The sequence below is a fragment of the Abrus precatorius genome, unplaced genomic scaffold (genome assembly GCF_003935025.1).
Source record: "Abrus precatorius isolate BTA unplaced genomic scaffold, Abrus_2018 Scaffold4, whole genome shotgun sequence".
Classification (NCBI taxonomy): Eukaryota; Viridiplantae; Streptophyta; class Magnoliopsida; order Fabales; family Fabaceae; genus Abrus; species Abrus precatorius.
Genome location: NW_020874384.1, coordinates 4026224 through 4140999, shown reverse-complemented (window position 1 = coordinate 4140999; position 114776 = coordinate 4026224). Strand labels below are relative to the sequence as shown.

Here is a 114776-nt window from a genome sequence, read left to right as displayed (position 1 = left end):
GAAATAGTTCCTTAAATACAATGAATTTTTTTAAAATTCTCATTTCTTGAATATCATTCAAGAGAAGTTTATATTGCCTAATATTCTGTCAATTAATAAACCACGATTCTAAACTTTTCTTAAATGTAAACGAGATACGTCATGGATGAAAAGACTATAAATATAATATATAGAAGAGAAATGAATATTTTCTCTTTTTTTTAAACCCTAAAAAAATTGAACTTTTTTAACCTAAATTTTCTTTTAACCCTAAAAAACAAATCTTTTTTAATTTTAAAAAATCAAACTTTTTTTAAAACCCTAAAAATCTAATCTTTTTAACCTTAAAAAACCTTGAACCTTTTTTAAACTATAAATCTAACATTTTCAATCCTAAACACCAAACATTTTCTTAACCTAAAAATTAAACCTTTCTTAGACTTAAAAATCAAATTTGTTCCAATATTAACAAAAAATTATTTTTTTGGGTTCATTTTTTTACATCAAAATATATACATTTTTTGTTTTCTTTTTTCTTAAAAAAAATGTTTGATCCACACAACAACTAAAATATGCTGATAGAATAATAAATTCAACTTTAATAGCTTTTGGATCGTAAGGCTTTATTGAGTAATATGGGCTAACATGAATGTACGAGTGAATTTATTTCTAAAATAAAAAAATTTAATATTTTAAAAATAATTTTGGATCTACGCGACAGCCAAATGATGTTGATACAGTGGTAGATCCACTTTAAATATTTTTTTTATTGTAAGAGTTTATTGAGGAGTTGAGTGTTAACTTAAATTCTATGCAAGAGTGAGTTGATTTTAAAAACAAAGAATTAAAGATAATAATTTTTTTAAAAAAAATATTTGAAACCTATCCAAAAATTGAATTTTAAAAACATAAAAACTTGTGTAATTTTGATTTCTCCATTGCCTTCAGGAGATACATAAGAGCGAAAATTTAACTTTCAAGACATCATTTTTTAAAAAAAAATTCTCAAATTTTAAACTTTAAAATACATTTTTTATATACTTTTTCTATATAAAAAGACTAAAATAATTCCAGGATTTTCTTTTTTAAGAAAAATAAAAAAAAGGAAATTAAAATATAGTAATAAATTCAAAAATAGAAAAAAATAGAAATTATTTTCTTTTAGAGTAAAATAAATATTTCTAAAATTAAAATAATTTTGTCCAATTAATTAGAAGGTAATTGGTTTATTTAACAAATATGATAGGGTATTAATACCAACTTGTAGACGACTGTCAAATTCAAATTTAGTTTTAGAAATTTTTTTTTAATATAAATTTTTTTAATATTTTCTTTAATAAACTTTAGTAGGACTCTCTATCATTAGTATTTGTTTAAGTTGATGACAAACTTCTTTTATAACTTTTTTTTTATAAGCAGTCTTGTCCTATCGTAACTCCAATTGCAACATTCCAACTCTTCAATATATAGAGATCCTTCAATTTATCTTTTTCAATATTTAATTTTATATTTAACAATATACTAATTATGTCCTAAAGTAAAATTAAATATTTTGAATAATAATATTTAAATTAAAATATTGAATATATAGTGGACATACTAATAATTTTATTTGATCATATAATATTTTATCTAATTGATCAAACTTTTTTTTTTTGTCAAATATCTAAATGAATATGTAAAAGTTAAATTATAAATTTATAAAATGCATTGTTTCATTGAAAGAAAATAAAAAAGAAAGAAAAAGAGGTGAACAAAGTTTATAGAAATAGGGGTATGGCAATTAAACTTCCACGTAATTTCCTTGCACCCTTGCCATGTCCTTTCCTTTGCAAAGCTTCATCAATGGATGCCCTTCCCTCTCTCCACATGTTTTTTTCCTTTTCTTTCCTGTGGTACTTTCAGCACCTCCCTTCCTCTCCATGTAAGTATTTTTTTTTTTAGAGTTTTGAGTATAGACTTAAAGATTTTATTACTGAAGTTACAAATCTCTTTCATTAGTATTCAAATTTTGTAGACTTACATTTTTTTTACGGTTTTGAAATAGTCCTTTGAAGTGAATTAATTAGTTTTTATTGGTTATCAGTAGATAATGATCACATTGACTTATTTTAATTATTATTTTAATTATTTGTTATATTATTGTTGCTATAAAATTATATATTTGGGGGAAATAAGTTTAAAATTTACTTTTTATATATAAAAGTTTATTGTGATATAAATTTTGTTAAATTGTATGAGTTTAATTGTAAAGTATGAATTGAATAATTAATTTTATTTTATGGTATTTAATTATGAGATATATGCATTGAGGTTTTTATCATTGAAAAATAAATTTAATTTATACATGAGAATGACTTTCTGTGATATAAATATTCTTAGGAGAAGTTATGATAGAATGCAGAAATAACAACCTAGGTGCATCTAGTTATACTTTGAAAAGAGAAAATTACTTGTTAAATGGAATTATGAGTGCACATATGTACTAATGAGGTAGAGCTGCCCTCGTCAAGATGAACTATGACATGATATACGCCAAGAAAAATCTATCAATGAAGTAGAATCACCTTATATTGATGCCTACTTTGATAATGTTTTAAAAAATTAATATGATTTAATTATGGTATATGTGTATTTTATTATAATACTTACGATTGAAATGATATTTTTTAATAGTATAAATTTATAAAATTTTTAGCATAATCTTATTTATGATAAAGTGCTTAAAATAAATTTATTTTAAAATTGTATGTTTTAAGTAAGTTTTATAATTGTGAACTATTCTTTTGATATTTGTATTTTTTGTTCATTGTAGTTATTATGCCATTGTTGAGTTCGTGTGACTAATCTTTTATTTATTTAATGTTTATATAACATCAAATAGCAAAGTTGTAGGTTATTAAGGCATTAATATTTTTTTTTATTTTTGTTATGTTTTAAACATCTTATAACTGTTTAGAAGTTAACCTTTTTTTTCTTACAACTTTTTTATTTTTAATATATTTGATGTTCTAATTTTAATAATATAATATGTTAGAGTTTGATTAATTTTGATTGAGTTATAAATAAATCTTAATAAATTATCATATTTTGAAATAATAAAAATATAGAAGATACTTTGTCGAAGTTTTAACAAATTTGTTATATTAATTAAATTTTTTTTTTATCTCATGTATTAGTTTTTAAATATTTAAATAGTGTTTGCAGATAACTTAACTTTTGCGCCAGTGATCCATCTTCGGATCGTGGTAATTTAACTGACTAAATTGAAAAGAAAAGTCTATTATTTAATTACTAAATAATATTTGATTGTATATCTTTTATATAACAAACATTAACACCATACTCTTTTGTTCAACATTCATCACCGATAACACATTTAATAACAAAAAGATTGTAAAATTATTCAAGACAATATTTGATCGGATTAATTAATTAAAATGTTGAAATTAAGACTATTGAATAACTAATTAGGCAATAAATTAATTCCAGGAAGAAAATAAATTTGACGAAAAATAACAATATATATAATTAACTTTTTTTTATCTCATATTACTTTTGATGTTATTTTGATAGGTTAAGTTGGATTGGATTTGTTGAAAAAAATTTCTGAACCTGAATAAAATATAAGTTAGGTTCGTTCAATTTGTTTTTTCTTTCTAATTTTGGACATGTGATTGGAATAAACCTAACTTGATCATAAACAGGTTGATTCGGGATAGGTTATTATACTTATATTTAAAAATGAAAATGCAATCGATCAAATTAAATTAATTTTTTTTTATCAATACTTATATAAAAAATCTTAATTTAGATCAGTCAGATTCATAGATTCATCAGCTATACACAATCATCGCAACCAAAAAAACTATTACACTCGATGGGCATTATTACAGCCCTATCACTACATTTTATTGTTTCAAATATTTAAATATAAACTTTAATTTTAAAACAAAAAATTATATTCAAATTTAGTTGTTTATAGTTTCATATTCTTTGTCCCATCAAATTGGGCAATATCTCATTGCAAATTTGTCAATTATTAGGTCAGCCAATTAACTCAACTACATCTACCGGTAGCCATCATCAAATGTTAGTTTTTAAGGTATGCATTTATGCCATGCTTAATCCAATAAATATTAATTTTTTAGAGTGATTAAACTTATTTTTTTACAATAATTTAATTCCTTAAGAAATAAAATATGCTATTTTTTAAAACATTTAAAATAATTATACATATTTCAATTTATATTATTTAAATTCTTAGTTAATTATACATACATTGTTTATAGTTTTTAACATTTTTAAATTTGTGAATTTCATATTTATATCCAATTTTAAAAATATCAATGGAATACACGTGTAGTTACCACTTGTAACTTTTATGATAAATTTATATTTACAAACTTTCCAAGGGATTTTTAAATTTATACCAAGTCTACACCGAAATCACAGGTTGCATTGTGGCATTGGCCAATGACAGGGAGGAAAGAGAACGAAGGAAGTGAATATTTTGCAAGCTGAATCTTTGATGACTCTGTAAATGAATCCGTTAATTACCTTTGAAAAACATTTACTCACAACGCAAGAGATTAAGAATGAAGGTCTTTACTGCATGTTTGTATCAGCTAATTATGCATGGAATCAATAACCAATTCAGGAAAAATCAGAATGCATAGTTTGAACTAATGCGGAGTCAAAATATTACCAATCATATGCCCAGGTGTTCTTCCCTTGGTAAGCTTTGAACAGTATCTGACCATCTACCAGGAGAGTGATCACTACTGTTAGATGATACATGAGCTTCCCCTCTTGCATCTCTTATCATCTTTAAAACTTCTCTCATTGTAGGCCTATTCTCTGGCACTAGCGAAACACATGACATTGCAATGTTCAAAAGAGCCTGAAGCTTCTCTTCAGATGCTTCATTGCCTGAGGAAGGTTCATCCCCAGACTCGGTCTCTTCTTCGCGCACCGACCGAACCCACCTAGGAATATCTGAACCATATGTCTGAACAAGGTCTTGGAAGGGTGTTTTGCCAGTCAAAAGCTCAAGAAGAAGGACACCAAAGCTGTATACATCAGCTGGTTGGGTTTGTGACCTTTGAAAGCTGCGGCATTCGGGTGCTCTATAGAATAAAGAAGTGGCACTAGGCTCATCCATTGAGTCAGGATTAAGGAACACTGTGAGACCATAATCAGTAAGACAGGACTCAAAGTCAGAACCCAGCAACACATTGGAAGATTTAAGGTTTCCATGTGTCAAGCCAGAGGTCTGATGGATATAGAGAAGGCCAGTTGCTAGATCTTCTGCGATTTTAAGGCAGGATGTCCAGTGAAGAGGCTTTCCCCCGCCAGATGTTTTTGATCCTGTAGTACAGTCATCACAGCAGGTCTTCTGTCAATTATTAGTTTGAGAGCATTGTTATGATGCAGAAATTTTCAATTTTTTTCTTCTTATTAGCATGTAGAAATGATGCAAGTGTTGTTATTAGTTTCATCCATAGCCTATTAGCACATAGTGCTTTTTATAATGCTATATTGGTTTTAAAATCCTGATTCTTCCAAAAGGCTCAAGTAACAAATACTAAAAGTTTCAATCACATTAGGAAAATCAATTGCTAAAATAATAATAATAATAATGACTATGATGATGATGTAGAGCTAAATGCAACAGATATGTAAGTTTTACTTGCACAATTTAATCACCAGAGGCTAGCTCAAACATGGCATCTGTCTACCTTTTCTATATTCTGAGTTATCAACATACAACTTAGTACTTGCAAAAAGACTAGTTTACAAGGATTTTATATAGAAAATACAACAGCACAGTACGCGTGAAGAGAAAAAAACAATAGTTTCGAGCCAGCAGATACACACGTGAGGATTCTTGCAATTGGAATGATTGATTAGTTTTTTATTATTCCACCATTATTTCTAATAGAAAAAGAAAGCCCGACTTCTTGATATGGTAGCAAGAAAGCATATTATCTCATCCTTTACACAAATGAACAAGGGGCTGCTCCCTAGGAATAATGCTTATCCTTTTCTCACAAATACTAAACTTTTTGCATCATCGTGCGAATATAACACTTTTTCTCTTAAATATCTACAAATAATGTAACAGTTGTGGGAACACTGTTGTTTATCCAACATTTTTCCTTCATCTTTTACGTTGGAAAATAATTGCCATAAAGGACTAAGGATTCTGTAAGGTTGCTTATGGTTGGCTATTAAATTTTAGAAGGGGCAATTCCTAAAGTAAAATATTGAATTCAACATGCTCCCATGCTCAACACCAACGGGTAAACTAAATCTTTATTATTGAAATACAGATATCAGCTACCATATTGAAAATATTTCAACTGTGCCATCGTCTTTTAAAATAAAATAATTTTAAGTAAAAACAAGGAAACATTATAACCACAATGATCCTTATAATAGTGATGCAACTCTACCATTTATAAACTGTGATGGCCTTGATGGGCTATACGGAAGAAATGGTGAGAAAATTTCCAAGGGAATTATGAAATTTTGAACATGATAAGACTAAAACTGAATATATGGCCTAATTTGACGTCGATTAAAGTTCGGATTAAGTCACTGTACAAGTACATGGTAGTACACTAAAACTCAAATTCAACTCATTTTAATTTTTCAATAGTTGAGTGAGACAACACTAACATGGGGTCACGCTCATAAATGTGTTGTCAATTTAAGAGCACACATATTCATAAAGTCTGATATTACATTAAACAGTTAGACAGGGAAAGCAACACCTTTTGTCCTATTTTAACCAAATCCATGCGAGAGGAAAAGATTAGTGCATAGACATAAATGGAGGCCCCCCATTACCAAAAGATAATAATCTTTTAGGTCAATCTCAGCCTCCCTTTCTAGGACCAAACTACGTTCATATAATAATAGTTACATGATTTAAATGCCCTTCCACACGAAAAATCACTATCTAGACTTGCAATGTATGCTAAACTAACTATGCTGACATATTATTGTTTTCTATTTAATAATTATTTAGCACTAGAAACATTTTAACCCCGTGCCCCTTTTCACTTTATTTGGATTATTTATTTAATGGAAAAGAAGAAAGTAACTAGTGAAGAAACAGAGTCTCAAATTGCATACCTACTATCTATTACTAGTGCTTAAGGAATCAGACAGGGCAGTGGGATCCTATGATTTAGTTTGGATTAGAAAAAATCAGAATTAAAAGAAAATGAAAAGGTTGTAAAGAAAGAAAGAAACATACCGTGAATGAGGGAGAAGAGGCTGCCATTGGGGAAATAATCATAAACAAGAAGACGTTCCTCTTTGGCCTGAAAATAAGCTCTGAGTGGGACCAAGTTAGGGTGTCTGAGTCTCCCTAACACCTCAATGTGTGCCCTAAACTCCTCTAAAGCAGGGTACCTAGCATCTTTCAACCTCTTCACAGTAACTATGAACCCAGATTCCATCACTGCCTTATACGTACTTCCCATAATACCCCTACCCAATGTCTCCGCCGAAGCCTTCAGCAAATCCTCCAAACTGTAACTCATCTCCCGATCCCCTCCGCCGCAGAACACCAACTTCCCTACACCCTCACTCTCCCACGCGAAAACCCCATCTTTCCCCTCGTTGCTACCGCCACCTTCTTCTCTTCCAACCGCAACAACTTCACCTTCCGCCACGTCACCACCCTTGCTCCTCGTTCCAGAACCCACCCTCTTCCCCCGCTTCTTCCCAATCACCCACACCACACCTAAGCATAATATAAACAGCATAACAGCCCCTCCAACGCTCCCTCCGATTATCTTTATCAGTTTCGTGCGGTTCGATGACGTCGACGTTTTCGCTTTCCCCGGAATCAGAGGATAACTAGGGCTTACCGATGGTGGCAACGCAATGCTCGTGCTTCTGCATGGTTGCTCGATCTGCTCTCCGCACAGCCCTGGGTTTCCCTCAAACGACGACGCATTGAATCGGATCAATGCAGGGGTCACCGGAATCTCGCCGGAGAGTCGGTTGTTCGACACGTTCAGGTACCGGAGCCCGGTTTGGTTGAAACCCGGGATGTGTCCGGTGAACATGTTGTCCTGTAAGTAGAGGATGTAGAGGCGCCGGAGCTTGAGCAAGGACGCCGGGATGTCGCCGGAGATTTGGTTCCCGGATAAAACGACGACTTTGACTCGGTGGAGGAGGGAGACGGAGGGGGGGAACTCGCCGGAGAAGTTGTTCTCGTTGAGGAATATTGATTTGAGGTTGACTAAGGCGGAGAGGTCGGGGATTTGACCGGAGAGTGAGTTTCCTTTGAAGCTGAGGACTCGGAGTTGATCCAAACGGTTCAAGATCTTTGCCTCCAAAGTGCCGGTTAGGTTGGAGTGTTCCAGAACTAGCTTCCTCACTTTCCCGTTGAAGCAGTCTCTGACACCTACCCACGTGCACACGTCGCTTCCTGCACGCCATGGAAGCTTGTTGAGAACGTCTATGGAGGATTTGAGTGCCAGAAGCGCTTGGGAATCGTCGTCTTCTGATCCGGTAGGTTGGGACAGTAAGAGACAAAGCGCGGAGACAAGAACAAACACAGAGGATCTCTCCATGTTAGGAGGAGAATGAGAACGGGGACCAGCTTGTAATCACTGTTGCAATTGCAATTGCAATTTGCAATATGCAAGCAAGCTCTCTCACCTGTTTTGGTTCCCCATAATGAGAGACACTGTGTGGAGAAGATATGAGAACACTTTAATGCATGAGAGTGTTAACTGACCCACTTAAATTAGCTGAAAAACGGTTGGGACAGATCTTGGTTTCCTTAGCTGTTTGGTCTTCGAACTCACTTTAAAGCCTTCAGATCTACCATATGCATATGCATGCTTGCTCAAAGGGACCTACAAAACCCTCTCTTATGACTCATGAGACCTTGCTAGCTAGAATCTTGTGCTACTACTCTTTTTCTGACCCGAACTTGAAATGGGGTTGAACAAAATCATGGTAGTGTGTGCCATGGAGTGAAAGAGCTCTATTGGGGAGCTCTGGGGATCCATCAAATTGGAGACACTTACTGTGGTTAAAGTGGCTTGGCTTCGTTTCTCGAAACTCCTCAAGGCTTGCAACACTCACGGACACTGTGGCAGAACTCTCACGTGAAATCATCCCAGTACCCGCAGACCACAAATAACCATTCTTTTCGTCTCTCTATGATTTCTATATTGCTAAACTGCACCATTATTAAACAAAAGTAAACAACTTTGCAAGCAAACAAAAATAAGTACTGTTTTTCTTCTTTTTTTAACATATATTTTGATCCTCTTCGTTGTGGAATAAACAAAGCCATGCATATATACAATTTTATACTTACTTTCTTGGGTTGCTCGCAATCATAGATTTTAGCAGTTTTTAAACATGGCTGAAGTGGGATCCAATACTCTGCATTAGAATCATTGCAATTGCAATACCTACTGAATGGAATGATGAAGACTGAGACAGGCTCGAAAAGGTTTTAACATTTTCTCCAATTTATTCTTCGAAACTTGCTCGGTCAAATTGGATGTTATATATATAAAAGAAAACATTAACAAATAACAATAGTCGTGGCAGCAACACACATGGTGCAAGTGCAGATTCCAGCTGCTAAACCCCTATAATCGATGAACCATCTGTACTCTGAATGGATTTGAAGTAATAATTCGAGAGAGAGAAAGACTCTCTCTGCTGCATCTATGTGTGTATTATGCGAGTGTCTGACTGTCTGATGAGAGAGAGAGAAAGAGAGGACAGAAAAGAACATGCCTCTTTCTTCCTCTCGCGAAGAAAGGCCCCTCTCTTCTTTCTTCTCAGGAAATTGGTGAACGAATTGAAGGCTAAAGAGAAGGGCAATAAATGGGATTTCACAAAAAGTAGAGATGAAGAAAAACTAAATAAAAGAAACCCAACACCTGCCACGTGTTGCAATTAAATGGGCATTGGATGTGTCAAAACAAAAAAGTGGAGTGGTGTGTAGTTGAGCTCGTGTATCAGTAACTATGAATCTTGCCAGCTGTCATATTGGATTTTCTTATCCTGTGTTTTCCCTCGTCGCATAATATATGCACTATGAATGAATATGTTTGGTCAGAAAATTAGCGTGTTAGATTATAAAATTGAAAAAAGCAGGGGAAAAGAAGATGTGCATTGCGAAGGTAATGGACTCACGGTTTTGTGGCTGTGTTTGGTTGACCAGAGACCAAGCCGAAAATATAGGTCCTATTAGAGAGACCGTGCGCTCCTAGTTTGATTGTGTGTGGTCATCATAAACCATAATAATAGAATCCATGTGTCATAAGATTATGACAGCAAAAATTCCTATTATAATGCCGGGACCGGCCTGGCCCAGCCTTAGGCGTGGTGGTGGGTTTCAAACTTTTTAGATGTTTTGGACCAAAAATATGTTTTGACCCAAAAACAAAAAAGAAAACTTTTGAGATGTAATAGCCTTTTCAAAACATAGCCTAAACTCATTCCTAAGCATTTAGATCTAAAAAGACAGTAAAAAGTTTTCATTATTACGAGTAATTTATGCAGAGTTTAAAGATTTTAAAAGTGTTATAATTTTTTGTTATCAATTAAAATTTAATTGTTACCAGTACATGGTACTCTCGGAATCGATGCTATTTGCCTATGATTGTTAATTGTTAATAAGAATGTACAAACGTAGGGGGCAATAATTGAACCGGTTCCAGCAAGCGTGAAGCTAAAGGAAAGAGTAAGACAACAAACAAGCAACGATAGAAAGATCAACATTCTATGGCCCTTTTCAGTTTTCATTATGTGTGTATGTATATATTTTTTTAGTTTTCATTATAAACTGAAAAACTAATGTGCAGAGCAATTACTTCAGAGAAATATGTATCAATTGTCTTGATTCATTGGACTGATGTGTTGGAGTCACTTGTACATGATGAGTGAAAGTGTAGTTATTCTTGAGAGGGTGAGTGATTTGCACTTCATAGTGGCCATGAAAAAGGGGGACCTCAAGGAACCCATTTTGGTCTGTCGTCCCTGATAATTTTTTTCTTAGCCCCCACTCATGAAGTAGCTTGTCCACAACATTCCCCGCAGGCAAGTTCCTGAAATTGTTATCTACTAAGCAAATCTTATAGCAACCTTGTGGTGACCATGCTGTCCACATTACAATGCCCCTAACACTTGGGTGGGAGTGTGCTTCTCTAAGAACAAGCTCGAAGTTCTGTGTCTGCACAAATCATAAAATGGAAAACTTTAATGCATAAATAATTGGGTAAAACACAAATCACATTTTGATGCAGAGATCAGCACAACACAAGCAATGTGTCTGACATGTATTATCAACCAAGCTGCACATGTTATGATATTCTGCCAACAAAATCAAATTGTTGCATGACAAATAAGAGGAGGATAATAACTTGGTTTGGTGTTGTTGAACTTTACCTGCCTAGGTTGGTTTGCAACATCTATTTCTGTCATCCAAATTGGAAAACCAGTGGCAGCTAGGTAATCAATGGAAGATCTCATGTAGGGAAGGTTAACACTAAAACCAGGGAAGTGGGCCTCGAGGCCAATTCCAATCGGTAATCCCCTATTACCAGGATAGCTTTGGATCTGTCTGATCTTCTGGACATACCTTGCTGGGGTTGATGCACCATCTCTACTATCCTCAACGGTATTATATTCATTCAAGAATAAAGTGGCTTGTCCATCAATATAGTGAGCCTCATTGAACATCCTGGCTGAAAAATTTAGTCCAAGTTTACTTTCAAAGAATGAGAAGTGAAGGTTTTCATTAACAACATCCCAAGCAATAACTTGGCCCCTATATCTCGACACAACAGATCTCAACCTCCTTTCCACAGCTGAGTTAAGCTGGTAAGGTGAGAGTGAAGGAACCCAACTGGGTTGATAATGAGGATCATCCCAAAATATATTATGGCCGCGAACAGCAATATTGTGTTGCTTGGCAAACTGCAGCATGTTATCAGCAACCGCGTAGCTTTCCCTGCTTGGACTATATTCATTGCTGTACCACTTCATTTCATTTGCAAATGTGGTGACTGTGAATCTAGAGGTGAACCAGTTTTGGTATAACCTATTGTTCAGGATGTAATTATTCATGGCACTCCCAAATGGAAAGCCTGACCTCAGCTGTGTAAAAGCTATGCTTGCATTTGGTAAAGGTTTTCCTTGTTCATCTACTACTTGGACTAGAGCTTTCCTCTTACGAGCCTGCCAAAGGCAAATCAGAAAATATCACACAATACAAACATTAAAAAACAAATATCTTTGGGAACCATTCAATTTAGAGCTTTACTATAACCTCCTAATAATCTTCCTACTATGTTGGGAATTTCCTTAAGTTTCATCAAAATTCTCCTAGTTTTAACACAAACTCTATATCTTGATATGTTCATGAGGCCTTTGGCAAAGGTTATACATGTAGTGGAAACCTATAACAAATGTGTACCTTCTCAATGCTTTGATACTGATGAGACCTCCATTCCTCTTCGGTGAATGGTTGTAACGAAACGCTGTCTATCCAAATTTCGACAGAAGTACTGTTGCTCTACAAAATTCAGCATTTAGAAGAGTTAAGAAAATTTGGGAAATTAATATAACTTAGACAAAATAAATTGAAAAAAAAAAAAAACCTTGCTTCCCATTTCCTCATTAGTACAGAAATGAGAACAGGTTGTTAAAGTTTTTCATGAATAGTTCATGTGAAATTTTACAACTAAAGAACCCATCCTTGTACTTAAATACAATTATCAAGAACCCCAAAAAATACCTCAAAATAGAGTTCAGCTGCTCCTGATGTATCTGCTGTGAAACCACCCTTAAGCATAGACCAGCAATTTGACTCGGCCAAAATGATACCAGCAAATTTGTATCCATCATTTGTTTTTACAACTGCTGTTACGGGAACATTTCCCTCACTCACTTGTATCCAAGCTGCATGATTTCAACCCATAACCATTAGTGAAGAATAATTGCATATGGGTTATTGATCTAACACTTAAAAATAAATAATGGTCCTACAGATGGAGGAACTATGCATAATTAGCAATATTTGAGCACAAACTTTACCGGATAAAGTATAATGATTATCCTTCTTCAGGTTAATCTTCTGGGAGACACTATCATGCACTTTATTTCTGCCGTGGGCTACCACATATTTGTTACCTGATGTTTCTCTATGTTCTATTCTTGAGCCCCCATATGGAGTCCACCCTTGTAGTCCATCATTCAGTTCTGGGTTTTGGATGATTCCTCCATTATACTGAGGCTTATGTGGGTATGCCAAACACTGAATTGAAAACATGTAACAACCACGATTAGAATAAAAATTTCAGTTTTATATGCAACACCCTTGAAATAAATGCTGCTGAGAGTTAACTCACTTCGATGCTGGCAGTGTAATCATAGGATAACGCTTCAGCTTCAAAACCTGCTGTGGCAAATGAGATATATTAGTTCTGCATAATCTGACAAACTTTCATTCATCGATAACATAGTCAGCAACTGAATGAATAAAATCACGTGCAGGAACACGCTGCGAGGCTTTGGTAAAACCCGAGTGTGTCAATTGTTAATCACGATTACTCACTGTAACTTTCTCCAGCTAAAATTTATCTAAATAATGTTTTTATCATTTTATTTTTCTACTGGGTTAAGATTATGAGGTGTCTTAATTCTGAATAACTCAATTAATCTTTATTAGTAGTTCCAATTAAGAATTTTACACATACTACAATACTAATACAAAGTTCTTACTAAATAAATTGATCGTAAGTGTAAATCTAATATAATCTTTCACCATTGTATTAAGTATTTGAGTTAATTTTTAAAAAAAGAAATTAATGATACAAGTATTTTAAATAATTTTCTGTTAAATAAAAGCTTCAAAAGATACATAAAAATGACAGAAATTTCTCAAAATTGGAGTTTTTTTTTTCTTGTTATTCTTAAATATTTATTCTTAGTATTGTACCTAAAATAAATAAATAAATACACGTGCTTTTTTATGCCTCCACGTCCGCAATCACTTCCACCCCTCTATTGTGGCTTTTCCATTTAGGAAAAAGAACATACCTTTTAAGGTAATGCAAGTTGAATGACTTTTGCATTCTTGTTTCCATTAATAAATACTAATTAGTTTCCCAGCAAAAGTAAAAAAATAATAATTCAAAAGCATATTTACTATAATAAAATATAAAATCATTTAACATTAATTTTTAAATAATTAAAAATATTTAAAAGAATATATTAAAGTATTAAATATTTCTTATTCTTTCGTTGATAAGATCCTTTTCTTTTATATATAAACAAATTTGGTATATTTTTTGGGAGATTTTTTCCTTTTTTAGGGGACAAATATTTGTTATTAGTATACTTAGAAATTTTCATCTTAATCACTTATTGTCTCAAAAAATTACTTCCTTTTGTTTTTTTTATTATTTTATACGCTCACATGTAGCTAATAATTAAAATGGCTGGTTTTTTTTTTTTTTTGTATCATGAATATAAATTAATTTTTGTATGTTTACCAAAAAAACTTAAATTTTTTTTGCATCATGAATGCAAATAAATTTTTGCAACAACAATTTATTGCCATTAAGTGGGTCTGAATTGAAAAAATAAATAAAAATGTTAAGGATGACAATAAATGCTCTGCTAGTTGTATTAGATGTCCTCTAAAGCTTAGATTTGGAAAGAAAAAAAAATGGTATTTAAGTTTGCATGGCAAACTCATTTTGCTAGTGAAGCAAGTGGTATTGCTTTTATTAAGCTTAAATAGTTTTTTAATCTTGTGTAATATTATACAGATAAAAATATATATAATAAATAATTATTAAAAGTTGCAACATTTTATGTAATTCAATACATTAGAACTAATAAATATTTTAATTTTAATAAAAAATCACTATATATAATTTTTTTCTTGTATAATATTGTATAGATTAAAAAATGACTTTTTTATATGGAAAACAAATAAAAAAAAATACTAAAATAGGATGTTTTATAGAAAAATTTAAAAATATGAGAATTTTTTACACTAGCCATAACATTCACATCGGCATTTTTTTGGTGCTTAAAATTTTTATATTATTTTTTAAACAATTGTTATGCACAAGTTTTGACTTTTAACCATTTTTTAATATTTTTTTAAAAAAATTCTATTAAAAATTTTTAAGTTTCATATTTCTATATATATATATATATATATATATATATATATTAATTATTATATTTTGATATATATAGTTTTTTAATTCCATATATAAAAAAGACTAAAAAAATCATATTTTAAATATAAACAATGCAGATGCTGTGCTCATTAAAGGAAAAGTCTAAGAATGAATACATGCAAAATAATAAGAAAAAACATCAAAGTACACACACTTTGTTGGTGTGAATTGAGAAATTATAACTGGTTAGTGACTAAGTGATGCATGTTTGGTGGTATTGATATTGATGGGAAAACTTTGAATAGGAGAGATACGTGTACGTAGGAAAGAAAGCAAACCTGGGAAAAGGATGAAACAGAGCAGAATGGCGAGACTCATGTTTTTGTTTCCAACCTGCAAAGCTACCTCAGTTCAGTTAGTTTTCTTGATATGGGTTTCAGTGAATACATTCAAGAATTTATGAAAGGAGAGTTATGTGATGGAGACATTCAGATGTTACCAATGAAGAAGACGCTACAGAGGTGTGATCTCATAAGTAAAGCAACCTTCCGTTTTATATGCACAATTTCTGTGTAATATGGCATAAATGGTTTTTTTTTTATTTCACAACCTCTATTCAATGCATCTCATTTATTTCCATTCAAATGAAACGCATTGTAACTTTGCCATTCATTTCCATTGTTGTTTCTGTTTTATTAGCCCCACTCATTATAAACATGTAAAAGTATTTATTTTTTTAAATATTTATTATATTATAAATACAAAACTTTAATAAATACATTTTTTTAATGATTTTTTTCAAAATTTTCTTGTTTTCATTATTTAGTTTTTAAATACAATAAAAAATTAGTAACAAAGTTCATTGAAAATACAATATTTAATAATATCAATGCATTGAATGTTATTATTTTTAATTAAAATTTACTATGTATAAATTATGAGTTCTGTTAACTTTAAATATTAATATTGAGTTTGAGCTTTTTTTTTAAATGAATATATTTATTTTATTAAATTAATAAAAAATAATTATTATTTTTAATAGAATTTTATTATTAATGGATATTTAAACTCATCTCTAAAGACTAAAGTTAATATGTTATATATGTATGTTCTTAGGTACGAATTACAAAATTCTAATATTTTAAAATAAATAAATAAATGTGGCATTTTGAATTTATTACTAAAATTAAATTTTAAAATCATTATTTAATCAAACAAGCTCTCAATTTAATTCTATATTATAAAATTTAAGTTATTGTTCTTGAAAACAATATAAATTTTTGCACCTATTCTTTTTAGGTATATAGATATGTCTCTTTTTATTATTTAATTAAATTTGTTATTAGAGATGTATGAACTATAAAAGAATTTAACTCAAATATATTCATAGTGTTTTTTTTTCACTATTAGCTAATTATAAGTTGTCATATTAACAAAAATAATAATATTTGTAATAAATGTTTAAAATTTATATACACAATTACAATGTATCAAAATTTAACTTAATTATAAATCAAATTAAATACTATTTCTATGTTTCTTAAATATTTGATAAAATTAGTATCATAAATATTTTTAAAAAGCAAATTAAAGTTAAGTGAATCTTTAAAGGAAAACGAGTAATTGAAGTATTAAAACTATTTTATAAAACTTTTTTATACTTATTATAATTTTGTATGTTGTAGTAATCACCTAACATATTTAGAAAATTATTAAATAATAAAATAAGTTAGATTTACCAATTCTTATAAAAGTACTAGTTCGTAATATGTACTTTAAATTTATACTAGTATTCAGTTTTTGTTAAAAAAAAAAAAGGAACTATTAAAATCCAATACAATCAAAGTTTTTATTCATATCAATATAGAGACAAATATTATACACTCTTTTTTTTAATCAAATAAAATACTTGCTCTATTTGTACGATGCTATATTTGAACTCTACCTTTTTTTATCGACTTTTTTTTTTTTTTTGTAAACTTTTATCGACTTTTGAACTTTACCTTTTAGTATTTTGAAGATTTGTGGGCTGGAAATTTTTTACGGTCACGTTGAGGTGGGTTTATTTATAATCGAATTAAGATCGGATTGCATGTAAGTGGGCCAATCTTTTGGTTTTGGTTATGGGCCCATCTTAAATCTATTTGTGTTTGGTTGGGATGTGTGTGGGCTGGGCCTTAAATCGAATTTTTCTTGATTGGGATGTATCGAACTGCAAGGGGACTTGTTCAAGTTCTTGTTGACCACATGACATTGTGAAAAAAGAAAAGTCAACAAATTGTTGTTTAAGTTAGCACGAGTATGTACGTGACCACCATGCAGGTCCATGCTGCTGCGCATCTCATTCTCGCGAAATTACAGAGGAGACCACCGCGAAGCTTCCTCAAGTAATGGAGGCATTTTCTACGTTAAATTATTCGATAAGTTTAGATTGTTCCATTTTAATTTTTAATGGGTTCTCACGAACCAGTTTTGCGTGGACTATACGAGTATTTTTAAATTCTAAAATATAAATAATAATAAAAATTACAAAATAATGTTAAAGAAGTTATAAAATATTTGTTAGTAATAATAAAAAGGTTAAATTATAAATTTAATCTATATACTTATATGATTTTTCAATTTAGCTTGTATACTTAAAGAGTGTATAATTTGGTTCTTATATAAATAAATATTTTTAAATTAGTTTTTATCATTTTAAAATATGTTTTGAATGTTAAAATTTATAACCCATGATTTAACAAGAGTTTACATCGTATAGTTGGCTAATATAGTACTGCAACACAATGAGTCACACTAGAAGATATAATACTAAAATGAGTACTGAAATTAGTCATTTGAGCATGAATCATAAAATTAAAGTAATTATTTGTGAATTTGCAGTTAGCGTGAAAATAAATATTATAATTCTATTTTAGTGAAAAAAAAAATGACACAACTTTATTAGTTCATGCCTTTTTTTTCCTTAATTACGCATTTCATCTTTAAATTAACATATTTTAAAATAATATAAATTAATTTAAAAATATTTATTTATATAGAACTAAATTATAAACTTTCTAACTACAATGAACAAATTAAAAAATCATGTAAATATACAAACTAAATTTTGTAATTTTATTTTATTTTATTATTAAAAAATAATTTATTTAACTACACATACTCACTATGGTTGTCCTGACAAATATTATATATATATATATATATATATATATATATATATATATAATATTATTTGTTTGAAGTCAAATAGGTTTTTATTTATTATTATTATTATTGTTGTTGTTATTATTATTATTATTATTATTATTATTATTAAGATTTATTCTCCTTTTCAATAACTCATATTTTTTCTTGCATCAGCTATATTTAATTTCAAAGCATGCATACTTAAATTAGTCAATTGTCAAATTATATTTTATGTTTTAAAAATTGGCATAATATATTAAATTAATAGATCTTGAGATGATAAATCTTGAATTATTATTTGTTGTAATTTTAAATTTCAGCTGTGTTATTTGTTTATTTATTAAAATAAAATATTCAGTAACAAATATTAAAAATAATATTTGTATTATATCTTTTAAAATAGCTAATTTTATCATTATTGAATAATATATTTTATTTTTATTTAAATTTAATATATTCATACAATATACAAAATTTTGATCAAATTAATGAATTTAAAAATTTAAATGCAAGTTTTTTAGTATATAAATGTATGTTTGAAATTCAAATAATTTAAAACGACAACTATATAATAAAATTATAATTTAAATTTTCGAATGGGGTTTTATCATTCTTAAATTCATAAATAATTTAAAATGCTAGATTTATATTATGACTTTTCTTTTAATTTATCATTATATATATCTTTGTATATATAACGTGATTAAGCATTTATTAGATGTGCATTTAAATTATAACTTGTTTATTAAAATTATTGAAATTAATTTAAAAATTTATTTTAATAAACTTCATAAAAATATTAATTTTTTTAAAATACTTATAAAAACAATAAGTGATTTTATAAACTTAAATAAATTTCATATAAATGCATCGAAATAGCCTTTTAGTTGTATATATTATCAATGTATGGTTTGATTCTTTTTGTTCTCAAATGAAACAAACACAAATCAAAATATCAAGTATTTTTCCTTTGTAGTTTATACAAAGGTTTAGTAGGATTAGTTTTACATCAACTAAATTAATTAGATAATTATCCAAAATGATTAACTTAACAGGTAAGAGTTACGGTAATGCTCGCAAATTGCAGCGTTGACAGCTAATGAGAGAGAGAGAGAGAAAGCATGTGTAAATTTCCTATCCCTCCGTGTAACGTGTGAAAGGGATGTGCCACTCAGCAGCGAGTGATGTAAGCAAAGTATGAGCATAAGAACAAAACCAATACTTATCTGACACGTCAATATCGTGTCCCGCTGATCCACTGCAGGTGCATCTGGGGGCGGATTTGTCGCGAAGTACAGGATTATCCCCGCGGGTTAACGGCGGAAACTTCGATTAAGTGAAGGACCATTAACGTAACGATCAGAATTAAGGGGTTTTGTTTTGCATCTTTAATCTCTATCACTTGGCTCAGAGAAGAGAACCGAAAACACTTTCGCCATTCTGTGATTTTCTCAATTTCTTTGGCGGGAAAACGAAGAGGGATGAATATCGGAATGTTGCAAGAATTGGAGGGAGTTCCAAGAGTGACAGAGACAACAGAGATGGGGGTTTCGGATAATTGCAAGGGGTTGATACTTGCGGTGTGTTCTAGTGCATTCATTGGTTCAAGCTTCATCTTGAAGAAGAAGGGTCTTAAGCTTGCTGCTGCACGCGGCACTCGTGCAGGTCAGTTTTCGTTCTCCGCTTTTTGTTCCAAATGCATTTAACAATAACCGTTCAGTTTCAGATAGTTTCAGTGTTTTAGATCTGATCCATGATATACTTATGCTTCCTTGGCTTGTGATCCAGTTTTTTTATGAACGAATTTTGAATTTGCAGGAGTTGGTGGTTATACTTATCTGCTAGAGCCACTTTGGTGGGCTGGTATGGTAACAAGTAAGTTTCGCAACTTGATTTTTTAAAATTTTTTTTTTATCTGGTTGTTGGTTTAATGAGTCTTTTAGAAATGAAACTAATTTGGATCTTCAACTATTTGCTTGTAGTGATTATTGGGGAGGTTGCAAATTTTGTGGCTTATATATACGCTCCGGCTGTTTTGGTTACTCCCCTTGGTGCACTTAGTATTATTGTCAGGTACTCTGTGATTTAATAGAAATATTGTAAGGTCTGGTGAATATAGTGTTTTTTTTTTTTGGGTTGTTGTTGAACTAACATATCTAGTATATATTGCCAGTGCTGTTTTGTCTCACTTCTTGTTGAAGGAACGGCTTCCCAAGATGGGGGTGTTGGGATGTGTATCTTGCGTTGTGGGATCAATTATTATTGTTATCCATGCACCACAAGAGCATACTCCGGATTCTGTCCAAGAATTATGGGATCTGGCCACTCAACCAGGTTGGATTTTTATCGCATTTTCATTTTACCCTTAAAGTAGACTCCTATATTCTAGTCTTTAATTGATCTTTGATGTTCTCGATCCCCCCCCCCCTCCCCTTTTTGTACAACAGCATTTCTGATTTACGCGGTGGCAACAGTCTCAGTAGTTTTGGCCTTGATCATACACTTTGAACCTCTCTATGGACAGACTAACATGGTTGTCTATTTGGGAATTTGTTCATTAGTTGGCTCACTTACGGTAACTATGTTTGCACATTATCCAAATTTCATGCTGGCATTGTAAGACATGAACTAACTTTATGGTAATCTGTATTTTTTAAATTATTCAGGTTGTGAGCACAAAGGCTATTGGAATTGCTATAAAGCTTACCCTTGATGGAATAAGTCAAGTAGCCTATCCTCAAACTTGGTTTTTCCTTTCTGTGGCCACAATATGTGTCATTACACAGTTGAATTACCTAAACAAGGTGAGTGCAGTGCAGTGTTACAAATTTTGGATGGTGCACCTAATAACTGACCCATAAGCTATATTGTTTTATTAATATGTTATTGGGCAATTTTTCCAGTTTGGCCTGAATTGGATTCATGATTCATGGGACAAAGCCTCTTGGATTTTGTTACTATGATTGTTTTTTAAGATGAAAACTGATCAAAAGGCTGGTCTTCTAGTTTAGATAACTAGAGCAGAAGAACAGAGCTTTTTGAATTAGATTAGTTAAGATTCAAGATAAAAGTTAAACTGCCTATAAAGTGATATCTCTGAAAATTTGGTTTTCTACTGAGCCCAGTAGTGTATGATCCATGTAGGTTTAGGGTTTAGGGTTTAGGGTTAAGACTTTGTTGTTGTATTGAGGAACCCTTCCCCTCTAATCCTTTATGCATAGCTATAAAAATCTAGTCATAGTTTCCAGCTAGGAGCTGGTCATTGATGATAGATAACCGAAAAATGTCCTAATTGATTTGTTGACTACATTTCAGCTTGGTATGAAGTACTGTAGACTGCAAAATAATGCACTGCACTTGATAGGAATCTAGAGCAAGAATGTAGTTGACTCTGGATCAAGCATTCTGGATTCTCATGTTTGTGCTGGAAAATAAATTTAGGTTTAGAACTGAATACAAATCTTGAAAGCATTCCCCGATGAAATATATTCATAGAAGTATAAAACACAATCTTGTGAACAGCTCTGTTCTCTTTGTATGTAATTATACTTGGTATAAATAGTTTTTCCATCCATATACCTGATCCAAAGTCCAAAATCATTATTTTGATTCTGAGTTGCAAACGGATGAACAGAATTCCAGGAATGTTTCTTCAACCGATATACATCTTTGGGTTCCTACTGATATCAATATTACTTATCATCCATCTATCTTATAACTCATTCTTTTAGCAAACCTAAAGCTTATTTTACTATTCAACTATGTTTCAGGCTCTGGATACATTCAATACAGCAATTGTTTCTCCTGTATATTATGTTATGTTCACGACTCTTACTATCATTGCCAGTGCAATAATGTTTAAGGTATGATTACAAGTTTATGTTTCTTTGATTCCTTTGGTGATATCAAACATTTTCTTTTTGTTAAACAATAGGATGTGACAAACTTGAATATTACTTTCAGGATTGGTCAGGCCAGAATGTCAGCAGCATAGCATCTGAGATATGCGGATTCATCACTGTTGTTTCAGGAACAATTATATTGCATATGACTAGAGAACAGGAAGAACCTAATATGCAAGGTACAGAATAACATGTTACTTATAATCTAATGCATGCAAGTTTCCATTTGTTTGTTAATGCTTTATAGCCTGTCTTACAAGTTACAACTCAGACTGATTTCTCTATAGCAATTAAATCAAATGAAGTGATGGTGTCTTCTCTATTTGATGCAGGGACCTTGACATGGTTTATCGGGGAGGATATGGTGAAGGGTGTTGAAGATGAACGCCTGATCATAATACACGATTCGGATTATCTTGAACGTTGACTTTTCCTTCAAGGTTAGGTCCATGTGATATTACATTTTTTATCCGCAATGGTAAAATGATGTGAACCTGCCCTTGGTCGCATGATGTGGTGCTTTTGCAGTGTGGATTGCTTGTCCGGGAACTTAATAAATTCAAGCATCCACGGTGCTCTATAGTTTTCTGATCATTTTCGTGGAGGCTGTTTGCACACCGCTGTTGACTGGAGCCATCTCAGAACACTTGTTGTATGCTAATCGTGATTCAAGTGCTGCATCATTTTCCTGATAAAATGTGACTGCTGTCTCATTGCAGCAAGCGAGATTTTTGTAGCAATATCATGCCATGTTCTATTTCCAGGGCAGGCAGTGTAATTTTTTCTTTTATTATTTTTATAGGAAGTGAGCAATTGTTCATATCGATCCGTCAACACATTCTCATATATTTATTTATTTAATTACTAGATTTATTGTTTCTTTTCTTTGTTTGATAAATGATAGATCCGTTGGCTTCTGATAAAGCTGTTGAAGCCAAAGATATTTATTTGGTAGATTCCTCGCATTTGTTTTTATAAGTAAGAGTTTTAATAAAGTAATAATTTTTCAACAAGTAAATGTAGTTGATTGTCCTCTGTTTATCTAATTTTATATTAAATAAATGGTTAGGATATAACAATTTTTAGATAAATATTTTGGATAATAACAAATTAATAATGTTAATGTAAAAGAGAAATGAACTTGATAATGTAAAAGAGCAATGAACATTAGAATATGAGAAATATGTTTCTCAGTCTTATTGAAAGGAATAATCTAATGCTCACTAAATAAGCCGATACATAATTGATGCACCATAAAATTAGAGATATTTTGCATAATATGAAAGTTGAATTAAACTCCTAAAATAATTGAAATAGAAAATAACTAAACTCTATGGAGTAAAATTTTTCTTAATACTTAATCAATAAAAATAAAAATATTATTTTCTTTACAATCTTTCCCTTAAACTAAACATTGCACATAATTATATATAATACATATCATAACATTTCAATATAATTTCAATTATATGTAAATGAATAATTGCGTTAAACGTGTACTTAATGAGAATTTGCAAGTCATAAGCAATCCTAATGAGAACCAGAGAGTTATATTTATTTTCAATCAGAGAGTTATATTTATTTTCAAGTGAGCGTATACTACTCTCTTCTGGGATTACTATTATCCCACGCTGTACACTAGTAACTGTTTAATGGGGTAACAATTATATAAGTCTAATCAGATGAGGGTAGGAATCTCTCACTAGGAACATAGAATGGTTCAACCTATCACAGACTATTCACACTAAGAGTCCAATTACAAAATCTATATAATAATAATAATTACTATTATACACATTTATTTTACGTCATAATAAACAACAATATAACCATAATAATTTAATAATGTTAATCCACAAATTAATATAAATATTAATATTAATGTTAGAAAATCTAACATTCTTCCACTTGGATAACATCATTAAATTACTAAGTCCACAAACTATATCATTATAACAAGTTATTAATTATCATTAAATAAATAATAAGCTCTCGATAGTATACAATTATATCCGATAGGGATATACATCACATACTGCAAACAACTTATATTCCAATCACAATATAGATAAAAGAAACATAAGTATTATTTCCACAAAGGTCCAAGCATAAAAAAAGTCATAAAAGATATCTCAATAAAAGTGACGTCAACAAAATATATATCTCATAATGAAATAATGTCAATAAGCCAATACAAAATTAAACTCCCACTAATCCAAAATATCAAAAGACTTGACTAGGCCCATGTGAACTACATGATTCTAGAAAGCTCAAACAGTCAAACCTTTGATTAGTGAATATGCTAACATGCTCTTTGTAACAATGTACTCAATTCGAGTATAAAAATTAAGTACTTTCTCTCTAACAAACAAATACTTATATCAAAGTGTTTCAAATGAGTCGAACTCGTATTATTCTAAGAGAGAAGTACAACAGCAATATTGTCGCAATAAATCATAAGTGACCTAAATATCATCTCAATCATGCGGAAGTCAAAAATTAAATTCTTTAGCCACATAGCCTAGCGGGTAGCCTCATAACAAGCAACATACTTTGCCTTCATAGTAGAAGTAGCTATAACTGTCGGTTTGATACTCTTCCAAGATATAGCTCCTCCCTCCATCTTAAAATAAAGTATGAAATAGACTTATGGTCATCAGGGCAACCTACAAAATCAGAGTATCTAATGACCTGAAGTTGATCAGGCTTCACATAGGTCAACATATAATCTTTGGTTCCCTGCAAATATCTCAAGACCTTTTTCACGGCTTTCCAATTACCCAAACATTGGTTACTTAAGTATCTGCCCAAAGCATTAACATCATAAGTAATATCGGGACGAGTGCAGACTTAAGGATACATCAAACTCCCAACAGCGAAAACATATGAAACTTTTTCTATTTTAAACAACTCTCTATCATCATGAGGACACTGAGAATTAGAGAGTTTCTTACCCCTTTAAAGAGGAACGACACATGGGGAGTAAGAATACATATTGAACCTCTAGAGGATCCTATCAATGTATCCTTTCTGAGACAATTCAAGAGTAACACGAGATCTATCATGACATATTTGGATGCCTAGAACAACAAAAACATCACCAAGGTATTTCATATCAAAATGGCTACTCAACATATTTTTTTATCTCATTCCAAAATATCATCAACATATAAGACAAGGATGATAAAATTGCTCCCACTCATCTTCAAGTAAATGCACATATCTGAAGCATTTTCCTTGAAGGCAAAAGAAGTGACCACTTGGTCAAACTTCAAGTACCACTGTCTAGAAACTTACTTCAAATCATAAATAGATTTTATTATTCTAGAATTAAATTGAAGTTATAAAAAAAATTTATTTATGTTAGTACACACAAAATATTCAACAATTTATCTCCCACTTGGATAACATAAATCAAAACATCTAATTATTCTAGACAACATGATTAAACAATGTGGTTTAATATTTTGACATATAATTAATCTGGAATTAAATTTAAGTTATAACAAAATTGATTTATATTAGTCCACACATAAAATATTTAACACTTTATCTCTCACTTGGATAACATAAATCAAAACAACATATTATTCCAAATTAATCAACAATATGTGGCTATAACAAAATACCAAAATAAGATAACACGAACTATAAGCATTATAATAATGCAAAAAATTATTCGCGAAGGATTAGTAATATAATACATTATAAGATACCTGTATCATGTGACTCAACAACTCTAGTGATATAAGTAGGACAATAAAATTTAGAACCCCTAGAGCCTACACAATATCCTACAAAGAAACTGTTAATTATTTTTATGAACAATGAAAGATAGTAAACCTTTTTCTGTTTTATAAAATTTCAAAAGTTTCTTGTCTAAAGACATTATAAAATTTCACAAGTTTTGCGATGAATTTTTGTCAAAGAATTTGTCACTAATCTATCTGCGAAGGATTTTGTGACTAAACTTCTTAGTACTACTTATCTTAAGAACATTGTCTATAGTAGATTTCATAATTACTAGATATATTTTATTAGAATGAGCCCATTTATCATGTTTTACTATAACAACGGTAAAAAATTTAGGTGTGGAAACCTTAGACTCATTCTTACGAAGGGTAACATTAACACTAGAAAATGACAAGGAACAATTTAACAAAGTCTACTTAGTCCTCATAATTAGTCCTGTTCAAAATTTTCACCGAAATGAGCATAGACACTAATGTGGAAAACTATAAAATTTAATATGCGCAATTAATTCAAGTGCAACAATAATATGTCTATCACAAAGTTTTTTACTTTCCCACTAAGGGTCCCATATCACCAAAAATAAGAAAGACAAATACGATGCACAAAGCTTCATGTCACAGGAATCCTAACACTGATAGGGTATCAGTACAAAATTGACATAAGCAAAACACAACTGCATGGTATTTGCAAATCACATTAATAACAACACATCGATAAGATATAATTATTATTAATACAATATATAATTATTTAATTTACACAAGTCATGTATAAATGATTTCAAGATAGGTGAGATCACATTTATACAGAATAATCATGCATTCAAAATTAATTTAAATATGTATGTTATGCATGAAATCATAATTATACCACAATTAAACCAAAAAAAATAAAATATAACACATGTGACATTCAAAAGGAGAGTGAATAGTATAAAAATGTCATAAATATCAAATATTAGTATAATCATGTATATAAAAAAAAATTTGGATCATATTCCATTAATACAATTTTTATGTAATCAATTTAGGCACGAGTTAATTAATTAAAAAATATTTACAGTGCCTAATAAAATTATAAAAATTGTCCAAAATATCAACAATTTAATTTCAAAGGGATTAAAAAAAAATTGGGCCCAAATGGACCCCTAGAGCATCTTCCACCCGACACACTCTCTCAACCCCGCGAGTGGGCTTCATACACCTAAAACAAACCATCAGCTGCAAAATGGGTCCAACAAACTGGAGAAACCCGACACAGTTCAATCTTGCATTCTAGAGCACCAATTAATGTCATTCCAAAGCCATATAGGTGTATTTTGAACAAAAAAGAGAGTTTCAAAGGTTAAAACCCACGCAGCCATGGAGGATTCGAGGTGAGAATTTGAGCAACTCAGATAGTTTCTTTCAACTAGTAGGTTCCACTACGTTCTTTGTGATGTATACAACAAAAGCCTTATGACTACTTGTTGAAAAAGGTTTTTGTTTAAAGGAATTGAATCGAAACAAAAATAGGACAATGATGAATGCAAAAGGAAAGAAAGAACAAATTATCAATCTAAATTGAATGAAATAAAGAATTTAATTATTAGATTATATTTGTGTTCAATTTATTAACTAAAGCCCTTAATCAATTTCAAATAAACCTTTGCTCTTTTGAGAGAATTTGAAAGAAAATGATTTTAGAGTTCATAGTTTCAAAAATTAATAAACTGTGAAATTCTCTTAACATACCCAATAAAAATTAATAATATTTGGATATGATATTTATGAATATAAGAGGAACAGAGCCCTAAATTAGTTTTCAAATTCATACATAAAATTATAGCATTTTGATTGCTCAAAGTTGGATAATTATAATGTGTATTAAGTTGGCTCTGATACCAATTACAGAAACTTTAAATATAAAACTAAAGATACCATAATTATATATAATACACATTATAACATCTCAATATAATTTCAACTATATGTAATTAAATAATTGTGTTAAATGTGTACCTGATGAGAATCTGAGTCATAAGTAATTCTGATAAAAACCTTCCAAATTAATCTATGTTTAATTATTTTTATGAATAATGAAATAGTAGCTATTTGATCTTCATTTCTATAATATTGCAGATAAATGGTGCCATCATTGTTGCGTTCCCTTAAAAAATAGTATTTCACATCTATATGCTTGCTTTTCTTGGACAATTTAATAGTTGAATTATTGTCATAGAATATTATGGTTGCACCTTGCTATTTATAAAATGGCTTGACACAAGATGTAGCAGCAACAAATTCAGCTTCACCACTTGACAAAGTAACGATCAGTTGGTTCTTAGATGACCATGAAACAACATATGTTCTCAACATAAACACGTAATCATAAGTACTCTTTTTGTCATCTTAGTCACCTACATAGTCACTATCAATAAATCACAATAAATTAGAAATTTAATCCTTTTTATAAAAAAACCCAAATGCTCTAGTTCCTTGCAAGTAAGAAAGGATCTTTTTTGTAGCCAACAAATGCATTTCTATAGGATTCTTCACATATCTACTGATCATATTTATAGGGAACATTATATCTAGTTGCATTGCAGTTAAATATAGTAAATTGCCAACAATTTATTTATAAAGTGTGTTGTCAACCTTCTTTTTAGAATCCTTATGAAGTTTCAAACTAAACCTTCTTTTTAGAATCCTTATGAAGTTTCAAACTAGACTCTAATAGAGTGTTTATCAAATTGTGATCCTTCATTTGAAATTTGTCCAAAACATCTCCCATATATTTCTTTTGACAAATAAAGATTCCATTAACTGATTGAATCACTCTTATGCCTAAGAAGTAATGCATCAAACTAAGATCAATCATTTCAAATTCATCCATCATAGATTTCTTAAAGTCCTCAAATATGACATTGTAATTTCTAGAAAAAATAAGATTATCAAAGTAGAGAGAACGATTTATCCCATGCTAGTTGACTAGTCGAGACAAAACTGCTGCGTGTCGCTTTGCTGCTTTCGAAAGAGTGGTTTCAGCTAGTGCTCTCCCTTGCCTGAGTCAAAGAGGCCAGCCCTCAATTCCAATCAGAGAGGCGGTTAAAGGCCAGGTCTGGTGTTGTTCAAGAAATAGTGCCTAAACCGATCACCTAGACAACCATATTCTTCTTCATGTTGTGAAAAGAATTGGAGCACTTACTCTTTTATTCATTCTATGAAGAGAAACAAGATAACATCATATAGGGAAGAAGATCTAGTATTTGTTCATAGCAATCTCTGTCTTCTTTCAAGAAATTCTCTACAATATGACCAAGTAGACACAAAAATGTGGGATATAGCGAAAGATGTATTTGAATCACTAGATGAGAGTGGATTGCTTGAAATTACTAATTTGTCACTTGATGAATCGGAGCTAGAGGCTTTGTTTTTCAATGATGATAATCAAGGACGTTACAACCCATAAGAAATTTGATTCACCTTCTTATTTTGTGGCCTTTTTTTTTTTTTGTAAAGAGACAAAGTTTTTGCATCATGACATGATGCTACTTAGTATTTTTTTGTTAGGGTATCATATGAAAATTGTAAAGTCTAACAACTTTATCTTGAGAAGATGAATGAATAAATCTTAATTTTTAATTTAAATTTTTCATGTTAATTATATTTAATTTTTTATATATTTATATATAAGTAGTGTCCCAGTGTCTTATATTCTAGACATTAGCCATGTGCCAGTAGTCGTGTTGTGTCCAATGTCTATGTCGGAGTCGATACTTCATAGGTTCTAGCAGAGCCTTGATATTTTTTCTTCATCAATATCTTTAGAAGTTTCTTTGCAAAGAATTATTTCTGTGATAGAGATTGATGGCCTGGAATAGGTAATTTTTCTCTTTTAAATCTTTCAACTATAGCCCTTCTAACTCTTTTTGTTGTGCTTTTGTGAGTGCTACATTAGGCATTTTGACACCATTTTCAACATGTTAATACTCTTTGGATCTCAAGAAATTCTCCATTAGCATGCTCCGATGGTCATAGTGACCATTAAAATATGGAATAGCAGGCCGCACAAAGTATCCTTTAGATGACATCTCTTTTGCTTGTTCTTACGAAAAAAAGACTGCTGCTACTTTGTTTTTTTTTTTTTCTCTGGCTCCAGTTTGGCTCTTGATACTATAGTTTATGTAAAAGAGAAATGAAGTTGATAACGTAAAAAAGTAATGAAGATTAGAATATGAGAAATATGTTCTATATCTTGTTGACATGTAGCTCAGATCTAAGTTATATTTGGAAAAATATTATTTAGATCTAAATCTGGTTGAGATTATTTAATAATTGGTTATTCTAGGAATAGATTTTAAGATATTGATTGCTTTTAAATCCTGAGTTTAATGCTGGATAAATTGTTAACTGTTTGAGGAATCAACATTTAAGAAATTATCTTAGAAATATATTTTCAAGGAATTAAAATATATGAATTTTGTATTTTACATCAAATTCATTAGAAATGACTGCTATATTTATTGTTGAATTAATAGCATACGGAGAGGGAAATAGATGAAATTCAATCCCAATTTCTTTAATTTGAATTTTAATATATTTTACATTATAATTGTTATTTAAAATTTCATGAAAATCATCAATTAATTTTATTGTATATAAGATCAATTAATTTGATCTTAAAAATTAATACATTTTGAATTGCTCTCTGAGGACGATGTCTTGGTATTCTATCGGTTATTACTTGCAATAGACCCGACATACTTGCCGTGTTTGAAGGAAAAGTCTCAACAAGCATCTGGGTATCAGACATGGACCCAACACTGACACTGCTTGGACATGGCTTTGACACAGTTATGCAAGTGTTCAAAAACCTAAATCTATTTTTGCAACTGCGACACGACTTTGACACAACTATGATACGGCTCAACATGCAAGACATGGCTCCGAAACCAGAAAAAAAATGTAAAAGTAAAAAAAGAAGAAGTTAAAACTTAAAAAGTTAAAAAAAACCTTTCATCCACCTTCAAAAACTTCCTCCTTTCTTCCTTCTTACGCACATTTTATTTCTATTTTGCTTGGTTGGGTTTTCTGCATATTTCTCTACTTGTCGTTCACCTTTTTCCGATCATCATTCTTCAGCAATGTTCATCTCTGTCATTTTTACTGGTTTGCTTACTATCTCTATTTTGTTTTTTGTTTCTTTCTCTATTCTGGGATTTCTGTTTCTTTTTCTATTTCTGTTCTGGGTTTTGTTTCTATTTTTATTTTTTATTCATCTATGCACATGTACATTTCATTTTTTTCGTTGTTTGTTGAATGTTTGCTCTTGTTTTTGTTTATATTTCTATTTTTTGTTTACGTTAGTGTTTCTTTTTCTATTTCTATTTTGGTTTCTGTTTTTGTTTCTATTTCATCTTCACATGTATGTTTAGTTTGTTTTGTTGTTTGTTGAACGTCTGCTCTGTTCGTCTTTGCTCTGCACATATACATTTGCTTTGTTCATCTCTCTTTTTTATTTTTGTATTAATTTGCTTTGTTTCATTTGAAAATAAACAGGAACTAAATTAGTTGTCTCTAATTCATGTAGAAATGAGTACTTCTAGTCAAACCTTACAAGATGATGACACCAAACCCTATGGAATTATGTTGAAAAGATAAAAAAGTATAGGTAGAAGTGGTGGAAATTATGATGTTAAATGCAATTTTTATGACCTAATTTTTAATAAATCTTATACTATAGTGATGACACATTTGTTGAAGATTACAAGCAAAAGGAGTTAGAAGTCGTCAAAAAGCAACACCCTCAAAGCTTGTTGATTTAAAAAGGATAGACAACGAGGCTATATTGAGGATAAAAAAGTCAAAAGCAAAATTTGTCTCTTTGCCTTTGGTTTCTAATGAATCACCCATCAACACCAATGATGGTGTTTATCTCAGAAAGAGGAAAAATATATGAACCAATAGAAACATCTTTCAATATGCAAGTTAGAGAGGCATTAGATTTTGAAATTGTTAGGATGTTCTACTCATCAGGATTGCCTTTTTATTTATCAAGAAATCCTTATTATAGGAGAGCGTTTTCTTTTACTACCAACAATTATATAAGTAGATATCAACCTCTGAACCATAATAATTTAAGAACAAACTTGCTTCAAAATGAAAGAAGACACATAGAAAGGCTATTGAAGCTAATAAAAAATACACGGAGACAAAGAGGTATTAGCATTGTTAGTGATGGATGGAGTGATCCTCAAAGAAGGCCTCTCATTAATTTTATAGTTGTAACAAAGAGTGGACTCATGTTTTTTAAGCTATAGAATGCTCAGATGAGATTAAAGATAAAGATTTTATAGCCAAATAAATGAAAGATGTGATAATGTAGGTTAGACTATCAAATGTTGTGCAAATTGTGACTGATAATGCACCTGTATGTAAGGAAACAGGTTTAATGATTGAGGCTAATTTCCGTTCTATTTATCAGACAAAGTATATTGTACATACTCTAAACCTTGTTTTGAAAAATATATGTGCAGCTAAGAATACAAAAAATAAAAATGCTGCTTATCAAGAGTATTCTTAGATCACTACAATAGTGGAAGATATTGTGTTCATAAATTTTTTTATCATGGGTCACACTATGAGGTGGTCCATTTTCAACTCATTGAAATTGCTTTCCGTTGCTCTAACAATCCTCTACTATAGTAATGCTTAAGAGATTTAAGCAATTGAAGAAAGAACTCCAAGAGATAGTTATTAATGATGAATGGTCTTCTTACAAGGAAGATAATGTTGGAAAAATTAAATTTGTGAAAGATACATTAATGATGAATGGTCTTCTTACAAGGAAGATAATGTTGAAAAAACTAAATTTGTGAAAGATACATTATTGAATGATGTTTGGTGGGACAAGGATGATTATATACCATCTTTCACTAGTTGCATCTATAATATTCTTAGAAAAACGAATACGGAAGTTTCATCTCTCCATTTAGTATATGAAATGTGGGACTCAATGATTGAAAAGGTAAGAAAATCATATATCGATATGAAAGAAAGGGGAAGAATCAAGCATTTATAATGTGCACTCGATATTAATTGAACATTGGACAAAGAGTATAATACCTCTCCATTGTTTAGCTCATTCTTTAAACTTAACATAATAAATTATATTCCTAAATAATATTTTCAATGCTTAAAATTTTTAGTTATATTTTTATAGGTTATTATAACCATGAATGACTAAGTGCAGATTCTAATAGAGTTCCTTCACATCAAGATATAAAAATTACTCATGAAAGGATGAAATGTTTCAAAAGATACTTTGTTGATATGGATGTGAGGAGACAAGTGAATGTAGACTTTGTAAACTTTTCAAATGGAAGATAAAGTTTTGATGACATTGATTCTTTAAGTGATAAGGGTAAGATGAATGCAAAATCTTGATGGCTTGTTCATGGTGCTCATGCTCTAATACTGCAAAAGGTTGCCAATAAGCTACCCAGACAACCATGTTCTTTTTCATGTTGTGAAAGAAATTCGAGCACTTACTCTTTTATTTATTCTATGAAGAGAAACAAGATGACACCGTATAAGGTAGAAGATCTAGTATTTGTTCATAGCAACCTCTGTCTTCTTTCAAGAAATTCTCCACAATATGACCAAGAGGAAACAAAAATATAGGATATAGTAGAAGATGCATTTGAATCACTAGATGAGAATGGATTGCTTGAAGTTGCTAATTTGTCACTTGATGAGCCGGAGCTTAAGGCTTTATTTTTCAATGATGATAATTAAGGAAGTCACAACCCGTGAGAGATTTAATTCACCTTATTATTTTGGGACTTTTTTTTTTTTTTGTAAAGAGACAAAGTTTTTGCATAATGAGATAATGCTGCTTAGTATTTTTTTGTTAGGGTATCATATGAAAATTGTAAAGTCTAACAACTTTATCTTGAGAAGATGAATGAATAAATCTTAATTTTTAATTTAAATTTTTCATGTTAATTATATTTAATTTTTTATATATTTATATATAAGTGGTGTCCCAGTGTCTTATATTCTAGACATTAGCCATGTGTCGGTAGTCGTGTTGTATCTGGTGTCTATGTCGGAGTCGATACTTCATAGGTTCTAGCAGAGCCTTGATATTTTTCTTTATCAACATCTTTAGAAGTTTATTTGCAAAGAATTATTTCTAAGATAGAGATTGATGGCCTAAAATAAGTAATTTTTTGCCTTTAAATCTTTCAACTATAGCCCCTTCAACTATTTTTGTTGTGCTTTTATGAGTGTTGCATTAGGCATTTTGACACCATTTTCAACATGTCAATACTCTTTGGATCTCAAGAAATTCTCCATTAGATTACTTCAAAGGTCATAGTGACCATTAAAATGTGGAATAACAGGCCGCAGAAAGTATCCTTCAGATGACATCTCTTTTGCTTGTTATTATGTAAAAAAGACTGTTGCTACTTTATTTTTTTTTCTCTCTGGGCTCCAATTTGGCTCTTGATACTATAGTTAGCATAAAATAGAAATGAAGTTGATAACGTAAAAAAAGTAATGAAGATAAGAATATGAGAAATATATATCTATATCTTGTTGAAACAAATTTTGCATAATCTAAAAACTAAAATCAAGGATATTTTGGATAATCTTAAAACTGAAATTAAACTCCTAAAATAATTAAAACAAATAACAACTAAACAATGTGGAGTAAAATTCTTCCTAAGACCTAGTCAATGAAAAGATAAATATTATTTTCTTTACAGATAAATGACAAATCGGTAAATTATTGTTTCTTTTCCTTCATTTCTTTTCTCCTAACCTCTCTGTAACATTTTCTCTTTCATCTTTCTCCTCTCTTCCCAACCAATTTGTTGTCAAAACAAGCAAAGTTAAATAATTATTATTTGAATATCCGTAATTTGACTCACTCTAATCAAAACTCTATTTGGGTTGAGTAAAATTGAGATTTGCTAATGTTATCAAGGACAATTTGGAGTTTTGTAGTGAGTAATTGACTTATACTATATCATAGGTGAGTTAGGCATGACTAAAGACAGATGTAAAATACACTATTTTTTATATCTGTTTTTCTGATTACTATTTTCTACATTAGTTTTTTGGAGAATCGAAATAAAAAGTAATGAAAAAATTTGAATTTTATTGTCTTTAATGTCTAAACTTTGAATGAACATAATTTTTAGCATATAACTTTGAAGATGAGTTTTTCGGGATTTGGACAATTTTTCTTTCAAAATTTTAACATTGTTTAATTTTTTACTATTTTTTATATATTTTTTTAGAAATTTTTTTACTATTTATAAATACTCGATGATTTAAATTATAATTTATACCCAGAGAATAAAATAAAAATTAATGTTGCATAGTCACAAATAAAGAATAAAAGAGAAAAATAAAATAAAAAAATATATTAAATTACTAATATATCTTTTAATAAATTTAACTTGTATCGTAAATTTTATTTATTACATTTTTAATTTTCTTATGTTAATTAACGGTTTATCATGGTTGCAGACGACATAAGAATTCACCTATTTATTCTTCGTATCTTCTGCAGCAACTGGGCATTAAGTCGTTGGATATTGTTTTGCTATGGGTTCTTATCCTGATTTTCCTTCTTAAAGACTTGAAAGCACTGGGATTTAAAGATGACTCTAATGAAATGACGGTTGAGGAAGCGTGCACACTTGTGCACACCAAAGCACCTGCTAGCTAGTGGTGGCGAGTTTAGCTCACTTTTGCATGGCATCTATCTTTTGAAAACCTTGTGCTATCCTCCCTCATTCTTTGACACCTTATTCTTTAAATTGCTTGGATTCGAAGCCAACTTGGTGAATCAGTTGATCAGCTAATACCTTTTCTCCATTTTCTATACAAATATAATCAGAATTAGAATATCCGTTTGAAACACTGTATCACCGAAAGATACTAATCAATTTGACACCCCTTGGCATCGATAAATCACAAGTAGAAATTAAGAACAAAAAAAATAGTATAAAGTGAATATAACAATTTAAGTATAAAAATATTATGTTATTGAATATTGGCAAAGGATGGTTGGTGAGTTTTAACCTTTGGATAAGTAAATCCGACAATAAAAACGAGTATTAGTGAAAGAGCAAGTGAGTTGCAGTTTAAAAATAAATAGTAATATATAATCATGGAGACTAATAAAATAGAAAATGAAATTGTAATTTGAAATAAACAGTATTAAAATAAAAAATAATAAAAGTAAGACGATAGACGAATTTATATTATCTTGTATGAATAGGAAAAATATTCATATAAAAATATAAAATCAAATCAAATTACAAAAATGATTTATAATGCTATCTAAGTAAAAACTGTAAATCAAAACGAATATATTAGATACTGTTTATCTAAAATAATGATTTATTAGGAAGAGGGATTGATTAGTTTTTATTTCTTGTTATTAACAAAGAAGTATAGCTTTAAATGCTTTTATAGAAGAAAAAAAAACTGTCATCATAAAAAAGAAGATTTTTTTTTAATCTTTGTTTACTTATAAGCGAATAAAATTTTTATTAAAAGGTGAAATAAGTTGCATAAAGTAGGACGATAAAAGTAACAAATTTATAATATAATATTATATTCTGTTAGTTAATTTTTTAAAGATGTTTTATTATATCTCTTAAAAGTTAAATTATCATTTATATAATTTTATTTTAAATATAAAACAAGATTAATACTTGATAAATTAAGTTGTGTATATCATTGTGGTTGGTGGCGTAATATTTATCTCTTTAGAATTAGATAAGAATAAAAAAAAGATTTATGTTAATAAAAGAAGAAGCTAACATGCACCGTTTAATAACAGACATTATGGTCCGATGTGGTATATAAGTGTCCACCGCGCCTGATGCTGTGGTTTTGCTGAGAGAGAACGCAAAGCAAAACAAAGCTTTGGGTGAAAACAAAGGTTGCAAGCAAACTGCAACACACAATGGCGGCTACTGTATCTGCTTGGTCCAAGCCCGGCGCGTGGGCCCTAGACTCCGAAGAACATGAAGAAGAACTCCTTCAACAGAACCACAAAGACGACGAACCTAAACCACTCGTCGACTTCCCTTCCCTCGCCGTCGCCGCCGCCACCAAGCCCAAGAAGAAGAAGGCCCAAACCTACTCTCTCGCCGAGTTCACCGCCAAACCCGACCCAGCCTTCACCAACCAAGAAGATCTCTTGAATCTCCCCACCGGTCCCCGCCAGCGCTCCGCCGAGGAACTCGACCGCGACAGGAACCATCTCGGCGGAGGCTTCCGCTCCTACGGCGACCGCCCCCGCAGGAATTCTGGCGGCGATGAATCGTCCAATTCGAGGTGGGGTTCGTCTAGGGTTTCTGATGAGCCCCGCAGAAACGGCGCGTTTGGGGCTAGGGATTCGAATCGCGAGTTGCCGCCGTCGCGCGCTGATGAAATCGATAATTGGGCTGCTGCGAAGAAATCACCGAGCGGTGGGAACGGGTTCGAGAGGAAGGAGAGGGAAAGAGGGGGTTTCTTCGATTCACAGTCGCGTGCTGACGAATCTGAGAGTTGGGTTTCGAATAAGAGTTTTGTGCCGTCGGATGGACGAAGATTCGGTTCCAACGGTGGCGGTGGGTTTGAGAGAGAGAGAAAGGTTGGGTTTGGTTCCAGCGGTGGAGCAGATTCGGATAATTGGAACAAGAAGAAGGGTGAGTTCAGCGTTGGGAGTGAAAGAAGCGAGAGTGGTAGTGGGGGAAGGCCAAAGCTTGTTCTGCAACCTCGGAAAGTGTCGGCGAGTAATGAGAACCAGGAAGGTGGTTCTGGGAATGTGACAAAGCCTAAGGGTCTGAATCCGTTTGGTGAAGCAAGGCCAAGGGAACAGGTTTTGGCAGAGAAAGGGCAAGATTGGAAGAAGTTTGATGAGCAGCTTGAGAGCATGAAGATTAAGGAGACTAATGTGGATGGGTTTGGGAAGAGGGCTTTTGGTTCTGGCAATTCAAGCAATGCAGGACGTGGTGCTAGTTTTCCTGATGATCGCACTGAGAGGAGTTGGAGGAGGCCACAATCTGATGATGATCGTCCAAAAAGGTTTGTCAGCAATAAGAATACCAATCCAGATGGTAGTAGTTCCCTCTATTTTTCTCTCCTTGATTGGTTTTCTTAGTTGTGTTTTGGTGCTTCGTTTATGCTAGTATTGGTTGGTTCTTTCTTTAGGCTTCTACTTTCGATACTGATTGATTACGCTGTTCAATCTGCCCCTGGTTGATACCAGAGTGGGAAGTAAATGAAGTATACTCAGAACTGTTAATTCACCATGCTGTTTTGATGTTAATTTGCAGTTTCCTACCTGTTGGTTCAGTCTCAAAAATTATGTTTTCACAAGTTTGTGTATATGCTTACCTTATATAATACTAAATAAGATGCTTATTGTTATAACCTTCACGTATCTGATGTCATATACTTTTTGTCAGAGGTATCTTCAACTAATTTAGCTTACTGATTTTTGAGGTTATTTTTAACAGTTCTGACTCACTACTCCTGTGTGTGTTGTTGTAACACTAGCTTATTTTTGTGCTACATTTGATCTTGCATCCTGCCATGGTACCGCTAGGTTTTAACTTTGAACACTTTTTTGTTACTGATCTCTTTGTATTCGTCGATGTGATTTTTAAGCACGTAGTGTTACTGTCTTTCCTGGAGGACAAGAATGTTGCTAGGTTTTGAATCACTTTGCCAGCCTAATACTTGAATATCACATGCTCCCAACGCCCCACATACAAGATTGTTTTCACTCTCTCTATTTGTGTTCATTATTGATAGACTGACCACTCGTTTACCTTGTCATTTTAGCCTTTTTCTTATATATAAAAGAAAAGAACTGATAAATATGTGAGTGGTGGACCCTATCGGTTTAAGAGAGTTTGAAATGCCAAGATAAATCAATACTTAACGGTGGCGTTTGTGTTTGTGACTTGGATTACTCTGCTGCCTATTTAGGCCTATTTGTAACGCTGATGAGCTGTTTACTTTTTTAATGCAGTGCTGAGAAAGTGGAGGATGAACACGTTGAAGAAAACTGAAGAGCTATCAATTACTTTTGTCGCTGCAGATTGATTGATAAGAGACTTGGAAAGGAACATTGAATATCAAAAACTTAATTTTTGTTTCCCATTGAAGTTTTGTCTTTACTTATATTTTCCTATGTTTTTATTGTGAAAGACTACACTGAAACTGCTTAGAGGCATTTTTGTTAGGCATGCTAGTAGCTTAGGCAGTCTCTGTTTTTATGACAATGTTTGTTGCTAAATGTTACCGTAATTTTGGCCTTATTTTTACATCCCTTCATAATCTGTATAAGCTGGGTGATGAACTGCTGATTTTGGAATTCATATTTTTTTTGGGCCCCGCTTCATTTACAGAATGATATTCACGTCTAACTAGTGATATTTGTACGCAGATTAGATAGGTCAGATATTCAGATTCCCTCCCCATTGTTGAGAAATTAGAGAAAAACAAAGGATTTCACTGGCGCTATAGATATGACCTCTAAATAATATATGCTAAACAGGTTAATAAGCAGTCAGAAATGGTAACCAAGTCGAATTTGATGGCTCATATGCTGGAAAAAAATATAGTTTCCTCTCCAGTCAGAGACCAAAATGTACTTCTTCCACTGTCTTTTGTATTCTTCACTTCTATCTCCTCTCTTTCCATAGCTTTTCCAAACCAAACGAAGTTTCCTCCCCAGTCACAAATCAGAGGTGTAAATGTTCTCACGACTGGATTTTTATTCTTTCTCCTCCAAGTTTGATTTTCCAAATGTCTCGTGGCTAGAAGTTATTAATAAATGTCAATAGTTCAGCAGACAGTAATGAATAGCTAGAGCGCTATATTACCTTAAAATTCGTCATGTCAACTTTTGTGGATGGCACGATCTTCTGCCTACGTTGGAGGAATTTTATTTTATTTTATTCTGTGGATGCCACGATTTTTATCGAGCACTTTAGTTCTTAGAATTATGTAACATAATGTTTGATATGTTATAATATGTGATAGGTGTAGATATAGCTAAAAAAGTGCTTTACATGGGGATTAATTATTCGCTAATTATATATATTTCTTTTTCTTTGTTAGAAACTATCATTATTAAAAATTGCTAACAGTATTCATCATCTCAGTGTTAACTTTTTCTTCCTCAAGCCAACTCAATGCTAAAAAATTCTTTTGCAACTAAGGAAGACTTTATCTTTTATGTCTTCTTTTACCATTTCCATCTCTCTAACCTTAATTCCCTTGTCAACAAAACGCTCTCTTTTATCGTTTTTTGTTGTTGTCTTTGATCCCTACACTTACTGTCGTTGAAAGGTTTTAGTTTGTTGGCGCTGCTCGACTCGTTGCAAATCACCACAATAGTGTGAATTCTCAACCATAATTATGTGACTACTCAGAGTATAAATGTGAATTTGATGGTGAAGGTAGAGAAGCTTGAGAAGATTTAAGATAGAGAGAAAAATTTTACAAAAGGATAAAGGGGTTTTCGACAATGGTATAATGTTAAAAAATAATAAAGAAAAAGAATGTGTGGATGAAAAATTTTAATAATTTGGGAGATTAAAATAAAAAATATATAATACAATATATACAATATTATTTTTATCATATAATTAATTATATATGTCATTTAACGTAATATCTCGACATTTTATTATTATATCTTAATAATTTATGACTTTAAAAATTAAATTGATTGGTGAAAAAAAAGTATTAAAGACTATTAAATGCATTTTAAAATCTTAAAAATTAAAATGTCTCACATTTATTTGTTAAGTGCATTTGTGTCTTAATTTTTTAGCCTAGTAGCTTTTGACTTAACCATTTCATCCTTGAAGTTTGGTGGGTTTGTGCCTGTAGTTAAGCAATTGAAATCATAGCTAATAATAATGATAATCCCTTGTGCGTGTCCAAATTTGTTTCTAACAAGAATTTAACTTCTTTGTGGCTTAAAGTAGTGGACACAACAATTGTCAGCTAACTTTTCGAAGTTATGTTCCTTCTGTGTAAAAAATAATGGGGAGCAGCCTCTCACTATGGTTCATAAAGAAAATGATTCAATTAGACTCACCTCAGAGGGTGACCTTAAATTAATACACTAGCTTTAGTGGTCAATTTGGAAAACCAGAAAAAGAAAAAGAACTCTACAAAAGGCATTTCAAATGATATCAATGTGCATGCTTGACAAGAAGAGGGTCGAAGGGCTCTTTGAATCGCAGCTGATTGAGATTGTGTATGCCTTTGAGCAAGCGACTAGAATCAAGAAGCCCCTTTTCCAACCTTCGATCTTTTAAGAAAAGTCTCCTATTCAAATGTTATTATGGTTTTGTTTTGTTTATTTTATCAATTCTGAATGATTATATGTTGCAATTTATGTAAACTAACGTGCATCATGTTTCCCTTTTTAGTAACAAATGATACATTATGTTCTTCTAAACTTTAAAGTGAGGTGTTACAATTGTCGATGATAGAATCAAAGGATAGATTTTGCAATCCTTGTTACGTTTTTTTCTTTATCAGCCATATTATAAAAAACAAACGAGCACAATAATATCCTGGCACATATGCACAGTTCAGTTTGACATTGCAAAACTTTTACAATAAAGAGGTTCCTTTACCAACGCAAAGAAAGAAGAGAAAGTGCCCTTATTTTTATATTATTTATTTATTTTATTATAATTCTAATAATTGATTTTTTTTTTCATCAGTATTTATAATTCATTACACATTTTGTTTTCTTTAGTGTAAGAGAAATGAAATTCACCAATGGCAGTGCCAATTTTGAATATGCGGCGGGTATCAATAGATTTATCATACCAATTATTATATTTTTTATTCTCTTTCTTTTTTTTCCTACTATTTCTTTTAATCTATTTTCTTAATTTTATTTTGGGGAGGCGTGTTGTGACCCCACTTTTTTTCTTGTGACTAGACACTGCTGTGTCATAGATGAGACTAAAATATTATTTCATGTTATTGGATATATATATATATATATATATATATATATATATATATATATATATATATATATATGAAAAATATTTTAAAAAATTTACACTTAATATTAGCTTTTTATTTAACTTATATCTACTAATTAGTAAAGTAATAAATTATAACCATTTATATGTAAGTTAAATAAAAAGTTCAAATTAAATATAAAATTTTTTATATTTATATTAGTGTGAGAAAATCATGCCTCATATATATAATGTATAAAAAAAAGATGTTCAATTAAAAATTTAAAGTATATAAATAATGTAACATATATTTACATGATATTAAAATAAAATTGAGTAAAAATATATTTTTTGTATAAAAATATAATATAATTTAATATAAATTTATTTCAAATGTAGTTTGATTTAATTTTAATAATAAGAATTGAAAAACTAAACTAAATAGTAATATAAAATATAATTTTTAATTTTTTTATTTGATTAGTTTTCAGTTTAATTAATTTTTAATATTTTTTAAACTTATTTAAGGGTTTGGAAACATTTAGTTATGTTTTAAACACCCTAGATATGAGTTGCAAGAACTAAGAACGATAAAGGTGAAAATGAATTTGAGTTGGTTAATTGATGAAATATTGTTAATTTTATTTGTAATATTTGACAATAATATGAATTAAATTTTATTGATGGTTACTCATGTTTGGATGAAATAAAACATGAGTAGAAAAAAAATAAAATTTGTAATATTGTTCAAATCAGTTTTTTAAATTTAAAATTTTAAACATTATCTTTTGAGATTAAAAATTATGAATCAATTTGGTTCTTATCATAAAAGAATATTACACTCAAGTGACTGAATTATAATTTGTCACATTAAATAACACATTGATATTTATTTTAGATACAAAATGACGTCGTTTTATGACTCTAAAATATAGTTTATTTTCATCCTAAACTTTTAAGATTTAACATTTTTTTCTTTTTCTAATGATTATCCTTTCTTGTGTTTTACCTTTTTCATTGTCTTTCTCTTTTTAATGAAAATTAGATAGTTTTGTTTACAGGATTTAAAGAATTTAGCATTGAAGAATTTACAATTCAAATTTTTAGATGAGAATATTACTTCAATTTTGTAAACCTCATTTATGTAGTGAGAAACATGACCAAATCAAAAAAGTTTTGACGCTAAAGCCAAATGTTGGTGTTTGAAGAATTTAATGATGATGTTAGAGTTGCAGTTAAATTTAGATTAGAGGCCTTGCTAGTTATGGAGACCAAGGAACTAGGGGCACGAGTAGTGTGAAGATAATTGTGACAGTCCTTAAAGACAATGAGGATAAAAGAGGGCGTTGCTTAAAGACAATGAGAATAAAAGAGGGTGTTGACTTATAGATGCAACTTGTTGGTGTGTGACCATTGCGAAAAAGTCATGAAAACTATTGTTGTACACATGAATAATGTGGGTTTGCTTGTTGAACTTATAAGTATACTAGTCATAGTGAGTGGGAAAAGTGAAAGTATTATGAGAGTCCAATACACACATTTTTACAATGGAAAAACTATTTATATAACAATATTACAAACAAAAAAAGCTAATAACAGAATGACAAAATATAATAGAAAGGTAACATAAGAGCTCCCTTCAAGTTGGATTATGTATGTCTACAAGTCTCAACTTGGTTACAATCTTGTCAAAAGAAGTGGGTCTTAGTAAAGAAGTCAACCAATTGAGCAAAAGAAGGAATAGGCAGTAATCGAATGAGACAACATTGCAATTGTTCTTAAACTACATGGCAATCAATTTTGATATGCTTAGTTCTCTCATGAAAAGAGTGATTTTGTGCAATGTAAATAGACTCGTTATCATAGTAGACAAAATATGACAATTGCATTTTGATTTGGAGATCATTGAATAAGAAATGTAGTCACTGAATCTCACAATAGATAAATGCTAGTGTCTGATACTCTGATACTTTGCCTCACTCAAAGATCTCGAAATGGTAATTTATTTCTTTGACATCCAAGCAATAAGAGAGCTTGCTAGGAAAAGACAAATTACCAATGGTTGATTTTCTATAGTTTGGACAAGATGTCTAATTGGAATCAACAAATAATAATAATAATAATAAAAACCCTTGCCAAGGGACATCTTCAGATATTTTAGGATATGCACAACAGCACTGAATGAGATTCCATAGGCCTTGAAACATGTTGATTAAGCTGCTGAATAGCAAAACATATATCGAACCTTGTATTTGTCAAATATTACAGTCTCAATCAACTGGCAAAATAAAGACAGGTTATAATCATAGGAACCTTGATCATTATACAATTTGCAAGTAGAATCCATAGATGTGTAACACGACTTAGTAGCCAATAAGCCCATGTGAGTAAGTCTAAAGTATACTTCCTCTAATTGATATAAATCTTAGCCTTGCTTTAAGAGACTTCAATGCCAAGGAAAAATCTGAGAGGGCCTAGATCCTTGATCCTAAATTGCTCATCAAGGTATTGTTTAACATTGACTATTTCTTGTTGTGAATTACCAGTTAACAAGAAATCATCGACATATACCAAAATTGCAATAAAGCTTGAACTTGATTCTTCAATAAACAAGGAGTGGTCAGCATTGGATTAAACATATCCAAGAGAAAGAGGAGTAAATGACAACTTGAAATATCATTATTTCCTAGATTGTTTTAAACCATAAATTGTTTTGTGTAACTTGAAAACTTGGGCTTGGATTGGAGGTTTTAAACCCTGGTGGAATGATCATATAAACTTCCTCATGGAGATCTTTATGTAATAATCTGTTATTGACATCAAGTTGCTCCAAGAAATAGCCTTTGATAGCTACAATTGAAAGTAAAACTATAATTATGGTGAGTTTTGCCACTAGTGATAAGTACCAAAATAATCAACTCCCTCTAATATATTAAACTCCTTTATGACAAGTCTAGCCTTGTGTCTTTCCATAGTCCCATCAGCATAAAATTTGGTCTTATAGACCTATAGACCCATTTGCATCCTATGGCATTATTACTAGGAGAAAGATCTACCAAAGTCCAAGTTTACTTATCGTGCAAGGCTTTAAGTTTAGCAGCCATGGCCTTATTCCAACAAAGATGCTTTGAAGCTTTTGAATAGGTTGCAGGATTAGAATTAGAGGTGACCTTCAAGCAAAAATTTTATATACTGCAAAGCATCTATCATAAGAGAGAACATAAGAGAGAAGGTAAAGAGAAGTGTTTGAGGTACCTTGAGGAGAATCAATTTTATTAGTAGCAAGAAGAACACAATGATAGTCTTTAAGGTATCTTGATCTTTGTTTTTATCTGCTAGACTGTTTGATAGGCTATTGTGATTGAGGAATATTTTTGGTTGAAGGAGAAATGACTGCTTATGGCTTGAGTAAGGGCATGGGAAGATCTGTTGTTGTTAGTGATGGATCAAAGGTATTATTTGACTTAGAAATAGTAGACTGTATTGATGCTAAAGTATCATGTTGACTTATAGAAGACCACATTCCTTGAAGTAAAAAGGGAATGAGTTTGAGTATTCTATAGCAACTACCCTTTTGTTCTCTCCTTAAAACCTACAAAAATGCATTTACTAGCCTTGGAGGAGAATTTATCCTTGTTAGCAAAGATAGTGTTTGCATAAGCCAAGCAACCAAAAGAATTTTAAATGAATGTAGATGAAGTTGTAACACCCTCAATTTTGTTACCCTTGTATTAGAAAATAAGAATTCTTAGTGCAAGGTTTCTTTCTTGAGCGAGATATGTCTTGCTCAGGCGAGAATGAGTTTTCTAGGACAACAATTCTGGAGTATTCTCGCTCAAGCGAGATAGGATAAAGTTGTCCCAACTGTCCTCTTACCCAGGCGAAAAAAGGTCTAGCTTAAGAGAGCAATAACTTGCTTATGCAAAATAGAGCTTGCTCGGTTAAGAAGTCGCAGAAAAACATGGAGCTCTTTAGACCCATTCTCGCCTAGGCGAAAATGCTTCTTGCTCAAGTGAGATTGCCTCTCGCTCAGGTGAGATTATCAGAAAATTAGATAGAATCATTGTCAAATTTTTTTACCGTAGCGAAGAGGGTCTCACCTAGGCGAGAATCGTGTTCGCTCAAGTAAGAACGCGCGAGTTTAGAGGGATATTTAAGGGATTTCAGTTCAAGAATTTTCATTTTAGAACCAAACATCCTTCCCTCCTAGTTTCTCTTTGTTCTCTCACTTTCCTTTCCTGGAGAAAACTCTCTCAAACTTTAAACCTCTTCTAGATCTAAACTCGAATGTCTATTCCATTTGCATCCAAAGAGATTTTTATCTTTGAGACAAAACCTTCCATTGAAAGTGTTATACCTCTTTTGGATTTAAAAAAGAATTTGATCTTAGAGACTCGTTTCTAAGTAAGAGGAGTAAACTCCAAACCCTAACTCCTAGTTATGTATTTTGGGATTGAAAATACTAAGTTTTCTTATTAAAAGTATAAAATTCTGAGGTTTCTTAAAATCTCAGTGTTAAAAATGAAGATTTTAGATATGAAAAATTCATGATTATTTTTAGAACTATCTATATACAATTTTAAAGTAAAGGCTCGAAACAAAATCATTTTAAGAAGTATTATGATTCTATTATTGAAAATTATTCATGTATAGTTAAAAATTGTTATTTGATATTTTGGATAATGGACATGATGTGAATATTGAATGATGCCAAATTTTAGGATAGGTGATTTTATTAAGACTGAGAGAGTGTGATCTACGACAATATATTTCTGAATGGTACTATTAGTCTAAGTACAAAAGTGTTCGACTTTTAGCATATTGTATTGATTTGTATGATGAGGTGTTTTATTATTTCATCAATATGTGCTTGAATGAAATCTATGACTATTATGTAAAGTGGATTATGCTGATTGATTGATCTAGGATAATAAAATATTTTTCCTTCAGTATATGTGTGATGTGGACTGAATCCATGTGTGCTTTAATTTAAACATAATTCATTGAATTGAAAAAGGAGAAAGAGATGAAAAGAAAAATGTATTAATAGTAAAGAGTGATGGATGAAATTGATGAACATTTTGTGTGTGTTAGAATGACATATGACAATGACTACAAATTTTTGTTTGATAATTGATATATGGTCAAATACAATAAATATTTTATTAGTGAAAAATTTGATGAATATAAGGCAGATGTAAATGGTATGCATGAGAAATGTTGAGACACTGTATAAATAGTTACAGAGATACACTAGAGGTATAGAGTTCAGAGAAGATTTAGAAAATCTTAAAAAAATAGGATGGTGAATGCTATTTAAAAAGGAGTGCACAGTGATTTGTTGAAAGTAAAAACATTCACAGGTCACACTCTCATTTTTTGACGAGACTCCTGACTATACCTTTGATAAAAAGGGCCGGGTCGACACATGTTGTATCCATGTTGTTGCAGCTAACCAATAACTATTTATACTTATGGAAGACCTCAAATGATCCTAGGAGCAATGATTATAAATTTGTGAGATATGTGTTTGTCATAGGTGAATCATAATAGATTGATTAATGTAATTATAATACATGTATTATATAATACATCGACGGATATAATTATAATGCATGTATTATAATGCATTAATTAATATGGTTGTAATGCACTCATTATGACATATTGCTCAGTGTGAAATAAATGAAGTTATTTAAATCTAGTGTATGTTTGAAGGAATGATGATATGATGGATAATATGTTGATCTACTATAACATTTGTTAATATAATATATGATTTAATATTATTTCAATGCATATTGTATGATTTAAAGTATAAATAATATGATTGTTGCTACTGTGATTTTGTTAATTTAGTATTGAAACTAATACCATTTACTATATTTGACACAAATTTATGTTTCATGCGTTATTTAGATGATTCATAAATAAATAAAAGAATTAGTGGGGGTGAGAATACTCATCCTTACAAAATATGTTTCCAAGAAATGCTAATTGAAGGAATTAAAGAAAGACTGATCTGTTCTAGGATCATATTTTCAGCGAAGTGATTGAAGGACAACTCTATTAAGATTTAGAGGATTGTAATATTTTTATTTTATTTCTATTTTAAATTGATTAGGTTGTGTAATTATTTAAATATCAAATTCAAAAATTATGATATTCGATAAATCTTGTTATAGATATTATTTTAAAGTATTTGTAATATAGGTAATCAGCTATTTTAAGATAGTATCATTTATGTTTTAAACTTATAGGTATGTAACATGAATTAATAGAATAACCAGAAGAAATTTTTTTATTTCACTCCATTTATAAATTTAAAATTTTGAAACTATGTTTGTAAAAGATTCAAAAATGTAACTTTGATCTTTTCATTAATTCTTAAATCTATAATTTTTCAAGAGAAATGTTTCTTTTATTTTCCACTTCTCATTATAAATCACTCTACAATTTGGAATTTAAAATTAAGGATGTTAGGGTTCATTGAAAGGGATTTCATACGGTGTTTTATGGTTAATGACTTTACTAGGCAGCCTATTAAGGATGTGAACAAAATGTTTGACAGCAAGAGACCAAAATTGTTTGGGGAGATTTGTATGGAATAATAGTGCCCTTGCTATACTAAGGATGTGTTGATGTTTCCTCTCAATAACACCATTTTATTGAAGGGTTTCCACACAAGAGGCTTGGTGATGAATTCCTTTTTCATTAAAAAAGGTAGACATTAAGAACTCTTAAGCTATTGTCATTCCCCATTGTTTTGACATTTGATAAAATTAGTGTCTCAACAAGAGATATGAAGTTTTAAAGATGCTGCCTTATTTCTCCTTTTGAGTGTAAAAGAATAATTCATATGAATTGACTAAAGTCATTTACAATAGTTAAGAAATATTTATAATCTTGGAAAGAAAAGATTGAGAAAAATCTCCAAAAGTCCATGTGATTCAAATCAAAAGCTTTATTAGAAACAATATCACTACATTTGAATGGTAATTTTTGTCTTACAAAATAAAAAATATCATATGACTTTACATAATCATGTGGTATAAAAGGAACAGACAAAGAAACCAATTTAGAATAAGAAGTGTGACTAAGTTTTTTGTACCACAAAGTAGATAATTGGATAAAATATTATACCTTAGCATGACAGGCTGGATATCAACATTGTGATGAAACTAAAAGGTGATATAATCAATGGCCCTATATCAAGCAGCCACTGATGCTCAACCATACTTTAGTCCTTGGTGTTTGTGTTAGTTACAACAGTGTGTACCAAATGGAAGCATGATAGTTAGGAGCTATTTTGCTATGGAACTATTGTAAAAGAGCCAATAACTCTTTATACTTCGCTGGTGTGAAAGAGCTGTCATTATCTTTGTTAGTAATTTGAAGTGAAGAATCTTCCATGGCAATTGTTGAAGTGGAGGATAGAAGATTCGCAGTCTTGTCTTTGTTATTCTTATGCCTGGGTAGGAAACCATGTTTAAAGAAACATGTTTCAATGATGTGATTATTCTTGTCATAATGAGTGCACAGGCGATTGTTGGTTCCCTATCCTTTTCCTCCTTGATTTCTACCTTTTCCTCGATCAAAGGAACTCCACTTTGAATTCTATGAAATGTTGAAATTGCCTTGTTTATTAGTTGTAACATTTAAAGCCTGTGAATAAAAAAATTGGAGATAAAAGCATGACAACTTGTAGTTGTCATTCTTGTTGGATGACAAGAGAAAAAGGCTTTAGTAACTAAAGGTAATGGATCTAAGAGAATGATCTAAGAACAGATATGAGTATATTGCTTGTTGAATCCCTTTAAGAACCTTATCACATATACTTGATCATGATAAATCTTGATCTTGATAACAACACCAAAGGAACATGGAATTGAACATTGGGAAAAGGAATGTTTTAAAATTTTCTAATTCATCCCAAATACCTTTGAGATGCGTGTAATATTCACTAACAAAGGACTTACCACACTGAAAATGGTATATATCTTCTTGTAAATATGCGATTTTGAAGATGTCACTGTGCGAGAATCGATCCTATAAATTAGTCCAAACATCATAATGCAAGACTTGTCCAAAGAACAGATTGAAAAATGGATTCTAAGATAGAGCAGTGGATCCAAAAAAGGACCAATAGTATTTCAACGCTCCCATTTTGAAGAAACAAGATTAGTTTATAGCGATTGAAAAATGCTGTCATTTATGAACTTAATTTTGTTATTGGATTGAAGAGTTACTTGCATTTCCAGTGACCAAGCATGATAATTTTTGCTATCAAAGAGCGGTGAAACAAGAACCAATGTTGGGTTTTCATTGGAATGCAAAACCTATGGGTTTGCGGGATTTGGTCAGTAATATGTATGGAAAGTAGCCATCAAGAACAAGGAAAAATAAGAAGATGACTAAAAAATGCTTAATCTCCTAATACCATATTATGAGAAAAAAACCTTAAAAGAAATTCTCATTAATACTAAATTATAAAAGTCTAATACGCTCAATTTTACAATAGAAAAACTATTTATATAATAGCATAACAAACCAAACAAAAAAAAAAAAAAAAAACAAATACCATAACATAATAGAAAGGTAATACAAATAAAAGGAAGCCTTAGATGGAGAATCAATGCTGAGGATAAAGGTTTTGGAAGCTTCATTAACACAAAGAATTTAAAGAAATATAAAGAAGAAAGCAAGTTTGAAAAGAGTGAAATTGAATTTCAGTTTCACCATTTGAGACAAAGTGAAGAGTGAGTGAGTAAAAGATTTATGATAAAATAAAAAAGAAAACAGAACAATGAAAGAAATAACTATTTGAAAACTATTTAGTAGAAGAAAAAAATATTAAAGTTCAAAAATTTCAAAGGTCAATGACAAAAATAAACTTTTATTAAGAAACTATAAAAAAAATGACTATATTTCATTAATACAATAAAATACTCTAATGATCTAATAACATGTACACAACTAACTTTATTTTTTAATAAATAAAAAAATATTATAATTCATATTTTAAATTATAAAATTAATATTTCAAATTATGGTATATTCTAAGACTTTACACACATGAATCATCAAGCCTGACATGCTTAATTATTTCTATACAATTTTACATCCTAAATCATTTTAATCTTCAATCTATAATGGTCACCTTAAATCATTAGATTTACCTTAACTTTTCATTTTCATTGCAAAGTATCATGGACAACTGTATCAATATTTTTCTCTCAAGGACTCCACCTCGATTTTTATATACAAATAAAATAAAGTGCTTCAAGGGATGCTTTCTCAATATCGATAATTTATTTTAAAAAAGTTATTACACACAGGATCTATAACTATGGTCCAAAGATTCTAATCCTGCCATAAAAGCCACTAATAGATTTTATTTTTTTCTCTGTTAATATGGATCTGGATCCAGTCCAATTAATGAAACTAGACGAACAGTTTCATTTTTTTTAAGCAAAAATGGACTCATTCAAGTGAAGACTCACAAAATGACAAAAATTATTTTATATAAAATCACCTTAAGCGATTTTTGTATATTTGCTTAAGTGAATTATGTTTACTTCAGCAAATTTTGTGCATTTACGTATATGAAAGTTAAGTGTGTAAGGAAGAAAGAATTGATGATAGATGGAGATAAGGAAAGCTGTGGTATAAGGGTAGTGGTGGAGGGAGAGAATGGTCGAGAGTTGGGTATAAAGTAAAGAGGGAGATATAGGTATGAGTTGGGGTAAAAGTGAGAAGAAGAAGAGATGAGTTGGACAAGGAGTGGACGGAAGAGGGAGTTGGGAGATGAACAAAGGAGTTGGATATTGAGAAAATAAAGAAGGTTGAATATGGAGGTTAAAGAAAGTTGAATATGGAGGTTGAGAAGAAAGTATTAAGCACGAGGAGAAGTAGAAGAAAATATTGAAACAAAAGACTTAAAATTTGTTTGAGCCAACATAATTCGTCTAAACAAATATGCAAAATTTGTTTAAGTCAAAAAAATTCGCTTAAGTTAATTTTGTATAAGAAAAATTTCATCATCTTCTACATTTTCACTTAAGCGAGTCCATTTTCATTTATAAGAAAATAAAACTGGACGTCCAGTTCACATATTAATTGGACTGTATTCAGATCTCTGTTAATGTTAGAATAATTGGACAAATAACATCACTTGTTAATGTTAGAATAATTGGACAAATAACATCACTTAAGTCATCACATAGTCCATGCTAACTGTCACACATGCTTCCATTAAAAAGAATAAAAATGTGAATACTTAATTTTATCTAAATTTTTAAATTAAATAATAAAAATTTAAAAATTAAAACAAAGATAATGAATAGATCGGTTGTATTTGCTTTAAAGGAAAGATTTGATGAACAGATAGAATTGTCATAATACAAATCACTGTTAAGGGTTGTTTGGAAAAAGTGATTTTAGAGAAGAAAAAGGAGGAAAATTTTATATTTTAAATAAATATATTTAAAAATTCATATTTTTTAAATTAAAAGTATAAATTAATATATTAATATAAAATTAATATACTTTTTATTATACATAATATATAATTTTTTAATTTATAATTATTTTCTTCTCTTCTCCTCCAAAATCTCTTTTCAAATATATCCTAACTGATTAAGAAGTTATTAAAAAGGTTGAGATTTAGAAGACAAAATTAGTTCCATCCACGTTTGATATAAAAAAAATAAAAAAAGTCTTAAATAAAAATTGGCAAGACAAAAATCTCTGGAAAAGATATATGGAATATATAAATAAATAAAAAGTAGATATTGCAAATCGGATATATTTTCTGGTATGGATGTGCCGTTAATACAGTAAGATAAAAATTGAGATAGGTTAGCTATACTTAATGAGAATAATCACCGGTTCTTATAATTAGAACAGGGGATCAAAATTTCCTCTCTACACGTTTCTACGTTTTCTCAAAGAACGTAAAAGTAGCAAAACTAGAAAACGATAAACTTCCCAAGAAGAAAAGAGAGGAGACAACCAGTGAGTTTGCACAGCAACCAAGAGTATGACGCACCCTTTTTCAATCTATTTTACTCTTTTAATTGTATCAATGTTTAGGTAGATGAGAATCAAAGAACGCCACTAACAAAAAAGTTTGAAGATATTGAAAGAATTTCAAGAATCAATAATAAGAAAAAAGTAAAGAAGATAAAATAAAATTGTTATTATGCTATTTGACAAAATAGATCTAATTTGAAATTAGAAAAAACACAACATATCAATATGGTCAATTACACTTAAGACTCCATTAAATTCTATTGAAATTCAATTGACATCTTGAGTTTTCTAACTTTAAATTATATTTACTTTTTCAAATGGAACAACAACAATTTTATTTAAATTTTCTTTTATCTTCTTTCTTGTTGTCTTTGTTATTTGATCTTTAAAGTCTTTTCTATGCTTTCAGACCTCTTTTTTTATAGCCTTTAATTTCCATTAGTTATATCGTTTATACACATCTTTACATTATTCTTATTCGTAGTTCACTTCTTGTTTGAAGCATAACTATATGCAAAAAGAATTGTTTTAGATAATTTTTATAATACTCGTAGTTTGTTTGAAAAAAATATAAATAATTTTTTAGTTTTATGATATTAAAAAAATTACAACCCTTACTTGAAAGAAAGTATATATGATGTACTCTCAAATTTATGAGGTATATAAGTTTTCATACATAAATAGTTTTTCATGTAATTTGAAGTTAAACAAACATCAAAATGAGTTTTTAATTTCATTTTTATTCTAAAAACTAAAAAATAAATAGTTATTTCTTGTAAATAATCTTTTCTTTAATTTAAAAATAAGTAATAAAAGTTTTCCTTTTAAGATTTGTGTTCCTTTATTTTGAAGAATAAAAACAATTGTTTTATAAATAAATCTTCTTTCAAATGATAAAAAATAAAAATAATAAAATAGAAATTATTTTCTTTTAATAATGAGATATTTTTTAAAACTAAAATTATTTTATATAATTAATTGAAAATAATGTATTTTTTTAACCGAAGTCAAGTCAGTGAATGTAAAGCCTCTCTTTACACACTCTGTCCCGAGACGCCACGCATTGTTTGTTAAGTATGTATGATTGAATATACATCATCAAAATTATTATTCACTTGGATAACAGATTTCGACATTATTTTTGGTATGTAAGTAAAAATAAAAATATCTAAAATATTTTTCCTAGATTCTCACGACCATGGATGATTGGATGTGAATAAAAGTCAAACTGAAGCCGAGCGTTGCCTTTTTATTTGTTCACTGATAAGAAAAATGGGAAGAGTGAAGTTTTGTGTTGCTCTGATTTCATTTGCAGTGCTTTCGAGTGGTTTGGTTTCTCTCAACGAGTGTTGTGAGCTGAGGATCAATGAAGCGAGCATAGAGGACATCCATGAGGCCTTCAAACGGAAGGAGCTCACGTCCAGTCAACTCGTTGACTATTACTTGCACAGGATCGAGGCCTTCAATCCCATACTTCGCGCAGTGTTGGAAGTCAATCCGGACGTGCGAGATCAAGCAGAGCAGGCTGATCGGGAAAGGGAAGAAGATCAGGAGCGTCCATTGCTACATGGGATTCCTGTGCTACTCAAGGACAGCATCAATACCAAGGACAAGCTTAACACCACAGCTGGATCGTATGCCCTGTTGGGGGCAAAGGTTGCACGTGATGCGCACGTGGTGGCCAGGCTTAGAGACGCCGGTGCCATCATTCTGGGCAAAGCTACTCTCTCCGAGTGGTACGGAACTCGCTCCACCACCATGCCTCTGGGTTGGTGCGCTAGAGGTGGACTTGCCAAGGTTAGTAACTCACCATCGTTATTCACTTAATCACTTCTCCTCTTCTACTTTTGTTACAAATAGTTGTTGTGGTTGATTTCTGTCAAATATTTTTATATTTTTTGAATTGTTGTTTAACCAGTAATATCAATCCATGCTGAATCATATCAATTTCATACTAAAACCTTCTGTGACATATTACAGTTCTGTTTTAGATATATATAAAGTAGAAATGCGGAAATTGTGCAAAGCAGAATGTAAAACAGTTACTGTTCTCTTTCGTGTAATTGATTTAAATAATTTGTTGTTCACGTGCGTTAACAGAGGATAGCAATTTGATCAACTATTAAAGGCGATTTTCTGCTCAATTAGAAAATTTGATCAAGATAAGCGATTACGCCTGTAGATGCCATGATTCACGTATAGTATAGAAGGGGTAGAAGAGTTTCCAACATAACTGTGACGTGCTAACTTAGAATTAGGCATACACTAATGATAGATTATTTCATTTAAATAGTGTATAATTAGTTAATTAATTTATCTATTTTACAAGTAGAATCCTTACGTGGAGCTGGGAAGTCCATGTGGGTCTAGTTTTGGATCTGCAATTTCTGTAGCAACAAACATGGTTGCAGTTTCTTTGGGGACTGAAACCGATGGCTCCATTATCTGTCCAGCTGATCACAATTCGGTAGTGGGGCTCAAACCCACCGTTGGACTCACTAGTAGGGCCGGTGTCATACAAATTTCACCTCGTCAAGATTCAATCGGGTAAAAAATTGTTTCGTTTTGACAACATGCAATACCAATTAGTGTTCTTGAATCAGTTATATATATATATATATGTTCAACTTGAATGGTAAATCTTGATATATACTTTTGCACAGGCCAATATGTAGGACAGTTTCAGATGCAGTTCATGTGCTTGATGCAATTGTTGGGTTTGACCCAAGAGATTATGAGGCAACAAAGTCAGCAGCTAAGTTTATACCTTCAGGTGGTTATAAGCAATTCCTCAACAAAGAAGGGCTCAAAGGAAAGAAGTTAGGCGTTGTGAGGAATCCATTTTTTGATCCTTGTAAGGGATCCAATGTGATTTCCATCTTTGAGCATCATCTAAATGTGTTAAGGTAAAAATAAAATTCACATTAATGTTGATGCATGCTCATTGTTTGCTTTAAAATATCATGAACTCTTTTGTCTTTACTAAGGTTTATTGGCACATATTATTGAACCTTTCAAATTTCATATATTATAACATTGAGAATATGTTGATTTTTTGTTTTCAATTCAAGGCAAAGAGGCGCAACAGTGGTAGATAATTTGGAAATAGAAAATTTAAGCACCATTCTCGACCCTTTTCAAAGTGGTGAAACTACAGCTGTACTGGCAGAGTTCAAGTTGTCCATAAACAAATATTTGCAGGAGCTGATTCACTCTCCTGTGAGGTCATTAGCTGAGATTATCGAATTCAACATAAAAAATCCTTATTTGGTAAGTATATTATACTATCATTTTTAGATGGACAGTGAAAATGCCATTACTTATTTGATAGAATATCTCCTCACCCCACTTTTTAAACTCATATTGCTTCAAATTCACCCCCAACTTAATATTATAAATTAGAGAATTTATTTTTAACTTGAAAGTGAAATAACCGCTTAATTAGGGACAAGACAGGTTAGGCCATGCTTGATTTGTTTATTAAATATAAATCTTGACCATGACTTATTTACTTGATTAAGGTTATTTTTAATAGAAAATTATGTTCACAGTTTTTGAATTTCAACCAAATTTCGTTTGGTATTTACTTGCTTGCCAGTATCATTTGCAAAGCATTTGGTTATTAGAAGAAAATATTATGGTATAGTTTGATATTGCAACAATGATTTTTTTCACCTATTTTTGTAGGAAAGAACAAATGAGTACGGTCAGGATTTACTTCTTGCATCAGAAATGACCAACGGCATTGGAAAGGGTGAAATTGAGGCAATAAAGTTGATGGAGCAATTATCACAGAAAGGGTTTGAGAAGTTAATGAAGGAGAATGAATTGGATGCGCTAGTGACTTTAGGTGTCAACGCTTCAACGGTTCTAGCAATTGGAGGCTATCCTGCAATCACAGTCCCAGGTGGGTATGATAGAAATGGAATGCCATTCGGAATCCTTTTTGGGGGGTTAAAGGGAACGGAGCCTAAACTAATTGAGATTGCTTATGACTTTGAGCAAGCTACTTTGGCAAGGAAGCCTCCTAACCCCTACTTCTCATTTACTTGAACAATTCTGTGTATTTGGTAATGTTTCCTAATAAGGATTCCATTGTAATTAGAGTCAACTAAAGTTTGATGCATACTAAATACATTTGTGTATCAATGCTTCAGATTATTTTATAAATGATTAAAACTTAAATGTATTTTTAATGTTTAATCCTCACATTGTAATAAAAGTTTTATTTTAGTCTTTTTAGACGTTTTTTTTTTGCTTTTATCCTTTTTTTTATAAACTATTGTGTTTAGTTTTTTTAACTAATGTTTTTTAATAAAAAGTTGACACTTGACAAGATTTAAGTGAATCAAAACAGAATTAAAGATTAAAAATAAAAATTTATGAAAATTAAGAAAAAAAAATATTTGAAAGGACTAAAAAAATTATTAAAATATAAGAATAAAAATATACTTAAGTCATCATTAAAAATAATAAAATAATATAGGAAAGAATTTAAATAAAATAGTAGAAAAGATGTTATTCGAGTGAAAGTATAGCAAAAAGTAGCTAGAAAAATGGCAACGGTAATGGGAATAAACTAGTAACAAAATATGCAAAAGATAGAAAAGTTATTGTGAAGGACTGGTCAATTAACGGTAGACCACTTCAAAAATCAATCTAATGGTTAAAAAGCTATCTTGCAAGAGTACTATATGATATCCGTATCCAGTACAAATCTAAATATAAATATAATAAATTTTAATAATTAAAAGTAGAAATACGTTAGTAGATTATTGTAAAAATATTAATAATAAAAGAATTTAACAAACTTATAGTGCACGATTTATAAGTAAAAGTAACTTTTTTTTAAAGAAGAATAAAAAAAACTAAGAAATATGTAAATCATCTCAAATAAAAAATCTAAAAGTTACATTTTGAGATTATCTATGAAGTAAAAATATCTTTAGAAAAAGTGTTAAATGACTTAATTGTCTGAAGTTATTGAATATTTTGTATAATTAAATATACTTCATAAGAAATTAATTTTAATTTTTTTCTTAATAAGGTTCATTGTTTTTAAGTAATAAGATTTTAAAAATTATTTTATGATAACTTTTTAATATGATAAAATGAAAAAGATAAAAATTATTTTCAATTTAGCATAAAAAAGAGAGAAAAGCTACTAATGTAAAAGAAGTAAATTTCATTAGTAATTTATCATTACAGTTTTGTATAACACTTTACAATTACCGTTTAGGTTAAGTCTTGCTTTGTAAAAATACTATATTTAAGGGAAGAATAAAATTATATCGGTGTAAATTTTACTCACTTTTATATTATTTTTTAACAATTTTTTGTTAGATAATTTAATTCTAAAATCAACCATTAAATTAAAAGTTTCAATATATAAATTATATATACAAAATTTAAGATTTATTTAAAATTATTTGATATATTATTTGTAAATATCAAAATTAGTTTAATATATACTTTTAAAATTTATGAAATAAAAAATCATTTGATGATAATATTATACATATTTAATTTTAACAAAATTTAACACAAATAATTTAAGTAACATATAAATAAATTAAACTGTTAAATTGATCAAAATTATTATAAGTATAACTTCCACTAATGTAATTTTTTAACTCCTCGTGTATATATATTCTTTAGGAATCACAAATTGTTGAGTAGATGACTCTACAATCTGGATAGCATTCTAGGTAGATGACATAGCTGGAGTTGATGACCCGAAGAATTTGAACTAGAATCTGTAGAGACAAACTTTGATTTTTTGTTGAGAGTCAGAGCAAGTATGACTCTTCCTCTACGAGTAGTACCTCCCCTAGAAGGGGCTATTGCCTTTCTAGGCATATTATTTATCCTCATCAGAAGATTCAATAAGAAGATTATTAATCTGATCTTCAATTGAAGGATCAAGATTTAGATTGCTAATCATTTTCTTGAGCCTACAATATTTACCGATATGGCCAAGTTTTTCACAGTTGTAACATGTTACTCCTGTTCTGGGTTTCCTAGGGATATTGTTGGGGATAACATCTTCCCCATGCCTCCTAGGAGGTTTTCTATTGTATTTCCTTTTGTAAGGTTTTTTGTGGGTCTCAACTGTTTCTTTCTTATGATTCTGTTTTTCCTTCTTGATAGAGCAAGGAGGAAGACTAAATTGTTCACAAAAAAACCTAAATCTTTCTTGTTCAAAGCTCTCTCTTTGGCAAGTTGCTTATGTATTTTGTCTTCTTGACAAACTTTCAAAGCATTTTTTACTATAATGGCATTAAGCTGACCATAACTAAAACTATCATAGGGGATTTCACTATTGACAGAATGATTTCGGAGCTTACTCCTAATAAGATCTCCAAAGGATTTGGGTAAACCATCAAGGAATTTTTTTTTCCAAAAGAGTTGATTACAATCTTCTCTAGTGTAAATCCTAGACATGAAGGTATATTTATAAATTTTATAATCACTAAGTTTCCGCACTTGAGATTGGATAATAACTCACCAGATCTTTCTTTTCATAAAGAAGGATCTCCAAGGAAATTATGGGCAATACAGTATAATAAGGTATATACTGCATCAGGAAGTTGCTCATTATTGTTGATAATGGTTTTGCCTTTGTCATCAATTTTTACAGCAGAGAGGATATGTTCTCTATCAGTTTAAGTAAGACAATAATCCCACAAACCTTCATGTCTAGGATTCTTCATCATAATTATTATTGGTGAAGTAACCCATAGCAACAACAGACATGTGTTGGAGTTTAGAAATGATATTATATTCAGAAAGTCCATCAATATTCCAAATATAGATTTCATTTGCATTGAAACTTTGAATGGGATTTGTTGTTGGCAATCTAACATTAGCAAGTGCACTAGGATTGCAGCAAGTAATAAGTAAAATTAAGATCCAAATATCGTCTCCATAGGGAATTTAAATTTCAAGTACCACTTCATAGAATTATAGTCATTTGAGCTTTTCGAAATTGGAAGGAGAGTAGTAACATGTAATAACAGCAAACCAGAACAATTAGGAGTAAAAGAAACTTGCAGAAACAAAACAATGAACAAAAAATTATGTGATAACAGAGGGAGAGACCATAGCTAAGGAATTGCTTCACTAAAACTCCAATGTTTAATCAATAAAGTTTTGAATTAGCAAGCAATTGGAAAGAATGACAATTAGTTTCACGTTATATTGTTCAGAGGTTAATTCCTTAACTCAGTGAACCTAACATTCAATTAAACCATTCTAATTCCTTAGATATGATTCAATTCAATATTGCTTTAAGTGTAAGAAACCAGAAGATTGCAAGATCAAAGCCTCTTATCCCTAAGAAAACTATAATCTCGGTGATTGGTTCAGTTCTGAAGAACAAATTCAATTTCCATTGACAAGAGTTCCTCTGAAATTAGTTAACCAAATTTCCATTCAATTACTACATAAAGTGCAGAATCAATCACTCAATCTATTCCAAAGCTTGAAATCTATATCCAAATCAATTCAACATGATCATTTCAGATCTACAATCCCTAACTATGAAGAAATTACACAGCCATGACAACAGAGAAAGAAAAAGAAAGAGAAGAAGAGAAGAAGAAACTCAGAATCGCCATGGAAGCTGCTCCACTCCAATGCCTCTTCGTGAAGCTCCAAGATTCGAATCCCCACTCCTCTCTCTCACTTCCTCTTACGAGAATCTAACTAACAAACTGAAAATGAACAAAATCCCCCAATTCTGGAACGTTTCTGGTATTTATAAAATTTTCCAGATTTGCGCGTCATCACTTTTATGAAAAATAGTAGCTACGCAGAAGGTTTATTGTTGCGCGTTAACACTTTTATGAGAGAAAGTGGCCACGCGCAACTTTCTTGATATTGACCGCTCTCTGAAACTATCACTCTTACTGATAAAAGTGACAACGCAGAGCTCAAGTGGTTGTGCGTGATAATAGTGGTTATGAGAAAAAATGATTACGCGCAACTTGCCAAGTTGAAGGCTCTCTGGAAGGTTTACTTTCGATGATAATAGTGGTTATGCAGAGCTTTCCTGATATTTTGCCTCTCTGGAACGCTCACTTTTATTGATAAAAGTGGTAACGTCCAAGCTTCACTTCTTCTTTGAGCTCTGGAGTGATCACTTTCACTGACAATAGTTATCACACCCAGTCTGCACTTTCTTGTTCTTGTGTTTTTTGGAGTCCAGACTTGCTTCTTTCTTCTTCCTTGTCATCAAGCCTCCATTTTCATGATCTTTGCTCAAATTATTCTTTCAAAAACAAGATTAAAAACTTAATTCCTAAGCAAAATTTTCACAATTGCTAGGATAGCTACAAATTTAAACAAAACTTCAATTATTTCTCTTTTTCTAAGTTTTTCTTCTTTCTTCATATATTTTTCTTATCAAATGTGTTAGAATTATGTTAGAATATCAGCAAAAATATGGATTCATCACTACCCCAAACTTGAATTTTTGCTTGTCCTCAAGCAAATCAAACTAAACCAAGGGTAATTCCTCCATTCTTCAAGAATCATCTCACAAACTGTTTTTCTAAGATTTGCAATTTACAATTCTGTGTTTTCTGCATAATTTTTCAATTAAAATGTTCATCCAATTACTCATCGTTGCAATCACAATGCATTCATCAAATTTTAAGCAAGAATTGTTATCTAAGTTCATATATATCAGCCAAGTTCATGTGAGAAACATTAAAAAGTATGATCACTTCTCACTAGACAGTGTTTTTCTCATCACTCAACAGTGTTTAGTTGTTGTTTTCTCTCTGAATCGTCAATTCAACTACACTCTACCATATGTTTGCCCAATTTCTCCATCTCCTCTATTTAGTATAGTTAATCACACATCTAGAGAGTTTTTTGCAGGTTATAACAGGGCTTAGGTTAGGGTAGATACTGAACAAAATAGGAAGCAAATGCAATTTCAAAAAAATCAGAGGCATTTTGAGTGAATGACTTAAAAACTAATCTGGTTTTGCCTCATTTCTCCTTAACTTCCTCAATATCGCAGCAAATAATTTGTTTTTGTGCAGCAGAATTTTCATGTTGATTTTTCTTTCCTTGCTTTCATGAGTTCAAATTTTCTTTTTCTATAGCATTTTGCTATAATTCTTTTTCTCTTAAACTCATATTTTTCACTTTTCAGAATTTTCTGCAGCCAATTTTGCTGCATAATTTCTTTATTTTTCTGCAGCACTGTATTAGATAGCCTGCTATTTTTATTTTTTGACTTTAGATAGCCTGCTATTCCCCTACCCCCAAACTTATAAATTTGCTTGTCCTCAAGTAACACAAAATGAATGCTACCCCAAACTTAGTTTTAAAGCTCATTTTTTATTAAACTCACTATGCTTCTGATTAATTGAATGGTAAAATTAGTTTTTCAGCGGGGCTTGTAATGAAGTTAATTCAAGAAAAAGGAATATTAAGCTTAAAGGGGTAAACTAGGGCATATAAGCATAAGGGGAGGCATTTAGGCTAACTAAGTATATCAAACATGGCCTCCATCATGTGTGTGAAACTGTAAACATGCATATTCAATTAAGAACAAAGGCAAGTTCTAGAGAATGCAGCCAATTATGATTAATCACACAAGAAAAAGAAATAGGCAGCTCAAATCTCACTAGGCATTTATAAGTGATCATGTGGATTAATGAAAACACAATGCACTTTTCAGAAATAGATGCACCTAGTGGCAACTGTCTCATTTTTTAAAATACAAGTGTGATCTCATTTTGAGAATGGGAAAAACAACTAAAAAAAATTTAACAGAATTCATAAAATTTCAATCCTCTTGCATTTAATTCGCAGAAAATAGCTCATAATCTATATTATTATCAGGAATTGTCTAGTGTATTGTGTAGCTAACACATGAATTAAGAGGTAAGGAATAACCCCCCTTTCATGGCAGCTTGTGCAGGTGTCATCATCCAATGTGTGTGAGTGTTGTGTGTGTAACATTCTCTGCACAAAACACCAGAATTCCATCAATGGTCAGTAAGAGAAAGGCAATTAGTTAGAAAGCTAATATAAATGCAGAACAAGTATGTGAAAATTAAACCAAATTGTACCAAATTGTGATTACAACCCAAAAAGTTTGAAACTACTGAAATTTACAAAACTCCTAATAACAGAAAATAAATTCCTAAACTAGTCTTCTGCTGCATCTTCCTCCTCTGAGCTTTCTTCTTCAGAACCTTCTTCTTCTTCTTCTTCTTCTTCCACTACCTCTTCAAATGTTGGCTGAGGAAAGTGGGTTCTGTATATTGGCATATTCTTGAACACAAAAGAACGAAGGCACTGAGCATTCTCTGCCAAATCTGGAGTATGATACATTTCATCTTTGGTCATTCCCAATTTTTTACCAATATTTAGCATGATACATTCCATTAACATAACTCCAGCTTTTAGGCTATTGTGCAGCTCATTCTACCTTTCAGCCAATTGATTCTGCCCTTCAGCTAGTTGCTTCAGAGTGTCCTTCATCATCATAGGCTTCTCTTTCTTGTATTGTGAAGGAATTGGAGTTGCAGAAGTGCAGGAGACAGTAGCATAAATATCTTTTATCAGAGCTACAGAAATGGATGGTGCAGCTCTGATCTTTTCTTGGTAATCTCCAAATTCTACTCCTACGTCTTCACAAAGTAATGTGATTACTGAAGGAAAGGCCAATGAATCCCTTTTTGTCTTCAGGATTCCCAAAATGCAGTCACTTATGACTTCTCCCACATCTATGTAGATGTCGGAGACTATGGCAAACAGCAAAGCAGCCCTCTTGACAGCCAGTGTGGAGCTATGTTTAACAAGCATGAAGGAGTTCAAGATGAACATGCTTCACACTTTGGAAAAGGGCAGAAGATTCTTGGTGATGATGTGCTTTGGCTTCTTAGATTGGTTCAGCTCCCATGTGGTGCCTGGTTTACCAATCCTTTTCAGAATCTGCACAAAATCAATATCTGGACTTTCCTTAAATGATTTGAAGTCCAGTTGTGCAGCATGTTATGCAGAATTAATTTTCAGTACCCTGTTGATGTTTGCTGGTGAGAAGTCAATCCTCATGCCTTTGACCATGGAGCTGAATTTAGGGATTCGGTTTCCCTTAAACTTCATGGCATTGGCGTAAAATTCCTAAGTTATTTCCCTCCAACCCAGGCCAGCTATTGCACAAAAGAATTCCCAGCCTCTTCTTTGGATTTCCTCTTTGAATTCTGGATAATTATTCCCAGCTATTTGGAATGCTCTGTCGGGAATAATATTTCTTCTTAGAATGTTGGCTCTGAAAAAGTTTTCATGAGCCAAACTTCTGAATCTGGGATCATGTGTGGCAGGTGGTGAAGATCCTGAGGGTGCAGTTGTTCTTGGTGGAGGTGATGGTGAAGGTGAAGGTGCAGGGGATCTTGTCTGAGGTGGTGGAGAAGGTGAAGGTTCAGGTGATCTTGGTTGAGGTGGGTCAAAGATTTGAATAGGTGAAGAACTTGAGACACCATCAGTTCTGGCCCTCTTTGATGCTACAGCTTGATGATTTCTGCTAGATCTTCTTCTAGGAGTTGTGGAAGATGCAGCTTGCTTCTTCTTAGGAGTGGTAGAAGATGCAGCTTGCTTCTTCTTAGGAGGGCCCACTGGTGTATTGAATGAAGTTCTGACCATTTTTCAATTTCTGCAAAAGAAAATCTAAAATTTTAACACATATGATATTTCTATGCTTGCAGAAAATTCTAGCAAATAGTTTACAGACAATCATTGTTTAACACTATGCTCATTCAACTACCCACACCCAGCTGCACAAAGCATTCATAGGGAAAGCAAATAAAATCCTGCTGTAGGTGTTCAGAGTGCACATTCTTAGAAAATATCAGATTAATGTAGACAGATTCTTACAACTCTTGACCAATTTTCAAAACAATTTTGTACTGTCAGCAAAAGTTTATAGGTTTTTATTCATTTTTCAATCAAGTATGCACTTCAGTTAATCCCAGTTTAATGTCTAACTCAATTTCACCAAAGTCATGCTTTCTAATTTCCTATCCCATAGTTTCAGAAAATTCTGTTGCCATCAATTCAGACTTCTGCAGAGATTTGGTTCATATGATGCAATGTGATTTCAACTATCCCATCAAATTAGCATACATGACAGAGAACACCTATTTAGAGTATTATCCATTCTATTTTGAACCAAATAGTCTCAGAATGTGAATTCAAGTCTGCTATCAAAACATGTATTATATAGATGCAACAGTATAGATGCACAACATTAATCAATCAATTTCAGAGAAATTTTGATACTCCTAATTTGGAAGTTCAATGTGCGTTCATTATCACAAAGAATTAGGGTAGCGTAGAGCAATATGCAATATGTTCAGGTTTCAACCAATTTTCAAAAATATTGCTGCAACTCACTTATTGTAATTTTCAGACTAATGTAGAAGTGATTCCATCACAGCAGGGGATTTTAAATAGTTATATTCAGAGATTTCCCATCAACCAATTCACACACTTCAATTTAAGTCAACTAAAATGCTGCAGAATGTGATACATATAGCGTGCAATGCAATGTCAATTATCCAATAGAAATGTCATAGTTGATAGAGAAAGACCAATTCAGAGTATTGTCCATTCTATTCTTGAAGCAAATAATATCAGAATAGTTTCCCAACACTCATCTCAACATTTTCCAAAACACTACATGCAGAACACAGCTCAGTAGATAATTTCAGACTTCAAATTCAATATCTCTCAATCAAAACTCAATTTGAATCTGTTTAGGTCAAGGTAATTTTCTGCAGACTTTTGTTAATGTGAAAGATGCAATGCAGAAGTGAATCTTCTCAGAAAATCCAAATTACAGCAAAACCTAATCTCAGTATTTTTTTATTTCCCAAATTGATTTAAATGCCTCGAACATTCCTAGTTATCCTTTTTCAACAGCTTCCCAAAATATTTAAACACATAAAAAATTCCAATCACATATTTCAAAAATAAAGGAAATGTACCTTGGTTAGAGATGCAGAAATGATGTTCAAATATGGAACAGGGAAGAAGAATCTTCTGAGGCGCAATGTAGAGATTGATGGTTAGAGAGCTCGCAGAGAGGGAAGGGATTTTTGATTTAAAAGTGTATGTGCGTATTCACCCTTAGCAGTATTTATAGGCACGCCTAAGCACGTGACTACTTTTGAGAATAAAAGTGACCTTTATATTTTAAAAATCCTAGCATCATTACTATTATCCATAAGAGTGAATGTTCCAAAGAGTGTGTTTTTTCAGAGTAAGGAGCGCGTTGTCACTATTGCTAGGCAAAGTGAAAACGCGCAGCTACGTTGCAACTTTTGTTAATAAAAGTAATAACGCACAGAGGTCCAGGGTATACTTACCTGTGCGGCTACTTTTGTTAGAAAAAGAAAACGTTCCAGAGAACTTATTTTTTCATCTGTCTCTGCGTGATCACTTTTATCAATAAAAGTGATTGTTCCATCAAAAATCCTCAAAATGCATTCTCTGCGTAGCTTCTTTTCTGCAACAAAGTGACTCCTTTTATTAACCAATTGCTTTGAAATTCTCAATTAACTCACTCTCCACACTCTAATTCATCAAATTCACACTTTAACATTAAATCTCAATTCAAATATCCCAAATGTATCTCAGCAAATCAGATTTAGCAGACTATTCACATACATTATGCAAAATTTTCAAAAATTTGTTAAATCTAATTATGCAGAATTTTAAACCCTTAAATTCACATTCACCTCATCAATTCTCAATTTAAGCATCCATATGCACCTCAGAAAATCAGATGCAGCAGAACTTGCAGGAAATTATAAAAAAAATGAATATGCAGAATTACAAATTGCAGAAACTACAACATATGAATTGCAAACTCTTAAAACAATACAAAAAGCTTAAAATGAGTTAGAAATGTGAGTTGCCTCTCACAAAGCGCTTCTTTAATGTCACTAGCTTGACATTAGTTGTTCCTCACTCAAGAGGAACTAATTTCAAGCATGATATGTTCCTTGCAATCTCCTCTCCATGATAGATGTTCAATCTTTGGCCATTGACCTTGAATTCCCTCCCTGTTTTCTGATCTTTTATAAGAATTGCTCCAAAGGGAGAAGTCTCCTTAATTAAAAATGGTCCAGACCATCTAGATTTCAGTTTCCCTAGAAACAATTTTAATATTGAATTGAATAGCAGCACTTGCTGGCCAGGTCTGAAATCTTTTTACAGAATGAACTTGTCATGGATTCTCTTGGTTCTTTCTTTATACAACTTTGCATTCTCATAAGCTTGCTATCTAAATTTCTCCAATTCATGCAGTTGCAGAACTCTCTTCCTTCCAACACTGGACAGATCAAAATTAAGCCATTTGGTAGTCCAATATGCTCTATGTTCCAGCTCTAGGGGTAGGTGACAGGCCTCTCCAAATACTAACTGATATGGAGACATACCAATTGGAGTTTTAAAAGCAATCCTATATGCCCACAATGAATCATCCAGCCTCTTTGACCAATCCTTCCTTGAGTTGTTCACTACTTTTTCTAGAATTTGCTTGATTTCTCTATTTGAAACCTCCACTTGTCCACTTGTTTGTGGATAGTATGGAGTAGCAACCTTATGCTTCACACCATATTTTATTAATACAGCTTCAAGATACTTGTTGCAGAAATGGGTACCTCCATCACTTATCAGCACTCTAGGCACACCAAATCTTGAAAAAATATTCTTTCTTATAAAAGAAATCACTACCTTTGCATCATTTGATCTAGTAGGAATAGCTTCTACCCATTTAGAAACATAATCCACTGCAACTACAATGTATTCGTGTGAAAATGATGAGGGAAATGGTCCCATGAAATCAATCTCCCATACATCAAATAGCTCCACTTCTAGGATGTTGGTTAATGGCAGCTCATGTCTTCTTGAAATATTTTCAGTTCTTTGACATTTGTCACAGCTTTCCACATACTTTTTGGCGTCTTTGAAGAGTGTAGGCCAAAAGAAACCTGCTTGCAAGACTTTTACAGCAGTCCTTGAGCTTGCATGATGGCCTCCATATTCTGAATTGTGACAATGCCATAATATTTCAGCTTGCTCACTTTGTGGAATGCACCTTCTAAGTAATCCATCCACTCCAATTTTGAACAGGTATGGGTCTTCCCACACATAGAATTTGTTGTCATGTAAAAACTTCTTCTTTTGATGCAAAGTAAACCTCTTTGGGATGAATTGAGTGGCCTTAAAATTTGCAATGTCAGCAAACTACGGCATGTTTTCCACTGCAAACAGCTTTTCATTTGAAAATTCTTCATTTATTTTCAATGATTCAGTGGTTAAACTCTCCAATGGTAGTCTAGATAGGTGGTCAGCAACACTATTTTCTTTCCCTTTCTTATCTTTGATCTCTAGCTCAAATTCTTGGAGAAGTAGAATCCATCTTAATAATCTAGGCTTTGCATCCTGTTTTGTCAAAAGATATTTAAGAGCAGTATGATCAGTGTATACAATCACTTTCAAACCCATTAAATATTATCTGAACTTATCAAAAGCATATACAACAGCTAGAAGTTGTTTTTCTGTTGTTGTGTAATTCACTTGTGCAGGATTTAACACTGTGTTTGAATAGTAAATAGCATGCAATTTCTTATCTTTTCTTTGTCCTAACACAGCACCCATTGCACTATCACTTGCATCACATATGAGTTCAAAAAGTAATTTCCAATATAATTTTGCAAGCATAGGTGCAGAAATCAATTTTTCTTTTAAAACAGAAAATGCATGCAAGCAATTATCATCAAATATGAAATCAGTATCCTTTATAAGTAAATTACTCAGAGGTTTAGTAATTTTGGAAAAATCTTTTATGAACCTTCTATAAAAACCATCATGTCTTAAAAAACTTCTAACTCCCTTAACATTGATAGGTGGAGGCAATTTACTAATGACTTCTATCTTAGCTTGGTCCACCTCCATTCCTTTCTCTGAAATTTTGTGACCAAGGACAATGCCTTCTTGTACCATAAAATGGCACTTCTCCCAATTCAACACAAGGTTGGTATCTTGACATCCCTGCAAAACAGTGGATAGGTTAGCTAAGCAATCATCAAAAGAATCACCAAAAACAGAGAAGTCATCCATGAACACCTCTATGATGTTTTCTACCAAATCAGAAAAATTAGAAAGCATGCACCTTTGGAAAGTGGCAGGGGCATTACATAAACCAAATGACATTCTCCTATATGCAAAGACTCCAAATGGACATGTAAATGCAGTTTTCTCTTGATCCAAACGATCCACAGCTATTTGGTTGTATCCTGAATACCCATCAAGGAAACAATAAAATGAATGTCCAGCAAGTCTTTCTAGCATTTGATCTGCAAATGGTAGTGGGAAATGGTCTTTTCTGGTTGCATCATTTAACTTCCTATAATCTATGCACATTCTCCATCCAGTTACAGTCCTAGTAAGGATGAGTTCATTATTTTCATTAGGTACCACTGTCATGCCCCCCTTTTTTTGGAACAACTTGGACTGGACTCACCCAATTGCTGTTAGAAATAGGGTATATTATTCCTGCATCTAGCAGTTTCATGACCTCCTTCTTAACTACCTCTTTCATGGTTGGATTCAACCTCCTTTGTGGCTGTATAACAGGTTTACAATTCTCCTCAAATAAAATTTTATGCTTACAAAATGAAGGATTTATACCTTTCAGATCTACAATACTCCAGCCAATTGCAGATTTGTGTTCTCTTAAGATTCTCAGCAGTTTTTCCTCTTGTTCTTCCTTGAGTTCATTGTTGATGATAACTGGATTCTCATGTTTTCCATCCAGAAATGCATATCGCAGGTGGGAAGGAAGCTGTTTCAGCTCTAATTTCTGCTTTTCCTCTTCTTTATCATCCTTTTCCAACTTCTCCTTCACTGAATTTTCTGCAGATTTTTGACTTGGCAGGGCTTCCAATTGCTGCTGCCCTTCCATGATATATTCTTCATTCAGAGTTTTAGATTTGTCATTCCCTGCAGATATTATTTCTTCTAACACAGCAGTTTCATCAAATTCTTTAATATGGTGTTGTGTAATAAAAACATCCAGTATATTTACCTTCATACATGTACTATCCTCAACTGGATATTTTAAAGCTTCAAATACATTAAATACTACCCTCTCATCTTGAACTCGAAGCATAAGTTTACCTTTCTGCACATCTATTAAGGCTCTCCCTGTTGCAAGAAATGGCCTTCCTAATATCAATGGAATAGTAGCATCCACCTCCATGTACAAAATTATAAAATCTGCAGGAAAAATGAACTTGTCAATTTTAACTAACAAATCTTCAACAACTCCATATGGAAAGGTGTATAATCTATCAGCTAACTGCAGTGTGATGTTGGTGGGCTTCACTTCCTCTATGCCAAATTTCTGCAGAACAGTCAATGGCATCAAATTTATGCTTGTTCCCAAGTCACACAATGCTCTTCCCACAGTGCAGTTTCCTATTTCACAAGGAATGCTAAATGATCCAGGATCTTTGAGTTTTTGAGGAAGCTTTCTCTTGAGAATGGCACTGCACTCCTCTGTCAAATGTACTACTTTGTCATGCTCTATCTTCCTTTTTCTGGAAAGTAGTTCTTTCATAAATTTTGCATATTAAGGCATTTGCTCCAAAGCTTCTGCAAAAGAAATGTTAATCTGTAATTTCTTAAAGACATTCATAAACCTTTCAAATTGTTCCTCCTGTTTAGGATTGTGAACCCTTTGAGGATAAGGCAGCCTCTTGTATTTTTCTGGATCTATTGGCTTACAAGCTTCTTCAAAGAGTTAGTTTTTGGTTTTCCTCTCAGAATTCATAGGAACTTCTTCTTTTTCTTATGAATGATCTTTCTTCAATAGCTTAAAATTTCCTTATTGCAGATCTTGTTCAATTTTTCTCTCTGCTGCATAATTGACTTTCTTTTCTGCAGGTTTAGGACTTGCAACCACAACTCCACTCCTTGTAATTATGGCTTGACATTGCTCCTTAGGATTGATCACTGTATTGCTTGGAAATCTTCCTTCATCCCTGCTGGATAGTTGTTCAGCTAACTGTCCAATTTGTGTTTCCAGTTTCTTCATAAAAGCTTCTTGGTTCTTGAAGCTTGTTTGGGTCACCTTCATGAATTGCAACATAGTTTCTTCCATCTCAGTCGACCTCTTATTCATAGGCTTGAAAAATTTCTGAGTTCCTTGAGGTTGAGTGGATGGATTCCTATGAAAATAAGGTTGTTGTGTTGCTGGACCTGTATTAGAAAAAGATAAATTGGAGTTAGAATTCTTTGTAGCAGAATATTGATTATTCCAATTAGAATACTGCTGAGTTCTATTATTCAAAAATTAAAATCCAGGGGGATATGATGGTTGTTGTCTCTGAAAATTATTCATATAATTCACTTGTTCTTGTGGTTCACTTGTAGATGCCTCGCATTCACCATTTACATGGTTTCCTCCACAAAAATCATAGCTTAGCTGACTGGTAGGCATACTCCCTGTTTGAAGGTTGCTGATTTGTTGAGTTAAGGCAGCTAATTATTCTGAAAACATTTGATTTTGTAGCTGATTCTGTGCAAGTCTCCAAAACCTTAGCTTCATGACCAGAGTTTCTTCCTTGATTCCTTGAATTTGAATTCTGATATATTGAAGATGCAATCATCTCAATAATTCTCTGAGCTTCTTACAAGGATTTTGTATTTAATGAACCTCCAGCAGCAGCATCAATCATTGTTATTGTTGCTGCATTCATCTCATTATAGAAAGTTTCCAATTGCATCCAATCTGGAATACAATGATATGGACACCTTCTAAGCAATTCTTTGTATCTTTCCCAAGCTTTATACAATGATTCTCCTTCTTGCTGCACAAAGGATGTAATTTCTCCTCTTAGCTTAATTTCTCCTCTCAGCTTAGCAGCTTTGGATGGAGGGAAGTACTTAGTTAGAAACTTATTCACAAGTTCGGTCCAAGTTGTAATGCTTCCTTGTAGTTGAGCTTGCAACCAGCATTTAGCTCTATCTCTCAAGGAAAAAGGAAATAGTCTCAGTCTGATGGCTTCTTCACTAACCCCATTCATTCTTATGGTGTCACATAGCTGCAGAAAATTTGAAATATGTAGGTTAGGATCATCAGAATTTCCACCAGAAAACTGATCTTGTTGGACTAAGTGTAATAAGGCAGGTTTAATCTCAAAATGGTTGGCTTGGATAGTTGGCCTGATTATAGAAGAATTAAAACCTTGCATGTTAGGAATTGCATAGTCCCCTAATGTTCTAATTCTATTTTGCTCTGCCATTTCTGGTTCTGGTTCTGGTTGCCTCAAAGGTGTAATTATTCTGTTCATTTTAGGAGTGTTTTTATTCTTTGGAGCAGGAACAACCTCTAATTCACTATCAGATTCTATGAAATTTTTCAGTCTAGTCTCTCTTCTAAGTCTTCTTAAGGTAATATCTATATCAGGATCAAAGACTAGAATTGATTTGTTTTTATTTCTACCTCGCATACACAATGAATACTGTGAAACTAATAGGAAGAAAACAGAAGATTGAACTTTCTGTAGTATATAGGCTATCTACTTCTAAAAGTATCAAGTTGATCAGAAATCAGAACTACACTAATGCAAACTTAGCTTATGACACTAACTGCAAACAGAAAATTCTAAATGTGATCTAACACTACAGAAATTCAACTAAACAAAATTTACTCAATCTAACACTATAAAACTAGTAGGAAGAAAAATAGACAACTGAATTGAATTATGGTATCTATGCAAACTGACTATTACTACAATGCCAATTCTATCAGAATCAGAAATTCACAAATGCAGAAAACAAAGAAATTATACAGAGATTTATGTAGAATGAAATTATGCAGAAAACTAAAAAACAAAAATATGCAAAAAATACACAAAAATGCAGAAACTTTATGTAGAAGATAGCAGAAATTATGCAAAAATATCTAGGTAGAAAACTTTTAAAGTAAAACAACAAAAATAAATGCTCAATCTAGCTACTTTTCTGCTACTAATGATATTGAAACTCAAAAATTCTTGGCAATGGCACCAAAAACTTGTTGTTGGCAATCTAACACTAGCAAGTGCATTAGGATTGCAGCAAGTAATGAGTAAAATTAAGATTCAAATATCGTCTCCACAGGAAATTTAGATTTCAAGTACCACTTCATAGAATTATAGTCATTTGAGCTTTTCGAAATTGGAAGGAGAGTAGTAACATGTAATAACAGCAAACCAGAACAATTAGGAGTAAAAGAAACTTATAGAAACAGAACAATGAACAAACAATTATGTGATAACAGAGGGAGAGACCATAGCTAGGGAATTGCTTCACTAAAACTCCAATGTTTAATCAATAAAGTTCTGAATTAGCAAGCAATTGGAAAGAATGACAATTAGTTTCACGTTATATTGTTCAGAGGTTAATTCCTTAACTCAGTGAACCTAACATTCAATTAAACCATTCTAATTCCTTAGATATGATTCAATTCAATATTGCTTTAAGTGTAAGAAACCAGAAGATTGCAAGATCAAAGCCTTTTATCCCTAAGAAAACTATAATCTCGGTGATTGGTTCAATTCTGAAGAACAAATTCAATTTTCATTGACAAGAGTTCCTCTGAAATTAGTTAACCAAATTTCCATTCAATTACTACAAAAAGTGCAGAATCAATCACTCAATTTATTCCAAAGCTTGAAATCCAGATCCAAATCAATTCAACATGTTCGTTTCAGATCTACAATCCCTAACTATGAAAAAATTACACAGCCATGACAACAGAGAAAGAAAAAGAAAGAGAAGAAGAGAAGAAGAAACTCAGAATCGCCATGGAAGCTGCTCCACTCCAATGCCTCTTCGTGAAGCTCCAAGATTCGAATCCCCACTCCTCTCTCTCACTTCCTCTAACGAGAATCTAACTAACAAACTGAAAATGAACAGAATCCCCCAATTCTGAAACGTTTCTGGTATTTATAAAATTTCTCAGATTTGCGCGTCATCACTTTTATGAAAAATAGTAGCTACGCAGAAGGTTTATTGTTGTGCGTTAACACTTTTATGAGAAAAAGTGGCCACGTGCAACTTTTTTGATATTGACCGCTTTATGGAGCTGTCACTCTTGCTGATAAAAGTGACAACACAGAGCTTAAGTGGTTGCGCATGGTCACTCTTATGAGAAAAAGTGATTACGCGCAACTTGCCAAGTTGAAGGCTCTCTGGAACGTTCACTTTCGATGATAATAGTGGTTACGTAGATCTTTTCTGATATTTTGCCTCTCTGGAACGCTCACTTTTAATGATAAAAGTGGTAATGCTCAGGCTTCACTTCTGCTTTGAGCTCTGGAGTGATCACTTTCACTGACAATAGTGATCACGCCCAGTCTGCACTTTCTTGTTCTTGTGTTTTTTGGAGTCCATACTTGCTTCTTTCTTCTTCCTTGTCATCAAGCCTCTATTTTCATGATCTTTGCTCAAATTATTCTTTCAAAAACAAGATTAAAAACTTAATTCCTAAGCAAAATTTTTACAATTGCTAAGATAGCTACAAATTTATACAAAACTTCAATTCCTTCTCTTTTTTTTGAGTTTTTCTGCTTTCTTCATATATTTTTCTTATCAAATGTGTTAGAATTATGCTAGAATATCAGTAAAAATATGGATTCATCAGGATTGTTATGGCTCTCTTCTAAAACTAAATCAGGCGCAATAGCTCTATTATAATAAAGTTTAGAAGATGTTTTCCAATTAACTGGATTAACTGCCATGACAGTATCTATTTCAGAATATTGTTCCGAATCAATTTTAGAAATAGCATTAACAGTTTTGGAAAGAGACCTAGTCTTTGGTCTAGCACTAGACTCTTCAGAGGTTTGGAGTGTATTAGGGACAATAGTAAGCATACTAGTAATTTTACTAATTAGCTCATCTGATTATCCTCAATAGCTTTGGATTTTTCTTTCTGCCTAAGCTCTAAGATTTTTTGTTTGGCTTTAGCGTTAATTTTAAAAGGTTTGAAAAGAGGTTTTTCTAATTGAGTCTGAGAGGAAGAGGTTGTTTCTTCCTCTTTAGATTTAGCTGGATTAGTCGAGATCTTGTCTCCTAAAACTTGAAGGTATTTATTGGTATAATTAGCCTGTTCCATTAGGCCTTGGATATCACTGGGATTAATAGGTTCATCAGAATTTTTGGCTTTAAAAGGAGTAGCAATTACTGGATTACCACTCTTATCTTTCAAGGTTGGTAACTGGTATTGAGTTGTTGGAAGCAGTTTACTCTGAACAATTTGTCTATCTTTGAGCTGCCATGAGATAACATTAGCAGAGAAAATACTAATAATATCCTCTTACCAAGGATAATTAATATTATTTTGAATGGTATAAGCATGAAACCAATCAAAAAATGGAATATTTTGTTTAACTTTTTCGAGAAATTTATAAAATTTCTCTTGGATATTGGATCTATTATTACCCTTGTAATTTTGAAAGAACCACTCTCTTTGAGGTTTCCAATCCTTAGAGTAGAAATCTTTCCTAAGGGTTTTTTTTATCAATAATGAATTTATGAGATAACATCATAAGACTCATTAAGGGAGGAATAAGTTAGAGATTGGATACTCCGATTCTCTTCTTCCTTATCGGATGTTTGGTAAACAGTTCTAGGAATCCTAGAAGAAGTATCTAAACCTTGTAGGTTTATGAAAGGATCATGATTAATAGATCTGAGAATTTCATATCTAAAATGAGATCTGAAAAAGAATGATCTCCTCGCAGAAACAAAATCAGATCGACTCCTATAAGCATCAATCCTAGAAGAGAATGAGTTTCTCCTATCGAAAGTTATCTCGACTTTCCCAAAATTATCTTGAGAAATGTCTTGAATTTGAGGAGCAGGTCTAGGAAGACAAGGTGAAGCTTGTCCATAACCCATTTCTCAGGGAGAGTGACTTAATCCCATTTAATGATTCTTGGTAAAGAGACATTGACCTTTGTCATATCAGTGATAAACAAGGTAGTCTCACCTTTTTGGGGCTTGAGAAGAACTCTAGAAGCACAAGAGTTCATAACCTTATACTGAATCCTATATATTAAAGCTGCGAGAATGGATCCTTCTTTCATGTCTAGGCCATGAAAGCAAACGTTAAGAAACAGAGAGTCAAGAATATGAACATTTAGAAGACCCACCGTTTTATTGGAGAAACAGTTGAAATAGATCGGACCTTGGCCAAGACTGGTTTCTACTGTTCCTATAAGAGAATCATCAAACTTGTTGTGACGAACATCTCTAAGGCACATTAAGACAGCAGCATCTATGCCTATGTCTATCAAAGGTTTGATTGCTACCTGAACACATCCTATGTGAAGGTACTTATATTTTCTTTTGTGATCATTAATGGAGGATTTAGACAAGAGATGAAATTCCTCTCCTATGTCTTTGCCTAAAGGGATATTGTTTTCAACAATCTTGATAATGTAATCAGAACTGTTTTTCTTGGATTGTTCTTCAGGAACATATAATGTATCCTGAAGGATTTCTGGAATAGTCTAGTCATTCATACTTTGGTTGATCTCTTTAAAGCCAACTTCTTCATCAAAGAGATTATGTTTGGGTGCGATTTCAGGAGACTATTTCTCCTGGTCATTGAAGAGTGAATTTTTGGTTGGAAAGGAAGAGGAGGAGGAGTTAGAATCAGAGCGAATGAGTCGAGACATCATAAAATATTATTTGGTTCATCACCTTCATTTGGTTCCATAAAAATATATCAGTTAATTATTTATAACTTTTCAACTAGATCTGGTTATTTGTGGAATTTTTTTAAAAAAAATTTTTAAGATAGATTTACAAAATTTGAATTGTTTTTACTATAGCCACCAACATCTTATGTTCTCTGTTTCTTTTAAATACAGCATCGTCGAATCAGCCTTACTGCCCTTTATATTCTCACGGGTCTTATTGCTGCAGCCCTATTCAAAAGAATTAAGAACTGTTGTACTTTCAATAAAAAATCATCCTGAAAATTAAAGAACTATACAATATTTCTGGACCATTAGTTCGTGGCATTGTTACAGACAGAGACGACCAATAACGGTCTCACCTGAAGGACCTGTCAGTTGTCCAGTCGATAAACCTTGATTACAGAAATTTCAACATAAATAAAATATAAAATCCAGATCCAAAAGAATATAGTTATAAACGATCAACAATTATATTTCTACTTTCCCATCAAGCTCTGATACCAGAGAGAAAATAGAAAGAGAAGTGCTCTAAGATATTATCTTTATAAGCTTTTCTCCAAGTTTTAATAAAATCTTATTTTTGTCTATTTTTCTTTTCTTCTCTCTCTCTCAGCTGGTTTTGTTCGGACTACCGTCATCCAGCTTTCTTCCCTTTTCCCTCTACTAGATTTGTGTTGGTTTTACCGCCGTATATTTGTTAATCATTTATAACTTTTCAACTAGATCTGGTTATTTGTAGACTTTTTTTTAAAACAAAAAATTTTAAGACATATTTACAAAATTTAAATTGTTTTTACTATAGCCATTAACATCTTATGTTCTCTGTTTCTTTTAAATACAGTATCGTCGAATTATTCTTACTGCCCTTTATATTCTCACAGATCTTACTGCTGCAGCCCCATTCAAAAGAATTAAGAACTATTGTACTTCCAATAAAAAATTATTTTGAAAATTAAAGAACTATATAGTATTTCTGGACCATTAGTTCGTGGCATTGTTACAGACAGGGACGACCAATAACGGTTTCACCTGAAGGGCATGTCAGCTGTCCAGCCGATAAACCTTGGTTACAGAAATTTCAACATAAATAAAATATAAAATCCAAATCCAGAAGAACATAGTTATAAACGATCAATAATTATATTTCTATTTCCCCATGAGGCTCTGATACCAGAGAGAAAATAGAAAGAGAAGTGCTCTAGGATATTATCTTTCTAAGCTTTTCTTTAAGTTTTAATAAAATCTTATTTTTGTCTATTTTTCCTCTCTTCTCTCTCTCAGCTGGTTCTGTTCGAACTACCGTCGTCCAGCTTTTTCCCCTTCTCCCTCTACTAGATTTGTGTTGGTTCTACCGCCGTTCTAGTTTCTTATGTTTTAAATTTTCATATTTATATTTTGCATTTATATATTTCTGCATTTATCATTTTGTAGTTCTGTTACTGTCTACTTTCCTTTTTATATTTCTGTTTCCTTGATCCACTAAAGGGAATTTGGTAGAAACATCTTCCCCATCAACTAAGATGAAGCAGAACCTTCTTCAAAGCAAGATTCCAAAACAAATATCAAAAACATTTATCAAAATAAAGATGATTGTTTCAGGATAGATATTCAAGAATTATGATCCAATTTGACCAATATTATAGAAAATAGTTCTTGTAAGTAAATTAGAATTCTTCGACCATGATGTGAGTCACCCTTTAAATTAGCCATCAGAGAGAAAATAGAAAGAGAAGTGCTCCGAGATATTATCTCTGTAAGCTTTGGATGTGAATAAAAGTCAAACTGAAGCCAAGGATTCCCTTTTCATTTGTTCACAGATAAGAAAAATGGGAAGAGTAAAGTTTTGTGTTGCTCTGATTTTATTTGCAGTGCTTTCGAGTGGTTTGGTTTCTCTCAACGAGTGTTGTGAGCTGAGGATCAATGAGGCGAGCATAGAGGACATCCATGAGGCCTTCAAACGGAAGGAGTTCACGTCCAGTCAACTCGTTGACTATTACTTGCACAGGATCGAGGCCTTCAATCCCATACTTCGCGCAGTATTGGAAGTCAATCCGGACGTGCGAGATCAAGCAAAGCAGGCTGATCGGGAAAGGGAAGAAGATCAGGAGCGTCCATTGCTACATGGGATTCCTGTGCTACTCAAGGACAGCATCAATACCAAGGACAAGCTCAACACCACAGCTGGATCGTATGCCCTGTTAGGGGCAAAGGTTGCACGTGATGCGCACGTGGTGGCCAGGCTTAGAGACGCCGGTGCCATCATTCTGGGCAAAGCTACTCTCTCCGAGTGGTACGGAATTCGCTCCACCACCATGCCTCTGGGTTGGTGCGCTAGAGGTGGACTTGCCAAGGTTAGTAACTCACCATCGTTATTCACTTAATCACTTCTCCTCTTCTACTTTTGTTACAAATAGTTGTTGTGGTTGATTTCTGTCAAATATTTTTATAGTTTTTGAATTGTTGTTTAACCAGTAATATCAATCCATGCTGAACATATCAATTTCATACTAAAACCTTCTGTGACATATTACAGTTCTGTTTTAGATATATATAAAGTAGAAATGCGGAAATTGTGCAAAGCAGAATGTAAAATAGTTACTGTTCTCTTTCGTGTAAAGTGATTTAAATAATTTGTTGTTCACGTGCCTTAACAGAGGATAGCAATTTGATCAACTATTAAAGGCGATTTTCTGCTCAATTAGAAAATTTGATCAAGATAAGCGATTACGCCTATAGATGCCATGATTCACGTATAGTATAGAAGGGGTAGAAGAGTTGCCAACATAACTGTGATGTGCTAACTTAGAATTAGGCATACACTAATGATAGATTATTTCATTTAAATAGTGTATAATTAGTTAATTAATTTATCTATTTTACAAGTAGAATCCTTATGTGGAGTCGGAAAGTCCATGTGGGTCTAGTTCTGGATCAGCCATTTCTGTGGCAACAAACATGGTTGCAGTTTCTTTGGGGACTGAAACCGGTAGCTCCATTATCTGTCCAGCTGATCACAATTCGGTAGTGGGACTCAAACCCACAGTTGGACTCACTAGTAGGGCTGGTGTTGTACCAATTTCACCTCGTCAAGATACAATTGGGTAAGAAATTGCTTCATTTTGACAATGCCCAGAACCTTTTATTTTTCTTGAATCCATTGTATATAAATGTTCTATTTGAATTTTCAATCTTGTTTTATATTTTTCCATAGGCCGATATGTAGGACAGTTTCAGATGCAGTTCATGTACTTGATGTAATTGTTGGGTTTGACCCAAGAGATTATGAAGCAACAAAGTCAGCAGCCAAGTTTATACCCCCTGGTGGTTATAAGCAATTCCTCAAAAAAGATGGGCTCAAAGGAAAGAAGTTAGGTGTTGTGAGAAATCCATTTTTTAATCCTTATAATGGCTCCAATGCCATTTCCATCTTTGAGCATCATCTAAATGTGTTAAGGTAAAAATAAAATTCACATTAATGTTGATGCATGCTCATTGTTTGCTTTAAATATTATTAACTCTTTTGTCTTTACTAAGGTTTATTGGCACATATTATCGACCCTTTCAAATTTCATATATCGTAAGTCATAACATTGAGAATATGTTGATTTTTTTTATTTTTTTTTAATTCAAGGCAAAGAGGCGCAACAGTGGTAGATAATTTGGAAATGGAAAATTCTAGCATCCTTCTCAACCCCTTTCAAGGTAGTGAACTTAAACTCTTGTTGGCAGAGTTCAAGTTGTCCATCAACAATTATTTGCAAGAGCTCGTTTACTCTCCTGTGAGATCATTAGCTGAGATTATCAAATTCAACATTAATTATCCTAATTTGGTAAGTATATACTATCATTTTTAGATGGAGAGTAGCGTGGAATGAGATTTTCTTATTAGTCACAAATAGAACCTACTTAAATTTTTTTAATTATGTAACAAATTTCCATATATTTGATTATCAAATATCAATTTAATTTTTGTGAATAAGATTCTCGATAAAATAGTCTAATTAAATTTTAAATATTTTCAAGGACTTTATATATTAAAATACACTTTCTTAAAAGTGAATTAACATGTGTTATTCTAATATCTTTTACTTTAAAATTTAATCTTAAATTATTTTAAATAAATTATGTATACGTACTTTATTATTTTAAATATTTGTCTCTTAATCTAGTTTTTTTATTTTCTTAAAAATGATTATACACATTTCATATAATTTTTAAAAAATATATATTATAATACTTGCTGGTATCATTTGCAAAGCATTAAAAGAATTTTGGCAAAAATTTGATATTACAATAATAATTTGTGTTCACTTCTTTTTTAGGAAAAGACAAATGAGTATGGTCAGGATAGCTTTATTGCATCAGAAATGACCAAAGGCATTGGAGAGGGTGAAATTGAGGAAATAAAGTTGCTGAAGCAATTATCACAAAAAGGGTTTGAGAAGCTAATGAAGGAGAATGAATTGGATGCTCTAGTGACTATAGGTTCCAATGCTTCAATGGTGCTATCTGTTGAAGGCTATCCTGCAATCACAGTCCCAGCTGGGTATTATAGAAATGGAATGCCATTCGGAATCTATTTTGGAGGGTTAAAGGGAACAGAGCCTAAACTAATTGAAATTGCTTATGACTTTGAACAAGCTACTAAGACAAGGAAGCCACCTACCCGCTTTTCATTTACTTGAACAAATTTGCATATTTGGACTCTTTTTCCCTTTAATAAGGGTTCAATTGTACTCATCGTGCACTCATGTTTGATGTATCCTAAGTAAAGTTGTCTTTATCAAAACTTCAGATTATTTTATAAATAACTCAGGCTTAAATAAATTATTTTAATCTTTAAAAATATTTTTATTTTATGAAAAATAATTTTAATTCTTACATTTAAAAGATTATTTCTTTTTTCTTTTTTTTGATAAAATATTAATAGATTAAGAAAGTCTAACCACACTTATAATCAAAACATACTAAATATCAGAAGCATTACAACAATGTAATATTCATATGTTTGATGCATTGTAACAATGAATTTCAAATGTGATTGAAAAAAAAGATAAATATAAAATAAATGGTAAATAAATAAATAAAGATTCAACAGAAAAATTAACATAAAAAAACAAAAAATCTATCATATATGAATAATAACTTCACAAAAGAAAAAAAATTATTAAAAAAAGACAAAGAAAAAGAAAAATCCACGTAAGGAGGTTGGAGCCCCCACAAAGGGAAGCTTCTGAAGATACTATGTCAATGACCCTACTTCTAAACTGAGAAAATGTTTAGATTTTCTTGAAGATTTAATTTCTTTTTATGTTTTTGACATATAATCCTTCATTCATGCATATGATTTATGTTTGTTGGTACATATCCATGTCTAGGTCTATTCAAAGAAACATTTTGGAAGGTTAATTTTTTGAAATATTTATTAATAAAATTAGAAGGACTTAAAATATAAAAAATATACAATTTTTCTCACACACAAAAATTACAACCCTATCACTCAACCTTTTCACCCCCAAGCTCCACCCCTGCCCCGAACAAAAAATCAGACAAATTTAGGTGTGACTGTATAAAAATAAGTGTCTTAGTACAGTATTGATATTAATTCAGGAAGCAAATACTCAAATTTCATCAAAGATGGTCTCAAATTTTATCTTCCCGATAAAAAGAAGAAAGAAAACATACTATGAATAATTCGGATAAAATTATTTTAAAAAATTAAGACATATAATGAAAGGACGTGAATTAAAATCAATAAGAGATTTTAGTACAATTTAAGTAAATTTTTAGAGAAATTTTTGTTAAAAATAATATAAAATTATTTTTTTATAATTTAAAGATAATTTTTATTTTTTTTACTTTTAAAAAGAACAAGAGAAGGTGTCTTTGGAATTTGCAGGTGTTTTCTTGGTCACCACCGCGGCACCGACGTTACCGCTAGAGATAGGAAGGTAGGTGTTTTCATTTTGATAGAATGACTTAATTAAGCACTTTTTTAGTATCATCTTGAAGTCAACATTTTCACCTTTAACATGGGCCTCAGTTGTAATATGCTACCTTTTGATTCCGAGACTTTGCTTAAAAGAGTACTTTAGGTTGACCAAAAATTAAGACTAGCTTGCTTTAAAAAATAATTAAGCTTAAATAATTTGAAATTAACAAATATATTTTTTACAAAGACAGTGTACGTTTAAATGAAAAGATTCATATACTCGTACCTTAAAGTTTTGAGTGAAGATTTAAGGTCAAGTTTATTATTATATAATTTTTCTCAATTTGTATTTAAATAAATATTTTTCATACTACCAAGCACGGTTAATAAAATTAAGTTATGCTATATTCTCTTATTAATTATATATTATTTCTTGTTGATCCCTTTAATATTTTATGAAATATATATCAAATAAAAATATAGATGCATTTAATCCTCTGAAAACATAAAATATATTTAACCTTTGTATTCAATAAAAAAAGAATATGTAGGAGAATAATTTTAAAGGGTTTAGAATTATTCAATAAAATTACACATCATAATCATAAGTTAAAATAAACTTTTCGAAATATTTCCTCAATCCATTGAAGGGGAAGAATGTCTAGTGCCTAGCTACCTAACAATTGACATCGTAATTTAGAACCTTCTCAAAAAAATTCAATACAAAATAGCATTGGCATAAATTATTCAGCTTTAGGCCATGTGCCGAAGTTCTTGAAGCACTACCAATTACAATATTCAAAACCACCATTTTATCAACCTGTCTCATGTTTTCTCCGGTTGATAAAGCAGCTTAACGACCACGCCACCGCCATTAATTCAAAAAGAAATAGCAAGCATGCGCGAGTGGACCCCTTCGACCTTGAAAAACCAATGTTGCTAAGCGACCTTTTGAGTTTTTGTTGAGCAGAAACAAAATCTTCTAGCACGTACCCAACAACATATCTAGAAAAAGTCTACCACAACTGAAAAATGGAAAGAAGAAATGCTACCGTGACCCATTTATATAAACAAGGCACACATGGAAAAGGAAAAGCCACAGCCACAGCCCTGGAGAAGAGGAAGGAGATCACAAGACAAGGATCAAATATGCTAAAGCAAAGCGTGCTGGTGATGGTGCTTACGATAACTATAATGGGTGCAATGCCACTCACCCAAAGCTTAAAACTGAAGGCAGGGAATTGGGGTGCAAGTTTTGAAGGGGAGAATAAGGAGACAGTGACGAACCTGCAATTTTTCTTCCACGACACGCTCAGTGGGAAAAACCCAAGTGCGGTTCAGGTGGCTCAACCGGTCGACAAAAACAAGTCATTCACGACACTGTTCGGGGCAATCATGATGGCGGATGACCCGCTAACCGAGACATCAGACCTGACGTCCAAGTTAGTGGGCCGGGCCCAAGGGCTTTATGGATCGTCGTGTCAGCAGGAGATCGGGCTTTTGATGGCCATGAGTTTCTCCTTCACAGACGGCCCATATAATGGTAGCTCGTTTGCCCTTATGGGAAAAAACTCCGCCATGAACCCAGTCCGTGAGATGCCCATTGTGGGTGGCACGGGCCTATTCCGTATGGCACGTGGCTATGCCCTTGCCAAGACTCACTGGCTCGATCCCACCACCGGCGATGCTATTGTCGGCTACAACGTTACACTAGTTCATTAAACTTGCGTTGCTCAACTACTTTTTATTTTTAATACGAATCATTGAATAATATTATTAGTTTAAACGGCTTAAATTTCGCCCATGTTTCTTTGATATATATACATGTAGTTAATAGTTTTTCTGTTTCATGTATCCCCCTGTCGTCAGGTTTTCTTTTTGCGCTAGCACACACCAGGACACATGTTGGGCTTCATCAATCAATAAAATCTTTATTTTGTTTCTGTCATTTTCCCAACCAATACGAACATTTTGGTTTTTGCGTTGTCTTGGGTTGCTACGTCTTTTATGTGTTGGATTGTTGTTATGATATCCCGTGACCTTTTAAGAATATCTAATCAAACATTTATAATCTACCTAAGGGTGTGCTTTGTATCTACGAAAATAACTATCTAAAACGCAAATATTGTTAACCGCGGGAAATCAACAGGGAAGCATTGTAGTGGCATGGGGGTTTGATAAAGCTTCGTCGCAGTGAAGACTTGTCACTTTAGGGTATTGAAACTTTACCTCAATATGTTTCACAGATCACATGGCATGCTCGCGGCAAATGTCAAGGTTAGTTGATGTGTAAAACTAAAAGGGGACATATTACATCTCCCTAAAGTATTATAATTTAAATGTGCTCGAGAGTGACTCTTGAAGATTTGCATTACATGACGATAAAAAGCAACCATTACTTGACTTGGCCATAGGTGACCCCCAATGAGCTTACACATTCGAATAGGATAATGCATTAATTGATGACATTTCGCTTGAAATACTTCAAAACTGGGACGAAATGAACCCTCGTCACGAAGTTTTATTTTTGTCCAGCTTGTCGTGTACTGCTTGTTAGTATGCTTGCCGACTATTTGCCCGCATCAATGACTACCACAAAAGACCGAGAAGGGAAAAAAATGGCCCAATAGAGGATCAATAATTCTTGGAAAAAATGTTTCTGCACGATTCAAGAATGTTATCTTTTACTGACCCAAAAAAAAAAAAAAGTACTCTTTCAAGGACCCAAGGCAAGGCATGTGATCTTTTGGAACTTTGTTGGCAGAGAGTTCCTAATGACATTTTCTAATAATTTAAAGTAGCAGCAGCATTAATTTGGATGTATCAAAGGTGTAACGTTCAAAATCAACAAGCAAAAATTATATGCAAGGCAGTAGTACTAAGAGAACGGGTAATAGAATATGGAGAAACCGAGAAAATACAAGTAACAGCATTCTAAGCCAGAGCAGAAGAATTTACAAGGTCATAAGTATGTATGCAGAAGACAAGAATAAAAAAGATGCAATTCTTGTAGTCCAGTAGCATAAGTAACAAAAACACCAAAAGAGAATAGCTAACAAAGGAAACTACTGCTATGACCAAATAAGACGTACTTTTGGGTATATAGAAAACATAAAATCGCAACTCAGTATCACTCAATTTATGGCGACCAGCAAAAGATGCCATCTTGGAGTAATTCCCTATTACCGCGCAAGTGTTGCAGCTTAAATGACGTAATACTTTCATCATCACTATTGACCAAATTGCAATTGTTGAGGATAACCAACTAGCTTCTTTAGGAGAGGGATGAGACCAATCAAAGCAATTTGAAGTTGTTCTGAACTATTTAATCGAATGCTTATTTGTCCTGCTCCTCGGTTGTTCAAATTTGCCCGGGCAACGAGGTTTGTAAATCGTCCAACTGGGATCTGGGATTGCACATTGCAACCAACAGCAAGATCTCCATGCCAATCCATAACAGAAATCCCAAGCGTGGATAAGAAACGCCCAAGAGGATAATCTTTATCTCTCAATTGAGCCTCCAAACTGCCACCATAAGCAATGTCGCCACGCCCTGCCATTGCACCACCACTAATAACCAGCTTGAATCGCTTATTAGCAACCAATTTGTCTTCAATCTTCATTCCAGCTGATAAGGCATCACCGAGAAGAGTAAATGAGAGACCAGCAGTTGCGTTATTTCTTCTAAAATTAGTAAATCTTGTTTCACTGCGTAATGTATAAGCTAAGTCCTTCCCAACAGTCTGCATATCAAAACCTAATGTAGTTGCTTTGCCTTCACCATGCTTAACTGAACTGGTTATTTCCATCTGAACATTAGCATCCTTTTTATCCTTAGTAACCTGACCAGTGAACGATAAAGGTATCTTATCCCTGACAACAAACAGTCTTTCTACATTTAACCCTTCATAACCCACATCATGATCCCAACCATGAGTTTCAAGAACAGGTCTCACAAGCCACTGGTTTGATGAATCAAGATAACGATACCGGTGTGTAGGGTTATCAGAATCAAAAGAAGCAGGCAAGGCCAAATCTGGCATAGGAACAGGAACAGAAGCTGCACCGCCACTTTCTTCTTCCACATTCTCACTATAGTCACTTGGCAGATCTTTGGCTGTTTCTGCCATTTTCTTCATCATCTTCCGTCGCTTTTTTTCTTCCTTCAATTGTTTCTTCATTAAAAGCTTCTCTCTATACTCTAACTCATCAAAATATGCTTTCTTCTGAGCTTTAGACAGCTTTTCCACCTGGGCCTTTGTTAAAGGTTTAAATGGTGGCAAGTCATCAAGTTCAGTTTCATCGTCAGATTCTGATGATTCATCAAGGTCATCATCAAGGCCGTCCTCATCACCAAACTGCTCCTCTGGCAATTTTAATTGTGGTCTTGATTGGAGAAGGGTTGACAAAAGAAAAGGTAATGGAGGCGCTCTTGCTCGAGCTATATAAGGCTTCCCAGGTGGACTATCTTGTAACTTGAGAAGGGCATTTGCTTCAGCCAGAATTTTAGAGGCAAAAGATAGAAGTAACAAATGAGGTTTCCAAACCTGGCCATTTGGCAACACTCTCTGGCCAGCCCTATTTGTTCTACAAGCAGTGTGGTTCTCCACCAATGATACAGGATTCATGAGACGCACATCACCGGCTGCTTGACGTATGGCTTTCTGTACAACAAGAGAACGCTGAGTAACAAACATGTCATAACTGGAAGCAGTACCATTAGGGCCCTCTGGTGGAGCAGATGCTGCATGAGTCAAAACCACGATGGCATTGAACCAAATGGATGGCCCAAAAATTTCAGTAATTGTGCGTAAGAGTGGCATATCACTAAAATCCCTGCTCTGCATATCCAATCTATCAAGATACAACACAATATCAGGTGGTGTTTTCTTAATAAAGTGCTTAACAGAGTGCAGAATCTTTTCATTACTTCGCTGGTCTGACCAGGAAGGCAACAGTCCTGGTGTATCAATGACCCGTACCCTAATGCCCTGCACTGTTCCCACAACATCCTGAACCTTCTTTGTTCCCATATGAAAAGCACTAGTATTAAACTTAACCTCATCAAAAATAGAATTGATGGTAGCACTTTTACCAACTCCTGTCTTTCCAAGAACCATTATTGTACAAGAGAAATCAAGTGGCTCCTGACCTGCTGCTTCAAGCTGCTCCGCCATTGCACTTGCACGATCAAAACTAAAAGCACCAACACGCCCCCCATTCCTTCCTCTGAGTTGCTCAGCCAGTCCTAATCTATACAGAACTTGAGCTACAACAACATTGTGGGGTGTTTGCCCAAGCCTATGAGCTAGTCGTAAAAACTTCACCCTGATCATCTGAAGTTTCTCCCGCGTCTCATCATACTCTTCAGCCTCCCCACTCGAGGAGTCTTCCATTTGCTGGGACTGAGCATTAGATACAGTACCATTTGCACGAGGCTGCTGTACTACCCGAGATGCCGGTTCCAGTAATGGGGCTGCCCGGCCAAGACCAGCTGGATGAACTGGAGGGGATCCAGCACCAGCAGATTTTTCAGATGAAGAAGAAATTCCTGCAGGAGGCTGAACGTTTTGTTCTCTAGTCAATTGAGTGGTTTCCTTCTCTTGTATATTTTTCCCCTGTTTCTTTTCAGGCTCCTCAACCACAGAAGACTTGTCAGAATGCCTATGTTGTTCATCAGGAATCAAAGATTGATAATCCTTATTATTTGCTTCCTTTGGATCAGCTGCACTAGCCTGAACAGGCTGTGTCTCCTCAGTAGACGAATTTTCCAAAAGGCTTCCAGCTTGAGCATCCTCATTTCCATAATCTCTTGATTCAGTACTCTGAATGCCACATACACCCATTTCTTCGCCATTTCTATCCTCATGGCTTATATTAGTGCCAAGAGAATCATCATCCTTCATCTCACTATTTACTTCACCATGATGTTCTACATTCATATGAGCTAAATTGTCAAGTACTTCTGGGCATGTATCATCTTGAATCTCACTAGAAGGTTCACTTGAAGCATTTAACTTTACCTCTATCTTGTCATGTTTAAGTTCAGGATCTGAGACACTGTCCTTCAAATTGGTAGCAACAGAACCTTGGTTTGTAATCACCTCGTTACATTCAGATTCAGATTCAGCATTAGACTCATCAGCAACATAGTCCACCTTGTCTATGCTTCCGGTTTCCATGTTTGTGCCACCATTTTCTCTAGGAGTCATGAATTCAGAATCATCAATTTCAGTCCTGTCATTCATCAATTCAGAGTTTCCATCCACCATGGCTCCATTCTCCTTAGCTAACATCTCTCCATCAGTAATTAAGTCAGATTCTTCCTTTCCATCACTCCAATCGTTACTCTTCACATTATCATCCCTCGTACCATGGGACTCATCACAAAATTCTCCATCTACGGGACCTCCAGAATCAACACCATTCAGATGAACACTATCAATCCCCTGCCCATCCCTTTCCAAGTCCAGTGTAGCAGTTAAATCAGTCTCCCCAAGTTTCCCAGACTCAGTATCAACCCCAGTAGCATCCTCTTGGTCACCCGGCTCCTGGGCAGCATCCGGATTTTCATCCACCAAAGCTGAAGTCAATGCACTACCAGTGTCAGTATCTTCGTGCTTATCAACAACACAATCGCCCGGATAGAGTTTGGATCCCCGATCATGCAATTGCTCCTCCGGCTCCATTGCCTCCTCATAAACCTCGTCTACTTCTAAATCCTTCAACATGTCAGGCTCCGCTATACTCTCTTCGGAAACCCCTTCCGCCACTCTCTTGCTCTCTCCCTCCCCTCTGCCATCAAAACCATCAACCCCATGATCCATAACAAATCCACGATATCACTTAAAAGCCCTAGATTCATCAAAACATGGAAAGGAAAATTCAGAAACCACGAAAATGGTAAGAAAAGAGAGGGACGGCGGAACGAAGTATGGAAACATCAAGATTATTATTATTCACGATTGCAAGTTTCAACAATAATAATTAATTAAAATCGATGCCCAATATAACATTAAACGTTGCAAATAGAGGACACAATAACGAACAATTAAAAAGAAATGCTAATGGTGCAGAGTAATAAATTAACAGAAAAGAGTAATGAGAAGGAAGTCCATAGTGGTGGATTGGATTAGGGTTTATCATAAAATCAAGTAGAACGAAAAAAAGCATTAGATAAAAAGCAGATAATAGCAGAAATGCTAACCTGTATATGGCTGGATTAGAGAGATAGAGAGAGGAGAGAGAAGTGTGTAAAAAGGGTGAGTAGTGAATTAGGGTGAAATGATAAGAAAGGGAGAAAGTGTATTCATAACATGAGCGTGTAGGTGTAGCAATGGCAATTGAAGTGAAGTAGAGTGAAATAAAAAGATAAGGACCGATGAACGGGTGGAGATGGGGGTGAGGGATATAGATCGGACGGTGGGGAGTGGCGCATAGGAATCATCGTCAAATGCGCCAATCATGGTGACGTGGATGAAAAGCGGAATAAAGGGATTTCCTGATTTAGATTTGATCATGTGGCGTGCAAAACCTTGCGTTTCACATGGGTAAGTTGAGTGGCAGATCTCTACCGTCCCTCGATGTTGACACTTCCAACTTTGATTATAGAGAATAACACCCCAACGCACCATTATTGAATCACGGAAGCTAATCAATGCTTCCATTTTTCGGGAATACTTTTTTTTTTTTTTTTGCTTTTTCAGATGTTGCTTTTTTTTTTATGTTATTCAATTCATTTAATGTAAAATTAGTAAATTTCTCATTTATTATATAATTATTTTAAATTTTTCAATAGAATTTTAAATTAAAAATAAATAAAAAATAGTACAAATTTCTGTTATCAATATGAATATTTATTTTATTAAATAACAACAAATTAAAGATATAAGATATTTAAAAATTAATTAATTAATTAATTAGAATCAAAATACATCATTTTTATTAATATAATACACCGATTTCAAAAATTAACATTGACTAAGATTTATAATTATTTAAATTAAAAGAGCCAATGAAAAAGGAAGTTATATGGCTTTAATGTGAAAAGAAATATATCCTAAAAATATCTTCACGTTATTTGGAAATAAAAATAAATTCATAATGTATTATTAGTATTTTTAAGTTTTAACTTTAAATTCAAGTCATATTTTATGTCATAAAACATGATATTTAAATATATGAATTTTTTATCTATATTTTGAATTTTCTTTATTGAGACAAGGTAGTTTAATTAAATAGCTTTTTAAAATTTGTAATTATTTATTCAATAAAAATATATTTAATTGTCTTTACATATTTTTTATTCTTTATAATTTAACATGTTAAACTATTAATAATTTATTAATAGGATATTGATTCAGAGACTTTTATATTTTTTAATAAATTTTATAATAAATTGTTAAAATAATATTAAAAAAAAACAATTTATTAGTCTAAAATCTTTCGTCACATCATTGTGAGTTTTATCCACGCAAAGAATAAAATTTCATTTTTTTATATTAAGTTTTACATGTGAAAGAGATAAAATTAAGATTAAAACATATGACTCAATTGTATTAAATTTTGCACATTAGATAGATAATTTTTTTTTAAAAGAGTTTCATCTAAAGAGTATAAAAAATTATTATTATTATTATTTTTAAAGGAAAAGTTGGTAAGGAAAACTTATTTTTTTATTATAAAAAAATGAACATAGGCTTATGATTAACCTCGAAAATGTTGCTAAACCCTTCACAAAAGTGAAGCCTAACCAAATAAAAGAAGCCAGAATCAACATCCAAAATTCAAATCAAGTTCCACCGTTCCACTTGCGATAGCATATAGAAAGAGTGTGTCACCCCTCCATCACCTTAACATGCTACACTCATGTAAGGGGGAGATGTTCCCACCAACATTCAAACGATAAACATTTTCAAGCACGGTGCTATTGTCAATGGTGAGTGATGTCTACTTTTATTTCGTATTCTCTTACTTTGTCCACGTTCATTTCACATGATGAAAAATAAGTTTTCCTTGTCAACTTTTTCTTTATAAATAATAAAAAATAAATTTAGTATAAATTATTTTAAAAAGTATTTTTTTAATAATTTATCTTTCAAAAAATATTAAAAACAAACAAAAGCATGATTCAGGCGACATATAACTGATTTCCTTCAAATAAAACCCCATAATTCAGTATGGGGCACAGAAAAGCTTTCATTAGGATATTGGGCCCACTATAATATAAAAAATATTGTTGATTTGATTGACATTATTTCCATAAAATTTGCATGTAACAGTATTTTTATTTTAATTAAGATTTTACAAAATAAGAGTACATAAAAAAACATCATTATTATTAAACAAAGGTAAAATAACATATTTTAAGAAATAATCATTATTATTTCAAATATAATATTGTTTTTTCATTTTTAGTCTATGTAATTTTTTTGGTTTGGTTTTAGGCTAACTTAAAAAAACGCGATTTAATTAATCCTCGTTGTTAATGGCCTTCTATTATAATATTTATATTTTCATATATTTTTTAATCTTTTTCAATCACATTATTAATATTTTTTTAATCTATTTCTTCCTTTCACTTTCACTTTCACTTTCACTTCACAATAGATATATGGGTTTGAAGATATGATATTCCTTCTACTATTGAGCAACGATGGGATAAACAAAACATTACATCACCATTAGCACATGACACGTAAATTACTCTCACGACGTCATTAGCCCTTTCTAGTTTCTCCTTTACTCCTCGAGTCACCTTATCATTTGTATTAAATTTCAATCAGTTGTGATTTATAACATTCCTCTTGTGTTTGAGTTGGATGTGATCGGGGAAAATTCTTTTGCCCAAGTGTTAAAATCACTAAACTTCAAATGTTAATTATGGAGTGAAGTTGAGATCATTCAGCCCACTTTTCTACCCTTCTGTTGAGTTGAAAGCAAATTAAGAGTTTTTACGTTGAACCTAAACCTAAACTTTCTTAAATACCTCTGACACTGTTGGGAGTGTTTTCTAATTACTATTTACTGTAAGGAGGATAATAGTTTTGACTGTTTAGGCGTAGTTTCAGAAAGATATGTTAGCTAATTTGAGCTGCTGAAACCCTTTCTCGTGTCAATATTTTGGGGTGGGGTGGGTGTTTATTTTAAAAAATAAAAATTAAATTTAATATATAAATTACATAATTTTTTAATTAAAAATATATTATTTTCTCTTTTTTCTTTTAAATTTCCTCTCACATTAGTTATTCAAAAATAATATATTTTAAATTTTAGATATAGTGTTCATTTAGTTCAAAATTTAATCAAATTAATTTTAGTTATATTTTTATTAAAATATGTGTTTTGTATTAGAGAGTAAAAAAAATACACATGTACGAGGCTTAACTTATTTAGACGTTATATGACTTTCTAAATAAACATTTTAACTGTAAAATGAGTCAATTATATATATTTGATTCAACATTAGTTAATTAAAATTTTATATATATATATATATATATATATATATATATATTGAATATTCGTTATATAGCAAATTTAAAGAATAATTTTTTGGGGTCACATACACATTCTCCTTTTCACATGTGCATGCCTCTTATTTTTATGACACATTTAAAAAAAAATTATATCAAATTAAACTAATATTTTCTCCATTAATTACTCATTATACAGAATATTTATTCTATTCCCTTTATTTAATCAATATTTAAATTTCTTCAAGATATAACAATGTAATTATAATTTTTAAAAAAATATTTAATTGATTAATTTAATTTAATTTAATTTTTCTTTTTCCATTGCTGTGGGCTTGCGGTTAATGCGGTTCGGTTGAAGGATGGCGCAGCCAGTGGTGTTGACCCTCATTGGTTTCACCAAGATCCACCGTCCATGGTGGCCGGACCTAGCTTAACGAATCCAATAATCTTCCCTCCAATTCCGATTCCGATTCCGATTCATCGTCACAGACATAGATGATGAAGTTGTTAAAGTTCCAGCTACACACTTCGCATTCACATGGTCTTTCTCTCCAATGCCAATGCCATCTCCATCGTTCCCAACCCTCAAACGCTTCAAATACTCCAACCTTTGCATCGCAAAGCCCCTTCTCTCTAACTCTTCCCTTTCCGAAACCGTTTCTTCTCTCGACCTTTTCCGCCTCAAGGGCATTCGCTTACCCTCTCGCGTTCTCGCCACCCTCCTGCGTCAGTGTTCCAAAACCAGGTCTTATCGAGAGGGAAAGTTGGTTCACCTCCATTTGAAGCTCACAGGTTTCAAACGCCCTCCACCGCTTTTAGCTAACCATTTGATATGCATGTACTTCAGCTGCGGCGATTTCGTTCAGGCACGCAAGGTGTTCGACAAAATGGAGGTGAGAAATTTGTACACTTGGAACAATATGCTTTCTGGATATGCTAAATTGGGCATGATGAAGCAAGCTAGGAGCTTCTTCTATCGAATGCCTCAAAGGGATTATGTGTCTTGGAATACGATGGTGACTGGGTATGCACACAGTGGCAGATTTGGTGAGGCTTTGAGATTTTATGGACGGTTTAGGAGATTGTCTATTGGGTATAATGAGTTTAGCTTTGCCGGTGTATTGATTGTTTGTGTAAAATTGAAAGAGCTTGAACTTTGTAGGCAGATCCATGGGCAGGTTTTAGTTATCGGGTTTTTATCCAATGTGGTTATATGCAGCTCAATTGTTGATGCTTATGGCAAGTGTGGGAAGATGGATGATGCTAAGAGATTATTTGATGACATGACCGTGAGGGATATTCCTGCATGGATGACATTATTTTCGGGTTATGCTGCATGGGGGAACATGGAATCAGCTGCTGAATTGTTTATTCAGATGCCTAAGGAGAATTCTTGTTCGTGGACATCATTGATCAGTGGTTATGCTAGAAATGGTCAGGGTCATGAAGCACTTGGAGTGTTTAGAAAGATGATCAGGCATCAAGTTAGACCTGATCAATGTACATTCAGTAATTGCCTCTTTGCTTGTGCCACTATTGCTTCACTGAAGCATGGGAAACAAATACATGCGTTTTTGGTGCGAAATAACATCAAACTTAATACTACTCTCATTAGTGCAATTGTTGACATGTATGCAAAATGTGGAAGCATAGAAACTGCCAGGCGAGTTTTTAATTTCATTGGAAATAAGCAAGATGTAGAGTTGTGGAACATGATGATATCAGCTCTGGGTCACTATGGCTATGGTATAGAAGCAGCTATGATGCTAAATGATATGCTAAGATCAGGAGTGAAGCCAAATAGGGCTACTTTTGTTGTCATTCTTAATGCTTATTGTCATTCAGGTCTTGTTCAGGAAGGGCTTCAGTTTTTCACGTCCATGACTTGTGAGCATGATGTTGTCCCTGACCAAGGACACTATGCATGCTTAATTGATCTTTTGGATCGAGCTTGGTATTTTAAAGAATCAGTGAAGGATCTGCAAATGATAGATTGTAATCCAGGGAACCATGTTTGGAATTCTTCAATTGGTGTATGTAGAATGCATGGAAATACATATTATGGAAGAGAAGTAGCTGCATTCCTTATTAAATTGCAGCCGCTCTCCTCTGCTGCCTACACATTACATTCAAGTATATATGCTGCACTTGGGAAAGGGAAACTGGTTGAGAAAACCAGACATATTTTGGATGAGAAATGTGTGAGGAAAGATCAGGCCATTAGTTGGATTGAAATTGATAATAAAGTTCATACTTTCACCGTATTAGATGGGTCACACCCTCTGAAGGAAACAATATACTCATCTTTGGGGCACTTGAGTAACCACATGGAGGACCATGCCCCATTACTTAGCTTCCAAATGTGAAAGTTAGAGAAAAATTTTTTTCTGGTAGATCATTTTTTGTAGAGCAGGAATATATTTTCCATTTATTAAGTTTTTATTCTTTTTCTTTTTTACTTTCTCTTTACTGATCCTAGATTTTGCTGAGTTTAACTTCCACGTTGGTATACTTAAAAGATGTTGCCTCAAAGGAAAACTGAGGAATGAGAACAGGGGTGGGTAGAACCAAAGAAGACAGTTCATTTTCATGAATGAGTTTTTGCTTCCTTTTCTTACCCATTATTTTGTTTGTATTTTTCTCCAACGGAATAAAATAAGAAAATTTCCCCTATCAATGATTTCCCTTCTTATTTTTTCGAAGCACACGTCTTCCCTTAATGCTTGGAATGTTTGTCATGGGAACTTGAATGCTTATTGTGAAATTAAATATCGAAGTCCTAGTGCTAATCGGTGGAAGATTTCACGTTGTTCTAGTTAACAAATATTCATCCTACGTTGTGATTTATGCAAGGCTCAGGGAATTGAATTGGATTCCTTATGATGATTTTCCCCCCTATAGGAGTGGGAGCTTACTAAGCATTAATACATCTTTCATTAACTTGATATTTTTTTTCTTGGTGGGCTAACATATCCAAAGATAACGTTTTTTCTGCAATAATATGCACAATTGTCAAAGAAAAAGCATCAAGTTCTTTACATTCCTTTAATTTACGTTATGAACCTACAATTTGATCCATGCAGAGGATGTAGAGGTAAACAACTGAAGACTACTTGCTTTATGGTTAATGAGATGTTCTTGTTGAATCTACATAACGTAGCAGTGGGCAAACATGATGAGCAGAAAACAAAACTAAGCGAGACAAACCACACTAGAATCAGAGTCATGACAAGGATTCATCATCACACCAAAACCAGATGGTAAAACTTAGAACAGATGAGCTCTGGTTTTGATATGAAGTTTGAGGCTCTCGTTTGCAAGTTACGAGAAAATCTGGAAGAGATTCTCTCTAAATAGCCTACACTACTAATATCCACGTCTCTAATTGAAATAAAATCCAATTCATTAGTTTGTTAATGCCGTCAAGGAGAAATATTAATGGCCGATCAAAAAATTGAATTGGTAAAATGTTTAATTTTTGACACGCGATCATTAAAATAAAACGATTGTAACAACTAACGAAAAAGCCAACATGCCAAGTGAATAAACAAAAAACAAATACCAAGTCAGAGAAGCTTCAAAAACCATACAAGTGGACCACCAATGACATATCTCGATTATAACTCCTTGCCAATAATTAGAGCGAAGTTTCCCACGACGTTAAAGACAACAACAGGCTTATAAAGGCGTACTTCCTAAACCAAAAGCCAAAGTCCTCTCCTCAGAGATAACCAAAAACAAATTGAGTGAAGAAATCATTTCATATTTCTCAACCTTTGTCCAATTCATCAAGTTTATTCCATTGATTTAAAAACAAAAAAACCATTCTGACGATACCATGCATTATTATAATAAATCCCAGTCCCACCAACCAAGTCATTACCTACAACATCCAACTCCAACAAAAGACAGAATCAAAGAAGAGAAAGAACTAGGAATTCCTCCTTTCCCTCTCCTCGTCTTTGAAAGATGGGTGCTGAGGTATCAAAACAAGTTGAGAGAAGAAAGGCAATCCACACACAAAAGAAAACTCTCTCTGATCTGAAACGCTCTGGACAAGACTTCCCTGGCTCTGATTACCATCCCTTAGACAGAAAAAACTGGTTGTCTGAACTCAACCCAGAGAAAGTTGAGATAAAAAAGATTGTTTGGCCAGGAACCCATGATTCTGCTACCAACAAAATTGGCATCCCATGTATCACTCGTCCTTTTGCTCAATGCCAATCCTTGTCCATCTATAATCAGCTTGTCATGGGCACAAGGATCATTGACATTCGTGTCCAAGAGGATCGCAGGGTGTGCCATGGAATCCTCCTCACATACAGCATCGATGTTGTCATCAAAGACATAAAAAAGTTCTTGTCAGAAACACAATCCGAGATCATCATCTTCGAGGTAAGAACCGAGTTTGGCCACGATGACCCACCTGAATTCGACAAGTACCTTCAGGATCAACTGGGGGATTACCTTGTTCCTCAGGATGAAAACCTCTTCGACAAGACCATTTCACAGGTGTTACCAAAGAGGGTTATCTGCGTTTGGAAGCCGAGAAAATCGCCACACCCTCAGGCTGGGAGTTCCCTTTGGAGTGAAGGGTATCTGAGAGATAACTGGATCAACACTGATTTACCATCAACCAAGTTTGATAGCAACATGAAGCATTTGAGCGAGCAACAACCTGTTACGTCCAGAAAGTACTTCTACAGGGTGGAGAACACGGTTACACCTGTTGCAGATAACCCTGTGGTGTGTGTGAAACCTGTCACTGAACGCATTCATGGCTATGCAAGGCTCTTCATTAGTCAGTGCTTCTCCAAAGGTTGTGCAGATAGGTTGCAGATTTTCTCTTCGGATTTCATAGACAAGGATTTCGTTGATGCATGCGTTGGACTCACCCGTGCCAGGGTTGAGGGTAAAGCCTAGATTTGTTGCCTCTATAATGTTCATAACTCAATTATCGATGGTTCTGTCTGATTTATGTACTTAGACATTGGTTGATGGTAAACGAGAGTAAACTTGTTTGAAAATTCTGATGTGGAAATAAACATTGGTTAGTATTGTAGTGTCATATATCAAATTAAATTCGTTGCTTTTAATGTATACTTGTGAAAAGAATTATTCATTCATTTCGTTTTCATGGTTCATACCTTAAACCGTAACTAGGATCAGAGAACGGTAATTGGCTAGACAAGAAGGAACTTTATGTTTGGAGTTGATTTTGTCCTTCACAAAATTCTAGATGTGTACTCAAATCCTTTGGTGACATCAATGTCTTCTTTGGTTAGTTTTGGTTGACAAATACAGTAGTGGGAATGTGTTGTTCTACAAGACAAATTAAGCTGCGATAATTCTATATTATTATCTATATTTTTAAAATGTGACAATCAATCGATCATAGCGCATCAAACTCGTAGTCTTTGGAACATTGTTACGATTGAGTTTATTATATTACCAGAAAAAGTTAGACCCAATGGAACAACGAAACTATCCATACACACGCTATTTTAATCTTACACGTTTTGTTTTGAGGTTGGTATTAAGCAATGGCGTGGCTGTCATGTAAAGCCATTAAAGAAGGGGAATGATACTCTTACAACTAATGCATACAGAAGTTATTGGAAACTGTTAAGTGCATCAAGGGCTTACAAGTTACAAAAGTTCTTTGATAAAATTAAGGCATGATTAATTAATAAATGATACTTTTTATTTTAATTTCGAAGTGATATTAGACTTCAGGTGTGTTTGATGCATAACATAGCAGAACAACATAGGACGATTAACTGAGTCATAACACAACTTTTTGTGTAGTCTATTGTTAATGATTGGGTTGATACAAGAAATTTTGTGCCACATTGTGTTTGAGCAGACAAGATTATTTTTTTGTGCTATACTTAATTTATCTCACTTTTGTGTTGCTCGGATTCACTTGTAAAATCAAATAATTTTCTTTTGCTATTTAAGCCTTCAAGTTTTTATTAATCAAACAAACCACGTATGAACTTGAAAAGAATCTGTGCTATTTTGCTGGTTACTATTGTTATTAGTTGTAACTAAAATCATATAACCAATGGAATTTAAGTCTAGCAGAATGAGCTAATCCTTCACAAAATGGTAAATTATGATGCGAATCCGTATAAGGAAAGTGACCATATTTAGTATTTAATTATGGCTCGCTTGGGAGAAATAAATAAAAAATAAAAAAATTTAAATACGAACAAGGGAATGACTAATCTCTGACAATGTGGCAAAATATGATTTAGATTTTTAATGTTTAACCCTACTATAAACATTATTTTTCTTATAAAAGATACCCATAGAAAAAAACATTGATTTTATAAAATTAAAACAAATTCAAAAATATAAATTCTATGTTGTTGAGTGGCTATTTATTTATTAAAACCAAACGGATAATAGCTGTCAGTAAAGCTTTATATTAGAGTGTCTGACTATATGTGTGCGCGCAAAACTTATGAATGATTATCACTTGTTATAAGCAATCATTATTTATTTTTAATAATGATACTTCTTAATCATTTGAATCTTCCCAATCCAAGAAGGTTCATGCAGGCATGGTTTTTCGCCACAGTGCTTTAAAAGCAGAAATTGGAAGAGTCATTGAATTGGATTTAGTAAAATGAATTACCAAGAAGTTGCGTATGAATTTTATGCACGAAAGACAACAAGTGTGAAAATACCTCTGGAATAAGAACAAATTGCTACAAAGCAAATCCAATCATTCAAAAATATTAGTGCCAATCAGTAATGAGCTGCTTATTTAATGGTTCAACAATTGGACAAGGAAAATGTTTTGTATACTATTACAAGTAGAGATTTAATCTTAATATGCATGATTGATAATATCAACATATAATTTTTATTTAATAACTAAATCATTAAAATTTAATGTTTATAAATAATTATTAAACAATATAATTCTGATAATAATTTGTTTTAGATTAACTTGAATTTTCCTTTTCTTTTTTATATTTAAGGTTTTTTTTGTAAGTGTCTTATTTTGCGAGAGGAATATTTTATATTAGAGTAAAAAAAAAATATCATTAAATCTTATTATAAATTATTAGTTTAAAATATATGAGTCACGTGAATAATGATATATATATATATATATATAAAATTCAAATTTCTCATATTATATAGAGAGAGATGGAAAAATAGAACTCGCCAGATAAATAGTTGATAAGTATTATTGAAAAATAGTGGGGACAAAAAAGTCATAAACAGATGAGGGAACAAAATAAATTAAAACTTTAATGTCAATAATGGGGCATACACTTCTGGGCTCGATGAATGAATCTTGAGTTAGTCTTATAATATTTAGGTTAACCATAAAAGGGGTCTTATAACGTTTGGCTAGTAAAAAACAAAGAATTTGGAAGATAACCAAGTCAAGGGATAAGGATACATGTTGATTTGATGAGTTGTTATTATCCAAATAAAATATCAACACTTCGTATTAAGCGAACTATGTTAGAAACTAATTCATAATTATGCAAAAGCAAGATAAATTGTAAGTGGTATCTACTAGAAATAAAAGTTTTTATGTCGCTAGCTTCTTGAATTAGGAAATTAATTATTATTTTAGTCCTTAATTTTGTAAGTTTTTTTTTAAATTTTTTTCTCACTTAATAAAAAAATTATTTGTTTTTAAATTATTGAAAAATCTATCTCACTAATTTTTCTCATTAATAAATATTAATAATACTTAATAAAAGTATTTGCATAATTCATACTCATTTGATGGTCAAACTAAAATCATGATAGATAAAATAAAAGGATTAAACAAGGGTGAGATATAATTATCATATCTAATATTTGATGCAAACATGATTAGAAATAAGGATACGATATAGATATAAATATGTAGAAAACAACAAAATTACTCTGTTATTTATATTTATTAATTTTATTTTTATAAGTTATTTATTTTTAATTTATAAAAATATATAAATAATTTAAAATATTTTTAAAATTTAAAAATATATAATAATTATTTAATTTTTAATATATTTTTAAAAATGTATAAAAATATATTAGTAGAGAAAGGAGAGGAAAAAGACAAGACAGAGAGGTAGTAAAATAAATTATAGGTAATTTAAAGAAAATAATTGTATCATTTTCTTCCTCTCCTAACTTAGTCATATTTTAAGAAAATTACACTAATTTAATAGGATGAGATAGATAATAGGATAAATTAATCCTATCCTTATAGCTCAAACAAATACTTAATTAAGAATAAATATGATAATAATCTTATCCGATTCATTTTTATTATAACCACTAAACAAGTATTAAATATCAACTTATTGTGTTGACTAAGTTAATATTGATGGACAATAATGGATATCAATGAAGATTTAGAACAACTAAAAAAATGACAAGTTAAAAGATTTTGTAAAAAGAGTTGAGTTTGAATATAAATTTAAAAAATTATGTGATATCTTTTAGAATATGCACATTACTTAATTATCAATTTAAAAATTAACATATTAGATAAATAATTGAATTAATTATTATTGATGTTAACTTATTTAGGAAGTAGCATAATATATTTAAGTTAAGAATTAAAATAAAATCTATATAATATTAAGAACAAAATTAAAAAAGACCTACAAACTTAATGAGTAAAGTGGTTACTTATTTTTGAAATAAAATTTCATTTATTTATTATAGGATAAATAAGAAATATGACATTAAGGTAAATGACGGTGAATCATCATTTGGAGATGTAGCAGTAAATCCAACAATTGTGGGCGCATGCAAGAATAACATAGTGTGGGTAACAAATTCAAGTTAGAAGGATTTCGTGTGGGGCCACTAGGGGATATATGTTATTAGTCAGAGGGAATTAGGTGTGAAATGAGTGATTTCTAATTCTCCTCTGTATGATCTGTACTCCATTGTCATTTTCTTTTTTTTGTACTGTTACTTTTCATGGCAGCCAAACCACCATTAAGGATGTGAATGGGATAGGTCAGGCTAGGCCGGAGGTTAAATGGGCCTAGCTTACTACATAAAAATAGAGCCTAAGCCTAGGCTTATTACCTAATATAAGCTAAAATTTTAGGCTTAGTCTGATCTTTTTAGAAGTCTGACCTGACCCAATAGTATACTTAGTAGCTTATTTAACAATAAGACATTCAAATAACACTAATAATTTAAATTTAATAGGCCAGTAGGCCAATGAACTAGTAACCAATGGGCTAGCAAGCCAAAAGACCTATTATTAGTAAAATAGAAATATATGATAAGTAATTATATTTAAATATTATGTTAAGCAAAAAAAAAAAAAAAACACACACACACACACATAAATGGCTTCCCAGATATCATATCTCAAAATGACCATATTCAATAACTTAACAAAATTTAATATCTCAAATAATCCAAAAAGTAACGTCATATTATGTAATCTCAAATATCAAGCTAAAAATTAAGATGCTTATTATGAATAAATAAATAAGTAATTAATGTAGCAAATAGAAGTTGTCATAAAGATTTAAAAACAATTTCACAACAAGAAAAGGTAAGATTTGCATTCTTTTCCATAATGAGATAATCCATATAATTATATTAGGGTTATCAAATAGTAATTTTCAATGGGCAACTCTAAACATGTGATGACGCCACCACAAACAATCGCCGGTAACAACGAAGATAGAGGGGGGGAGTGGTACAACATGTAACTTTTGTTTTTGGATTATGCAGTCATGACTTTAAAGAATTATATTAGGGTTAAGAAGTTAAAAAGTATTTAAATTAAAAAGACTAGAATAAGAATTAGGAAAGAATGAATTCTAATAATGACTTGAGATATTTTAGAAATTAGACATAGTTTTAATTGATAGGTTTATTTTTTACAATAAGTTTTAATTTTGATATTCTAATAGTATAATTATAATTATTATATTATTAAAGTATAAATATTAAACTATTTTATACATTACATATCATATATATATATATGGGAATTTCATGTGTTTGTATGTTTGAGTATATGATGATGTGTATTGGATGGTGGTCTGAATGCATGATATGAATATATGCGTATACGTGATATGAATGTGGATGCTGATTGTGCATTGTGCTTGGATGTGCTGAACTGGTTGGAAATAGGTTTAGTAGGTATTTCTGGGGTGTTCTCGCCGTAGCGAGAAGGCCCTAGGAGAAGGGAGTGAGACTATGGCTTTCTCGCTGTAGCGAGAGAGTGATAGTAAGGGGTGTATTTTTGGGTGCAGTCTCGCTGTAGCCAAATTTTGCAGAAACCACGGTGCAGTTTCCTCTAAGATTTTCGTTGTAGTGACAAGGGGTGTCGCTGCACCGAGAGTGTGTCGCTGTAGTAAGCATATGTCACGATCAGAGGGGTATTTGAAGGGTTTAGGGTTTGAAAAATTCATTTTCCATCCCTTCCTTTGAAATCCTTTCGATTCTCTTTACTCCCAACCCGTTCTTACTGATTAAATTGCCACCAAAGCCGTTTGGAAGTTAGATTAAAGGTTGAAATTGAGTTTGGAACGTTTGGAGGTAAGTTTATAAGTTAGAGTTTTCAGTTTCCCGTCTCTCCTTCTTGTATTCTCAGTTTCTCATGGGGATTTCCATGTTTTAGGGACGAAAATTAGTGTGGAGAGCAATTCTATCGTGAATTTTGTGAAGGGTCTTCATTCCAAGGTAAAGGGAGTTAATCTCAAATCCTAACCTCTCTTGGGTAGCTTAGAATGAGAAACCTTTAACTATTTTGGTAACTATCTAAAGATAATTTGTAATAAAGGCTTAAATAAAACTGTTTTTGAAATAACACTACGATTTTTACAAAGCAAATATTATTGAGAGTAGTGAAGATTTGTTATTTGATGCTTTTGGAATAATGGAATACGCTATACCTTAGGATAGACGACTTTATTATTATTATTGAAAAAATATGCATGCTGAATTGTACGATTAGGTTGAGTCCGGAGGTATCCAACCTCCGGCACATTATATTAATCAGTGTGATGTATGAACTATTTGAGAATTTTCTGTGTCATGTGTTTGTGGATGATTACGGTATGTAGATATTGGTTGAACTAGGTTGTAATGTAAAGTGTTAGAGTATTGTGAATGAATGAGTTGGTTGGTGGTTCCGTGATTTGCTGAATGTTGTGATGTTTGAAGCATGATATATTTATGTTGTTTGATAATTGGGTATGCCAAATAAGTGAAACCATATTATTGATAAGAGTGTTTGAATAATCTTAAATAAAGGAAAAGTTGTCTGCATGACGTGATCATAGTGTCACCGTGAGCGTGGCTGAGTGCAGTGAGCGCACATGTGAATGAATTAAGTGAAATGCTAGAAAAAGTGATTATAATACGAGAGTTAAGATAGAGGAATGGATGTGATTGCAATACAGGTATTGTGGTACGACCCAAGAAGGGTACTCATAATATATGTATTATAATACACCAAGTTATTTGGTCAAGACTCACATATTATGACACGTTGTCCTATAAAATGGTGTGAAAAAGAATGAGAAATGTTGGTAGTGAGTTTAGATAGCTAAGAGATACAACTAGGGATATAAAGTCCAAAAAAGATTTGAAAAATCTTAGGGAAATGAGGGTGGTGAATGTTAGTGTGAATAGTGCATAACGATTTGCTAAAAATGAAAACATTCACAGGCCACACACTTATTTTTTGACGAGACTCCTAACTATACCTTTGCTAAAAAGGGCTGTGTTGCTGTGTTGCTGCGGCTAACCAGCGGCTGTCTAAGTTGTGAAGTCCTTAAGGGATCCCAAAGAAGTTGAATATGAAATTGAAATGAATGTGAAAGTGCAATGTGTATGAATTGGTTTAGAAATTGTACAATCATAATATATGCATTGTAACATTACAATTGATGGTTATGATATATGTGTTGTAATACATCTACGTGTCATGACATATTAATCGACATGGTATAATACATGTATCATGATGTGTAGCTTAGTGATGGTAATTTGGATGATTGAATGTTAATTCTAATTTAATCCATGTTAAGTAATATTTTTAGTATAGTATATACATATAAGTACTTTGCTAATATTGAACTAGAGATTTAGTGGGGCAGAGGATACTCACTCTTACTAATATTTTCAGGTGATAAAAGTGAAGAGATAAAGGTGTTGGGCCCATCCTAGGATCATAATTCAAGGGTATTAGAAGGAAGACTGCTCTGTAGGGACTATTTGCAAAATTCTGTTGTTTTATCTAATTATGATTTGTGTTGATCAAAGTTTGTAAATGACTCTAATGTCAGATTTTATAATTTAAATCCTCGTACAAATTTTGGTGGTAAAGAATACTTAGGAAATGTTCTTAGTAGAAATCCGAAATTTATATGTATTAAAAATGAACTAAATGAATTGCTAGAAGTATTAAATTTTATTTGATTATTTCAAAGTTTCAAAGTTTTACCCTTGGAAGCTTGATTCTGTTTGTGAAATCTTTCGAAACTTTCATAAGAAGGAAAAATAAAATTTTATCTTTATTCTACTATTAATTCTATTGATAGAATTAAATTTATTTTTTAATTGCCATAAAAATATATTTATTCGAATAAAGAAATGAGAATGTTACGTATATCATTTTTTTTTGGAAAATTATATTTATATTTAATTGTTACAAATAAATAAATAAAAAGAAATTATAAAATAATATAATCATTTAATTAGGTTAGCCTAATAGGCCTGAAAGGATTTTTTATTAAAGCTTAAGCATGACCTCTTTATTTAAATATGTCTTCTCAAAAGTCTAAGCATGACCTTTTTAATAAACAAGCCGAGTTAGGTTAGGCCTTAAATAGGCTTGCCCATAAGTCCTTGACAGGCCACTTAACCCATTCTCATCCCTAACCATCATTAGGAGATATTTACATACTATATCAATAATACTTATAAAGAAGTCCTATACTTGTATTCTTTATACATTACAAATTGGTGCTTTTATTTTGTGATGGCGAAAAAAACATGCTTGAAAGAGCTCATCTCCAATGTCAAACAACTCATCTCAGATATTAAACTGATTCTGGAATGGATGGAAAGTTGCAATTAGGAGTATGGAATGCTATTCAAAAAGGTGAAATTAGCTATCAATCAATTGATAAGGCAAAAGTGTAATGCTAAATCAAATTTTGGGATATCTAAAGGAAAAATTGGTTTCTAATTCCCAATATGACAATTGATAAATAAACATTATAATAGGATTAGGTGTTAGAATTACCCAAAATGGTTGAGGTTAATGAGTCTATGAGTGAGTTCTTCCTTGATTGATGAGAAAAAAAACCAAAAATAGAGAGAGAACTCTTCCTGTCACCCTTCAGATTGTTTTACGTACATTGTCTCAATGGACAACAATTATTCTAAAGTGTTTAGGAGCAGGTGCCTCTCTGGTTATAACAAGATGTGTGTAACACCTTCATTTTCTTTATTCAAATAAACAAATTTTTATGGCAGATAGAAAATAAATTTATTTCTATTCATAGATTTAATAATAGAATCGAGACAGAATTTTTATATTTCCTTCTTAAGAAAGTTTCATAAAATTCTAAAAGAGTCAAGTTTCCAAGGGTAAAACTTTGAAACAATAAAATAAAACTTAACTTTACTTCTAGTAAATCATTTAGTTCATTTTGAATACATATAAATTTTGAATTTCTACTAAGAACATTTCCAAAATATTCTTTACAACTAAAATTTGCTCTAGGATTTAAATTCTAAAATCTGACATTAAAGTCATTTACAAACTTTTGATCAACGCAAATTATAATTAGATTAAAAATATAATTTCTCAAATGACTTTAGTCCCTACAAAGCATTCTTCCTTCTAACATCCTTAGATTATGATCCTAAGACAGACTAGACATATTTATCTCTTCACTTTCATTACCTGAAAATATTAGTAAGGGTGAGTATCTCCCGCCCTACTAAATCTCTTATTTAACTTAAGGAAATAATCATATATATAATATTGGAAATATTTTCCTATCATAGATAGAATCGACACTGACACTCAAATCATAAAATTCAATGTCACAACGGACTTAAGGCAACCAGTCAATCACATTTACAAACTTTCATAAGCTGTATTTTTCTACTAATTTATATGTTATAATACATGTATTATTCCACGTCAATCAATATGTCGTAATATATGTGTCCTAATCGCACCTATCGATGTATTATAACACATATAGTGCAACACATATATCACAACAATATCAACCGACATGTTACAATGCATATATTATAATCGTACGATTTCTACACTACTTTATACACCTCAGACTTTTACATGAATTTCATTTTCATATTCAATGCCCCTGGGATCCCTTGAGGACTTCACAATTTAGATAGCCACCGGTTAGCCACAGCAACACGGATACACGTGTGTCGACCCAACCCCTTCTAGCAAAGGTATACTCAGGAGTCTCGTCAGAAAATGAGTGTGTGGCCTGTGAATGCTTTCATTTTCAGCAAATCATTGTGCACTTATTCACACTTAGCATTCATCACCCTCATTTCTCCAAGATTTCACAAATCTTCTCCAAACTCTATACCTCAGTGTATCTCGATAGCTATCTAAACTCACCACCATTATTTCTCATTTTTTTTCCACACCCTTTTATAGGGTAACATGTCATAATACGTAAGTCTTGACCAAATAACTTAGTGTATTACAATACATATATTATGAGTACACCCTTTGGGTCGTACCACAATACCTGTATTGCAATCACATCTATTCCTCTATCTTGACTGTATAGCACCTTCCTTGGTTGATTTCGTATGTGAGTCTTCAATTTGAGATAAGAGGGGATTCTACCCTATCTCATTGTGCTTGAATGCTATGTAATTGCTATGCAATGTCATGTGGATGGCTTGGAATGTGTGTTAGGTAGAACTAATTAATTGTGGTGGAAAGAATGAATACAGTATAGTGTAATGAATGTTGAATAATGTGTATGATGGGATTAATTGATGAATGTGAATTATATTGAAAATGTTGTGTGTATGAAATTGGTGTATGTTAAATGTAACACGAATAAATGTGGGCATTTGTGCCGTGTACTGTGAATGAATGTGGACCTGTGTGTCATGTGTTGTGAATGAATACTGTATGTGACTGAAATGTGTGTGAAAGGGCATGTTAAATGCGGTTGTGAATATGCTAGGAATGGTTCAGTGATACACTAGAGGTATAGAGGATAGGGATGGTAGAAATATCTTGGGAAAGAGAGAGTAGTAGTGACACCAACAGTGAGCGTGGGTACATCACAGGCCACACATTCTCTCCTCCTGATTAGACCTCTGATCAACACCTTTATCAAGCGACTCGTGACCGCACATGTGGTATTCGTGATGTGGGAGTAACTGGCGATCATCCATGGTGTGAAACTGTGATCACAGTGAGCATGGCTAAATCCAGTGAGTGTATGTTTGTGTAAATTATTGTTGGTGCAGTAAACGCACCAGTTGTCTATTGAAAAGGAATACTTGAAAGTGTTGCATGTGATTGATTATAATTGATTAGAATATGTTAGAAAACATGTGGAGTATTTAAGGTGAGTCTCTATGTTTGTGTGTGTTGGGTAGTGTAGAGTACTCATCCTTATATTTATTTTTCAGGTAGCCAAAACGATCAACACCAGACTTAGTGAAGGGATGGATGAAACTGCTATAGGACCTATATTTTATTTTAAAATTTTGATGTAATTGAATAGGTCGTGTAACAGTTATTGATATAAACTTGTAATCCCTTATTATTTTGGAATACTTTGATGAAACCCTATGTTGGAAAATTAGATTTAAATGAAAATTTTATTGCCCCCATTTTGTGAAATTTATTATTCGAAATTAAATTTAAGGTTTAGTGGCACCGTGATTACATCACATATCGCACATAAAACCTTTTCTTTATTTAAGAATAGTCAAACACTCGTATCAATAAGATGGTTTCATTCATTTGACATACCTCAATTATCAAACAGTATAGATATATCATACTTCATAAATTAGCATTAATCAATCTCAACATGCTTCAATCATCAACAACATTCATAAAATCACAGAATCACCAACCATTTCACATATCAAACAATCAATACAATATGCCAGAGGTTGGACACCCCTGTACTCAGCCCAATCGTATAATCCATCACCCACATTTTCCTCGATAATGATAATAGGGTCATCTATCCTAAGGTTTGGTATCATCCCAACTACCTCCAAACAACGTTTGTTGACCAAAATCTTAGTATTCCTTCAAAAACGATTTTATTTACAGTCTTTATTACAAATTACATTTGGATAGTTATCAAATAGTTAATTTTTCCTATTTTAAGCTACCTAAGAGAGGTTAAGATTTGGGATTAACTCCCCTTACCTTGGAATGAAGACTCTTCACGAAATCTACAATAGGATAGCTCCTCATACGATTTTCATCCCTAAAACATTGAAATTCCCCATGAGAAACCGAGAATACAAGAAAGAGGGACGAGAAACCAAAAATCCTAACTAATAAACTTACCTCCAAGCATCCCAAACTTGATTTCAATCTTCAATCTAGCTTCTAAATGACTTTGGAGGCAATTTAATTGGTAAGAATGGGTTGGGAATCGAGAGAATCGAAAAGATTTCAAAAGGAATGATGGAAAATAAATTTCCTGAGCCCTAAACCCTTCAAATACCTATCTAATCGTGACACACTCACTACAGCGAGACACTCTCACTGCAGCGAGGCATCTCTCGCTACAGTGACGCCTTTTATCGCTATAGCGAAAATCTTAGATGAAATTGCACCATAGTTTCTATAGAATCTCGCTATAGTGAGATTGCACCCAGAAATGCATCCTTTACTGTCGCTGTCTTGCTACAGCGAGAAGGCGACGGTCTCATGCCTTCCTCCTAGGGCCTTCTCGCTGCAGCGAGACTGCCTTGCAGTTTACCCTCATCCTATATTCCCGACCAACCTCAATCAAACCAAGTCAACACTCACATATATTTATATATATACATATATATATATATATATATATATATATATTATATTATATACCTACTCACTTTACGATTAATTTATTATTACCAAATTCGGAGTGTTACAATGTGTCAAGTCTACCCACTATGGCTCAACCCAATAATAATTATAAAACCATATTTACTAATAATTGTAAATTTATTACGAATAAGTCCAATAACAATAATTATTTATAATATAGGCTAAACAACATTGTTTAATATTTTGACATCTAATTAATCTAGAATTTAATTAGAATTATACCAAAAATTGATTTATGTCTGTCCACACATAAAATATTCAACAACACCATCTCAACCATTTTAGGTACATAATGTGAAACTACACTTTCCTTAATTTGATGGTACTTGTAACATCTAAAAAAAATAAAACAATTCCAAACACTACTAGAGTGAAATAACACTTCATATTGGAGGGTAACTACATGTAGTGAATGGGAGAATTAACATGCACGATGTTCCTTTAATAATGTAATTTAAATTAATAGTAAAAGGACGCCTTAAATCAATCAATTTCAACCTATACTTAGAGAAATCTATCATTGAAGAGTCATAGTGCACTTCAATCCTTGTACAAGTATATCACTTAATACCACTAAAATTTGTCACATCCACTGAGCAAATATTCACATAAGTCAAAGTCATCCTTGGTGATTTCATAATGAATACTAAATACAATGGCAACTGGACAAACTATCTATGAACACTCAAATTTGTCCTGTTATTTTTATTTACTTTAAAATAAATAATCTAGCCAATTATAATAAAAACAAATTTTCAATCAACTCAATAAATTTTATTATTATTATTATTATTTTAAAAAATGCATATTATTTTATAAATGAAACCTACAAAAATATATCAAATATGGCAAAATAACATAAAAATACAAATTATAATTAAAATAAATCAGTTTTTTTAGGCTAAGATAAAATGCATATAAAAATCCTCTTTCAAAATAATTAAGTAATATGAGGAAATTCAATAATAGTAATAGTAGAATGATGTAACATAATTTTCATTTTCATAACCATTAAAAAACAAACAAACAAAAGACTAACGGAAAAACAATTTTTAAAAAATAATGATATAAAAGGACTGTTTTTGGTTTAGAAACGGGACTTTTTACAGGGAAACAGACTTTCTTTCCTAAGGCTTAAGAGGATAGACGATTTTCTTTTGAAGGATTAATCTTCTTCTTTTTTCTCTGGAAAAGGTTTTCACCTAAGGTTCTAGCATTTCCTCTTTCTGGGTTTACAATTGAAGTTTGGAGGACTTTGGTTACGGGGCTTTAGAAGGACTCTCAATATTTTGGATTTTTGTTGTTGTTATGTCTCCTGGCTTTGGATTTCGGGGAGCCAAATTTCTTCACCTTGGAGAACACACAAACTCATCAAAGCATGGGCAACAAGAAGATTAGAAAATAGGAAACAAAATCTTTAAGGGCTTCTTTTTGTTTTCGAAGGGATAAAAAGATTTGAGAAGGTTTCTTTCTTGGAGGCATTTTGGGTGGGAGGTCTTTTTTGTTATTAGAGATTCTCTCTCAGGAGGATGACATTTTTCTGGATCTCATACACCAACAGAGCACTGAGACCAAATGGAAAGAAATTTTTCGCTATGATAGTAAAAGCCTCATTTTAGTTTTGTTCTTTGAGTTTTCAACACAAACATCAAGAGAGGTTATCTTGAAGGGCTAGGTAAATTTCTAAGGCTTGATCTTTTCATCCCAACACTTTTATCAACTTACTCTTTTTTTTTCTTTTATGATTTATTCACTTAATTATATGATGTTGATTAATTTGTCATATGCACGATATCTTCACTTTTATGATTCTGGTAGATGCATTGTTGTTCTCATGATTCTTTTAGGCTAAAAAAATACTGCATATATTTATTAAGTCCAGAACTTGAGGAAGATTATAATCTAAGATTTGGTCTTCCGCCCATAGGAAGTACATGAATACATAGTACCTCTTATTAGATATTTTTTTTCCTATGTGTCTTCTGTCCCTTTTGCATATGCCAACGTTTGATTTCATGTTTCATACTTACCAAATATTTCTGCATTGCACCCAAGAAACTTTTTATTAAAATTTGAAATAGATATTGTACATATTAGTTTCTATATTATTTTCATAACACTGGTAACCACCAAGATTCACTTAAGATATGTCAACGAGATACAAAATCCATTTCTAGATTAATTAGATGGCCATTGAAATCAAAATAAATATTATCAAATTACGTCGCCATTATGGAACTAACTCTGAAGATATTGTTGCAAGTACATATGTCTTGTTTTTTTAGTTTTGGTTTCCTAGGCAATATGTTAAAAACATTGACATTTCCTCCATTATGTCATTACTTTAGTGAATGTATGTTTTTTGGATCTGGATCCTTTATAGTTTTGGAGGAAACTACAGCCTGCAATTTAAATTTGCTTAAGTGAATTTGGTAAAAAGTAATTTTTGCTTGAACCAACAAAATTTGCTTAAGCAAAAATTGCAAATTTTTTTCAAAACTTCATCTTCTTCTGCTCTAAACTACAGAAAAGTTGAAAACATTTGTTCAAGATTATGTGATAACACTTTATGGTCATACCACAAAACCTTAAGTGTTTCAAAATATGTAATAGTACAACTATAAGCAATTTCAAGAACAGACCCATCCTATAAGCAATTTCAAACCCATGGCTCAAAATAAAATTGCATAAAATGTTCCAATGGGATAGAATCTTCACTAGGGTTAGATTCCATCCAATTGAAGGAAGGTGACTCATTCCCTGCTAGGTGTTGAGGTGAGGGTGGCAACTCATTGTTGTTGTCTATCCATCAATAGTGGGAAGTGGTAAACAAGATGTAGGCTGAGGTGGTGGTGGTGATGGACGTCGTATAAAGAGTTCTTCTTCATTAGAGGATGAAAGGGGAACTCTAATAGGGTGGCAAGATACAGGTCGAATGGAAGACTCAATGACTGCTACATCCTTTTACTCAAGTTCAGGGGTAGGTTCGAGTCCAGGGTCCATTGTGGCTTTACCATGGTTTCTGTGGGTCTCAAGGGGTGGTGTATGGTTTGGAGGTTTTGGTGGGGAAATAGATGAGGAAAATGGGATATGCCATTCTGATTCGGGTAGAGGAATGGAGATCTCAGCCAAAATGTTGTTGTTTCAATAGGGCTTCTAACCTCGTCAGTCACGGACCCTATGCCCATGGTTACTAGACCTCTGAAGATATGCCAGTGAGTCTAAGACTCATACATCCACATCTCCTTCTCACTGTCCAATACCTAGATCTATGTTTGGTCGATGCTCATCTAAAATACATGCATACAAGGCAAGGTAAGAAAGAAAAAAAAAGAAAAAAAGAAAAGAAAACAATCCAGAGGGTGTCTTAGATAATAGAAATAACTCATATAATGATCATAATAAACACACAAGGGCAATTTAACAAGAATTTTCGTTTCATCTACGTAACAATACCATTTAAGGACCTATTGAATTACATCACATATTAGTATAAATTCAGATAATCTAAAAATGCAATGTACGTCACTCATAGTTTATACTTCCTCAAATTTTCACTGTCCCTCCAGTCAAAGCGATTAAAGGACTTTATCCCTTACTAAAATAGCATGGGTTTATTTCTGACTTCTCTTTTTTGACTTCTCTTTCAATTCACATGATCAAGGCAGTCTTTAGGAATGGGCCTGCCACAATCCTGGTAACAGGTGTCCATGTCAAGATTAGCAAAGACTCGTTAGCAATGTGACCCAGTCGCGGTGAACTACTCCACGCCATTGGGTCATTCCCCTCACTACCCCAAAGTCTTTCCATGAACCTAAACACAAGCATTTCACAGTTGTGCCAAACTGTTGCCTTAACTCTTCTTTTTCGTTCATGCAAATAATGAAGATGAGTAGTTATATAATTACATTATTTCCATCACAAAACCATACACGCTACATTAACAATAACAATAAGACCCAAACAAAATAGATATATGTATATAATCTACTATGCTAATATCCTTTGTATACATAATATTAAAATAATGCGTAATTATGGTCTATCCTAACGTATAGTTGGGAGGATAAAGATACTTCCTCTATGTGTGCTAGTCCATAGTATAGCCCAAGGTGGTTGGATTTTACAAGTAAGTACTTTGAGATACATCATATTCAATTTAAGATAAAAAAGACTAAGCCTAGAGTGTGGATGAAAGTGTGAACAGTGACTATTTCAATTTTTCTTTTGGTTTTCATTCTAATTCTCCTAGTTTAGTCATAGTCTCCTAAAATCCATTTCTCTAAGATTATACATTGTTATGTGCACTTATTTACTACTAATATTATAAAATGGTCCTTTTTAAAGTCTCTTTAAAACCACGAGAATTTGTGACTTAATAACCAATATTCAAAACCAAGAATAACAACCACAACAGTCCTACAAGTA

At 32.2% G+C, this 114776-nt stretch overlaps 10 protein-coding genes and 1 non-coding gene across 16 annotated transcripts; 8 read left to right on the top strand and 3 right to left on the bottom strand.

Annotated features, from left to right (window-relative positions):
- Nucleotides 1-4293: 4293 nt before the first annotated feature.
- Nucleotides 4294-10404, bottom strand: LOC113864786 (inactive leucine-rich repeat receptor-like serine/threonine-protein kinase At1g60630). 6 transcript variants are annotated; one of them, XM_027498897.1, is made up of 5 exons: nt 9335-9826; nt 9039-9193; nt 8744-8864; nt 7247-8664; nt 4382-5349 (listed from the first exon to the last, which is right to left on the bottom strand). In XM_027498897.1, exons 4-5 carry the CDS (start codon nt 8574-8576, stop codon nt 4691-4693), a joined length of 1989 nt encoding a protein of 662 aa, XP_027354698.1. In that variant the 5' UTR covers nt 8577-8664; nt 8744-8864; nt 9039-9193; nt 9335-9826; the 3' UTR covers nt 4382-4690. The 6 variants fall into 6 exon arrangements, with proteins under 6 accessions (XP_027354696.1, XP_027354693.1, XP_027354692.1 ...); XM_027498895.1 differs by having other exon boundaries at nt 4294-5349; nt 7247-8864; XM_027498892.1 differs by having other exon boundaries at nt 4294-4516; nt 4688-5349; nt 7247-9193; nt 9335-9825.
- Nucleotides 10405-10843: 439 nt separating this feature from the next.
- LOC113865246 (endo-1,4-beta-xylanase 5-like) lies at nt 10844-15551 on the bottom strand. The gene is made up of 7 exons (XM_027499679.1): nt 15512-15551; nt 13386-13432; nt 13072-13291; nt 12773-12936; nt 12452-12550; nt 11422-12213; nt 10844-11206 (listed from the first exon to the last, which is right to left on the bottom strand). Exons 1-7 carry the CDS (start codon nt 15549-15551, stop codon nt 10844-10846), a joined length of 1725 nt encoding a protein of 574 aa, XP_027355480.1.
- Nucleotides 15552-19774: 4223 nt separating this feature from the next.
- LOC113865295 (probable magnesium transporter NIPA6) lies at nt 19775-23091 on the top strand. Its single transcript, XM_027499753.1, has 9 exons — nt 19775-20027; nt 20181-20237; nt 20345-20435; nt 20536-20696; nt 20810-20937; nt 21029-21166; nt 22133-22225; nt 22326-22443; nt 22597-23091. The coding sequence occupies exons 1-9, from the start codon at nt 19844-19846 to the stop codon at nt 22689-22691; spliced, it is 1065 nt and encodes a 354-aa protein (XP_027355554.1). The 5' UTR covers nt 19775-19843; the 3' UTR covers nt 22692-23091.
- Nucleotides 23092-36876: 13785 nt separating this feature from the next.
- Nucleotides 36877-39442, top strand: LOC113864820 (eukaryotic translation initiation factor 4B3). Its single transcript, XM_027498963.1, has 2 exons — nt 36877-38097; nt 39050-39442. Exons 1-2 carry the CDS (start codon nt 36992-36994, stop codon nt 39087-39089), a joined length of 1146 nt encoding a protein of 381 aa, XP_027354764.1. The 5' UTR covers nt 36877-36991; the 3' UTR covers nt 39090-39442.
- A 14884-nt stretch (nt 39443-54326) lies between these two features.
- On the top strand, nt 54327-65778 carry LOC113865244 (probable amidase At4g34880). The gene is made up of 6 exons (XM_027499673.1): nt 54327-54851; nt 55387-55601; nt 55718-55960; nt 56126-56324; nt 56742-57093; nt 65618-65778. Exons 1-6 carry the CDS (start codon nt 54327-54329, stop codon nt 65776-65778), a joined length of 1695 nt encoding a protein of 564 aa, XP_027355474.1.
- Nucleotides 65779-71885: 6107 nt separating this feature from the next.
- Nucleotides 71886-71992, top strand: LOC113866443. The gene has a single exon (XR_003505083.1). It is a non-coding gene; the product is annotated as a small nucleolar RNA R71 (small nucleolar RNA).
- Nucleotides 71993-78658: 6666 nt separating this feature from the next.
- Nucleotides 78659-81625, top strand: LOC113864418 (probable amidase At4g34880). Its single transcript, XM_027498084.1, has 5 exons — nt 78659-79194; nt 79730-79944; nt 80055-80297; nt 80475-80673; nt 81166-81625. Exons 1-5 carry the CDS (start codon nt 78670-78672, stop codon nt 81526-81528), a joined length of 1545 nt encoding a protein of 514 aa, XP_027353885.1. The 5' UTR covers nt 78659-78669; the 3' UTR covers nt 81529-81625.
- Nucleotides 81626-83895: 2270 nt separating this feature from the next.
- On the top strand, nt 83896-84497 carry LOC113864419 (dirigent protein 23). The gene has a single exon (XM_027498085.1). It carries the CDS (start codon nt 83925-83927, stop codon nt 84495-84497), a length of 573 nt encoding a protein of 190 aa, XP_027353886.1. The 5' UTR covers nt 83896-83924.
- A 1142-nt stretch (nt 84498-85639) lies between these two features.
- Nucleotides 85640-90069, bottom strand: LOC113864417 (translocase of chloroplast 120, chloroplastic). The gene is made up of 2 exons (XM_027498083.1): nt 89983-90069; nt 85640-89570 (listed from the first exon to the last, which is right to left on the bottom strand). The coding sequence occupies exon 2, from the start codon at nt 89504-89506 to the stop codon at nt 86006-86008; it is 3501 nt and encodes a 1166-aa protein (XP_027353884.1). The 5' UTR covers nt 89507-89570; nt 89983-90069; the 3' UTR covers nt 85640-86005.
- A 3521-nt stretch (nt 90070-93590) lies between these two features.
- Nucleotides 93591-95917, top strand: LOC113865787 (pentatricopeptide repeat-containing protein At2g21090). Its single transcript, XM_027500532.1, has one exon. It carries the CDS (start codon nt 93808-93810, stop codon nt 95617-95619), a length of 1812 nt encoding a protein of 603 aa, XP_027356333.1. The 5' UTR covers nt 93591-93807; the 3' UTR covers nt 95620-95917.
- A 1194-nt stretch (nt 95918-97111) lies between these two features.
- Nucleotides 97112-98182, top strand: LOC113865759 (PI-PLC X-box domain-containing protein DDB_G0293730). Its single transcript, XM_027500497.1, has one exon. It carries the CDS (start codon nt 97223-97225, stop codon nt 98174-98176), a length of 954 nt encoding a protein of 317 aa, XP_027356298.1. The 5' UTR covers nt 97112-97222; the 3' UTR covers nt 98177-98182.
- Nucleotides 98183-114776: the final 16594 nt, after the last annotated feature.

Excerpts from the sequence above, each read along its gene's own strand:
- LOC113865759 (XM_027500497.1), top strand. The coding sequence starts at position 97,223 with ATGGGTGCTGAGGTATCAAAACAAGTTGAGAGAAGAAAGGCAATCCAC.
- LOC113865246 (XM_027499679.1), bottom strand. The coding sequence starts at position 15,551 with ATGAGTCTCGCCATTCTGCTCTGTTTCATCCTTTTCCCAG. Across the intron at positions 12,214-12,451 it reads AGTATCAAAGCATTGAGAAG|GCTCGTAAGAGGAAAGCTCT; the intron begins GTACACATTTGT and ends TGCCTTTGGCAG. Across the intron at positions 11,207-11,421 it reads TTGCAAACCAACCTAGGCAG|ACACAGAACTTCGAGCTTGT; the intron begins GTAAAGTTCAAC and ends TGATTTGTGCAG.
- LOC113864419 (XM_027498085.1), top strand. The coding sequence starts at position 83,925 with ATGCTAAAGCAAAGCGTGCTGGTGATGGTGCTTACGATAACTATAATG.
- LOC113865295 (XM_027499753.1), top strand. The coding sequence starts at position 19,844 with ATGAATATCGGAATGTTGCAAGAATTGGAGGGAGTTCCAAGAGTGACA. Across the intron at positions 20,238-20,344 it reads GTGGGCTGGTATGGTAACAA|TGATTATTGGGGAGGTTGCA; the intron begins GTAAGTTTCGCA and ends ATTTGCTTGTAG. Across the intron at positions 20,697-20,809 it reads GGATCTGGCCACTCAACCAG|CATTTCTGATTTACGCGGTG; the intron begins GTTGGATTTTTA and ends TTTGTACAACAG.
- LOC113865244 (XM_027499673.1), top strand. The coding sequence starts at position 54,327 with ATGGGAAGAGTGAAGTTTTGTGTTGCTCTGATTTCATTTGCAGTGCTT. Across the intron at positions 56,325-56,741 it reads ACATAAAAAATCCTTATTTG|GAAAGAACAAATGAGTACGG; the intron begins GTAAGTATATTA and ends CTATTTTTGTAG. Across the intron at positions 57,094-65,617 it reads GAAGCCTCCTAACCCCTACT|CAATGCAATGTCAATTATCC; the intron begins TCTCATTTACTT and ends ACATATAGCGTG.
- LOC113864786 (XM_027498894.1), bottom strand. The coding sequence starts at position 8,576 with ATGGAGAGATCCTCTGTGTTTGTTCTTGTCTCCGCGCTTTGTCTCTTA. Across the intron at positions 5,350-7,246 it reads CCTCTTCTCCCTCATTCACG|GATCAAAAACATCTGGCGGG; the intron begins GTATGTTTCTTT and ends ACTGTACTACAG.
- LOC113864417 (XM_027498083.1), bottom strand. The coding sequence starts at position 89,506 with ATGTTGAAGGATTTAGAAGTAGACGAGGTTTATGAGGAGGCAATGGAG.
- LOC113865787 (XM_027500532.1), top strand. The coding sequence starts at position 93,808 with ATGCCAATGCCATCTCCATCGTTCCCAACCCTCAAACGCTTCAAATAC.
- LOC113864418 (XM_027498084.1), top strand. The coding sequence starts at position 78,670 with ATGGGAAGAGTAAAGTTTTGTGTTGCTCTGATTTTATTTGCAGTGCTT. Across the intron at positions 80,298-80,474 it reads CATCATCTAAATGTGTTAAG|GCAAAGAGGCGCAACAGTGG; the intron begins GTAAAAATAAAA and ends TTTTAATTCAAG. Across the intron at positions 80,674-81,165 it reads ACATTAATTATCCTAATTTG|GAAAAGACAAATGAGTATGG; the intron begins GTAAGTATATAC and ends CTTCTTTTTTAG.
- LOC113864820 (XM_027498963.1), top strand. The coding sequence starts at position 36,992 with ATGGCGGCTACTGTATCTGCTTGGTCCAAGCCCGGCGCGTGGGCCCTA. Across the intron at positions 38,098-39,049 it reads GATGATGATCGTCCAAAAAG|TGCTGAGAAAGTGGAGGATG; the intron begins GTTTGTCAGCAA and ends TTTTTAATGCAG.